This window comes from Equus asinus, chromosome 14 (genome assembly GCF_041296235.1).
Source record: "Equus asinus isolate D_3611 breed Donkey chromosome 14, EquAss-T2T_v2, whole genome shotgun sequence".
Taxonomy (NCBI): domain Eukaryota; kingdom Metazoa; phylum Chordata; class Mammalia; order Perissodactyla; family Equidae; genus Equus; species Equus asinus.
In genome coordinates, this window is record NC_091803.1 from 41,885,196 (window position 1) to 42,029,374 (window position 144,179).

Here is a 144,179-nt window from a genome sequence, read left to right on the forward strand (position 1 = left end):
GAAGTTTCTAAAATTCCCACAAATTAGCTGTATAAGAAAAAATTAAAAAGGTATTTTCATTTCCAAACAGAAAAAGTCACTATGATCATTATCATCATCATTATCATCATTATTGTCATCATTGTCATCATCATCATCATTATTGTCATCCACATCAGCATCTTTGTTGTCATTATTGCCATCATCATCATCATCACCATGATTATTGTCATCATTAGCACCATCACCATCATCACAAATAAAATCGGGTAGTGGCCAGGTTGAAAGCTTAAGCTTTGCCATATTTATATCAGCGCTGGTGTCTGACATCCAGTGGTGACCACTCCAGGAAGGCCAAGTGGGAAGTCAATGAGTTGACTGGTTTTCAAGGCAGTGGAAGTTGGAAGTTATTTGGGCATTTGTCATTGGCACCCATAACACCTAATTTGATATGTGAGATGAGGACGGTCTCTCTGCTCTCCTTTCCCGCTTCGACCTGTATTTATGGAGGTGAGCACTTTCTGGGGCCCAAGGGTTGGGAGCCTGTGTCTTCAACAGAAGTATTCTAAGTCCCTTAGCATGGAAGCCAAGGGACCAGGTGAACATCACAGAGATTTCTGGTCCCTGCAAGCCATCTCGGCCCGAAGTTTCCTGGCAGTGTTCAGGGAAAAACCAGCAGGTTTAAAATTCTCACATCCGTTCCTTTATCTAATCAATATCTGTTAAGCATCTTCCGTGGGCAGACGCAGCACTGAGGCCTGGATGCTCAGTGGTTATCCAGGGAGAAAGGAGCCCCCAGTCTAGTGGGAAGACAGCCAGTAAACACATAATGAGCCCTTGCAGAACCAGTCTGAGAAGAGCAGTGCTGGGTGGAATATGAACCGGATGCTGAAACAATCAAATCAAGAATCAGTAAATGACAGGCTGAGAACAACTTTTTACATTTTAAAGGGTTTTAAGCAAAAATAATAATATGCAACAGAAACTTAGGTGGCCACAAAGCCTAAAATATTTCCTGTCTGGCCCTTTGCAGCAAATTTGCTGACCCCTGGAAAGGAGGAGAAAGAAACAGGGAGAGGACATATGTAAGCTGAGTGGCCAGGGAGCCCTCTCTGAGCATGCAGCATTGAAGCTGAAACCTGAAGGAGCAGGAGGCAGCCATGGGAAAAGCGCACACGGTCCAGGAAAAAGATCATCATGCGCAAAGGCCCTGAGGCAGAGAAAAGACATGTAAGTGTGTCTAGACTGTCATGGTGGAGGGGAGGGGTGGTGCAAGGTGCCAGAGAAATAGCCAGGGGCCAGAGCGTGCAGCCCGTTGTTGCCTCTGCCCTTCTGGGGGCAGCCTCTTCCAGTTGAGCCAACTGGGGGCTATTGAAGTACTATGATCATTCTTCTTGGGAACAGAAGGAGAGAAAACCATCTCATTCTTTGTCCCAAGTCACCTGGGACCTGTCTGGCAGGTGGCTAAACTGGAACTCAAAATAGAGATTCCTGTTCTCCCTTCTACTCCTAATAACGGATCGAGGAGGTTAGAGTTGGAGCCCGGAGAACCTAAATTTTTTTTAGTTTCCCAGGTAATTGTGATAATCAACCACATTTGGGGACCACTCAAAAGTACCCATAGCACCCCACCAGATATTTGGGCCATAATAAAGAATCAACCAATGTTAGTTGCTTTATGATATAATGCAACAGCCTCGGAGTAAATGTAGGACCCTCGCCGAGTGGTTCAGAGTGTGCACACTTGAGCCAGACCATCTGATTCCAAATCCAAGCATTAATAGCTGTGTGGCCTTGGGAAGATTTCTTAACCTCTCTGAACCTCAGTTGCATCATCTTTAATATGGGGTTAATAACAGTACCCACCTTATAGAGTTGTTTATACAGCTTAAAATGAGTTAATATTTATAAAATGCAGAGAACAGTGGTCAGCAACTGACACAAAGTAAATTCTCTGCTGGCTATGATAATCTTTTCCATGAAATATGCTGGGAGCTGCCAGAATTAGACTCAAGATTCAGTAAATTATGATAACATCACATTGCCTTTTACACGGCCATCATTTGAGGAACCACGCGCAACCTCCAAGAATTTATGAGGAACCAGAGAAATGCGATCTTCCCCCCATTTTCTCAGAGAGAATCATGTAAGAAAGTCTTATAGTATCCTTGGAAGATTACACAAGCTGTTAAGATTCCGAAGCTAGATAAGAAGAAAAAAATCACAGAAAACGTGGACTGTAACAAGGTTGGGACAGAAATGTGGTTTGTTTTTCATTATAGCCGCAACAGGAATTAATCAGCTTGACACCGAGCGGCAATGTCGTTTTTCCCAGAAGACAGTAGTTTACCACAGCCCTAGACAAGGGAGCTGAGAAGACCAAGTGTGCATGTACACACCCACCCCCCACACACACACATTCACTGCTCTTCAGCTCGTCTGCTGAATTAGCCCAAATGGACTTCTAGAAAAAATTGGACCTCTGTCCACATAAAATTTTATGAGTCCACATAAAAAAACCACTGGAAAATATTAGCACCAGACTCAGGCTACTGTGTCGCAAGCGGATCTCTAAGATAAGAAATGAGAGGACGCAAGAACTGAGCCCCAGGCAGGCACACCTGAATGCCTTCCCCAGTCTCCAGCCAACTTTGAGCAGGCCAGCTGAAAGCCGAAAGGTCTCGGTGTAAATCTCGGCCTGCCCCTCCCAGCTCTGGGACCTCAGGCAGACTCCCTGAGCCTACGAGTCCTGATTTGTGAAACGGGCTTGCCTTACAGTCTTAGTATGAGATGCTCTAATGGCCATAACTTCCTAGTACAGTGTCCCGAATAGCCCACATTTGTTGACAATTGTTTACCCATCATGAGTTGCTCTATTCCATTCACGCCTTCCTCCTCAGATTCGCTCCAGGCAGCCTAATTCCAGAAACAACTTTGGCTTCCTCTTGGTGACGCCTGTGCCTCTCCATCCCAGCTCAGTCCTTAAGACGGCCTCAGAGGATGGTTTTGCCTGGATAAGATCCCAGGAACCTTCTCCGTGGCTGCCAGTTGCCTCCAGATAACGCAACGAATGTTTCAAACTGGCCTTCTGGCCAAAACTCAACACCCCCCCACTAATGTCTGAAACACTCGAGTAGGGCGTCTTCCCTGTTTGGGCTGAGTATCACTCTCTCGTACAATGCATACATTCCTGGGAGACCAAGAATTGACATTCTTACTGCAAATGATTTATTAGGTATCTCTGCTGCAATGCGGTAAGGACGAAGAAGGCTGCAGACAATAGAGGCGGATGCATTCGTTCCCCGTGGTTCTCGTAGCAAATTGTTACAAACGTGGTGGCTTAAAGCAACGGAAATGTGCTCTCTAGAAGTTCTGGAGCCAGAAATCCAAAATCACAATCACTGGGCTGAAATCCAGGGATCGCCAGGGCCGTGCTCCCCTCGGAGGCCCCAGGGGAGCATCCTTCCTGCCTCTTCCAGCTTCTGGTGGCTGCTGGCGTTCCTCGGCTTGTGGCTGCATCGCTCCAGTCTCCAAGGTCAGCATCTTCAGGTCTCTCTCGGCCTTCTTGGCCTCGACATCTCCTGTGAGTCTGTGTTCTCTCCCTTGCCTCTCTCTCATAAGGACACTTGTGGTTGCGTTTGGGGTCCACCTGGATAATTCGGCATGATCTCCCCATCACAAGATCCTTAGTTTCATCACACCTGCAAAGACCCTTTTCCCAAATAAGGTCACATTTTCAGGTTCTGGGCATTAGGACCTAAATCTTTGGAGGCCCTTATTCAGCCCACTACCTTGGGTTACATGAGGCATCAGGTGAGATGGGAAGCAACATCTATTAAACACCTGCTGTATGCTAAATGCTTTCCTCAAAACAGCCTGGCATACTAAATATCATCATTCCCAATGTATCGATAGTGTCGGTGTTAAAAATAAAATAAAATAAAACCAGCTTAGAATAGTGGTGGCACTTGTTTTTTTCATTATAGGTGAGATGGCAACTGATCAGCCTGACAGGGAGCACACGCTGTGTTTTCCGCTTGCATCCCCTGGCCCCCCACCCTGCAACTGGCTAACACTCTCTTGCCTTTCAAACCTCAGCCCAATCCAATCCCCAGGTGGGCATCTCTGCACCCCAAGCTGGACGGTAGCCGTTCTTTAGGGCCGCTGATACCTGGCTTGTCTGTGCTCTCTGATCAATGTCTTGCCTTCTGGCCGGGACGCCACGGCTCCGCCTTGCACAGAGAGCACAGTAAGCAGTAACCCTTTGTACAATTATAAGGTGACAAGACTGAGGCTTGGAAAAGTTTGTATTATTTGTCTGAAATCACACAGCCAGAGTTTTTCTTCTTATCATAAATGAATCCATGTGTCTTTTAGGAAATTAGAACAGTGCAGCTAAAATTCCATCGACTCTCCTCCAAGCAGTGCTCAGAACGTCAGACTTATCCTTCCACACCATTTTTTGCTGTTTTGCATGCACGGAAAAGTGTCCATAAAATATATGATATTTTCCACAATTTTTTTACATAACTGGTATCATACTGAATGTATTCTTAGTAGCTTACATTATTGCTTAACTATATGTCTTAGAGATCTCCCTCTCCAGCTGATGTAAACCCATTCCTTATGATGGCCGTTTTTCAGTCTATCATATGAACATACCATATTCTATTTATTCTTTCCCCTATTAATGAACTTTCAGGTTGATCTAAAATTTTTTTATTAAGAAAGCAGTTTTGCAATGAAGATTCCTGTGCGTGTCCCTTATTTTATGTAACAAAGCAGATGTGGAGAAGCCCCACTGGGGATTTGAACCTGGGTCTTCCTGATTGAAAGTCTTTCCACAACCTCAAGCTTTTGCTTGTGGTTCTTGCAAAGGAGCACAGTTGAGAAAGGCTGCTAGAAGGGCTGGGCAGGACCTGAGCAGTCCCCTTTGAAGGGCGGATGAGTTAGCTGGAATCCTGAGAAGAGAGAATCTCTCAGGTCTGACAGAACCATTAAAGGGAGAATCAATTTCAGTTCATTCATCTTTTCATACTTTCCTGGAACCTCAGAACAAGTCCCAGACAGGCCCTGCTTCTACCTGTCTAGCTGTGTGACCTTGGACAAGACCCCTCTCTGGGCCTGTCTGCCCCTGTGTAGGTGGAAGGTGTGGAACAAGATGACACTGGGATCGTGAGGGTCCCAGTATGGGAGGATGCTCAGGACGGCCCCTCGAACTTTGTTACCACACCTCTTCTAGTGACCCCATGACCCAGCCTTATCATTTATTCCTTTACTTCCCACGTACACTCTCCAGAAGGCTCCTTCATCCCATTGCTGCTGCCTGGGCCACGCTAGCCTGCTCACCATCATCTCTTGCCTGGACTACCATGATAGCTTCTGCATTCCTCTTTCAATTTCTGCTCAAGCTTCTCCTCCCGAATCTGTTCAATTGATCTCTTTAGTGATCTTAAGATTCCAGCCTAATCTTTTCACCCCTCCTGTGCTTGAAACCTGTGATGGCTGCCCACTGCTCTTAGGATAAAGCCCCAAAATCCTTGATGCACCCTATAAAGCCCTCAGTAATTTGACCTTGCTCACCTCTCTGGTCTCAGCACTCCACCACATTTGCCTTCTTTTGTTTCCTGAGTGTTCCAGGCTCCCCTTCCACAGGGCCTTTGCACAAGCTGTTCTCTTTGGCTGGAATGCCCATCCCCCTTCACCTCTTTAAGTAGTTAACTCCTCCTTATCTTTCTCATATCATTTCAGAGTCATGTCCACACAGAAGCTTTTGCAGAACCCCTTGATCAAATTTCCCATTTTTGTAGTTTCCAAATATTTTTTTTTCGTGGCTCCTTTCAACAGATTAGAATCATATTTATCTGTGGAACTACTTGATTAGTGTCTGTATCTCCTACTAGTCTGTAAGCTGCATAAGGACAGGGAAAATGTCTTTCTCCCCATTGCATCCCCAGTGCTTTGCACATAGTAGATGCTCAATAAACAACGGCTGCAGGAATGAATAAAAAGGAGGGTAAATACTGCTGGGATCATTACATCTGCTCCCAGCTGGTGGTAACAGGGGCTGGGGACACATTTGATGTCCTCAGGTCCTCAGTGTTTTTATTAAAAGAGAAGAGGATGAGAAAGGCAAGGAAGGGCATGATCCTTAGCATGTCAGTCAAAAGAATCGTTAGACTGATAATCATTCAACATGTTTAACCTCTCTGAGCCTCAGTTTTCCCATTTGCAAAACAGGGACAATAGCTGTCCCCACCTCATAGGGCTTGGTGACGATTAAATGAGACCCTTGTGTGTCTAAGTACTTAGCACATCGACTGACATATGGAAAGTGCTCGGTAGATATTTCCTATTTATTCCCACAGGAGCAGCTCAGCCAGTGACAGCTAATATGAGGGGTGTTTTGACTAGCCAAGACGTGTGCATTCAGAGCTTTAAATGCCTCGTGTCCTTTGATCCTCGCATTAGCCTATTAGCTTGTCGACTTGTTCCCGAACACTGCCTGATGGCCCGAAGCTTGAATCCACCACACCTCGCCCCAAGCTTCCGAGTACAATCTGCAGAACAGCTGCATCTGTATCGCCCAGGAGCTTGCTGGAAATGCACAGCCTCGGGCACCACCCCAGACCTGCTGAATCAGGATCTGCATGTTATGCAAGCTCCCCAGGGGGTTCAAATGCTCATTAAAGTGTGAGGAGCACGGAGGCTAGGCCAGGCAGACAACCTTGCTGTGGGGCTCAGGTTGTAACCTACCTGAGGTCACGTGGCTGCTGAGGGAAGAGACGGAGGTCTGAGCCGAGCCCGGGAGCTCTCCCACTCCACTCTGTCTGGTTCCTTGCTGGGGGAATGGTCAACGACCTTGCCTGCAGTCGTGACTGCCTCAAGCTGGAAAGAGACACACAGGAAATGAGGGCACAGAAAGCCAGGTGCTGTGATGAGGGTGAGGCCCAGGTGGGGATGCTGTAGGGATCTAGCTGAGGCCCAGGATTCAGCAGGAGCAAAGGCTTTCTAGTGGAAGGATGCAAAGATAAGACAAAGTACAATGTGTTCAGAAAGTCCAAATAGTCACCGGATTTGGGGAGACGACTGAGCAGGGACAATGGGGGGACAAGGTTTCAGAGGTGGCCAACAGCCAGATTCAGAAGCTCAGAGATCCAGGTGCCAGCCGGCCTGCAAAGATGACAAAGGTGCTCATTTCTGCTTCTGGAAACTGCTACCCAAGAAGCAGAGCCCACAGATCTCACGCTGCCTTCCGTTAGGATAACACCCAACAATTTCTGGAACCTTCTTGTGCAGTCTCTTCGCTGGTCTTCATGGGAACCCTGAGAGGTAGGCAGGGAGCCCTGCTTTACAGATGAGCAAGGGCTGCTCAGAAAGCAAGTGACGCAGGTTACCGAGTGGCAGGCTCTCGAGAGAACACGCAATGCAAAACAGCATTTACTTTCAGATTCTATCAAGCAAAGGCGGAGCTCCATCCTCACGAGGTAACTAAAATGTTGATGTGTCTGTTTCCTCTCCTTATCCTTAGAGCGATCCTGTGAGATGCACAGGAAGAGCCATCTTGCCTTAGTGATGCGGAAACTGAGGCACAGAGGGATAAGCGACTTGACCAAAATCATGCAATAAGTGGCAAAGCTGCAGAGACAGCAGTAGTAATAATAACAGCAGTAACTACCTATCACCAATGATACCATAAGCCAGGCACTTCACTAGCATTCTGTCATTTAACTTTCTCATCAACCACAAGATTGGGTATCATTTTTGTGACAATCATATAAATGAGTTGACAGAGTCTCAGGGGAGTTAAAGATTTAGGGAGAACCACGCCGGGAGCCCAAGAGAGTCACTGGCTAGAATGATGGACGTGGCAGTGTGGAAAGCCAGCTGGGTCTATCACGCCCCAAATAGAAACATGCCTTTAATTATATCAGTTTAACTCCACACCGGGAGGGGGTCTGGCGACATATGATCTGAGTCTGCAAGCGACAAGCCTTTTCAAGCCGCGTGTCAATGTCGCTGGTGCCCTTCATTCCATTTGTCACCTGCTTGGCAGCTGTCACCCCGTGATTGAGCTGGAGCAGTTGACATCATGCATTTAGAGAAAATTGCCAGGTTCCCGTGTTTTGATTTTCGAGCTCATTGATGTCTAAAAGAAGAGCAAGGTAATCTAATCTCTCGGGATCAGAGTTTGAACCCGTTGGGCTGAGGAGAGAGAATTCACTTTTACGGGCCATCTGCTGTTGGATGTCATGACACGATAGCACTGTGCCATGATGTTCGGAGATAACATTTTATTAACTTTCAGGATGAGATGAACAGGCATCAAGGGGCCGGCACAGAGCCTGGCACAGAACATGAGCTCAGAAATGGAAAGTCAGTGTCAATGATGCTGTTAAGAGCAATAATGTAATCTTCACAATAAATCCTTGTTTCGGAGCTGTATTCCCAGACTTAGCCCAGTAGGTGGTACATAATATGTGCTCAATAAATACTTGTGGAATGAATGTATGAATGAAACCAAGCAGGCGGGTATGATTATTCCCATTTGTAGTGGGTGTTTGTGATCCTCTTGTTGGCTATCCAGCACCTGAAGCTGCTTCCTTCACATGGAGCATTTCACCAGCCCTGAGGCAGAGCCTACATCCCACTTTAGAAGGTAAAAATCCCAAATTCCCACTTTCTCAGGCCTCAGTGATGACCCGGCTCTGCCCGCCAGCCATGCCTGCTCCAGAGTGGAATTGGAGCCACAGGCACCAAGAAATGGGGGACAGATGAAAGCCCTTTTGAAACTGGATGATGGCATGGTGGCAGCTTCTTGCAATTTCCCGGCGTGAGGGGACTGGGCTAACAGCACCCCCGAAGTCCAGGGCCAGTGCTGTGGGCCACGCAGGCTCTAAAGTGATGTTGGGAGTGACGGTGACCAGTTCTGCTAGGAGATTTCGGGAGCTGATGCCCCCAGCACAGCTCTGGACCTGAGCCTCTTGTCCTCTGTCGGTGGGCTTCCTTATGACACCCAGGCTTAGCTTCTGTCACCTGTAACCAAAGCCCCAACCATTCATTCCATCACTTACAGGTGAAAGCCGTGACACTGAAGTGACTCGCCCAAGGTCACACAGCTGCTGAGTGGCAGAGCCTGTTCACAAGCTCCGGTCTGGAGATTCTAAAGCCCGTGCCCTCTGAGCTTCTGGAAAGAAATACGTGCCAAGTAAAACACTTGCTGCTGACAACGCAAATCAAATGTCTGATTGTGGGAGTCGAGTCTGTTCCTTGATTGATCACACACGTGCCACGTAGTCACATGAGGAAGTGCGCACATGTGGGCCCATCATGCAAACCTCTTTGTGGACCCTCTGAACGGAAGACAGCCTGGCCATCTGGACCTCGGAGTTCTGGTTAAAAGGAGAAATCCATTTGTCCAGCATTAATCAAAGAATCTCTCAAACTTAGGCAGAAAGGACTCAATTTTTAATTGCATTCAGGTCAGATAATTACTCAGCTGCCCATAAAATTCATTTTAACTTATTAAATGAAGCTTCCAAAATAGCATTTCTATGGAGTGTAGCCAATCGCATGGGTAATTTGTCTAAAGGAAAAGTGCATTGGTCTGAAAACTGGATCCTTTCTTGCTTGGCGGCTGAAGGACTTGGGCAAATGACTTGACCTCTCTGAACCGTGGTTCCCTTGTCTTTAAACGGGCGTAATATTCGTATCTGCCCCATGGCGGCGTCAAGGATATAAACGAGATGCGTCTGTAAACCGGGATTTGGCTCAGTAAAAGGTGTAAGGATATAAGAAGGACTGCCTTAAGATAAATTCCCAGAGGTCAAATTACTGGGTAAAACTGGTTGGAACAATCTTAAGAGTTCTTGGTTTATATTCCAACATTTTTTTCCTAAAAAGTTGTACCAGTTTTCGCAGCCTCCGGCAATCTATAAAACACCCATTTTGTAAAGAATTTTAACCAAATCCCTGCCAATTGGCAAGGACCACTGAGCAATGGCATGTTGGGAGCCAAAAATGAGTATCACGTGGCCAGTGACCTTGCGTGATTTGTGGACCGATAAAGGATTCACACACGGGTCCCATTCAACCAAAGTGCCGGGCGCAGGGCGATGGTCAAAACCTCGCCTACCGTGGGTGGGTACAAAGACTACTATTATGCTTCAGCAGTTGGATGGGTGACTCTTAAATTTGCCGTGGGCTGTGCAGGCTCAGTGCAAGAACGGCTGAAGCGGAGTTCTGTGCACAGAGGAGAAAGGAAACCAAATAATGGAAAGACAGCTTGCCATTAGGGAGAGAACATGGCAGGTGGTGGAGTTGTGGTTGTTGGAGTTCCCAGAGCGAAATGCTTTAGAGGAGCAAGAAAAAGGGAAGTAGAAGGAAGTGGGATGAATCCTGCAGTCACAGAAATCCTATCTTTTTCTTCTAGAATGGCGAGGACGACCACTCATCTGTCCATTGAAAGTTGGAAACACGAAATGATGTACCATAGAAATCCCTGGGCGTTTGTTGATTTCTGAAGCATATCTTGCTTTTTCTCAAGATCTGGGTCTTGCATGAAAGAGTTTTTGGAAACTGGGGAACTAGACAGACCCGTGTTCCATGCAGCTCCATCATAGTTATGACCCGGCTGCTCTGCCTTCATCACATTTCTTGTTCTCAGACTCCTCACTCAGCCAACTTTGCTCATTGCCACCGTGCACATGGGACATTCGAGTTAGTGACACTTGCATCAGGGCACTCTGAGAGCAATCCAAGAATCAGCCCCCTTCCTGTCCTCTGCCACATCCGCCAATTGGGGGAAAATTATGATAGGCGCCCAGACCCTCAGCTTGTCAGTACAAGGGAGAGCAGTGCCCAAATTCTGCTGCACCTGGTGACTTGCACGTGTCAAAGGACCTACTGAAGATGCTGGTCAGCCCGTACTTTGGAGATATAAAGAGTGCACACCTGCATGCACTTGATCCGAGTGAATAAAGATGTGTGATGGACCCGGGCCACCTGTCAATCCCATCAAGAGCAAAAGTACCTACCTAATGTAATTCGTTTGGCAGCCTCGCAGCGGGGCATGCCAAGACTCCCCGAACATTAAGTGTATTAATGTCCCCTCTTGGATGAGATGCTCACTTTTAACCAATGTTAAATTCTTCAGCAGCAAGTTCTGGCCAGGAAATCTGTCCCTGCTGTTGGGGAAAGGATCCAAGTGTTCAGCTGAGCGGCACCTCATGAATAATTTTAATCTCTTCTCAAAAGGAAAAACAATAGAATTTGGTTGCTGTTATTGCTCACGACTGCACACCAAGGTTCTTTGAACCCGTTGTTCTGACCCCGCAGGGGAGCACAGCCCTGCCCTGGAACCATGGGACTAAATAATTGATGGCTGTGGACCATACACCCCAGTGCTCAGCTTTGGAAGGAAGGCTGGTGGCAGGAGAAGATAGGGAAAGGATGCTCTGATTGCAAACTTCTAATTAATGTATGTTTTATTTATGCTGACGAAGGCTGAAATATTAATGGAGGCAAGCGAATGCATAATTCATGTGCCCTATAGAAAATGTGTATTATGGTGCATGGACAGAAAGCCCCAAATGTCCTTCTGTCAAAGATGTGCGGAGGATCCCACAGCTACTTGCAACTCTGGAGTGCTTCGTGCCGCTGGACATCTCGAAGTCTCTGTGCACTCGGGCAGCTGGTATCAGAGGATGTTTTTTTAGTATCTTGGCTCTCGGATGGACACCGTTTCACCATTTCTGAGGGGGAGGAGACAGGGGCCAAGAGAGATCTTGTACTAATGGAGTCTCTGATGTACGACAGGCTTTTTTCCAATACTCTCATTTGTCATGATGATAATAACAACCCTATCATTAATCCTTTTTTATGGATGAAGACCTAGGATGCAGAAAGGTTAAATGAAATGCTTAAGGTCACACAATGAGTGGATGGCAAAGCTAGACTTCAAAACCTATTCCTTTTACACCATAGTGATAATCACTGTGGGCAAATCCACCAGCGAATGCTACAAATAGTGGGCAACAAAAGCGTGTGGGTGGGAATCCTGGCCCATTGCTCTGTGACTCTGTTTCCTGATGTGTAAAATTTCAATGATGATAGAACTTACCTCATAGGATTATTACGGGACTGAATGAGTAATACACATACAATCTTAGCATCTGAACATAGTAAGCACATGATAAACTTTAGGTGTTACCATCATTATGACTACTTGGTACACGGTGTTGATCTAGATATTGAGTTAGTGGATGGCCCCCAACCACAGCACCGGAGACTCCAGGGGGCAGACAAGCTTATCAACCAATGGTTACACTACAGGGTGACAATAATTTTACATTTAGCAAGACTTACGGAAACACAGGAGAGAAAGAGAAACTTTGCTGGGGATATCAGAGATGGCTTCGTGCAGATGCTGATTTTTAAATCTGGGTTTTAGAGGGTAAGAGTTTGCCAAGTGGAGGAGGGGCATGCAAGGCGGGGGTCCTAGCGTATGCACATGCACGAGGGTGTGCCCTGGGAAGAGGAGGGACCTCAGTATCATTGGAGCAGAGATTACACTGCTGGTCCTGAGGGTCAGGTTGTGGAGGGTAGTGAGGATGAAGGCTGGAGCGGTAAAATCACCGTGGCAGACACAGAGGTAGCACGCCTCCTCCGCTCTCCAGCAACACGCCTTTGCAACCTCCAGGTGCGCCAACATCAGTATCTCCCCAAGAGTCTTGGTTACCTTTCGGCTTTGGCGTATTTCATGAAGAAGCGTCACCTGGTCCCAGGCATGAGCTGTGAGCACTGAATAAACTACTTGACTTGTGCAAACTATCTTTCAAATAAAGTCATCCACGTGTCTCCATCTCCATCACCCTTAGACTAGTCCAAGTCTCCAACATCTCTCGTTTAGGTAGCTCCAAAAATCTCCTAATGGAACACTTTTCTCCCACTCTTATCCATTCCCAATCCCTTCACCCCACCCCAGCCAGAAGGGTCTTTGCAACACATGAGTCTTATCTGCTCATCCAACCCACTTAAAACCCTTCAGTCACGTCCGTTGTTTCCAATGTGGTCCAATTTGTTCATGGACCAAATTCCTGACCACGGCCACAGAGACCGTGCAGAGTTCAGATCCTGCCTACCTGTCCAGCCTCATCTTGGACAACTCACCCCACTCCAGCCCCTCTGACTTTCTCTCGCTTCCTCCAACCAGCATGTTCCTTCCTGCCGGTCTTCACATGTGTTCCCTCTGCCTGAAATGTCTCTCTGCCCCATCCCACACCCCATCCACCCTCTAGTGAAGGTCTGTCATCCCTCAGATCTCAGCTCAAGTATCACTTCCTCGGGAAAACCTTCTGTGACTTCCTACAACGAGCCCAAAGTTTGGCGTCCAACACATGGGCCTCTCCTTAATGGCGCTGATCACAATTTACATTGCCCTGCAATTATGTTATGTTTGTTTCCACGAGGGCAGGACCCACATCTGGTTTTGCCAACCATTTAAAATCCCGGCAGATGGCCCAGAGCCTGACACACAGTAGGGGATCATAGATATGCACTGAATGAATGAATGAATGAGTCAACAGTGCATTTTCAGTCTCCTGACTCCTGCACTTGATGAGACATATTTTTTTTCATTCATTCAAAAAATATTTATTGAGTGTCTGCCTACTATGTGCCAGACATTGTCCTAAGGGTTTTGTGTATATCAGCCAGCAAAATAAAGATCTCTTCTAGTTGGCGGAGACAGTCAACCATCACGCACTAGGTACACAAATCATTTAGTAAGTTGATGAGTGCTGTAGAAACAAGAAAAGAAGAAAAAAGAAACAAGAGAAGACATAACAAGATAAGAGAATGAGGAGCGCTGGCCAGGGAAGTACTTTGTGGTAGGAAATAGATGATATGTGGACACAACTTGATGGAGGAGAAGGAAGGAGCCAAGTGGTATTTAGAGGAAGAGCATTCCAGACAACCTGGGAAAGGTCCTATGGTGGGAGCATGTCTGGTACGTTGGAGAAACAGCAGGGAGCAGGGAGAAAGAGGTGCAGACAGTGAAAAATGGGTAAGAGAGATAACAGGACACCAGATGTTGCAAGAAATTAGGTTTTTACGCTGAGTGAATGGGGGCAACATTGCAACATTTTAAGCAAAGGAAAGATATTAAGAAAGATGCGATTTGACTTACGTTTTAAAAGCTTCACTCAGGTTGTTGTGTTGACAATAGACCATGAAGAGAGGAGCAAAGAAGGGAGCACAGGGACCATTAGGGAGATATGGAAACCAGGAGAGGGTAATGGTGGGTGAAAACTCAGTGGGAGCCACGGAAATAGTGAAAATTGATTAGATTCTGAACATGTTTTTGAAAGCAGAGCCAACAGGGCTAGCTGATACACTGGATGTGGGGTGTGAAGGAAAGTGAAATCAAGGACGAGTCCAGCCAACTGGAAAGACAGGGTTGCCATCAAAGACGGAAAGGATACAGTGGAGCAGGTGTGGGGAGGTCTAGTTTGGGGTTCCTTGTGCTTGTGGTGCCTGTCAGACGTCCCAGGGGAGATGCCAAGTAGGCGGTTCTGCACACAAGTCTGGAAAAGGCATTTTCTCCAATTCTCTTCTTTTCGTTCTTAGCTGCAATCCGTTCTCTCCTTATAAGCACTCAGGAATGAAAGGGGAGACAGTGAAAAGGGTGCCAGCAGATTCACTTAGGTCATGTTCCACGTCTGGGGTGTGCCTTTTGTAAAGAGTCTTAAATTAAGTCGAATGGCTCCCTGAAAAATTGACCTAACGGAAAGGCAGAGGATGATGATAATGATGGCAACGATGAGAGAGAGAATAATAGCAACCAGCTCAGAGAGAAAAACTGCAAGGAAGAGAAAAAGGAAGGAAGGAAGTCTAGAAGGAAGGAAGGAAGGAGAGAAGTAGGGAAAGTAGGGTGGGAGGGAGGGAGGAGAGGAGAGAGGGAGGAAGGGAGCAGACAAACGCCACTTTTAGACATTCAAGTGCCAAAATGATGCTTTTCTTCACGGAAAACTCAGTCTCCTGGGGGGCTGGAATCGCAGCCCAATGAATGTATCGGATTTGTCTGTTTCTCAAAAGCCAGGTGGGTGCCGATCAGGAAATGAACTCTATCAGAAATCCCAAAAGCTTCATTCGAGCTGAGTTTCCTTATCCGCCCCAGGGACAACAGGTCCTCCCTGAGGCCCGGAAATACACACGAGTCCTTAGTGGGAGAACACAGTGAGAAAAGAGAGAAGACAGTCACCTCGTCTTTCTGGAGTAGGTTCCGTGGGTGCAGCAATGAGCCTGGAGCACCATGTGTGTGACCTTGCTTTATCACCACAAATCTCTATGATGTAGGGACCAACCTCTTCTTGCTAATGAGGAAAGTAAGGCTTCAAGGGTCTGAGTGACTTCCAGGTCGCATAGATCTAAGCGGGGAGGCTGCACTGGAACTCAGGTATCTCTGACTTCAGCTTGAGTGTTTTTTCATCGTGCTAAACAGGCTCCCTTGAAGGGGCCTTTGAGGCCGCAGCGAAATGCCCTGAGAATCAGGCATCAGGAGAGAGTGGCGGAATATACACGGGCTTCCCTGGGAGCCTTTGAGGGACCTTAAAAAGGCTACCAGTGGACCCTGAGCCGGGCACCAGCCTCTGGGACAAGTACACACACCCTGTGCAGCCTTGCTCTCAGCGTCCAGAGCTCCGTGGGGGGGCCCTCCATCCAGGACAGTGAGCTTTGTCTTTGAGGCCAAGGATGACATCTTTGTCACCACTGTACTCCCAGTGTTTGGCAAAAGTCTAGTATATTGTAGGGGATAAATAGAGTAATTCAATAAGTGAAGCAAGCTCCTGAATCACCAAATATCTCATTATATTCATTATAGGTGTAATAGCGTGAAAACCTTATTTTATTTTTAATGCAGGATCCATGTACCCATGTTTACTGGGCACCTGCTACGGACGGGGCACAGTACTCGGTTCCAGAGATTCAGGAGTGAACAGCACAGGTTTGGTCTGTGCCTTCACGAAGCCCACATTCCAGAAGGGGAGAAAGAGATCAGACAGCTAACCACGCAATTATTTCATTGCTATCTGGAGCGGGAGAAGCGCTGCCAACAAGTTCACGGGGCGAAGAGAGCCCAGGATGACCCGGGCAGGGAGATCAGAGAACGCTTCCACGTGAAATGATACTGAAGCTGAAATAAAACAATTAAAAAGAGTAAAGCACTATTATTCGACCTTAAAAAAGAGAGAAATCCTGTCACTTATGACAGGATTGGACATGGATGAACCCAGAGGACATGATGCTGAGTGAAATAAGCCAGTCACAGAAGGACAAATATTGCATAATTCCACTGACGGGAGGAATCTGAAATAGTCAAACTCATAGAAGCAGCGAGTGGAATGGTGGTTGCGGGGGGGCCGAGGGGAAGGGAAACAGGGAATTAAAAAAAAAAGCGGCCTAAAAGTTCTTTAAAATTTTTTAAGAGCAAAGTCCTCTGACGTCTTTGATGCTCTGGCCTCTCCACTGTAGACGGATGTGAAGGCCGTGAGGGCTGGGTGAGTCCACGTCCACAAGGGCAAAGACGCCCAGCCAATGTTCGCTTCCTTCCCTCTCCCGCCCACCTGTTCTCAGCAGATTCCCAGGTCAGCGGTGGGGGCCACTGCCCCTGAAGCGTTCAGCAGACACCCCTCCTTTCTGCCCTCCTCCCATTCTCTCTTGCCCCCCTGGGGCACTTCCCTTCCATCAGGAGAGCCAGGCTTCAGAGAGGAGATGCACAGGGGCTCCCCGTCTCCGGCCAGCCCTTCTAAGACTTCCTGCAGAGAGAGATTAGCATCAATGTCCCAGTCGTGGCAAGGATGTTTGACAGTGACAGCTCTGTGCTGTCATTTGCTTTCATTGAGCAGACAGTGGCCTGACATATTACAGCTTCAGCCTCCTTAGGCCAAAGTGAGGGAGAACCTTCAGATGTAGGGGCCTACACTCCCACTCAACCTCTCTGTGGGGCCATTCTTTCCCCAGTTCAACTCTTTTTTTTTTTTTTTGCTGAGGAAGACTGGCCCTGAGCTAACATCTGTGCCCATCTTCCTCTACTTTATATGTGGGATGCCTACCACAGCATGGCTTGCCAAACGGTGCCATGTCCACACCTGGGATCCAAACCAGCGAACCCCAGGCCGCCTAAGTGGAACGTGCACACCTAACTGATGTGCCACTGGGCTGGCCCCTCAGCTCTGCTTTACTGGTGGCTGTGGTCTCCAGCAATGAGTCATTTTCTCTCAGACCCCGGACTGACCATTCCTGGTGGACCCCACAGGAGGGTCCAAGTACGGTGTGGTGGAGAGATGCCTGCACTGGCAATAAAGTCCAAGCTCAGATGTGCGGCCTTGGGCAGGTTACTTCCCACGTCCATGCCGCCATATTGGAAAATGGAGGTCCTCGACAGCAGTGCTTGCTTCCTGGGGTGGTTGTGAGGATTTAGGAGACGGTGTTTGTAAAGCGTATGGCTTGGTTCTTGGCAAATGTTTAACCTAATCTTTGAACTTCTATTATCAGTTTAGAAGAAAAGAAAAGGACAGGGATGTCCCATGCACCCTTCACCCAGTTTCTTCCAATAATAGTATGACTCGCTATGCATAATCGTGTATATGTACAATCTAGTAATACACTGGTATCTATATCTAGTATCTATCGTACAATCTAGTACAATAGCACAACCAAGAAATTGGCATTGATAGAATCCACAGAGTTCATTTGGGTTTCACTAGTTTTATATGCACTTGTGTGTGTGTGCACATGTGCTTGTGTTTCTATGCAATTTTATCACGTGTAGATTTGCTTAACCACCACCACAATCAAAATTCAGTACTGTTCCACCAGAAGGCTCTCTGATGTTACCCCTCTACAGCCACACCCGCCTCCCTCCCACCATATCCCTTACCCTTGACAACCCACAGTCTCTTCTCTATCTCTATAATTTTCTTATTTCAAGAAAGTTATATAAATGGAACCACACAGTATGTATCATTTTGAGCTTGGCTTTTTTTCTTTCTTTTTTTTTTTTTTGGTGAAGAAGATTGGACCCGAGCTAACATCTGTTTCTAACCTCCCTCTTTTTGCTTGAGGAGGACTGTGCCTGAGCTCACATCTGTGCCAATCTTCCTCTATTTTTTGGATGTGGGACACCGCCACATCATGGCTTGATGAGTGGTGCATAGGTCCACACCTGGGATCCAGAGCTGCAAACCCTGGGCCACTGAAGTGGAGTGCATGGACTTAACCACTACGCCACTGAGCTGGCCCCCAAGATTGGCTTTTTAAGCTCAGCATTATTCTTACAGGAGCCTTTCAGTTTGTTGCATGCAATGGTTCATCCATTTTTATTGCTGAGTAGTATTCCATGGTCTGGACGGACCACAGTTTGTTTAATCATTCATTCACTGAAGGACGTTTAGGTTGTTTCCAGTTGGGGGCTAATACAATACAGCTTCTATGGACATTTGTGTGCAGGTTTTTGTATAGCCATGAATCTTCATTTCTCTAAAATAATTTCCCATGAGGCCATTGCAAAATCGTATGCTAAGTACGTGTTTCGTTTACAAGAAACTAGCAAACTATTCCCCAGAGCGGGCACACCATTTGACCCTCCCACCAGCGGTGTGTGAGGGATCGGCTTGCCCTGCGTCCTCGCAGCATTTGGTGTTGTCTCTCTTTTTCATTTCAGCCGTTCTGATAGGTGTGCAGCGAAAGCTCGTTATGGCTTTAATTTGCGCTTCCCTCCCAGCTAATGACGTTTAGCATCTTCTCACGGGTTCATCTGCCATCTGCACATCCTCCTCCGTGAAATATCTCTGCATGTCTTTAGTCTGTTTTCTAATTGGATTGTTTGTTTCTTTGCCGATGAGTTTCAAGAGTTCTTAATAAAAGTCTATCTTTTTAACATTCATTTCGGAAGACCAGATGTGTTAACTAAGAATTCGGATCAGATGGACGTTGCCCGTGGAAATGGGTGAAGACCAGCGTGAGGCTCATTTGCAGAATTATCACGCTTCTCAGTGATGTGCGGCTCAGGCCTCAGGGTTTCTTTTACATCCTATCGTATGTCAACCGTCCACTGCGGGTATGCCTTAAAAGTATACGGTTGAGAAAAAATAATTTTCAACTACAATGGCCAAAACTCTCTGGCGTCCAGGGGCGTGCTGCTGAGTGGTCGGCCACCTGGTGGCTGAGCACTGAGGGTTTCCGTCTAACCTCCACTCTCTTCCATGCACTTCCACCTGATGGGTTCTGGAAGGCCCCCACACATCTTCCTTTTGTAAAAAGAAAGAAAAATGTATATTGTTTTTTACATAGTGCCAAGAATTGAATTTTCTTATGATCAAAAGCATAGGCTCTGCCATCAGGCAGCTTAGGGTCAAACTCCAGCCTCATCACTTAGTAGTAGTATTAGGGCTGTTTGGTGCGGTTGTACAGGTTGCACACTGCACACGTGCATACAGCCGAGGAGGTGAGTGGGGGCTGAAATCCATTTTGCGCTGTATTTACCAAGCTATGCAAGCCAGGCTGGATTGGCTCCACGCAGATCAAGGATCTGCTTCTTCCTCACATAAAGATGCTAACCACTTGCCACGCTGTACACCAGTTGAGCTGTTATCTGCCCAAAAGGGCATTTGATTCTAATTCAAAAGAAGGTACCTTTTTCTGATTTGCATACGGGCTCTTATAGGCTAGCAGAGGCCCTATGCTGTGTTACCTTGGGCACGTTACTTAACCTCTCATGGCCTCTTTGAAATGCAGTTAGTAATAGCACCTATCTCAAAGAATTGTTTCAAGGATTGAGTGGGTTAGTTCCCGTAAAAAGCCAGCCATTGTGTATGACAAATGCCCAATGGATCTCAAGTCGTTGTCATGATCATCACTGTCACTTAATGGTGCGGGTGGACTGGGTGACCTGTGTGAACCAGTTTGCAAGCCGACCATTGGAAGACAATAGTTTACTGTATTGTGCAGGACCGGGATGATACGGCTCTTCATTAAACGGCAGTGCTTCTGGTTCGTAGCTGCAGAAAGCTTCAAGAGCCAGCACGCGCCCCAATCTAGAGCTGGGGAGAGGAAGCGATCTGGAGAGGCGGGAGCAGCGTCCCTGGTCCTGGAGGCCGCCCAGCATGGCTTCAACACCCTGGGTCAGACACCCAGCCCCGGGCTCGCTCCTGTTGGCCTGACGTGGCTCTTCCTCAAACAGTTTGTCGTTTCTATTTCTTAAAAGATGTAAGGTTTTCATTTCTTTTCCTTGAGAAAATCTCATCTGTTCTCCGCCAATATTTTCTCTTCCAGAATAATAGTCTGAGTATCTGAAAGGGACGTCAGCGGCTGAGTGGTCCATTTGTTTCCAAACTCCAGAGGCAAGAGAACGACGTGGGAAGCATATTAAAAAGGCAGGTGCTTGGGCCTCATCCCTGGAGATTCTGACTCTGGAGGGGCCCAGGCCATTTTCTTTTTAATCCGTCAGGTGTTTGTAATGCTTAGCTGGACTAGCCCAACCCTTCTAAAGCTCAGAGAGGGATGTGACTGGCTCCAGGTCACACAGCAATGGAAGCAGAGCCAAGAATAGAGCACAGACTTTTGTCTGGTGCTACTTCCCAGCAAGGTGCTGCTCCTCATTGCTTTCTCTCCCTCCACAAGCTTTTTATTTCCTAATGTCAAACAGCAGGTCCTTTCAGTGGTTTCGCCATTATAAAGACCTGCCAGTGAGTTTAGGGGCCTTAGCTGCATGACCTTGGGTGGCTTGGGTGCTTCAAAGTCCATCCCTCACTCCCAACTCACAATACAACGTCCAGGTTCAGGGTTGGGTCCTCAAAGGATGGCACTTTCCTGGATTCAGTGGCAGGTTACTCATCAATTCCCAAGCGAGGACCAGCAGCCAAAAAGCCAAAGACCAACATGCTTGAGCCTATCTGGGGCACAGCAAAGAGTGATACTGGTGACTCCGCATCCTTCGAGACAACACCAGGACGTGAAGGAGGGTCTTGGTAAGGAGGGGATGAAAGAGGTCATCCGGGAGGCCTCTCCAGTGGACAGCCCATTAGCCTGTCCGGTTGCTTCGCACAACATTCTATGCGTGAAATATTAACAGGGGTGGGTTGGTATCAGTTACTGTGCTAAGCCCTGTTTGGGACCAATTTTGACTATGAAAAAAAAGAAGAAAGTAATTCATCTTTGGGCAAAGACTACAAAACTGTTTTAAAGACAGATAAAACATTCATCTTAGAAAATGCACATGCAAATTGCCCGTGGATACAGACACACTAGTGTGAGCAAATGCAAACACACATGATCCGTGCACGAAGCATGTACACATTCACACACAGACAGGTGTGTACCCTACATTAGCAGGTGCACGTGTGCAGGCACAGGCACACACGTGCAAAATCAGAAGCGTAGCTACGTACTTACCATATATGCACAAACGTGCTTGGAACCTACCCCAGTGCATTGAATTATCATCTCCATCCCGGGACTGTGAGTTCCTTCGTCTGGAAACAATGCATTCATCTCAGGAGCCCCAGGCTCAGCACAGGGACTGGAAGAGAACAGACATTCAGCCAAGTTCTGTTAAACTTTGCTGACAGGCCCACACACTTGAACCTGAGCTAAAACCATCCTCCCACAGATACACTACCGAGTACGGATGGGCGTTCTTGCAGAGATTTTTCACTGCCTCAGCAGAAATCAGGTGTACCTGTAGATGTCAATACCGAGGGAAAACCGGCTCGCCTTTCTTGCATTCCTATTTGAGAAAGCAGCCAGAACGCCCCCAGGGCTCTGAAGCTGACGGCTGTGAAAGGGAAAATTCCAGCAAGCTCCCTGCACCCTACGTGGGCATCCATCGAGGGCGCAGCTGCCCTCCATATCTAGCACTTGTTTTTTGTTATTGGGGACCTCTGTTGGGTCCCCAATCCCCTCCAAGCTTTCCCTAATATTCTTTTTTAGTAAAAAGTCGGCCATTTCCAGTGTGTACATGGGATAAGTTCCTGTATTAGTTATTTGGGGCTGCGGTAACAAATTATCGCAAACTGAGAGGCTTAAAACAACAGAAACGCATTCTCTCGTAAGTTCTGGAAGCCAGAAGTCCAAAATCACGGTGTCGGCAGGGCTCTTGGGAAGAATCCACTCTCTGCCCTTTCCAGTGTCTGGGGGCTGACTGTGTTCCTTGGTTTGTGGCCACATCCCTCCGGGCTCTGCCTCGTGGTCACACTCCCTCCTCTTCCTGTCTGTCAGATCCCGCCCCCCCCCTCCCCCACCGCCTCACTTTTATAAAGACACTTATTGATTTAGGGACCACCCGGATAATCCAAGATAAGCATAACTCAGTTATGTCTACAACAACTCTTTTTCCAAGTAAGGTCAAATTCACAGTTTTCTGGGATGAGGACGGGAACATATCGGGGGGGGGGGGAGGAGGGCGGGGGTGGTACCATTCAGTCCATTACAATTCTGACAGTCACTAAGCTAGGAAAATCTCCTCAATTCCAACTTTTTGGACAGGTGTTTTTCTAAAATGACAGGAGATTTAAGACTGTTTTTAAGGAAACGCAGATTCAATAGTTTCACGCACTGGCTTACCTCACTTAGGACTTAGACAATACTGATTGGTTCCAAAGCTACTTGTCCTGGAAATACTTTAGTGGTAAAAAATAGCCTACTTTCATGGGGCTGGCCCAGTGGTGTGGTAGTTAAGTTCACGCACTCTCCTTCAGCGGCCCAGGATTTGCAGATTTGGATCCCAGGCGTGGACCTAGCACTGCTTGTCAAGCCACGCTGTGGCGGCATCCTGCATAAAATAGAGGAAGATTGGTACAGATGTTAGCTCAGCGACCATCTTCCTCAAGCAAAAAGAGGACGATTGGCAAAAGATATTAGCTCAGGGCCAATCTTTTCCATAAAAACAAACAATAATAGTATACTTTCAAATCCACTACAGTCTTGAACAGAAAGTGCACATGTATATTTTTTCCCCACACTCTAGGATGATGAACTGGAAGGGCCGTGTGGGTGCGTCGCATCCCCATCCAGAGAGAACCGCTTCCCTCTTTGGTCCAATGAGCCTTGGCAAGCATCAGTTTGAGCACAGCTCAGGCTGTTTGTTTATTCCCCTGGAGACACAGCTCCTGCCATTATCACTCCTCTGCCGTTATCACTCCTCTGGTGAACAGTTTTGACCCGAAATGGCTGGAGGAGGCACAAATGAGTCTGGGAAGAAGATCACACTGGATGTTACACCGTGAGTTTGACAGTGGCTTGAGGCGAGTGGGCATCTTCAAAGAATCGGTCCAGAAAGAGAGGGTACAGATGGGCAGTTCTTAGAATTCCATGGAGAGCACTTGGAATCATAATGAGTTTCGAGGCACCGCTCACCCAGAGGAAGTGGCCAATTGACGGTGCGTGACCAGTGGCTGGAGGAGACCTGGCCGAAAGTGCGCTGTGTGTTGGGGAGTCTGAGGAGAACCAATGGGCATTGCCAACGTGCTATGTGGAAACTCACCTTCGTGGGGACTAGAGAATGACCTGGGAGGAGGAAAGAGAGAGAGAGAGAGTGGAGGAAAGGAAAGAGAGGGGTGTCCAAGACGTGCACCCCAGCGATTCTGCTCTGGTTGACCTGGGGTGGCACCCGGAAGTTCTATATTTAAAAAGAAAAACCCCAAAACTCTCCCCTCCTCGGGTCCTTTGACTTGAGCCATATTCAGGAGCCACTGCCTCAAGAAAGCCTCGTGAACAGAGAAGAATTGTTGGCGTCATGCATTGTTTTCTTGTCACTCAAATTTCTCAAGGACAGGGGTCAAGATTTGTTCATACTTGAGCCCTTCATTGATGAACACAGTGACTTTCATGTCACAAGAGTCAAGAAAGGGTGTTGAAATTGTGGATGTAAGGAGCGCGTGTTCCAATGTGCTTGGCAATCATTTCCTGAGTGACCTGGCCACCTCCCAGGCTTGCATCACAGAGAGGCAGTAACAGCAGTGGTTAGGGAGGAAGAATCCAGAGTGGGGCAGCTCTGAAATTTCCACCCCAGCAGTTATTCTATGACCTCAGACAAGCCACTTCACCCCGCTCAGCCTCAGTTTCTCCTTCTGTTAAATGGGAATAATAATACCTACCACTTAGAGTTGTCGGAAGGAAGACATGTGCACAGCCCAGTGCCCCGCGCCTTAGTAAGCGCTCGATAAATGTTAGCTGTTTGTGTTATAATTATTACTAATTTCAATAAATCAAAACATAGAAGTGCTCTCCATCATCAGGGTTAAGCAGAAGATCCTTGGCATTGCACAGCAGAGCCCCGTCAAGAGATTCTTCTCTGGCCAATTTGTCCCTCACCCTTGACCTTCTGGAAATACTGAGTTGCGAGTGGCTCCCTCACATTCACTGGGTTTGTCGTTGCGTCTTTGCTTTTGTTAGTACCATCTAGTTGATACCAACTCCTAGGGACCGTGCGTACAGCAGAGAGGAGCCCTGCCCAGTGTTTCTGCGCCATCCTTGCTCCTTCCAGTGCTCTATCAGTCAATGCTCCGCTGCCGTGCATAGGGTTTTCATGGCCAATTTTTGGCAAGTGGGTGGCCAGGTCCTTCTTCCTAGTCTGTCCTAGTATGGAAGCTCCACTGAAACCTGTCCACCGTGGGTGACCCTACTGGTATTTGAAATACCGGTGGCACAGCTTTCAGCATCACAGCAACACAAGGCCGCCACAGTGTGACAACCTGAAACCTGGGACGAAGGAGTTAAAGTTTCTCTGGATTAGGATGAAACTGTGCCTGTACCCACAAGGTTAATGTGGGAAACAAAGTACCCAAAGTTTCTGAGCTCGCCTTGCAGAACAGCAGGACTGCTGCTTTCAGAGTGGCTTGCTGACTGTGCCCTCCCCCCTCCCCCACTAAGCATCTGACAGGAGCATTGAGAAGCTAAAATGACCTATGGCAAGCTTCACACCTCACAGACTAAAGACCCCCTGCGCGCGACACATGGAACCCCCCCCCCGAATTTGCACATGTAACCCATGAAGAAATATGAAAGTCAGTCGTCCCTGCGCAAAGGACTCTTGGAATGTCCAATGAGCCTTGTCCAATGAGCCCCCGAGGCCACATGCGCCCCTCCCTGTCTTATTCTCACAATATGCTTTGTAGAAACGCTTAGAACTGCACGTAGGCAAGCTAATCTGTAACTGGTAGAAAGAATAACTTGTTAGCAGAAAATGTATGTCCTCTGCCCAAGCTGTTCCTTCTGGCCCAGATAAGGAAGGAACTGAGGCTTTCTTTGATTCCTCAGGAATGTCTCCTTCAGCATATCCATGACTGAGAGGCACCCAGCGTTCTGCGGTCATCCATCACCTGACGCTCCTTAGCCCCCTACCCAACCTCATTTGCCTCATATGAGTTGTTTCCAAATCAGTTCCCTTTAAGATGGGTTTGTTTAAAATGACGGTCCACATCTTCTGATACGCTGCCTCATCGCTTATTAAAGTCTTTCTCTACCACTGCCTGCTTGGCCTTTTATCTTGCAGGGAATGGATCGAGCCCTTGCTTGGGAACAAACTCACAGATGAGGATGGGTGGTGTGGGTCCCTGACTGGGACATGAACCTGGGTCACACCAGTGAGAATGATGAGTCTTAGCCACTGGACCACCAGGGCTAGCTCGTTGCCTCTGGTGTGTGTAAGATTTATCCCTCTCTCACAATGCCTCCCTCTCACTTCTCCCAAGATCCCATGTGCCTAGTAATTTTCCACTCAACTTTCAACGGACAGCTCGGACGCTCCTTCCCTCGGAGAAGCCTTCCATACCTTCTGTTCTTTCTCTCTCCTCCATAGAGTTAATAATCCTCTCCCCTTTCTTAGACATCTACACTTTATCTGCACTTGTATTTTTAAACATACCACGCTGCGTTGAAATCCGCCATATCTTATTTGTTGGAGCAACCCTGGAATTTCGCAGAGGGTCTAGAATGCCAGCTGTGCAGCCGAAACATACGGTGAATAACCAATCCATGCCAGCACAGGTTCTGAATCAGTGGGTTTGGAATCCACGTACGTTTACAGCATACAGGTATATCAGTTAGGTATTGCTGTGTAACAAATCACCCCAAAACTCAGTGGTTTGAAATAATAATCCTTTATTCTCGCCCGCATATCAGTAGCTGAGCAGCTCACTGCAGGTTTGGGTCAGACCTACGCCAGCTACGTTTGTTCTGAGCCCAGGCTGAAGGGCCAATGGCCACCATGGGGAAGCTCCTCTCACGGTGACGGCAGAGGTGTGAGAGGAGGAGCCCAACCTCGCAAACACATCCCAAGCTCTCAGCTTTGTCATGACTGCTGCCACCTCATCGGCCAAGTCACATGGCTGAGCTCATAGCCAAGGAGCATAAAAGTACCCATTGTCCATCACGATACAGCCAAGCAAGCTACACGGCCAAACTCAACACGAGTGAGGCTACACGGCCAAACTCAACATGGATGAGGCTACATGGCCAAACTCAACATAAATGGGTCCAGTGAACATATCCTTCCCATGGAGGTGGGAGGAAGTGGATATTTAGAACAGCAGATAATTGATCTAACACAATAATACTCAAGTCTTGCTATAATTCATTTCGCTTATGAAATGCTTGTGTCTCCATTTAGACACCTGCATTTCCTTGTTCAAATAGCCTTATTAATGAGTACATAATTATGATATTCTGAACTAACAAGGAATTAGCTCTCCCCTCTCAGTTCCCATCACATCCTTTGTTTTGATGTGTGTGTGTGTGTGTGTAGGAAATCATTAAACAACCTGTACTGTAATTCTCTGTGTGTTTCTCTCTTGATGATGTGACATTACCCAACCGTGTGACAGACAGTTTCACGGACTGACCTAACCCCATTCTCACCCCTTTTTTCCCCTGCCCACCTCCTCTATAAATGATAGAGGTGACAAATAGTCACCTCCCCAGCCTCCATTGCAGCTAGGAGCATGACACGGTCCAGCAGTGAGATGTAGCCGAAATCTGCAGAGAGATCTTGGAAAAGTCTTTGCTCTCCTCATAAAAGGAAACATCTCAGCTAACCCTGCCCCTTCCATCCTGCTTCCTATCTTGAATGTGGATGTGATGTGGTTGACAAGCATGAAGGAAAGACGAAGAGAATCATAAACATTCTGACTGATACTTCTGCACTTTGGACCACTGACCCGACACCAGTAGGTATCCACCTCAAGACTTTGCATGAGTAGAGTTTTCTGTTCCTTGTAGCCAAAAGACACTCCTATCTGTGCAATTTTCTAGGATGGGGGTTGGCAAACTACAGCCCATAGGCTAAATCCAGCCCAACATTTGTTTTTATAAATAAAGTTTTATTGGCACGTAGCCACGCCCATTTGTTTGCTGTCCATGGCTGTTTTTCTGCTTCAATGGCAGAGTTGAGCATTTGTAAGAGACCATCTGGCCCCCACAGCCTAAAACATTTACTACTTGGCCTTCACAGAGAAAGTTTGTCAACTCCCCGCTCTAGGATGAAGGTTCTAACTTATTTCTTTTTTATACCCCTCAATGTCTAACACAGTGCTGGTACGATAGACATGCAATAATTGTTTCATATACTAGTAACATCAGCTGTCGTTTATTGAGCACTGCTGGCCAGGTGCTGTGCTAAACACTCCTCATTTATTATCTTATTTAATCTGCATAACATCCCAGTTGGTTGGAACTATTGCCTTCGCACTCTCCGAATGTGGGGACCAAGGCTGAGAGTCATTAAATCACGACGCCAAGGTCATAAAACTAGTGAAGGGCAGAGCCAGCCCGCAAGCTAGTGTTGACAGACTGCAGAGACAACACTCTTGACCTCCGGGCTTTTCTGCCTCCCGGTCGTCCCGCTGAGTCTGATCAGAGGCTGTCTTTCGCAGGGCAGACAGAGAGCGCCATCCTCTTCCGGACGCCACCCTGGCTCATGAAGAGCCTTTTTTTTCTTGGACACTTCATCACACCTCATAGGAGAAAAGAACCACTTGGCAAATTGAAAACCATGACTCTAAATGTCAGAAACAGAGGAATTTTACAGCCACCAAATAAACAAAAGGTGTCGTAAATCTCCCCGAAGGTGTTAGCCGAAAAGGAGTAGTTTCGCATCAGTCTGAGCTTTCCAGTGGTCATTTCTTCTGTCTGCCGATATCCAGATCTGCCCAGACAAACAAAATTGTGCTTCCTGTCTGTCGACTCCCTTTGATTTTAAGATACATATCTTGTCTTATCTTTAAAAAAATTCCTTCTTGCTCATTGTGAGCGCTCTCCCAGCACGACTTAGCTTGAGGAACATAGTGGAGTGTTGACACCTCCCCTCCACTCGTCTCAGAGGCCTGCTGCCAACATGCCCACAGTGATTGCACACAAATCACTCAGCTGCCACCAAGGGGAGGGGACGAAAGAGCTGGGTGGTCATTTATCACACCGGAATCTCTTCAACAGCTTGATTCAAGGGTCTTTGCAAAAGATAAGGGACACTTGGCAGATCAAGTTCGTTTAAACATCGTTGGTGGAAATCCCATGGGTTTCTCTTAGCAGACTAAAAAGAGTTCAAGAAAATCAGCCTGAGGTTTAACTTGAATTTCTGTTCAATTCGTCAATGAACGCATTTTAAGAGAAAGTGAAGGAGTACTCGTTGAGTACCTACTACGCACCCCAAACAGGACGCACTTCCATGTAATGATAAATAACACATTTTATGCACCAAGTATCTGGACGTGTTGTGCACATACTGACACATTTAACTCTCACAACAACTGTGCTATTATTATTTATCCAGATGAGAGAAATGGGGGTGGAGAGTGTATCAATTATCTTTTGCAGCTAACAAACATCCCCAACCATAATGGCTTTAAAAATCAAGGATTTCTTTAACTCATGATGCTGTGAGTGAATTGAGGGTTTCTCTGATCTGGGCCAGCTCAGATGATCTGGGCTGGACTGTCTCATGCAACTTTGGCTGGCTTGTGGATGGGCTGACGATCAAGGATGATCTCACTCCCATGTCTGGGGGTTGGAAGGCTGTTGGCCAGGGGACCAGGCAGTCTGTCCTCTCAGCATCCAGCCAGCTAGCCTGAACTTCACATGGCACCAGTGTTCCAAAGCAGCAAGAGGGGACAAGCACTTCTCAGTTCTCTGCTTGCATCACATTTGCTATTGTCCCATTAGCCAAACAAGTCATATGACCAATCCCAGAGACCTTGAAGAAGAGACTATCTAATGGCGTGGAGAGAAGAAGCCTGAATACATTGGGGTTGTCACTACATCCATCTTCCACAGGGTGGTTAGGTCACTTCCCTAAGACCTCACAGCAAGTAAGTGGTGGGGTAGGATTTCGACCCAGACAGTCTGACTCCAGAACCCCCGTCCTTAAGTACCGCATCACTCAACAATACATTATTTCAATTAATTCTCAATGAAAACCCTACTTTAGATTTTAAAAAACAGACTCAGCGAGGTTAAATAATTTGCCTGAGTCACACAGCTAGGAAATGGGGAATCTGACTCACTCTTAAAGGTTCCCTCCACTGCGTCACGGGTACCCACCTGCGCTTGCTGAATCAACCTGTGTGCCGAAGCACCAGCCAGGGACCACTTTCAGAATACATGTTCAGAAAGCAAGACAGGACTTGTGTGGGGTTGTCAACATGAAGTCCTCCCCAGCCACTGTTCCCAACAATTGCCCTGATGTTTTATTCCCATTCAGGAAATTAATTTCTGCCTAGCAGAGTGGTAAGTGCTGTGGTATTTGAAAGAAATGAAAAAGACAAATGTTCCGCTCCCAGGATGCTTACAAAATGCACAGTTATGACACAGCAGATGCCAACACACAATGAAGTAGGTGGATGTGTGGACAGACGGAGGCGATGATGGGCAACTGGAAGATGAGTGTGAACTGGGGTTAATCAAGGAAGACTCTCCAGAGGAGGTGGGCTGCAGGAACAGCGGGATTCAGACTGGCTTAAAGAAAAGGAATAACTTTTCTTAGAGCCCCATCTTTCTTGGAAAAATGTAAGTATGCTGTAGATAAAGGTTAGGTCTCTTTAACTATGTATAACAGTAACCAATTCAGGCCAACGTAAGCCAAACAAGTAAGCTTCCCATTTAACATGAGAATACAGAACCCTAATGGCAGTGCACCAGAGAACTGGACATAAACTGGAATAGAGGGCTCAGATGCCATTGCAGCATCCTCTGTCTTTCTTCCCTGCTTTATCACTTCTTGGCAGACAAGCTTCCATTGGTTCTTGCCCCACAAGGCAGAAGATGGCTGCCTCTGAGTTCAATTCCAAGTTCCCAACAGAGTGAATCTGATGGGCCCAGATTGAGTTAACTGACCACTCTTCGTTCAATGAGCTTCTCCAAGGGGGCTGGCATCACAAACATGGCTGCTGGGAGGCCAGTTGTTGAGTCTGAGGGCATTTCGCAGCAAAGGGGCAACGGCTTCTGGGCAGGGCAAACACCACAAAGTATGACTACTAAGGGTATAGTTTGGAAGATGGCAGTGAACTCAAGTGAATCTAGAAATTTTTGAAGGACGGTAGGTAGGAAGAGAATTAGGAGCTGTTGATGGAGAGCAATTCGTTCCAGCCAGAGTACATTATTCTAAGACTCATAAATAATCATGAGCCTGGAGAGGGTTGTCACAGAGAGCTTTCTAATCAGGGAAATGACACAATTGAAAATTATATATCTCTATTGTGAAAGTAACACATATTCATTATGGAAATTTCAGCAAATACAGAAAAGTATGTTATTTCCTTCCATTTTTACACCAACACACCTACACAAACACATTGGCATCTGGCACTAGATGAGGATCACTTTCAGAAACAAATCATTTAAATATCCAGAGTAGAAATCATCTATTAAGTTCTGGATCATATTATATAAAAATGTTATATCTTACTTGTATTCACTTGACATTATTGTTTCTTAGGTTTTGGATTAAAATGATGCAACGTATCTTTAGATAGCATAGTGTATGAATATTTCCTCATGCCATTTTGTATTCTTCAAAGTTACCCTGTTTGATCTGAAGACTGCCCCATAATGGATTTACCCATCCCTCTCATGTCAGACAATTAGATCACCTCAACTTTTTGCTATTATAAATGACTCTGTGGTGACTATTCTGTATAAAATTTTATCCCCATTTGTAATAAATTCCTCAGCAGTGGCATTATGGGGTCACAAGGTAAGAACGTTTTTAAGTCTTTTGATACACAATGCAAATTGTCCCTCCAGAAAAGATGTGCAAGTACATGTGTACCAGTCAAGCAGGAGGATGCTCATTTCATCTCAGCCTGACCAGGACTGTGTATTAACAGAAGGTGGAAGGCAAGGTGGGGCAAGTCCATTGGCTTATTCCCCACATGTCATGGGATCGGGACCTGTCAGAGTGACAGCATCTATTTTCACACTATGAGAGCCTTCTCACTGTGCTCTAATACTCAAAATCCATTGGTAAGGACTCTGTCTGTCCTGATTAGCTTTGCCAGGATTGGTTGCGACCTGACACTCTTTTTTTAATAACATTTTTATTTCTGACCAGTGGTTCTTTTTATACACCTTGTCTTTAGCTATTAACAACTCCAGCTAAGTCTTCTCCAGCCTAGAAACTTGAGCTCTTTCTCTGCTGTCTATCTCTGCCCCGATCCATTGTATGTTGATTTCATAGTTTGATAACCAGAGAACTGCCTCTTTTTGAACGTCTAGGTTAGTTGTTGGGAGAGGATCGGAAGATATCTTGTTCTCATCACTAAACAGACTGCAATATGAGTGGTCCCCTTAGGTCCTCATCTCAGCCATATGAATTGGGCAAAGAAAGAGAAGAAATCCGAAGCTTACAGATGTTACGCAGCTCTGCCGGTAGTTCAGAGTTCATTTGTGGCCATGGCAGAACTTGAACCTGACGTTGTTCTTTCAACATCATCTTCCAAGGGAGAGAGATCAGGTCGAGATCCACCAATTAAAACACTAATGTCCTCAGTAAGCTGTGAAGTGCTGGGGACTGGAGGGAGGGGTATGGTCACAAGAAAGGAGAGAAAGTAACTGAATTTGAAAGTCTTGTAAAGGAAGAACCCACTCTAGGGGAAGCCCGTCTGAAAGGGGAGAAAATGAAGTCCAAATACAGGGAAAGGGGGGAAATGAAGAGGGCTGAGGGTCTTCAAACTCCTGGATCAAGTTGTCCCTGAGGCAAATAACTCCACCCCTGCCATTCCAGGTAACTCAGGCCAAGAAAGCCCCAACTGCCTGTGCCAGTGGAGTTGAGTTTCTGCCTTGCAACGGGAGAGCAGAGTTGTGCCTCACACTAGCACTCCAGACCCACACGCGGAAACGCGTGCAGAGAAAGTGATGCCCTAGTCCTTGGGTGGGAGTGTGTTTTGTTAGCATCCAAGACTTTCCTGCCAGCTCAGTCTGCCCTCCTCACGTCTCCCCACTGAGGCCTCTCCTACCGCTTCTCAGAATTTTCTGAGCTTCTCCAGTCTGGCTGGCTGACCAAGCATCGAAATCTCCGTGCCAGAGTTTTGCTTCTTGGTAGCTCCGCAAATTTGCCCCCTTGGTATGAGGGAGCAAAGGCTAACGCTGTGGAAGACTTTAATCAATAGTACATGAGCCTGAAGAACAAGCAGGAATCAATAATACGTTTCCACACTCAACCCCTTTTCTTATCCTCAAAACAGCAGCATCAAAACATTCGTGCCAGACGGCAATTGAAAAAGTCATTTTTTTAAAAAAAGTTACTCTTCCCTTTCTCGCTTTTTAATGAAAGGCAGAATGAATGTGTTTACCATATGGAGATGAGAAAGAATCAATTAGAAAACCTCAGAAAATATGGTGTTTCATAGTGAGTTTTTCTTTTTCCATTTTTGCAAAGAAAGCCAACTGTGGTTTCTTGGATGTGTCTGCAGGATGACGTATGAGAAGTAAGAAAAAGGAAGAAAAGGGATGTTTGGGGTTCAGGACATGTGCAGTGAGAAATTCTTCTGTTAACTCGTGAAATGCATGAAATGCCTTAGCTCATGATACACAGCGGGCCCACAGTGTAGATATTTATAGCAATTGGTTAGGTGGTAACCACATCATTGCCAGATGGGTCCAATGGGCAGCCAGTTTGAGAACCACTGGGCTAGGTTATGTCCCCAGGCCAGATACTTATTAAATAATCAGATAGCCCCAAATAGTCTTTCTGAAAACAGATGGTGATTTGAGCCCTGAGGTTTATGTTTGAATAAATGAGTAGACAGCTTTTCTAATAAAATCTTTGACCTTAATGACATTAGAAATCTTCTTTGACTTTTTGGAAATGTGTTTCAAATGGGAAAGGGTGAGAAATATGAAATTACTCCTACATTTCATTTATTTATTAATTTAACTCATTTTTTCATGTCCAACATTTGTTATATGGTGGGCACTTTGGGTATTGCATGGAATAAGACCCAGTCCATGACCTCAACTACATCACAGTCCACTTGGGTGACACCAAGAAAATTAAATTAGAATAATAAAGTGATGGATTAGAATACAGTGTAATAAATGCTATGAAAATAATATGCATAGGATGTCCATGGAGCACTGTGAGAGGAGACCTGTGGTCATGGAAGGAAAAAAGCAAACACAGCTTCTCAGAAACCATTCTTAGGAGGATGAGATTGAAGTGAAGATGGAAGAGGGAATATGGAGACGCACCAGGAGGTGAGGCTGGTGAAGTCAGTGGAGACGAGCTCACTGGTTCTCAACCTGGCTGCCCATTAGAATCCTTTGGGAGAACATAAACAAAAATACTAATGCCCAGGTCCCACCCAAAACCAATTAAATCAGAATCTTTGGGTGGTGGAACACAGACATTGGTATTTTTTTAAAATTTCTCCAGATGATTCCAGGGAACTGCGTGTTTGAGAACCCCTGGACTAGATCATAAGGTGTCTTGTTACCAATCTAAGGAGTTTGAACTTTAAATTCTAGAAAAAAGGATTCCTGATACCATGGAGATAATTAGGTCCAAGAAGGAATGTTAAACTTTCGTACCAATTTATATGGAGCTCCAGGCCCGTCAGCCCTCATTTTACTCTTTGGACCCTGCCACACAGAAGGCCAACTTCTGGAAGAAGTCAGAACGTAATGGTTAAGGGCAGAGCTTTGTGAAATAGGCCTGGGTTCAAGTCCCAGCGGGTTATTCAACTTTCTCTGTGTGCCTCAGTTTCCTCAACGACAACACTTGATTAGTAACATTTGCCTATTTCATAGGAATCTTGCAAAATACTTATTGAGGACTGCATGTCGGCCTCTTTGATGAGCCCTGGGAGCACCATAGTGGTCAAAAATGACACAATGCTTATTCTCATGGAACTTAATTCCTAAAGAAAGAGTTGGACGTTAGTCAATAACCATACAAGCAATTTTCAAATTTATTTTAAAATGACATAATTATAATTATGTAATTACAAAGGGATACATTTAATTAGGGGAAACACCAAGAACTGAGACAATGTGTAATAGGAGAGCTCATCTGGGAAGACCAGGCTGGAATTTGAAGGAATATAACCTAATTTGGTGACGATGCGGAGGAAGGGGAGTTTGAGAGACGCGTCAAGAGAAAGGAAGTCCAGGCAGAGGGATCTAGATAAGGGAAGGTCGCGAGAGGTGAGGCGACAATGTATATAAATGATGCGGCAAGGTCTCAGCTACATTGTAAGTATTTAATAAGCAGCTAGCAGCTGCAGCCGCTGTCTCTCCTGAATTTAAACTACAGACAGGTGAGAAATAGAATTGGAAGAAATGATTAACTGGATCAGATATTTTCTAATTTTTTAAACACTTTTAAATATTTATGATGTTGAAGGTAAAAACGTCCTCCCCCACCCCCATGCCGTTCAAGATGAGTGCTTTGTGCTTAATGAAGGTCTCCAAGAAGAAAGGTTGGCTTTCATCCAAGCCCAGGACAAATGGCTCACTAATGAGTGACATGTTAACTGTCAAGGAGCACTCTTGGCTGCAGGCTGAGACAGACTTTTTCGAGAGTAAAGAACAGTAGGGTTTCCAGCCAGCCTGCAACGTGGGAACTTATCAGCTGCTCTGGCACGTTGATGGGGGTGTTATTCCAACTGATCTCAAAATGTGCTGAAACCTGTCCCCTCTCTCCCTCGGTGTCCCCAGGAACGGCTTGAGTGATGAAACGTAATAATATCCTTCATGGATTTCCTTGGCGTTCCCTTTGGGGACTTGAGATGAAGTGTTGGACTACAGACAGCCATCCTTGCTGTATATTCCAGCAGCTGAGAGTATGCATTTGATCCATTTCATGTAAGGAACTCCATGCATCAAGGCAAGCAGATGTTGTTCTTCCTGCCCACAGATTTTTCTTCTCTTAATCTTTTGTTTTCCCAATCTCCGAGGCCTGCGTGTTACTTCGCTCCAAAGAGAATGCACATGCTGGGGCCCAACGGTGCCTGGCTCTCATTCTTAAACTTTAGCGTGTTCACCAAGAGGCTATGCAGAGTGTAGATGAAAGCATGAGCCTTAGAGTCAGACAGAGCTGGACTTATATTTAAGCTCTGTAACTTAACCAGCTGGTGTAGGTCGGGCATGACCACTAATTCTCTGATTCTTGATTTCTTTAGCTGGAAATGGAAATCATGCTGTGGGATTACTGTTAAGATCAATGATAACTGTGAACACTACCTGGCCCAGGCCTATTTAGTGATGGATATTAGGTTTAAGGAAATTATCATTCTCATGGTTAACATACTAGAATTGTTCTCAGTCTTGTTTCTTTGAGTTTTCACCTTCCTTCTCCCAACAAATATAGGAAAGTTTGCTTGACTTCGACGAAATGCTATTTTGACCACGGATATTGTATGAGCCAGAACTTATCAGGACTCTCTTTTTTCAGCAACGAAAATACTAATTATAAATTGGTTAAGGCAAAGGCACATAAAAGTCCAGCTGTTATGAGCTGCAGGCATGGCTGGATCCAGATGCTCAAGTAACATCAAGAAGCTGCTTCTTGTCATCTCTCATCTCCACTTTGGTCTGTTTTGGGCCTCATTTTCATGCAAGCTCTGCCCTTGTACTGACGAAAATGGCCTTAAGCAACTCTAAGATAAGATAGTGCCAATTTAGCAAGGCTAATGCAAAGAAAGAAACTGTTTTCGCAGTACTTCCAGAAAAATCCCCGGGCCTAATTCTCAGACTAACTTTGATCACAGGGCCATCCCTAAACCTACCTCAGAGGCCAGGGATGTAACGTTCTGGTTGGCCATACATGAGTCAGGAGCCCACACCTGACATGGGAGAAGAGTGGGTCCCCAGAGGAAACAAAGGATGTTCTTACCTGAACAGTGGTACTTGGAAATGGAGGAAAAAACCCATCCATGTTCACTAACTATAGGTATTTCTCTTTTTTCCTCTTCATATCAAAATCTTTCTCCATAAACCAACTGCTGACAGAAGAGGTTCACTTTGAGCAGCTGCTCAGCTGATAGCCCTCCTGCCAGCCTCGCTTATCCCTCATCCAGCCTTTACATCATCCCAGGAGACACTGGGTCTCCATCACTTCATAGCATCTGCGTTTATCCCAACCTGCACAGCAAGAACGGGTGTCAAGAGGGAGATAATTGCAGCCAATCATTTGGCTTCTAATCACCCTCTGTCAAAACATCTTAAAGCTCTCTCAGCAGCATAGCCATTTGATCACCAGGAACAGCCAATTTAAGAGAAATCGGCAACTTTTCTTCCTTCTCTGATTTCTAGCCTTCTTCGAACAAGAAGTATTCCTTACCTTGACTTTACCATGACTTAAATAATCAACGATAGCAATAATTTGGTTTCCATTGACTATTTACTATGCATCTGAGCCTACAGGAAAACATCAGCTATACATACCTCCCTTCCCCATGCCTACACCCAAGACAGACATCACTAATCAATCAGGCACTCTTTCCTGATGAAGCTGGGCCTGACCTCTGAATCCTTCTCAAAACTGCAGCCGTTACAAAAGAAACGGAGTTGGTTTCATTCAAAAGAGAGGAAAGCTTTTGCCCTCTCAGGTTTTGGCAATATCTGTGTTTGTGTCCATATCTAACAAGTTATAATCTTCACAACAAGCCCCTACATTAGGCATTATTATCACCATTTTATAGGTGAGGAGTGAGGCTCAGAGAGGTACAGCAGCTTGCTCAGTATCACACAGCTGTCAAAGATGTCTGGTTGCATAGCCCATATTTTATACCATTCCTCCTCCTCCTCTTCCTCTATTCATATTAAGAACAGCAAACTAGTCATAACCACCTGCTCGCCCAGCAGCATGGGTAGAGCAAAGGCTCAGAGCTTCATGGCAGCCCCAGGGAAAGGCTGGCCCCCACTTCTCACCTCCAAAGGCTCCAGGTGACTCACTCACTTGGCACTTGGCACTTAACGGGAGTATTGACGGCCACAAGGAGATGCTGGGGAGCACTGCTGTCTTACAAATGGCACCAGAGCGGGCACCAGCCTTCCCCTCCTTGGCGGGAAACACAATGATGGTATTTTGTTCCCATGAATCCACAGCAACTCTCAGCTTCGGTTTTCTGGGCAAAGTTGGCAACAGCGGCGTGTCAAAACAAATCACACTCAGGGGTCCTAACCCACCAGCCCTGGAGGAGAGCAGGGAGCAGCTGGGAGGAGGACCCCGGTGCCAGAGGGAATTTGAGGAAGAGCTGAACTCTCTCAGCAAGGGCTCCGAGGAGCCAGCCGGGGGGAGGGAGCGCGAGGGGCGGCCTGTTGTCAGTACAGGCAAAGCAAAAACTAACAATATTAACTCACTGTAGCTGCAACCCGCCTTTTATTTCCCAGAAATTGCTCTGGATCCCTCTTCTTCCTCTCCCTGCTCCCCACCGCCTTTCTTATTGATGCAAGAGACGGAGCCACAGAGGGTGAGAGCATGGACTTTGAAACTGAATCCCTTATCAGCAGGTTACTGCCTGAGTGACCCAGAGAATATTCTTTAGCTTCTCTGTGCCTCATGTACTGAGGGTTTCCCAACCTTGGCACCATTGACACTTTGAGCTGGATAAATTCTCTGTCGAGGGGCTGCCCTGTGCTCTGGAGGATGCTGAGCAGCATCCCTGGTCTCTGTGCACTAGATGCCAGCAGCACCCAGCCACCCACCCTAGTCATAACACCCAAAAGAACACTCTAGACATTGCTAAATCTCCCCAGGGGCAGGGGTGGCACAATCAGCCCTGATTGAGAACCACTGCTCTATTGGAGTCTCACGAGGACTAACCAAGTTAATATTAGATACTGTAAACCACTTAGAAGAGTGCCCGGCACGTCAGGAGGGTTCGCTAAACGTTAGTTATTACTGTCACGCCTTTATCCATGCTGATCCTCATGGCTGGGGCACCAACCCCTCATTTTTGAAACTTCCCATGCCCACATTCATGACAGACGTTGCTAGTCAATTGTCCCACTGCTCCTGATGCCCGTGGGTACAATCTCTGAATCCTTCTCAACACAGCAGCCGTCTTCCAAGATCCAGGTGTGCGTCAGATATTCTTCAGGACCCAGAAACAGCGCCGGGCAGTCAGAGGCAGCTCTGGGCACTTATTTCATTCTGAACTCGTGACAACCCTACGAAGTCTTTATGCCCTCATAGCAGTTGAGGAAACGGAGTCTTGGAAAAGTTAAACAATTTGCCTAAGGGCCTGGGGTGGTTAAATGACAGCGCCAGATGTAAATCCCCATTCTTAAAATCCTCAAAGCCCATTTTTGACTATTCCCAAAGCCAGATATCAAATCCACAGACTGATTCCAAAGCTCATATTCTTAAACGCAACGCTGGAGAGTTAGTGAAGGAATAGTCTACAGTGGGTGGGGGGTGTTACGAAACCCCCGTCCAACAAAAATTTAAACACCCTAATTTGTAGCATTCGCCAATTCTCATGGTGTAAATACTCCCACTGTGGCCCATTTGAAACTACCCATGGTTTATCAACGGACTCGCCAAATTCCTGACAATGTAACAACTGCTTCCTGTGAGCGGGTGCAGGGAGATTCCCACACATCACATGACAGTTTCCAGTCCAATTTGGAACAGGGCAAGAGCACCAGTAAATAAATAAATCCCATGAAATCTCAAGGCTTTGGAAGCAGTGGAAGAAGTAACACAGGCAGAAAGCCTTCCATCCCTAAAATCTGACACCTACGCACAAATCCATGTTTGGGTTTGAATTCCACTGCTGCACTTTCGTGACCTAACACAGTAAACACCAGATACTACGTCCGGAAAATTAGTCCAGGCTGATGTTAGCTTTGCAGCCTAATTCCCTGCAAGTTTGTTTTTTGAAAAGAAAAAATTCCTCCCTCCTTAGGCGGATTGTTTCTAGCAAACAAATCAAGAATAAATAGCAGCAGAATAGCGAGTCTGGGCTGATGTGGAATTTGCAGACAGTTTTCCCTGCAGAGAGAGACACTGCAAGATAAGCGTCAATTAGCCACTATGGCTCCCGGCCAGTAAAGGAAGCTCGGGGATCCGTCTCGTCCGGCTACGTGGAAGGCGTGCAGCCCTTATGTAATTAGCGGGCAAGTTCCATGCTTAGTTAATTTAACGAGCGTTAACCATGTGCTGAATCCCGGCTCCCCATCCAGAAGGTGAAGATGAATGATTTCATCTTGTCCCCGTCAGGCAGTTTCTCTTTCACCCTAGTGAGCCCCAATTCTCCATCAGACTCTCAAGGGAGCATGTACAGTCATGTCGCCATCTCTAAACATTGGATGGAAACACGTCCTGAGTGGCTTTCTGTGCACTCAGGTTGTGTTCTGGAAGTGGAGGTCGCTTCCCTGGAAAATACGCCTAGAGAACATTGGGCTTGACAGCAGACGGGGACATTTCCCACGCGAGATAACAGATGTGCTTAGCTTTGCACAGTGGCCACAAACCTGTGTCTCAGTTCTCCCCAATAACCCACGCTAGCGTCAAAAAAGAAAAGATCAGTCACCATCACTCAAAGAGTTCCCTGGAGTTTAAAAATCTGAATGCAAAGGCACATAATTCTTCTTTCCTGTAGATTCTGCCACCAGGTCTTCATCGGAAGAGTCAGAGAATTCTCTGGAACATGGTTGATGTATAAATTACAGAGAAGCAGCCAGGAAGAGGAGAAAGAATGTGGATTTGGGAGTCAGACACACCAGGGTTCAAAGCCTGGCTCTGCCATGTGCTGGCTGTGTGTCTTTGGAAAGTTACTTAAACTCTCTATGCCTCAGTTTCCTGATCTGTAAAATGGAGACAGTCATGTGACCCTCATTGGGTTCCTGTAACCAGACAAGAAAACTGGAGTGGAGGTTCCTAGCTCAGCTGGAGGAACTCGCTGAGGACTCTCCACTGGGATTAAAAAATTACTTCAAGGGAATCCGTTTGATGACCTTTGATGACCCAGAGGCTGCATACACACTTTCCTTTTGTCCCATCCTAATGGTCTGAGTATGTTCCTAATAATGTTCTTTTTGCCTGTATCACTTTATGACCCTGATAAGGATCTAGATTGCTTCCTAGTCTGTAAAAGTTTGTTTTTTCTTTAAAATGGGTCCTCAAAAGCCAAATGTCTTTCCTGGCCCTGGAAAGATGGAAATAATCAGGAAAGGTGCTGTACACCATGAGAGATATAAAGAAGATGTGAGTCTGCTAAGAATGATCCGAAGTTCTCCCCATGCTGTGCTTGTGCAGAGAGGGACTTTGGAATCCATATAAGCTGACTGGAAATGTTCTCCTTGAAGACATCAAGAGACTTGATAAGGATATTAAATACCCCCAAGCATTGTGAACCAGCCTTGTCTTGGGCTTTCCAAGTTTCTAAGAGACCCTTGGAAGCACACTCCAGTGAGGGGACAGGTCCTGGCATATCACAGGCTGGGAGCTGACACCCCTCCCCACAAGCCATTATGTTTATCAGCTTACTTTCATCTTTTCTGGCTAATAATCAATTAATTTCTGGGAAATCTCTCCATTAGAGCTTTGTCAAGAAATGCTCCTTAGCTCTTTGTGCTGGGATACAGAGGATGGGGCGGTTGTATGTTCAGATCCAGATTCAGAGGGTGGTTAAGATCAAAAACCTCTATAGGTCCATCCACCCTGGCCCCAAGATTGGACCTTGGGGAAGATGATGAAGTGGGAAAATGTAGGAGCTCTGTATCCGGAGATGTGACATTGGAAGCCCAGGTCTGCAAAGCCAGGAGGACACCATTGCTAAGTCTGACCCTAACAGACAGAGACGTCCTTTCCCCTCTGCACTGAGTCCTTGGAAATCTCCTCTCAGAGAAATAAACACATGAAGAGATGACTTCTTTCAAATATCTAAAAGATTGTCATGCAAAGTCAGGAAATGATTCATGTTATTTAAAGAACAGAAACATGAATAATGAATGGAATATATATGAGAGGAAGACATCCACTTGACATTAAGGAGAAGAACATAAAGTGGTCCAGAAGAGGATTTAGGGTTTATGCATCTATGCATTCACTCAAAAAATCGTCACTGGGCACCTACTATGTGTCAGATGCAATTCTAGATGCTGGGGACATGCCAGTGAGCCAAAATGGGCGTAGTTCCCATGGTCTCATTTTCCTTCTTTTCTTCTTTTCTTCCTTCATCCATTCATCAAGAATTTCAGTGCTTACTATTAGCAAGAACTGTGCAGGGCATTGAGGTCTCAGAAAATACTAAACAAATAGATGGACAGTTGCAAAGCAGTGTGGAAAATAGCTAACGTGTACAGAGCACTTTCCATGGATTATCTTACTTAGTCCTCATATAGACTCTCTTCAGGGTAGAACTATTGTCCTCATCTTACAGGTGAGGAAACTGAGGCTCAGACAGGCCAAGAAATTTGCTTAAGATGACAAAGCAAGGAGGTAGTGCAGCCAGACATCAAACCCACAGTCTGATTCGAAGTTTATTTTCTTTTTTTAATTGAAGAATAATTGGGAATAATTGACAAATATAATTGTATACTATATTCAAAGTGTATAGTGTAATGATTGGATCAGTATATACGCATTGTGGAATGACTACCAAGATCAAAATAACTAACACATCCATCACCTCACACGGTTAACTCATTTTTCAAAAGTCATTGTCTTAGCCATGACTTTGGATTATTAATGCGTGTATAGTCTATAGTTGGGGGGGGAGCTGATAAAATACCTTTCTAAGAAATTTTTAAACACACCCTAATTTGTAGCATTTGCCAATTCCCATGGTGTAAATACTCCCGCCATGGCTGATTTGAAGTTACCACTGGTATAACAACTGATACACAACTTTCCTGAAAATTTAATAATTGCTTCTAGTGAGCTGGTGCAAGTTAGGCTCCAGCACATGACTGAGGGTAAGTATGAAATACTGGCAGATCCAAAGCAGAAGTCCACCCACCCCAGCTTTGGGGACTTAGTTGCAAAACTCAAGAGGAATGAGCCATAAAGTCCTTTTACCTGAGTCCCTGGAGCAGCCCATGCCTCCCTGCTATCTTTCTTTTGAAGCCTGGTCATTCAACATTTCCTTAGATTCTCTGAGATCCACAGGATCTTTCCAACAAATTGCTTCTTGCTCAAGATGATTCAAGTTGAGCTTTGTTCTTGAAAAACAAAAGAATCTTCTTAACGAATGCGGAGGTACCTCTCCACTGAGGTCTTCTGTTACTGGAATCAGGAAAATGTTCTTCTGAGGAGAAACAGCAGCATGTTGATGTCAATTAAATGCAACTTCGATGGATAGACATGCTCTTTTGATAATTCAAAGACCTCTACTCCCAGGGCAATGGAAATTGTCACTCTACCAAAAGACAATCCAGCGAATAAGATCCCTGGGCGAACTTAAGCATGTGTTTATACACCACTAACTACTTGGCAGGGAGTCTGAGAACATTGTGACCACAAATGACATAAGCTGAAGTTGGAAAAGCTGGTGCCAATTGAAGAGATACCAGTGATGAAGATGAATTATCTGCAAAATTATAACAGAAGCCAACAATTCAATTTCAAAGGGAAGAAGCTTACAAACATTGTAGAAACTCAGCCAGAGAGCAGAGCAATAAATAAGTGTGGACTCCGAGGTGTACCTGAGCTTTGCTATTTTCTCTCCGCTGGTTTCCAGCTCTGTGACCTTGAGCAAAGTATCTTACATCTTGGAGCTTCAGGCTCCACTTGTAGAACATGAGATCAATAATTCAGGGTGGCTCTGAGGAATAAAGGTAAAATATGCAGATCATTTAGTGTCGTGCTGGCCCATAATTAATATTCAAGAGGTGGTCGGTAGTGCTGTCAACAATGACGATGATGATGATGACAATGTCGATGATGATGAGGAGGATGACAGGTCAGGTGGTGCTTCATTCAGAAAGCCCCCTCTATTCCACACCAGTTTTTCCAACCTTTGGGGAGAATCCCGGTGTTGTCCTCACCTCCACAGTCAAGTAGATAATTGCCTATTTGCACAAGTTCAAGGACTGTGTTTCAAGTAGCTTCTGTGCCTCCTGTGATGATAAAAGAGCAAGATATGAAACTAACTTGCATTTCAGAGAAGTTTCGTCATTTGCTGAAGATCACACAGCTGTTAAGTGACAGGATTCAGTAAGTTCAAAAACAGGTTTGTCCCATTCCGCAGCCCAAGCTCTTACCCTCCCACCTTATCTTTCCTTCCTAGGATGTTCTTATCTATTAATGAAGCTTGATATTGCAACCCACTCTTGTTTTTGATGATGACAGTCTTGTTGTGTTTCCAAACCCCATGTTGACCCCGTGATAGGGATATTTTGATTGATTATGGCTCCAGTCAATGTCAAATACACATCCTGTTCTTTGAGCCCCAGCATTATGGATTCAGCATAGCGGAATTAACCCGGAAACTGTTGGGCGGTGACTAATTACTGTACTTGGTGTCAAGGATGATGGGGGACAAAACTCGTGGAGGTATCAGCATTGCTTGGTTGCCCGTGGTAGGGAATTAGGAATCTCCTAGTGTTTGCGCTCTGATTAATTTAGATTTGTTTTCCTTACTAAAACTCCCAGGCATTTGACCTGCTCACGTCATGGACACCCACGCTCTCCAGAGTCTCCTTGCAAACGGGGCCAGACAGGCTGCTCGGAAGGGCTGCTGCTGCTCCAGGGTCTGCACATTCTTCGTGCTGGTCCCATTCTGTGGCCTCAGTGTGGGCCTGTGGCCAAGGGCTCCTGATGGAGGCTGCTGGGGCTCTGGTCCCAGTTCTACCACCTACAAGCTGAGTAAACGTAGGTTAGTTAACCTCTCTGTGCCTCAGTTCCCTTATCTGTATAATAAGGACGATACCCCAAATGCATAAGCCTGTTGTAACGAGTAAATGAGCTGTCAGACACAAAATGGTCAACAGTCTGGGTCTCCAGGCAGTCATTGGCCCCTGAGCTCTCTGGTTACCAGCCACCAGCAAAGCCCAAGAACGGCATGCAGCTCCGCTTGGCCTCTGTAGGGGTAAGAGGAATTCATATGACCTCCAGGCTTCCATTCCTCCTTCTGCTCCGTCACCCACCACACTCCCACAAACCGTCCCGCTGCATCTCCCCGACTCCCCTGCCCACCCCCGAGAACCACGGAGCAAAACGCATACTGTGGGGTTGGGGCTCTCAAGTCAGACACTTGCACCTCCAAAAATGGACTGTGTGTCCCACTGCCAGCTGTTTAGTGTTTCAGCATTTCTAGAACGCGAATGATAATGGGAGCTGAATGAAAAAGAGGAAACAATGCCTACTGGCGTCTGGCACATGATAATCACACAATGCATGCTATCGTTGTTTCCAGATGTTTTCCTCTTACAAGAAAGGATAGTGTCTTCTTTGCAAGAATCCTCCCTCTGTCTCTCTGTCTCTGCCTTTCTCTGTGTTTCTCTGCGTGCATGCGTTAGTTATCCCAGTCTCTTTCTGCATAGTTCTCTAACTCTCTCTGTCTTTTCATCAGACTCTCTCATGTCTCACTCTGTCTCCCTTTAAATCATTCATTCCCTCTCTCTTCTTTATATTTCTTGTACCCGCTCTGTCTCTCTGTCTCTGAACCATAGTAATTAAAAGCACGTCCTCTGGGTCTGTCTGCCTGAACTTACAGACTGACTCCACACTTTCAGAACTATGCGAACTTGGCAATCTGTTTAGTCTCTCTGAGCTCATTTTCTCACTTCAAAAGTTAGGAAAATAACAGCATTTACCTCATGGAGTTGTCATGAAGAGTAAATGAGATAATGCACCTGGGACACCAAGCACAGTGCCTGGCCAAGAGCAAGCACCTAATAAATATTAGCTGTTATTATTATCTATTTCTCCTATCTCCTTTGATCTCTGGATCTTTCAGTTTCTATTTCAGGTGGATTCTCTTCCTTTCTCTATCTCTATATTTCTGACCCTGAGTCTCTGTGTATGTGTGTATCTCTGTTTCCTCTCTCTCTCTTCATTCCCTCCCTCTCTCCTTCCCTCATTCTCTCTCTCTTCCTCTCCTTCTGTCATAGGTTCACTGTAGCTCCTTTTCTAGATTTGTTTATCCACATAAAGCTCTTGATCAGATATAAATCTCAGGCCACCCACAAAAAAGTTAAAACGAACCGTTGTGGTGCTGAGGGAGTATAGATGGTTTGGCAGCCCTTGCCAGGTTGCTCAGGAGATGCCCTGGGGGTCCAGTGACGACAGAGTGAATGCCAACGCTGTTGTCTTATGCCATGGTAACCACCTGCTGTGCGTCACTACAAGACAAATGGTGCCGCTCGTAAGCAGGGAGATTAACAGCATATATGTGGAGTGTGAGCTCTCCAAAGGGAGCAGAATGTTCAACGATAATTCATCTGAACTCCCTTTTTTAACTCAAAACATGAATTCAGTTGCCAGTAGAAGTCTATAAAGAATTAATTAGGGAACTTCACAAACAGTCAAAACTCATAAATTTGTCACTGTCGAAAAGAATCATTTCCCCTGTCAGACGTGAAGTATGGCTGTCAGAAGATGGAAAGAAAGAAAAACGCTCAAAGAAGCAGGCCTGCTGTCTCTTTTCTGTTCCCTAATTAGAGGAAAGAAGAGAATTAAGAACTTGGAGAGTTCAGAGGGAGAAACTGACAATGCTGCTAGACCATATGCTCCATGTGGACGTGGAGGACCATGAGGACAAGGTCCTCCGTGTCTGTTGTGTTCACTGCTGGAGCCCCAGTGCACAGCTGGGTGCTCAGCACATAGTAGGAGCTAAAAATATTTCTTGAAGTGACTAGTGGTTCAAAAGAAGGCAGTTGGCGTGAGACTGAGGCCAATGGGGAGGATGAGATTGACGGCCCTGACTTCTGACATGGAATCTGACTTCCCTCTGTTGCTCTTCGCCACTTCCTGTAAAACAGGAAGTGAGACAGCAGCATCCTCTCCTTACTCTGAGCATTCCTGATGACTCCTTCCCAGTTATCACCACGGTAACCCCAGGAATAATGGAGAGCATGGCTTTGGAACTCCCACAAGCCTGGCTGCATTCTAACTTCTATTAGTATCAGTTTCTTCTTCATGAAAAGAAGCTAATCATTGCATCTACATCACGGAGTTTTTATGGAGATGAAGCGAGAAATTCATTTGAAGACAGATATTAGCTACTGCTGTTATTACTATGCGAAGTGAAGGGGACTGGATTCGTCTGTAGGGCTGCCGTAACAAAATAGCATAGACTCGGTGGATTAAACAACATAAACTCATTTTATCACAGTTCTGGAGGTTAGAACTCCAAGACGATCAAGGTGTCAGAGTGTTCATCTCTTCTGAGGCCTCTCTCCTTGGCTTGCAAATGGCCGCCTTCTCCTCTGTCCCCACCTAGTCTTTTCCACGTGTGTGCATCTCTGATGTCGCTCTATGTGCCCAAATTTCATCTTCTTATAAGGACACCATAAGAATTGGATAGGATTAGGGCCCACCCTAACAGCCTCATTTTAGCTTAATCACCTCTTTATCTATCATCTCCTATCTCCAAATGTATTCTGAGGGCCTGGGAATTAGGGCTTCAGCGTATGAATTTTGGAAAGACACAATTCAGCTCATATTAGGGACCCTCATTATAATCATACTTTGATTTAATCAAGCTGCCCGACAACTTAAGAGAAAACAAAAATTTACCTTCCCCCTGACCCTGAGCCGAGTTCATCCTTGTAAAACATTTGACCTGAAAGATGTTTTTCAAGCTTGATCTGTTTGCATGCAGAGAGCCAGGCAGCCCAGAGGTCCAGGTACCATCCTTGGATCTCTGTCCCCAGCTGGCTGCCTGATAGGATCTCAGTCACGTACCTTGTTCTCTGCCTACTCCTCGTTTAGGAGAAGCAGATCGTACCACATGGTGCCAAGACCCCCATCTGCTCTAACTCTAGCTATACAGTTGCTTAAGACACTGAAAGGGCCTGTGAAGGTTTGTATACAAAACACGAGTTGTGTGATTATGGAAGAGTGTTGCCCCCTCTTGTCTTGAGGATGTGGTTTCTGGAGCTCTCCATGGTAGTAGGGATGAAGTAGAGGACATGAAAACCATGTACAAAAAACAAAAAAAATCAGGGTGCCAACGTTGTGAGAAAACTCGTGAAAGTCTTTATTATCATGACCCCTCCATCTTGTCTGGCATCCAGAAGAGGTTGCAGGTCCAGATTGTTACCAGAAAGAGAACAATCTGACAGAGTCTTGTCCACTCAAGAAGCAGAGCAGAGGGTGCAAAGATGCCCTTGCCTCTCCCTTCAAAATGGCTTTCAATCCAATCCGGGTCCACCTCTGGGAGCCTCTGGGAGTCTTTCTCTTCTCTAGCTTCTGTCTCTTTCTCCTCTCCTTACCCTCAGACTCTTGGTCTTGACTCTCCCACTGCCAGCGTCTTGTTCTAGCACGAAGGACAAAGTCCTCAGCTTCTGAACATCATGCCTGATTCCTTCCTCTGTCATGGGAAAAGGCTTCACGCCTTTCATTGACCTCAAGTGAGGGCAGTCGAGTGCAGTGGTTAGAACAGACGTTCTGGAGCTGGTCTGAATCCCTGATCTTCCACTTATTACCTGTGAGATCTTGGGAAAGTTACTTAACCTTTCCGTGCCTCCATTTCTTTCTCTGTGAAGTGGAAATGACAATTGTTCCTACCTATTCGGGTCATTATGAAGGTTAAATGAAGAGTTTTAACCCAGAGGAGAGCATGAACACTAGTGGTTGATGTTGGGCAGGACAATTTATTGGGGTACCTAAAGAAAATATCTGTCATTTCCTTTTTAATTTCTTGTCTTATGTCTTTTTTATAAGATACATAATATATGAATACAGTAGTACATATTCGTAACATAAATAAACAAACATATATTGTGGAAGAATGCTCAAAAAACTGTAATAGGGCACACAGTCAAAAGAGTTTGGAGACCATTGATCTGTGAGCAAATAATCCTTTCTTTTAAAAAAATAATTAGAAGAGCATTTTTCAGAACACTCCTTTCTCTTGTTCATACCGACTTTTTCTCTGAGCGTAATATATTTGTCACTATTATGCTAATGAGACCTCAGTCTCTTTATTCCATCTTACCGAAGACTACCTCCCCTCTAAGAATGCAAGGGGAAATCTCATACCGCTACTAATAAATTTTTACTTTCACCAAAACACAACAATAAAGATGGCGTCTGAGAGAGAGAACGAAAGAATGTCAGGGACATTTACCAGATAATAAATCAGTAATTATGGCTCCCATACAACTCATTTTCATTTGCCATTTCCTGCTCCTTAGCCCCCACCTCCAAACCCTGGTTTTTAATGATATATACATCATTTCATTTTGCATTCATTCTATTGTGCAATCTCAGGGAAAAGCTGCATTTTCCTGTGTCTGCTTTTTTTATTTTAATGTCCGCTGCATTTCTGACTTCGGATATTGACTTCCAATCCTTGGAACCAACTGTGTTCCCAGAGATTCTGTGTCATCTGGATCCTTGCCTTGGAATTGTTTTTGGAGATCTTGTCCCAACCTTCTTGCATCATGGGTAGGAGTTTCTTAAATCCCATTGCCAATACTCAGAATTGTGTCATCTTGACTTTCTCCATCTACGTTTATACCAAAAGCCACCTGCCTCTTATACACCTGTTTCTTATCCTAACTAGGAATCCCAGAAAGCAAACAGGACTACTTGAGGTGGTGGAGATTGGAGGTGAGCCCCATCCCAAAGAAGGGTTTCTCAACCTTGGCACTATCGACATTTGGGGCCAGATAATTCTTTGTAAGAGGTTTCCCTGTGCACTGTAGAAGGCTTAAGGGCATCCCTGGTCTCTCCTCACTCAGTACCAGTAGTGTAGCATTCCTCCCTGAGTCACGACAACCGAAAATGTCTCTAGATATTGCCAAATGTTCCCGGGGAGGCGGAATTAGCCCCAGTTAAGAATCCCACCTTATAAGTAGTCAAGCAAAAGATGAAGACCCCTCTCAAGTTCCTCAAGTTCAAGCGCTAGATGGGAACTTGAACCAGATTTTAAAGTCCCTGGATAGTATAAAATTCTACGATATAAAATGGCTTTAAGTCCGTGGTGTGGATGGGGTGAGGTAGGAGACAGAGGGAAGAGGCAGGAAGAGGAGAAGTTTACAATCCAGCCCAAACGGATTCGGGGTCCCCCAAGGCATCCTCGGAGAGTGCTCCCATCCCCTCACTCCCACATCGATCCCAGCAGGGGTGCAGTGATATGTAGGAGGAGAGGGGACTTCGAGTCTGAGATTCATAGCAACAGACGCCTCCAGAATGTAGTGAGTACCAGGTGGCTGAGTCTCCCCCGAGTGGCCCTCAGGCACATTTTGCTCTTTCCTTCTAAGGAGCAGGTGCATCTCTTGAGCTTTCCTTTCCCTCCTCCCAGGCTCTGTGCTCCCTCATCACTAAGTACCAGGAGCTATTGTTAGAGGCAATGCCTGCTCCTGCCTTTCGCTTGCTCTCCTTTCTGCTTCAGGACAATCAGCTTCTTCTCTGAAGTGCTTGAGGGACCTCAGCAGATGTGGGAAGGGGGGACAGCCACGGCTTTGCCCCTCCCCTCCCTTAGACCCCCCACAACTAGCACAACGCTCATGGACATTCACATTCCGAGGAAAGGGATGCAGACAGATGCAATCCATCATTTTCATATGAAATGATGTGCGGGCTGAGGCTTGTACTGATTGCAAAGCTATTATAAACCACGACTGACTATTTCTCTTATTATTAAATAACCGTCTCATTAGAGCCTGGGGACTTGAGGTTTCTGAGGCCAGCCCGCAGCTCTGAAACTGACACGGCCAGGTTAATTAGACCCCACTTCAAGGACGTCGTTCCGCCTACCTCTCTGAAAGGTTTGCCGTCGGGTTTCTTGACCTTCCCATTAGAACAGCTCTTACGCTTAGCTGGGCCATATTTCAGTTTAATTGTCCTGCCCACGACACACTCACTGTCTCGCATGCTGGAAGCAGAATGAAATAGAAGTCTCCTGTTCTGCCTCAGAGTCTTTCCCCTCCCTTCTGCTGCGTTTAGCACTTGTGTGGGCACTTGGCGGATGCCAAATACAACTTATTGCTTTAATTCCTGTTTTGAGGATACACTTCCTTCTCTGAGGGTGAAGCTCAGGGGCAGAAGAACTTGCTGAGCTATTTTTTCCGATGTCTGCCTCCCCTCCTGCTGACTGGGAAGGTCGTTCCGTCTGGGAAAGGAGGGCGCCTTTTCTCGAACACGGAGGAGTCCACTTCGTTGGAAGTATTGCAGGCAGACAAAGCAATTCCCGCTGGCTGTCCTGCCCTCGTGTTTGCCTTTAAGCAACACCTACTGCACACCTGCTGAAGGCCACGCTCTGTGCAGGGCATGGGAGATGCCACGAATAGTCACAGCCCCTGCCCTCAAGGAATTGCTGAGCCTGATAGGGAAGCAGACTGGTAAACGGGTTTTACAATATGACACCGTAATGAAAACAAGACACAGGAAAACAAGCAGCTCTTGCATTTTGAGTCCTAACTATGAGTCAAATAATATGCCAAAAAGAAGGAATGGAGCGTGCGCTCTGGAGTCAGACTGCCCCAGTCTGAATACCACCTCGGACTCCGGCTAGTGATGGAAACGTGGAAAAGTCACTTCTCTCTCCATGACATGATAAATGCTCAATGAAGGCCAGCTGTTGTCATCTCAATAACCCCAGGAGGTAGGTCTTATTGTTTCCATTTTATGGATGAGGAAACTGAGGCTCAGATAGGTTAAATTACATGCCCAATAGCCCACATCTGGTAAGTGGCAATTTTTAGATTTGAACTGAGGTTTGTAGGGTGTCCAAGCCCCGCACTGAACTAGAGTTCAATAGGAAGGAGCTAGAGGGTTTTTTGAGAAAAATAGGACAGGCATTTGGCCCAAGCCTCTACCCTGGGTCCTGCAGCACGAATACAAGTGGGAAAGTGTTCCAGGTGCTTAGAAAAGACTGGAGGAACCTTAACGTCTCTGCCTTATCGCTCTCTCTTTCTTCCCCCTTTGTCTCTATCACTCTGAATTATCGTCACCCTTTGTTTCAACTTCCCCACTCGAATACCTAATTGGCATCTCAGCCTTAACACAGCCAAGCCCAGACTCGGGAACTAACTACCTCTCCCAATCTGCTCTTCTCCCAACTATTGGCCCTTGTTGTACATGCCACCACCATTGCTAAGCCATTTAGCCAAAAACTTACAAGCCATCTTGATGCTTCTTTTTCTCATCAGCAAAACACAGCAATTCCACCTTTGTAAAAAAAAATATATTTGACATAAAACATTGCGTAACTTGTGACTTGTTGACTTGATACATTTATACATTGCAATTTCATTGTCATTGTAGTGTTAGCTAACGCGTCCATTGTGTCACGTGACTATCATTTCTTTTTGTGGTAGGAATAATTAAGATCTAGTCTCCTAGCAGGTTTGATGATTATAATACAGCATTGTTGACTATAATCACTATACTGCGCATTAGATCTCCAGGACTTATTTATCTCCTCCTTACAAGCTTGCGCCGTTAGACAACCTCTCCCCAGTTCCCTCTCCTCCAGCCCATGGTAACCATCATTCTGCTTTCTGTTTTTACAAGTTCAGCTTTTTTAGATTCCACGTAGAAGTGATATCATACAGTGTTTATCTTCCTCTGTCTGACTTATTTCACTTAGCATAATGTCCTCAAAGTCCATCCATGCTGTCACAAATGGCAGGATTTTCTTCTTTCTCGCAGCTAAATAATATTCCTTTGTGTATATATATAGCACATCTCATTCATCTATTCATCCGTTGACGGACACTTAGATAGTTTCCATGGCAACTCCGTCTTCAAACCCGTGACTAGCTCCTCGCTTCTCTCCCTCTCTTCCACCGCCATCATCTTTCAACTGGGCGACTGCTGGAGCCTCCTCACTGGTCCTCCTGCTTCCCTCCACAGCCTATTCTCACAATATCGAGAAAGTTTTAGAAAACAAAACAGATCTTGTTTTTCCCCAGTCAGAAAGCTTCGAATGGTCTCTCTTTGCAAACTCCTTTCCCTCCCAAAGCCCAGCCTCACTGTGTCCACTCTCGTGTTTCCTCACTCTGCATCGGCCACGTGACCTCCCAGCTCACGCACGTGTGTCTCTTTGAACCATCGGGCCTTTGTGCTCAGAGTTCCTTTAGCATCAAATGCTCTCCCTTCCATTTTTAGCTGTTCGTCTCCTTCTTGTCATTGAATCTCAGCTTAAAAGTCACAACTTCTGAGAGGTCTTCCTTGACCGCCCAGCTTCCTCTGCCATTCCCTATTTTTATTCTGGCATGTGCTTATTACCAACTCAGATTTGTCCTGTTTTTGTTTCTCCCAACTAAAATACAAGTGCATGAGAAGGGAGACCATGTCTATTTCGTTTGTGTTTCCTCAGTGCTTTGAACACAATCGGAGCCAATAGGGTCTCGTACATAAGTGCTCAATAAATATTTATACCATAAATACATAAATGAGTTTCTTTCTTCCTCCATCCCTCTTGTCCCTCCTTAGCTAGCATCTCATCTCTTAAATCCAGTATTCAGACATATGATGTCTCAAGCTTAGTCATTTGTAACCACCAGGTAAAATCCTAGAACTCTTCAAATGTAATGATGAATTCTAAATTCTAAAACGTAGCATGTGGATGGCTCCCCTGTTTACCAGCCTCACGAAAATGGCTCCTTGCCTCCGTGACTACAAGTGAAGAAGGGGTCGCTCCACAATTACCTTGAAAGAAGCCATGGCGTCTGTAATCACCGTCAGGTTCTCTCCGCGCAGCCTCGCATGCACATCCCTGACTTCACTTCACTAGTTTTAATTATCCCCGCCATGAGCAAGTGAAGACTTTAGAGCTATTTTAGAAGCAGAATTAGCAAACTTGGAGATTGGATAACTTTCTCCAATGTGTTTCACTGTAATTGTTCCTGTGTTGAATAGAAACAAAAATAGAATCAGCTTATCCATTTGCTGAATTTATATTGTTGGGGAAGTGAGGAGTTTTTTTATTTCTCTGGATTTGTGAATATCAAGCCTACTTGGACTGACTCTAGCCCTGGCTGAACCGTTCTTATCCTATCCTAGGACAGGATTTCAAGTCCAGTCGCATTTCTCTCTCCCTTGCATACAAACACACACACACACACACACCATTGCCACACCCACCCCCACCATCAGCAAGCCACTCCATGAAACTCACAGTCATACACACACTCACATCCACACGCACACACAGACCCCATCACTAGCGGTAGCCGCAGCAGAAAACCTCTCCATAAAACACACACATGGACACGTTCACGCAAAACACAAAAACCACATGCCCAACCCAACCACTTCTTACCATCACTGTTGCAACACTGTAGCACAAGCCACTGCCATCTTTTGACTGGACCATAAGAGCCTCCACGTTTCCTCTCTTCTCCTCCATCTGCTTCAGAACTAGTGTGCTTCTTGTACAGGGAAAGTCAGATCACATCCCTCCCTGACTAAAGGGATCCCTCTGCTGGTCCCTCCCCACGTGCAGACTAAGTCCTGGCCACATCCTACAAGACCCGCGCTGATCTGGACCCAGCTTTCCTTTCTGACGTCATCCTGTATGACTCACTCTGCTTCAGCCACCCTTGCCTCAGATATTTCTGGAACCCACCAACTCCACTTCAGCCTCTGCACCTCTGTGCTTGCTGTCCCACCAGCCCAGAACACACTTGCAGCTGATATCCACATGACTGGCTCCCTCACTTCATGCAAGCCTTTGCTCAAATGCCACCTCCTCCAAGAAGTCTTCCCTGACCACTCTGTCTAAAACATCACCTTCAGTCTCCTCCATCCTTTCACCATGATTTTTGTTCCACAGTCTTATCAGCTCATAACATTATATTATCTAACTATCTGTGTATTTGTCATTTCTCTACATTGTATGTAAGAATGTGCCAGCAGGAGGAATGGAATGAGGAAAGCCAAACTTGATTTTAACACCTATAAATAGAGAGAGGCTATCCCTCTGCAGAAACTCCCACCAAGTGGAGAGAAAATATTGGGGGAAAACTTAGCCAAAAGTGTATTGTAAAACAGACATGGAGATTAGATAGATGGATAGATAGAGAGATAGAGATGATAGATAGAGATAATGATTGATAGATAGATATAGATAGGTGATAAATAGATGATGATGATGATGATGAAAATAGATATATAAACAGATATAGATGATAGATATAGACATATAATAGACGATTATGATGATGAAGATAGATAGAGATGATAGATGGTAAAGATAGATAGATATGGATTGATAGAACCATACAGATGATAGATTGATGATAGATAGATAGATGATAGATATAGATAGATGGATGATACATGATGATGTTGATGATGATGAAGATAGATAGATATAGATGATAGATAGATAGATAGATAGACAGATGTTACAGATAGATAGTTAGATGATAGATAGATAAATAGATGTTACAGATAGATGATAGATAGATAGATAGATAGATAGATAGATAGATAGATAGATAGATGGATAGATGGATAGATGTTACAGATAGATAGATGATAGATAGATAGATAGATGTTACAGATAGATGATAGATAGATAGATAGATAGATAGATGTTACAGATAGATAGATGACAGATAGATAGATAGAGATATAGAGAAACAATAATAGCAATAGCAATAGCAATGATTAATGCCAGACCCTCTGCTAAATAAATTACACTATGTCAAACCTTACTGCAGCAATTCAAGATATGAACCATTGTCCCTATTTTAAATATGAGGGAGCTGAGGCTCAGAGAGATTAGGGAACTTTCCAAGGGTGACATGACTGGGAAGTGACAGAGCCTGGATCTAAACCTGGACTCACTTCATTTCAACTACACTTCATCAGGCTCAGGTGTGACCTCCCCGATTCCATTAGTTTCACTGTCTTTCTTATTGAGAGTCTGAGCTTCCTGAGCAGGGAAACCTAGGAGGAAAATGAAAAGCGCTTGTGAAATGGTTTCACCCATCACTGACGGCTGCACGCTTCCTATACAGAAGGACTTTCTATGTGTTTGCAAACGCCGGTCCACTCAGGAGTCTTGTTTTTAAGAAATGAGAGTGCTGCAATACATGAGAACTGAGACATGACTGTCATTGTCATGCTCCTAAGGTCACACTCATTACAAGTCTTTAACTCTTTTGGTTTCTCTGGTACTAGATGCAAAGGAGTTGAGAAACTTCCAGAAGCTGCCATGCACCTTGTTGATCAGGAAACTTTATACAAACAAACAAAAAAAAATTAAGAGGCTTACAAAGACGTTATGAGTGAGGCTTTGAGGTACTCCAGCAGGATTCGTTTTACATATATTTATAAAGTGCCTACTATATGCTGGGTATCAAGGATATAAAAATAGTAACCTAGGCTCTATTCTCAAGAAGATCAGATAGGATCCCCTCTAGCAGACCCACAGGCAACACAACATCACTCAAAGAGATGAGGACAGCCCTCCCTCAGTGAAGCCAATGCGGGCTGAATCAGTGAGTTCCTTTATTGGTAGGCTTGGTGGACCAGCATGGGCTTGAGACAAAAGCTGAATCTAGTTCTGTTGCTCATCTGCCAGGAGTGTAGCATTCTGCCAGCTAGACAACCTCTCTAAGCTTCAGCTTCCTTGTACATAAAATTGGGATGGTGGTGACCACTTGGTACTGTTTTGGAGAGGAATAAATAAATAATGATGCAAAGAGCCATGCACAGTGCCTGGCCCCCTGTAGGCACTCAACATATGGTGATTATTGAAAGCAGATGTAGAAGGAGAGAAAGGAGGAAGGAAGGAAAGAAGAGAGGGAAGGGAGGGAGGGAGGAAGAAAGAAAAGAAAGGAAGGAAGGAAGAAAGGAGGAATGGATTTCTATGTTAAGATTCATGCAAAAAAAATGGAATGACTTCAAAAATGATCTGACGTGCCTGCTTTGGTTAACACTGCTGCAGTGGAGGAAACTGACAAGAAATCAATTTCAGGAAATTGTTTCGCCAGGAATGAAATGCGCTTCTGTGGACAACCTCAGAATCTGACTGTACTTTCCATTCAAGAGATGTCCACACATTCCTCATCCGTTATCCCAATGCCTGCATCCCTCTTCATCATTCTTGCTCATCCAGACCCTTGGGGGATTGCACAAAAATATCACAATATCTGTACAACTAAGGTGCTACCCACAAATATTAAAATGTGAGCTTCAATTTGTCAAAGGCAACAAGAATCTTGTCAACGTCCAACTCTTTAATCCAGAAAATGTATCGAAAAATATCTTCTTTCTAAAAAATAGCTTTAAGGAAATATTCGGAAACACAGACAGTTTTGTATGCAAGGCTATTTACAATATAGAGAACAGGAAACAACCCAACTGTCCAGTAATATGGCACTGGTTAAACAAATGAGAACACATTAATGTGATGAACTGTTATGCGGACATTAAAATTATGTTTATGGGCATTTTAATATCATGGAGAAATACTTCTTCAACACTGACAAGCAAAATAATGAAGATGCAAAATTGTATTACTGGTCTCAACTATGTGGAGGAAAGAAATTAAAATCTACTGGTGGAAATATACTGGAGTTGCCAACCCTTTGTGTTGTGTTTAAGAATGATTTTTTCTACTTTGAAATATTTTTCGTATTTTCCAGAGTTTATACTATAGAATGACGGAGATTTTCCCCTACCTCATTCTATTCCCAGTAAGTAAGTTTCTACCCACTGCTGTTCTGTGATCTGGCCTTCTTCAAACTAAGATAAGAAGGTATGGTTGGGAAAGATAGGGAAAAGACAGAGACCTATTTAGAGTTATGATAAACTGGGATTATGCTAAGAGATGGTCAGTCATTACCAGGAGAAAGCTTCGTCTTAAAGGTGTTTCCCAAAGCCAAGCTGGAAAGACCCTGTCTTTCATCCTCTCCTCTCTAATGCAGTACTTGAAAGGGTTCAGATTTCTACACATCCTCAAGCCAGTGGGGGGAAAACTGGGTGGAACTTAAAAACTGACATCCTGACAAAAGGTTGAAAGGAAGAAGTGGGGTGCTAGGGAGAATCTCAGACAAATTAAGGCACCAACAGAACCATCAGAGAGGGGAAGGGGGGGAAAGAAGATCACAGAAAAAAATAAGTCAATCTCATCTACCTACAAGCGTCCAGCAGATAACCAAGCTGTGTGTAAGAAGCAATAAGGCATGGTGGGGACTGTGACAAATTGGAGAGTTCACAGCCCACTGAATGGGAATAGTTAGCTCAGTTCCAGGTAAATGTAACCACATACTAATGCAAGCCCAGTTTTTGCGAGACTTTTCCCATTCTTCAATCCATAAATCCATACTTTTACGTTTAAAAAACCCATACTTTTAAATATTGGTAAATAATAATACATTTAAACTTCATTTATAAAAATATGATATATAAATGTAATAAAAATATTATGAATAAAAATATTACAAAATGTAATAAAAATTATGAATTCTTTTTGGTTGATGGACACATGGGTAATATGACTGTTCTCTATTTTTAAGTAAGAAAGAAGAAACAAAGGCAAAATTTAAAACCCCTCTACACAAGTAGAATGTTGACAGGATGTACTCAGCTTTCAATCACACTATAGTATAAGAATTCTCTTTTTAAACTATAGGAGGTAGTCTTAGTATGAACCAATAGGCAATTAAAAGGGAAATTAAAAAGGCAAAGAAGCTTTTACTTAGTTTTACTATCCCCTATGATTTTTTCAGGAATGGATGTCACCATTCCATTCTTCCAAATTTTAAGGGGTCACAAAATAGTGAACATGTTGGCTAAAACCATGGAAAAACAATAAAAGACTGGAAAAATTAGGCATGGAGTGAAAGTTGGGTAAGCTCCCCTCTCCCAGCCCGGAGAATGGACATCTCTTCCATCTTGCCCATCCTCAGCTCTGTGAGTGAGCATTGCTGTTGTGTTAAAACAACACATCCAGATTAATTTGTTTGACAGATGAAAAGAGCTGTGAGACAAGTCAGGTCATACAGACGGTGATGTCGTCGCTGTCTTTATAAATCACTCCCGCTTCTCCCGAGGCAACGCCAGGTTAGTCCATGGGTGCCTCTGATTCAGATGGCAAAGATGAGAACAAATCGTGCCTTTGCTGAAGATTTCAGCTAGACAGATTGCGGTAGGATATACTGGGCCAGAAAGGATCAAAGTCTCACAAGTGTAGCACGGGAGCATCATAACTTATTTGTGTGACGGTCTCATTCCAAGGGTTGGCATCTGGTAACCGAGGGGAAATAAGAGCTGAGCCATCCTACAGATGGCTAGTAAGGTCCAGCTGTCCTTGGCTATGACCAACTCGCCTTCCATTGACCCATGACCCCGGGGTCCTCCTAGCCCAGCCCATTGGTTAAGGCATTCTGTTAATGACTGTGGAATTAACTGTGATGATTGCCATTAACTGTAGAGTTAATGATAGCTAATACCCATGTGAAGCCCACTCTGTGCCTAATGATGGCCTTCCATTTCCATTTAATATTTGCAAATCTTGAAATGGATATTGGCAGTCCCGTTTTACAGGTGAAGAATTCGAGACTGGATGGGATCAGTGACTCTCTCGAAGCCACCAGCTGGGATTTGAACGTGAATTCCCATCTCCTTGTCCCAGTCTGCCCCATACAGATTGTCCTGATGACGGAGACTACAGATGTGAAGGTGTTTGGTAAATTTCAGAGCAGTGTTTTCCAGATATTTCCTGTTTGTTTCCCAGAAGATCATCCTTCATCAGTTTGACTCTTATGGGAAAAAGCAGTCTTAAAATACAACTTCAAAAGAAACTGTGGGCTATGGACACACTATGTACTTTCATTGCATCTTGAAATTCTTGAAATTGCATCATTGCATTCTTCTTGGCACTAATTGCAGTGTAACCAAATAAGTATTAGTATAATTATCTGTTTAAGATCTGGCTATCTTGTTGGCCTAAAGCTCTTCAAGGGCGGGACCATATCTATGATGTTCACTGTTATAAGCTTAGCACCTAGCAAAAATGTACACTGTGCTGGAAGCTCGACTATATTTTGGGGGAGAGAGAGAGAAAGAAAACTCCCAGCTTACATTATGTTTCATCAAATGATAGGTATTAAATTAGTGTAAGATTCTTTACTAAATTCCCTTTGAATTGCATTTTTCTGTGATTTGAAGGAGTTGGGCTCCATTACCACAAAAATTTAAGACGATTTCTGTAATGTGAGTTATAGGAACCTGGGTATAATCCAGCCAAAATCTTTCTTACACTGTGATGACAGTGAGAACAACTCAGATAAATTTTTGAAAGTTTCAAGGGGAAGCATAGAGAAGTTGTGAAGTGCCCTATATAGAAGCAAGAAGTGCTCCAGATGATTTGCAGTGGATTTTAAACCACCTTTTTTGAGGTATAACTTTCATTTACAAAATTCCACACATTTAAATGTACAGTTCAATCACTTGAGCAAACATTTACACTTATGTCACGTATGGGCAAATGCAAATTAAAAATAAGAGGCTTAATTCTCCCGGTTGGAAATAAGGAAAGACTTCTCCCCAGTCCCTTTTCTTAGAGCGTAAATTCGCTTTAGAAAACTTGTAGGTTTAAGTCTTTTCCCTGTCTCTTTGAAATGTGTGTAAATCTTTTTAAAAGCTGCACAAGTCTCTTGCCAGCTTTAGGAACCATTAACGTCTTTCTCGCAGACCTGGGAGCGATCTCTTTGAAATATAATCTTCAAGGAAGATGGCACCTCTATCTCCCAGTTTCTTGTGGGAGATAGAAGCCTAACTCCGAGTTGCAAATCTACCTCCTGTCATAAAGATATTAGTTTATTTTCCCTTTGAACAGAGCCAATTAGCAAACACAAATGGCCACCCCAATTCCCAGTGAATCCAGGATGGACTGTGCACATAAACGGCGCAGTCAAGTCCTCTTATTTGGGAACTAGTTACTATTTACCTTGAGTACGTGTATGTAATGGGCTGTATCTGCTTGGCTATAGAAAAGGGAGAGATGTTTTTCAGTCTCTTAGTAGATTGCCTGTGATGCATATATCACATTCTGGTTTAAGGCTTATTTAATTAAAGAAAAACTGTTTTCCTCTCTTCTACCATTGTGGGGAGGTTTTCTGGGTTAAGAGATTTTGTTTTAATTTCCCCAACAGTCACTACTACCCAAGTCAAGATATATAACATTTTCACCACCTTAGGAAGTTTCCACATGACCCCTTGAAATGAATCCCTAGTCCTCCACCCTAGACAACCATTGGTGTTATTTCTATCACCATAGATTAGTTTTACAGACACTAGAGCTTCTTATAAACAGAATCATATGGTATTTACTTTCCGATGTAAGACTTCTTTTGCCCAGCGTGTTTTTGAGATCCAACCATGTTGTTTCATGTAGTTTGTTCCTTTTAACTGTGGAGCACTGTTCCAGAGTCTGTTTTTGCCTTCACGTGTTGATGGACATTTGGGTTTTCGACTATTATAAATACAGCAGCTACAAGTCTGTTTGTGGACCTACATTTTCATCTCTCTTGTATACAGATAAGAATGGAACTACTGAGTCTTACGGAAGTGTATGTTTAACGCTTAAACTAACTGAAAAACTCCTTTCCAAAATGATTGTCCCATTTTACACTCCCATCAGAAGTATATGATTCAGTTCCAGTTGTTCCACACCCTCACCAACACTTAGTGTGGTCAGTATTTTTAATTGTAGACATTCTAATAAGTCAGTATCTTGTGCTTCTGATTTTCGTATTTCTAACAAGTAAAGAAGTTTGGCATCTTTTCTTGTGTTTATTGACTGTTTGTATATCTTGCTTAGTGAAGTGTCTATTCAAATCCTTTGCCCATTTTTTAACTGGGTTTTTGAACTCTGATTGAGTTGTAAGTATTCTTTTTATATTCTAGACACAAGTCCTTTGTTGACTATATGTTCTGCAAACATTTTCTTCTCTTTCTAATGGTCAGTGTTTTTTTGCATGCATTCGGTCCTAAGAAATCTTTGCCTACTCCAAGGTCATGAAGTTTTTCTACTGTTTTCTTTCTAAAGTTTCATATTTTAAGCTTTTACCATTAAGTCCATGGTACATTTTAAATTAAATTTTGTGTCAGTCAGAGGTCGAGGTTCAAAAGATCCTGTTTTTCCACCACCTTTTGTTGAAACAGCATTTCCTTCCCTCAGTGAATTATGTTGGTGTCTTTGTCTAAAATGATTTTATGTATGTGGGTTATTTCTGGACTCCATCTTTACACCTATACTACACTGACTTGATTACTGTAGCTTTATAATAAGTCTTGAAATCATGTAGTATAATTGCTCTAATTTTGCTTGTCTATTTTCAAAATTGTTTTAGCCATTCCCAAGTCTTTTGCACTCTAAAAAGCCTGCTTGGGTTTTGATTGAGATTATGTTGAATCTATGGATAAGTTTGGAGAGAACAAATATGATAACAATTTTATTAGTTATCTATTGCTGTCTAACAAATTATCCCAAAACTTAAAACAACAACATTTGTTACCTCACACTTTCTGTAGGTCATTAATCTGGGCATGATTTAGCTGAGTCCTCCAGCCCCTGATCTCTTACAGGGATGCAGTCTAGGTGTAGGCCAAGGCTACAGTCATCTCACCTTTTGACTGGGGCCATTTCCAAGCTCACTCAGTAGTTATTGGCAAGATCCTGGTCCTCACAGTTGTTGGGCTGAAAACCTCATCCTTGCTGGCTTTTAGCTGGAGGCCACTCTCAGTTCCTTGCCATGTAGGTCTTTCCAGAGGGAAGCTCACAGCATGGCAGCTGGCCTCACTAATTAAGCAAAAGAGAAAGTAAGTGAGTTGGAAGATGGAAGTCACAATTTTTTATAACCTAATCTCAGAAGTATCATTATATCACCTTTGATGTATTCTATTTATTAGAAGCAAGTCACTAGGTCCAGCTCATACTAAAGAAAGAGGATTACACAGGGCAGGAATGCCAGGAGGTGGGGATCCTTGGGAACCACCTTAGAAGTCAACTCCCACAGCAACATTGAGTGTGCCAATCTCCCTCTCCTCCTCTTCCTCCTATTTCTATTTCTCTTAACAATGTGTGTTAGTTTTAATGTTGAAGTTTTGCATGTCTTCCATTGAATTTATTCCTAAATATTTTATTTTTGATGTTATTATAAAAGTTATCTTAAATTTTATTTCCTAATTTCTTATTATCAACAAATAGAAGTATAAATGCTCTTGTATATTGACCTTGCATTCTATTACCTCGCTAAACTCACTAATTCCAGAACTTTTTGTAAGATTTTCTACATAAATGATCATCTCATCTTAAAGTAGAGAAAAGTTTTACTTATCCTTTTCAAATTTCTATACCCTTTGTTTTGTTTTTCATATCTGATTGCACTGACTAATTCTTCCATCCAGTAAAATATTTAATAGAAGTGGCAAGACATTCTTTCCTTGTTCCTAATATTAGGGGGGAAAGCATTCACTATTTTAGCATTAAATATTATGTTAACTCTATGTCTTTCATAGATGTCCTTTATCACATAGATGATGTACCCCTCTGTTTCAAGTTTCCTGAGAGTTTTTCATCATAAATAAGTTTCCAATCTGTTATAAATTCCATATAGTAAATTTTTCATTTCGATTGCTATACTTTTAGTTCACATTTTCCATTTTATTCTTTTATATAATTTCCATTTCTCTGTTGATATTCTTTATCTGTTTACTCATGAAGACTATATTTCCCTTTAAGACCTTGAACATACTTAAATTGATGCTTGATACTCTTTGTCACACTCTCCATCATCTAGGCTATCTTGGTGTTGGTTTCTATTGACTACTTTTTTACTGATTATGGTTCACATTTTCCTGCTTCTTTGCATAATCTAATAATTTTTATAGCATATACTGGACATCAAAGAAGAAACATTCTAGAGGGTCTGGATTCTTTTCTCTTTCCCTGAGAGGTGGTGATTTTTTCCTAAAAGTAAGAAGAATTGCTGACTAGCCACCTTGAAAATATGTAGTCTTGGTCTTCTGTTTTGTTAGGATAGATCTGTAGAAAGTCTAAGATGTTTCCCAAACCCCTCTCACTTGGAAAGACTCAATCTCCAAAGGTCAACTTCTCTGCAGGTCTTGGCCAGCCTAGGTTTTAAGTTTCATTAGCACAGGCCTAAAGTAGACCTTACTCCAGGGTGTATTCCTTACTCCTGAGGATGGCCAAGGTGCTCACAAGATCTCTTCACTCTGCATAGGCCAGAACATCAACATCTCCCAGCACTCTTTGACCTCTGCTACTCTGTTCCCCTCCATCCCATGGCGTGGTTTTTTGTAAATCTTGCAGGTGTGTGTCCAACTCAGCCCACAACCAAGAAATCTCTAGGAATCCCTACACAGACATAAGGAGTCTCCTCTGGGCAGCTCCCTCCTCTCCAGGGCCCTACCCTGAAATTTCCAGCTACTTCAGCAGCCCTGAACTCTGATTTCTGCCTCATCCACTCAGCAGCAATGCTGTTTCCACTAGGATCCAACACTCTGCCCCACAGTCAGAAAGCTGTGCCCAGCCAGCACCACATGGAGTGTGATTGTCGCTTCATGAGTTTCCCTGCACTGAGGGATCACAATCTTGGGATGTTTACTGTCCAATGACTAAAAGCAGTTGCTTCATAAATTTTGTTCGGTTTTATAGTTTGTACAGAAGGAGGCCTAATCCAGAGCCAGTTACTCTGTCGACGCTGGATGTGGAATGATCTGTGACATTTTGATTTGGGATGAATGCTATCTTCTTCAAAGAAACCACATCCTCTCTTTCCAAATTACTTTGATCAGTGGTGTTGTGGGTTGGAAGCCCCTGCTGTGCTTTTCCTGGAATCTGGTATGTCAGAGCCGGTCCTCAGGGGCTGTGGGGTGGCTCAGGTTAGGGTCTATTTGCTGGGGAGATAAAATGTCCTCTGGGAAACAACTCACCATAAGTTGAAGGGAATAACTAAGGACAGTGGTCCAGGATTGGTGGGAGGAATGAGTCCCCATCGTTCAAATCTCCTTCCATCCCAGGATGTGGAGAGATCTTGAAAGCCAGGAAAATGGAACACAATCAGAGTAAATAACAACCAAAAGCACCATTTGTTGACATTTTGGGGTAAAGTTGGTAACAACTGTAATAATAATATTTGTTTATCACTTACTACATCCCAGGCATGGTTAAAAGGACTTTCCACACATTAACTGACATAATTCCTATAACAATCCAATGACAAAGGTTCTGTTGCTCTCCCAGTTTTGCAGATGAACTTAACCAAGATGCAAAGAAAATCAGTAACTTGCCCATAGTCAACCAGCATAACTAGTCAAAACAGAGTCTGTGTGCCTCTGACCACCATTCTATGTTCCCACGCTTAGTATGGTGTGTACCAGGAAATTCTGAATTTATTCTCTTTTCCATTTCTTTTAACCAGCCAGAAAAGCAAGGAATTTACTAATGAGGAAGTTGAGGCTCAGAAAGAGAAAAATAATTTTCCCAATTCCTTCATCTGGTGAGTAGAGGCTCTGAGCTTTGAACTCGGGTTATTCTGATCCCAACCCAATGCTCTTTTCTCCAACTTCCCCTTGACACAGCCCAGCAGCCCTGGGAAGTTCAGTAGAAGGAGAAAGGTATTTCATAGCTACGTCTGTCCATCCAACATGTGGCCAAGAGACATATCTTGGCAGCAGGAAAGAGAAGTGGGAAAGAAGACATGTTCGGGCTTGGGTGAGCGTGGAAATGGGCGGGGATTCTACCGTGGTGGGCCCCACAGACAGAGAAATATGATTTGTGCTTGGCATTGAGACCTGTTTTCACCACTAAACTGGATTAGTCTGAGGGGAGAAAGCGATACCCGTGGTGTTTCCCAAACTGCTTCAGAAAGCAGACGAGTTTAGTGTTGGCAATTTCGGTCTCTCCACAGCATGAGCTGTTTCCATCCTTGTCGATAATAAAAGAATGACAGATGCACGGGCCTGCAGGAAAGGAAGATGGCAAACACTCTGGTCCAGGAAATTTGCATACACCTCATTCAAACATGGTCTGAGTATGTCCCATTGAAGCCGGTACCATGTGGGTCAACTGGACCCTAAAATGACTCTGAATAAGAAGGAGAAAGAGGAGGAGGAGGAGAGGAAGGAGAAAGGGGAGGAGGACGAGGAGGAGGAGGAGGAGGAGGAGGAGGAAGTGGGGTCTGATAAACAAGCAAGCCTAATATAAAACAATGGGAAAGTCACTTGCCTTCAGGTTCAACTGCAATGCCACCAAGCTGTGGGGCCTTAGGCAGCTTCTATCACCTTTCAGAACCTCAGTTTTGTCATCTGTAAAATGGAAATAATAATGGTTCCTAATAGCACGGCATCTGTCAATTCACCCAGCAGCTTTGGATGCTCAGGGAAGATCTCTTTAAGCTATTAACACTTGAGCAAGACCTGAAGGATGAGACCAAGTCAGACACACAAAAATCACACAGAAGAATAACCCAGGCAGGAAAGGACAGCAAGTGCAAAGGCCCTGGAGCAGAGTCTGTGTGTTAAAGAAACAGAAAGAACAGTGTCACTGAAGCATAGAAAGCGGGAGGGAGGGAGGAGAAAATTAGTTTGGGGCAGGGTCAGATCACGTAAGAATTTTAGGACGTGGTTAGAAATTTGGCTTTTATTCCAAGTGTAACAGATCGTTTTTAGAGGGTTTTAAAGGGTCCTAAAGCGGGGAGGTGACGTAATTTGACTTATCCCCCAGCAGCCCAGAGGGAATTGGTTCCATAATGCCTGTCGAAGGAGTTACAGCAGACGAAGGCGGAAAGGCAAGCAGTGAGAACGCAGGGAGTGGCAGCTGTCACTGTCTCTGTTGTACCAATCCAGCCTCCTCCGGTGCATAAGTTATCACCAGAAGGGCTCACCTCCCTGAAGCCAGAGGGACATTCCAACCAGGCCAGTGACAGCCAGCCCCCAGGCCTGGGACGCTGACTCAGGGGCACAACCATCCAATCCAGCTGAGCTCGTTAAAGCTCCCGGCTCTGCTGATGCTGTGATGAAGCTTCGGGATGAGGGAGCATCCTTTCCCCGGCTTTGGGGCATCACCTGCTGCGGGGCTGCACCTGTGTGCCTGGTCCCAGGGGGAGGGGCTGATGTTCTCTGCCTGTGCTCACTTGGCTGTTTTCTTGCTGAGACAAGCCCTGCTGTGGCTCTTTCAGTAATGACTAATAAGGGCAGGGACCACAGAAGCCATGTGCCCACCTCCTGAGTCACATAGTCCTCAGGGATCAGGCTGGGGCCCCTTCCCCTCATCTAATCATAACACCAGAAATAAGCTCCCATTTGTTGAGCACCAACTATATTCCAGGCAGAGCACAGGGCAACTTATTGCCTCTTTCAAACAAACCCTTGACCACTCTTCCAAGGAGGCATGTTTTTCTCCGTCTTACAGAGACTCAGAGAGGCTAAGTAAGTTGCCTAAAGTCACACAGCTGCTAAGTAGCAGAACTAGCATTGAACTTAGTAATTTCACATCACAGCTCACGCTGTGCTGCTTCCTCATCCTGTCTCTCCCCTCCTGTGGATGAGGACACGGAAGGCAAGGACGAAAGCAGTTGTTTTATAAGATGCCTCAGTGTGCTTTTTAAAAGCCTCTGTCATAGAAGGCAGAACCCGGCATCCAGCATGTCTACAAGCTCCTCGGAGGGCAGGTCAAGTTGACCTTGAACCTTCCTCCCATCTTTTAAGGTCAGAGATTCTGCTTCTGGAAAGGTTTTTGAAGAAATCTACGAAGCAGGCTATTTCAATAAAACGGAAAATCTAACCAAATCAACAAATGTTCATTGACCCCTTTATCTGCCAAGATTTATCACTTAGGAAAGATTCATATGCTATTCCTCCTGAGTCCACTTTTGTCCAAGATGGAGTAACAGGAATCAGATTTACCCTTGTTCCAGAAATTATTATAAAAACAAGATGTAAGATATAAGAAATCAGGGTTTTAAAGACAGTGGACAGGAGGCAATCAAGTACGGTGATTCCCATGGAACAGGAAACAAACGAGGCCAGCCCTGTGGTGGTTACGGCCCTGAGAGAGTTTCCAGGATGCAGCCGAGGGAGCCGGAAGCCAGGCAGAGCCTTACGGACTCTCTGAGTTGAGGAGGTGGAGCTACGAGTCCACAGAATCCGAAATAGCTAGAGTTTGCAGGATAAAGGACCGGAGAGCAGGGGTCTGGCTACACGAAGAGACAACCCCGGAGATGTGCAGGGGGTACCCTCAAGTACTGAGCACCCGCGTGAGGGGAAGCTACCCGAGGCTGGGGAAAGACCCACCCCAAGGGATTAGAGAACGCTGCCTGGACCTCACACAGGGGCCGGAACAGGGCCCCTTCCTACCAGTCGGGCTGGGAAACCTCATGATTCCTGGGGCCCTGGGTGGCGTCCTCCAGAAGAGTCTTGCCTCGGTATTGGTGATGCTGAACATCTGGAATATTAAGGGACAAAGAGAAGGCTCCTAGACGAAACAGCGTCATCAACGTATCCCCTGCCCCCCCCCCCCACTTCTTGCCATATGGATCGCCACAATCACTGGACAGAAATTGGGGAAGCTTATGACACCATCGCATGTCAAATCTTAACAAAAATTTCCCTTTTGTGCCAGACTTGACCTAGAATGAAGGTGGCTCTTTGAGAAGCAAATAAACAGCTTTGGAAGGTGAATCACAAACCCAGTCATTAAGTTATATCTAGAACGGCTCCTGCCGGCGCGTTACAAAGATTCATTTCAATGGAGCAAGTGGTAGGCTAGGCTCCAAGTAATTGTTTTTAAGAGCAGCTTGTTCATTTCTCTTATGCGCCCTTTGAAGAGAGAGTTGCACATGGATGAAAAGTTTCCAATGTCCTTCTTCACAGATGCCCCTCCAAATAGAATACAATATTATAAGTACTAACTACATCAGTGTTGGAAAGACAGGTTTATTTGATGCAATATACATCTGTTGTGCACCAAAGAATTGTCTATGTGCTGGAGATCCAAAGGGAATAAATATTTTAATAAATAATTATTAATATTTATGTTAAAATAATCAATTATTGATCTATTAATAAATAATAAATAGATGCCACTTGCTCTCAAAATTAATGAGGTAGACACAGTGAAAAAATTTAAACTTTGGGAGTATTTGTAAGTGCAAAGTATTAGAACTCTGCCTGTGATTTCTTCACCAGAGTCCATAAACTCACATACGTTCCTGAGCCTCTGGTCCAAACCCGTGGCAGGCATCACTAGTTGATCACAGCACTCTATGCATAAGCCAGACTGACAATTGATTAAGGAGGAACCGATTGCAACCCCAGCTACCAGATGGTCTCCTTCTGTTGGTTTTCTTCAGCCTAAACTCAAACCTTTAGACAGTTCCATGTCCTAAGTTACTTGGTTGATTTCGTGCCATTTAATTCTTTGGGAGACAGAGCAGCTGCCTCCTTGTTGGTTTCAGGCAATTTTGGCTGCACGTTCTTCTGCTTTTCTTCATCCTCCAGCAAAGTCATCACCATTGTCACTGTCATTATCAGTGTTGCCATCGTCCTCATCACCATCATCATCATCCCTGCTACCGCTTTCTAAACACCATCTATGAGCCAGACTAAGTGCTGAGGATGTGTTAAGTATTTTCCATGCCTTGTTTCAAATTCTTAGGACATTCTGAACGAGTAGCTTTATCTCCATCTTACAGATAAAGAAACTGAGACTTAAAGAGGCACGGTCACTTGCCTAAGTTCGCCTAGTAAAAATCAGAATTCAAAGCCACAGGTTATGACATCCTAGAAGAACTCATACTTCAACACGCTAAGATGTTTTTCTCCATCTCAGCCCAGGTTTCGCAAATCCCCTGAATGTAAACCCCGGCGGAAGAATTATTTATTTTCTATTATTGTGACTTGAATCAGGGCAACATTTTGCTCAATGGGACTCGGATCATAACCCTAGAAGTCATTTGAGAATGTTGAAAAATCCCTTTGTTCCAATTCAGAAATGTCTAGCCAGTATTGAAAATATTACTGCAGCTTCGTGTGGATGTCTGGTTTTATTCCGTGATAAATTTTGTGTCCTGCTGGTTTCCTAGCTAGGTAGCGTTCCAGTGAACATTTCCACTTGGGTCTCTTTTGTGGTGTGCAGACGGTAATAAAATAAAGCTGCCACTCCCATCCTTGCTTATAACTTTCATCACTACGCATCATAACTAGCGAAGGAGTTCCCACAAGGGACTCCTGGGGTGTATAGAAATTGCTGTTATTTCTGTGGCTTACCACTTGGACCTGGAGCGATTATCTTTGCATAACTAGGGGCCGCTGTGCCATTCATCATCCGAGTCGGGGCAGAAAGCCAACGGACCTGTGTTCATTGAACAGCTACAGGTGAAACGTGCCACCGAAGCATTGAGCAGCTCAATGCAAAATGCGTGGTACACATGGAGGTTGGGTTAAGTCTGATCGACTAGTAAATTAATGTCCCCACTGCGTACGTCCCTGGAAACCACAACTGCTCATGAACTACTCCAAAATGCAAGCTTCATGAGGATTGGGACTGCCATGGGCTGAATGCTTGTGTCCCCCCCAAAATTCGTATGTGATAGAGTTAGGAGGTGGGGCCTTTGGGAGGTGATGGGGTCATGAGGGTGGAGCCCTCGTGAATGGGATTAGTGTCTTTATAAAAAGACACGAGAGAGCTCCCTCCCCGTTCTGCCGTGTGCGGAGACAATGAGAAGGCGGCCATCTGTGAACCAGGAAGTGGACCCTCACCAGACACCGAATCTGCCGGTACCTTCTTCTTGAACTTCCAGCCTCCAGAACCGTGAGAAATAAATTATGGTTTAAGCCCCGTAGTCTATGGTATTTTTGTTTTAACATCAGAATTGACTAAGAAATCTTGTCTGTATTGCTCAGTGCCTGGCACACAGTAGGTGCTCCATAAGTGCTTTTCCAACCTTTCCATATAAAAGTTTTCAAACATAGCAAAGTTGAAAGAATTTTAAAGTGACAATCCATATACTCATCACATAGATTCTACCTTTAAAATGTTATTATATTTGCTTTATCACATATCTATCCAGCTATCTATCCATCCATTAATCTAGCTTACGCTCCGAAGCATTTCAAAGTAAATTGCAGATATCAGTAATTCAAATATTTCCCCCCAAATACTTCAGCATGCATATTATTAACTTCAGCATTTGTTCTCAGTTTTTTCCTTTTGATGAAAAGTTCCGTACAGTATAGTGTCAAATTTTAAGAGTGTATTTGCTGGTTGTTCTGGGCTGAATTGTGTCCCCGTGCAAATTCGTATGTTGAAGTCCTGGCCGCCAATGCCCCAGGTGTGACTGCATTTGGAGATGGGGCCTTTAAAGAAGGATTTCCTTAAAATGAGGTCATGAGAGTGGGCCCTAATCCATTGCGACTGGTGTCCTTAAGAGAAGGAGAAATTAGGACACAGACACAGAGGGAAGACCATGTGAGGTCACAGGGAGAAGATGGCCATCTGCAAGCCAAGGAGAGAGGCCTCAGATGAAACTGACCCTGCCGACACCTCGATCTCGGAATTTTAACCTCCAGAATTGTGAGAAAATCGATTGCTGTCGTTTACGCCCCCTCATCTCTGTTACCTTGTTATGCAGCCTTAGGAAACGAATACTGGGTTTCACCAAATGCATTCACCTGTGTAACTCAAAGTCCTATCAAAAAATAAAACATTGTCACCCCCTAGACATCCTCTCACGTCCCTTCCCAGTCAATCCCCACCTCAAACACTATTCTGAATTTTTCTACTCTCAGCGTTGTCCATCCTAGAACTTCATAAAAATGGCATTATACATATATACTCTTTTTGTAAGGCTCCTTTCACTAAGCATAATGTTTCTGAGAGTCGCTCATGTTTTTTGTGTATTGGTACTCTGTTCCTTTTCTTACTAAGTAGCATCCCGTTGTATACATGTACTACAGTTTATTCGTATCTCCTCTCATTCATAGACATTCAGGCTGTTTCCAATTTGGGGATATTATGGCTAAAACTGTTGTGAATATTCTTGTACAAGTCTTTTTGTGAATAAATGTTTTTTTTCTCTTGGGCAAATATCCAGGAATGGAATGGCTGGGTCATTTGGTAGACGTATGTTTAATAATATTTTAAAAAAACAAAACCCTGCCATAATTATTTCCAAAGTGGTTGCACCATTTTACATCCTCACCAATAACGTATGAGAGTTCCAGTTGTTCTGCATCCTCACCAACGCTGGGTATACTTGATGTAAGTATTTGACGAATGAATAAAGGTGTGGATTATTTCTGAGTCTTGAGGAGACTACGCCCAGAAGTGTTTTGGGGAGACTTCCAATGGAAAAACCAGATTTCTTTCTCACGGAGGAGAGAACATGAAACAATGAGAAGATTATGGGCTTTGGGGATGGGTCCTCTGAATCCAGATCCCAGCTCTACCGCTTAATAGCTGTGTGATCCAGGTGAGTCATTTGAATTCTGAGCATCACACGGTTGGCAAGTACTAAATGAGGAACTGAGTGTAACAGTACTCAGCACACAGCCTGCCCACGGTACAGTTCAGGAGTTACGCCTCTGGGCACGGATCAGTTACTCTGTCTCCTGCATCTTTTTGGGGGACCTCTTGCTCCTTTCTCCCATCTCCCCTGCGCCTTAAATTCCTTCTTGCATTCCCTCCCTCCTCCCTGATACCTCCAGAGTAAAACAGAATCATCAGTTAGAATAGGGCACCTCCAGAGCCCCAAGAGCGGGCAATGTGTGGTGATGGAGAAATAAATGAAGAGAAGAAAAAGAGAGGAAAAAGAACATATTTAGCACCTGTTTCCATCCTGAGCCTCAAAAGAAAGATCTCAGGAAGTACCTCCCCCATTCTCCTCCCCATCATCTTGTCATTCAGGCCCTAGAGACACACGCAGGATATTCCTTCCTCTTCAATTAAAGATAAAGAAAAGCCCCCTCGCGTTTAACGAATGATTCCTGTGAAATGAGAAGAAAAGCTTTCATCCAGTGATCATTTCATTTTATTATTGTTATTAACCACTGGTTGCCTCGTGCTAATTGAGCTCCTCCGGATAAAAGGTTAAGATTTCTTAACACAGAGCAGCCACTAAACCACTTAGCAATTTTCAGAACATGTTCTCTGTGCTTTGCTAATTAGAGGTAGACCGGGGAGAGGGGCCCGTGCGTTGTCGGGCGTGATCTCGGAAGGAGGGAAGCAGCCCACCGCCGCTCACTAGCTCCTTAATTCGCCATGTTCGTTATAAATGAGTGCTTGACAATGACGAATGCTTGAAGTCTCCTAGACTCATAGATTTCCACTGGATAATTAGGAAATGGGGTAGCTGGATCTCCTCCAAATGGTACTCTTAGGTAGCCCAAATAGTTTAATTTCAATTGCTGGAGAATTTACATATGTGGCAGGGTGGAAGGTTTGGAAAGCAAATCAAACTACATTTGAATACCAGCTATGACTTTTCCTAGCTTGGGGCCTCAGGCAGGGAGCCTCTAGGAGCCTCAGTTTCCTCATCTGCAAAATGTAAATAATACCACCAACTGCGAAGAGTCGTTGTGAAGATTGGAGACGATGCACGTAAAGCATCCAACATAGTACATCACAGATGCTCTCAACAGAGATGCTCTCTTATCTTCATCATCATCATCCAGCAATGAGTTTATGGTCTTTAACTGGCAGCCACTTTGAATCCACGACAGTATATAAAAACAGTCCCTGGGACTTCTCTCCAAGAGTGAGCCAAATGCCATGTTTAATGCAAGAAGGGTAGCGATGTGTATTCTCTGAGCATCTGGGTAAGGCTGATTCCTTTGTCCTTCTGCCTCTCCCAGGGCTCAAAAGCATGCACAGTGACTTACACACATTTATACATTATTTATGGAGAGGAAAGACAATGCTATTGTAACCTGCAGTGCACAAAGACAGAAATAAGCCTTGTTAAGTCAGAATTCTGCAAACGGGGCCTCTTTACCTGGTTTTGTTCCCTCTGGGCACCAGAATTATGCCTGTGATAGTCAAGGGGGTTGACCTGGCCCTGACATCTGGCTTAACAATACCTGTAGGAGTTCTGAAACTCAGGGCTTTTTAAAAGCTAAGGGAAGATTTGAAGAGAATGCCTGAGCCTTTTCATGCCTTCCAAGGAGGTCTGGATTCCTGCCTTTTCTACACACCTCAAGCCACAGTGATGGGCAATGAAGTTTCCCATGCTTCTGACCCAACCAGGAGCTGGTCAAGTTCAAGGTCAGATTGGGTTATGCTGCCCGTGGGTAGAGGATGCAAAGGGAATAATATTCATAACACAGGAGGGGCATTGTTCCCTCTTCCCCCCACTCCACTTGCATGCCAGAGTGGTTTCGACAAAAGGTCAAAATCTCAGGTACTTGCAGGTGCACAGCAGGTTGCATAAATGAGCGACAGCACTGTCTAAGGAGGGCAGCCACGGCTCAGTGTCGGCCGATCGCTGCCAGGTGGGAATGTGGGTGTTACCAGATATTCCTATTTTTTAGGATGAGTTAAGAGATCCGACTTTTGTAAAATCTTCAGTTTTTTAACTATTAGCAAATAATAACTTTAAAAAACACTGTACAGGTCAAACAAAAATATTCAAGGGCCAGATCGAGCCCTTAGACACCAGTGAAGAGCTTAGTCATTGGGGTTAATCACAACCGGGTTCAAATTTCAGCTCTCCGTCCTATTATCTGGTGGCCTTGGAGAAACTGCTCACCCACCCTAAGGGTCAGTCTCCTTCCCTGTGAACTAAGGGTAATGATGGTGCCTACTTCATCAGCGGGTATTCAGATTAATTAGCATCGCACTGATGAAGCCCTGAGCATAATGCCTGGCACATAGAGGGGGATGAACACTAGTTTAATCCATCATTGGCACATCAAATTGTGGGGACAGAATTCAAGAATATCAGACAGAGCTAACGTCCCCGGGCCTTACACGAGGACCAACTGTGGACCGTCCAGTTTTCTCTCTTAGTAATTTTATCCCTGTCTCCAACCTGGCAGAAATTCTAAGTCTTGCCCCCAAGAGCTGCCCGTGAAAAATGATCCGTTCCTTCCTCAAATCTAACCCAGTTCCACACTAATAAATGTGGCTTATATCTGCCCCCCTATTTTGACATCAGAGAAAGAAACGGGTCAGTAATGGGTCAGATTGAAAAGGCGCCCAGTGAGCCCTGGATTTCCTCCTGGAACTTCTCTGTCCACGTTATCATCCATCTTTGTCCCCACATCATTGACTGCTGTCAGGAAGCAGAGGCACTGGGCCTGGGGTGTAGGGCCAGCTCCCTGGGTGCTGTCCAGGCTTCTCTGCAGACGCAGAGGGGGGACACGGTGGCGGGAGAGCCTGCTGAGGGGCCAGGAGAGAGAAGCAGTCTCTCCAGGGCGGGTTCCTCAACCTCACCACTACTGGCGTCTTGGCCCAGATAATTCACAGCTGTGCAGTGTAGGATGCTGAGCAGCATCCCTGACCTCCACCCACGAGATGCCAATAGCGCACACACGCATATGCCCCCCCACACACCTATGTTCCCACACACATACGCACACAGGTGTGACAACCAAAAGAATCTCCAGACATTGCCCAGTGTCCCCTGGGGGGACATCGTGCCCCAGATGGAGAACCACTGCTCTAAATCCACTGTAATAAAACTACTGGGGCGCATGTGCTCGTTGTGGGGCATCTGGGGCGGAGACAAAGACAGTGAGTGGGAGAGCACCCTGGAAAGAATGATGGAGGAAAAGCCGGAGAGTGGGCTTTGGGGTCAGATGGACGAGGCTCAAATTCTGGTTCACTCTTAGCTGAGTGACTTTAGGTAAGTTACTTCACCTCTCTGAGCTTCACATCTTTCCTCTGTAAAATGAGGATAATAGGACCTTCCCCAGGAGATATTGTCCATATTAAATGTGATAATGTCAGGAGTATGAAAATCACTGTGTCATACAGTGCTGCAAAATAAACAGAAATAACTATTACTTCATGGGGAAGGTGAAAATGCACTTAAAGCTTAAAAACGAAGTTAATGGATTCTGTTCAGCGTTTTACGTACTTTGGCAATGTCAGCCTGGCCCCGCCAATTCAACAAATGGCCTCGTCACGGCTAAGTTGAAGGGCTGCTTCTTAAATGAGATGCTTTCCCTCTCGTAGCTTCACTCCTTCCTTCTTTCTCTAGGCCTTGTGGTCAAGAAATCATCCATGGTCTTTGTAGGAAAAAAATAAACAGAGCATTTGGCTGCTTCCGTTTTCTTTCTCTAAAGCACTGGGTCCAAAGTAAAAAGCCCCCAAAACACCAGACTCACTCTTTTCCCCTGACTCCTTAGATATAGTCCACTCACTCAGCAAATATTTTTGAGGACCTACGAGGTGCCAGGCATTTGAGGTAGATGGATGAAAATATGTCACCATCTTCTCTTCATAAACCCACAAACCAGTGGGGAAAACAGGTAAGTAGATAGTCAATTACAACACATGTGATCACTAAAAAATGCCTCTTGCTTTAAAAAAAATGATTGGAGTCAGTACAAAATTACAACTTTATGCTAGTCAGAAAATTAAGGGAAGAGAAAATAAGTGTAAGCAAAATAAGATGAAGTGGAAAGTAAGGCTAGCATCCATATTTAAAAGCTTACTGGTAACCTACAAATTGAGCACCGAGCTCCCTAGTGGCCAACGCAAACAGAGAAATAAGAATTACCAGATAATTTGGGGTAGCTGGCAGAGGAAAGGTATACAATCCTAGAGAGGAGTCAAAGAAGACATCCTGTAGGAGGCCATATCTGAGATGAATCCTAAAGCACAAGCAGGAGTTATGCAGATAGATAAAGCAGGGGAGGGTGACGTAGGCAGACATCACAGCATGTGCAAAGACCTGGAGACAAGGGAGGGCATAGCGAGCTCCAAGCTTGGGAGTCATGCTCAGGATGCCCCTCTGCCATTTCTCTGTGCTTGATGAGATCAGGTTAGTCCCAAGAAGCATAACAAACCCTGCCAGCAATCTGCCCTTGCTGTTCCCACAGCAAGTCATTTAAAAAGGCAGAATTCAGAAACAGCAACATTGGCTGCAGAAGAAAAGCACATTCTGAAATTTTGCCTTTTCTTTTTGTTCCTGGCTTGGCAGAGTAGAGAATGCACGAAAATCGATTCAGAAGTGAATGCTCTGCTAATAAAGCATTAACAATAAGAGAAAGCCACGGGCAGACCCCTCCCACCCTCCCCTGTGCTTCCTGGCTTGCAGATTCCCGTCGTTACTGATGGAAACAGCTACGTGGGGTCTGCATTGCCCATTAGCTGCCTGCATGTCCTCTGCCTCTGCCCCGAGAGCCCCCGAACAAATGTCCGGGGCTGACCACGTGAAAGAGACTTCTTCACCTCACTCCATGTTTCCGTGTGTCACCCCAGCCAGCCAACCAGCCGATCAACCCAAGGGACTCAGTGGGTGGCCACCTTACGCGGGGAATTGTGCTGGAGCCAGATCTTGGGGGACCTTGCAAGCCTTATGCTGTGGGTCAGGTTCCCCCGGGAAACAGACTCTGAGTGGAGATTTGCATGCAGGAGGCTCACTGGGGAGTGATCCCAGGCTCAGCACCTGTGGGAGACGGAGGGAAGCCGGACTGGGCAGAGGGAGCAGGTGGACAAGCGAGACCTCCAGTGATCCCACAGGGGGCGCTGGAGTGGCCCCACATTGAAGCAAGAGAGCCAGACCTTTGTGTCTCCACACTGCCCCAGTCATTGGTTGGGGTCTTCCCCTGCAGAGGGGCAAACCTCGGCCGAGGCAGCGCCCTGTCTAGCGGGGCACTCAGCTCTGAGCTATCAGCAGTCAACACTCCAGCGGCTGGGAAAATGAAGGCCTTGGTCTTGCGGGGGATCAGAGCAACACACCACAGCATCCAAGATGCCATACTGAGGAGCTGGGATTTTAGTCTTAGAATAAAGAGAAGTTATTGACGCGTTTCAGGCAGGGGGATGGTATGATCTGGTTTTCGTTATTTAAAGATGACTCCAGCTGGCTGAGGAAGTGCAGGTGAGCAAGAATGGCAGCAGGGGGACCAATTAAGAGGCTACTGGAGACATCTAGGCCAGACGGGATGGGGACACAGTGGGGACAGATGATTTGAAACAGCAGGACACAATGAATGGCTGGCTGGGGTGGGGGAAGACTCTGGCTTGAGCACCTGGGTGGATCACAAGGTGGTGGCCCCCTGGAGAAAGGTCAGACTTCAGGAGAAGGCTGTACATTCCATTTGGGGCAGAGTGAGTCTGAGGTCCCTGGGAGATGTCCAAGAGAAGATGTCACATAGTTTGAGTGTGGAACTCAGGAGAAAAACTAGGCTAGAAGCATAGATGAAGGGAAATCCTCAAGGTAAAAATGGTCCCTGAGGCTATGGCGGCCGCTGAGCCTTCCTAGGAAGGAGGCTTAGCTTGAAACGGAAAGGGAGCCTATGAGAGAACCCTGGAGAAACACTCTTTTTAAGGAAAGAGCAGAAGAGTGGAGGCCAGAAAAACAGGCTCAGAAACAAACCAGAGATGTGAGTAAACACTAAGAGAATGTGATAACGACGCAGTTAACTTCGATTGAACGCCCTCTACGCCGATCACGTGCTATGAGGGTTGCAAGAGCTATTCATTTTTATATCCTTTGAATTCGGTACCACTCCTTCTTCACCTGACAGTGTGAGGCTTAGGCGGGTGAAGGAGCTTACACTCGGTAGGAGTGGAGTGAGGACTCGCTCTCAGACTATCTGCCTCCTTAACCAATGCCCTCATTTACTGCTATAGAGATGGCAAGAAAAATCCTGGAGGATTTTTCAGGAAGGAGGGACTGGTCAATTCTGGAAAATTCTGCAGAGAGAAGAAGCAAGAGGGAGAGTGACAGTGCCCATGCTCTTTTCAACAAGAAGGACATTGGTGGCTTGATGAGGGCACTTCTACTGGGATGGTGGGCACAGAAGGCAGAGTATACTGAGCCAAAGAAGAATGGTGAATTACTCCGGGCGGGACTGGGCATAAAGTTCTAACGTGACATCATCCACTTTACTAGGTTTCCCAGACAAGCTTTTACTTTTGTTTTAATTTTCTCCGTACGTGGCTATCTTGTTGACCAGAAGGCCCATATGAACTCTATTGGTTCATGAACAATATTGGGTGTCTACCGAGAGGACCAGGATGGGCACCGTTAGTTCAGGAGAGGGTAAGTAATGAAAGAATGACAGAAGACGTTTAACTCCACCATCCTTAAGATATTGGCAGGGGCTGGTCCGCTGCCTGACGGACTGCATGATAATATTCAAGATCCCTTTGTGTTTCACCTACTGTAATATTGCTCTTTTTTTTTAGTTTGGAGAAGATTCTTATCATTCCAATAATAGTAATAACAATCATATTTACCGACTCAGGAAATATTTCTAGAACTCCAATTATATGCTAAGTGCCAGGCATACAGCTTGCATCAGACAGACTGTCCTGGGTGAGCTCACACTCCCGTTGGAGGAGAAAGAAACCAAAGCAAATAAACATGATACTAAGTGTTAAGAGGCAATGGAGGCGAATTACGGGTTTGTTGGGCAGCTCAAAGAAGGAAGTGAAATCAACTAGATGGAACCAGGGAGTTGCTATATGGAGAAAGTTTAATGAGGGAAACAAGCGGGGTCTTGATTTACGGAGATAATGTGACAATCAGATGGAACATGGGGAGTCTGATCCATTTGGGAGCCTACGCAGTTCCACATGGCTGAAACCTAGAATTTTGTAAGCATGCAGCAGGAGATGAGGACAGGGAGAGAGGCAACTCCCCACAGGATGCAGCCCTTCACAGTTTGCAAAGGTCCTTCTCCGTTATGGAAACGATTCTCCAAGGTACGGAGGAAGGAAAATTACATGGATTGCATTACCTAATCTATGCCTGGCGTCGGGCTTGGAGTTTTTAAGTTGTCCTACATAAATCTCGCCACATGCCTAAGAAGCAGGTATGAGTGTTTCTGCTTAAAAATTAAAGAAATTGAGACCCAGTAAATGTAATGACTTGTCCAAGGTCTGAATATGGAGCTGTTAACCTTGGACCGTCTGACTCCCACACCTGTTCTCGTTTTATTACATGATCCTGTCTTTTTTCCACGCCTAAATGTCCTTAAGTACAGGAGGGGAAGCATCATAATATATGCCTAAAGAGCCCAGTGAATCATTTACGGAGCTACAGCTGACCCATTCTTGGCACAGCACGATCTCAAAGCTATGCTCCTCTTTAGGCAGTCTGCTCCAGGAAAATAAATGTTACTTGCACATTGATCTTTAACACCACTGAATGTGAATGGTCGGGGGTTGGGAGTGGAGGTGGGAGGTGGTTGAAATCTTTAACTAGATTTAAATCACTTCCCGAACTTTTAATCCGAAAGTACAAACTCGTGATGTGGACTTTGAATAATGCAGCCATGTGCAGAATTCCAAAATCTTTTCATTGTAATGGACTGATTTTTTGGACTATTTCTGGACAGATGTGCGACATTCCATTTGCAGGCAGAGAAAGAGAGGTTGGGCAGAGGAGGGGAATCCATTACAATGATAAAGTATTTCTGAAGATTCATCATTCATTCATTCTTCAACATTCCCTCGTTGGTCCTTGTAATATGTGAGTCTTCCTGTGTACCAGGCACCACTCAAAGCCTTGAGGAGCAATCAGTGGACAAAACAGACAAAACCCTAGCTTCCAGAAGTTGCATTCCAGCGGGAAACACCACGGAATTCCTGAAATGTCATGCCATGAACAGAGATGGTGGAAATGAGATTTAAAATGGCAATTCAGGGTTTCTTGTTGCTAACTAGCTGCCCCCTCATGGAAAGACTACCTAACATTTCTATTTCTCCATTTCTTCATCGATAATTCGGAACAGTGCAATTCATCCTTCGTATTGCACTGAGTGGTCATGCAACTCATTCTTCTTGAAAAAAACATAGACTGCTTTACTCCTGAATATGCCAAACAGGCGGAGGAGGAGGAGGAGAGGAGAAGACGAAGAAGAAACCGTGATAATAGTAACTACAGAGTGACAACACTGTAAATTAGTGGTCGTAACAGCAGCAGAAATGGTAGAAATAATCATCAATGCTCACCTTAAATGTCGCTTCCTCGAACCCCCAACTTTTACCTGCTTCCCTTTTCTGCAATCTCAGAGCATCGTGAGCATTTCCTTGCAGTTACATTGATTAGTGAAATCCTTTGTTGAGAGACTGTCTCCCCTGCTAGACCGTGAAGGTCAGGACATGCCTGTATTCCCAGCGCCAAGAACAGGACCTGGCACAAAGCAGGTTTTCAACACGGACTTTTTTGAGTGAACGAACAAGACAATAATCACCATTATTTTTGTTGCGAAGTCATTCGCCCTCCAGGGATCTCGGATCCTTGATATTAACACCCTATTCTGTGAGATTTTGTTTATTAAAATTGCTGCTCTGCTCTCTTGAACCTAGCTCATTTAAATTTGACTTCCCTTCCACCTGCCCCAACTTGTGTGGGGGAAGACCTTAATGAATGCACTCAACTCTCATTAGCTCCGTTCCAAGGTAATTCAACTCCCTCCTATATCGGGGTCGCCCTGTTATGAACGGGGCACAACCCCTGGGCTGTAACAATTATTAGTGCTGTTACAACTGTTTGAGACAGAAGCCACCTAAGCAGTTTCTGGAAACATGTCAGAAAAAGAACCAGCGAGTGTCTGAGTCTACTTCTCATTTTTAAATTTTCCTCTGGAGCCCCCTAGATCCGATTGCCCTGAGATGGTACAAGGGCCCTCGTGAAACACTGTCAGCCCCAAGTGCTTCATGACTGACAGCTCTTTGCAGATAAGGACCAGCAGCCATCTGCCAAGTGGCCCCTGAGGGCTCCTGCCAAGAGAAGAGAGGCTCGAGGGAACAGGAATTGAAAATAACTGAGTTTGCACGCACGCGCATGAGCACACAGTCTTACCAATACCCTAAGCACGATTCAGAGGTTGAGCTGCAAAGACCAAATTCTCAAGGGTATTTCAGAAATAATTGCACTGGAGCAGGCCTGTTGGGTCCGCACTCCCTAAAGATAAAATAAACCTCTCCCCGTCACATATCCTTATCCATAAACAGTTGACAGGGAGCTCAATAGAAAACCAGTCTATATTTATACTGATGCTTTGATCTTCTTGACAGGACTCTCCAACCCCTGGTGGGATTTTCCTTTCCCTTAAAAGTGACTCTTGGGCCTGGAATGTCTGGGAAACAGCAAGAAGATGGGCAGAGCTTCCTCTAAGGAGGCTCCCCTTCTGAGCACTCAGACTCTGACCCTGCCCCCGGTGCCCCTGGGCCCCCACTGACGCGCCTGCTGCAAGTGGATCATGCTCTGCATTTTACAGATGTTGTCATCATTGCTGCCACCAGGACGCCGTATGGCCCGGGTCTCTTGGGCTCTTCAAATAATGTTGAGAACACAGACCAGTCAACTTCATGTTTTCTGCAGATTTACTTCCTAAAACCATGGAGACAGACAATGCCTCTTCTCCGGCAAGACCAGGAGAATCAGGAAAACAATACCAGTTATATACTGAGTGCTTCCAGGGTCCAAGCAATTTTCTAAGCATTTAATAATCTCCGCCTTTCACTGAAATTCACAAGAGCCCTGTAAGCTGTGTACTTGTTGTTGTTGTTGTTGTTGTTGTTATCATTTTACAATCAGGGGAACTGAGATTCTCATTTGTAAACCCTCAGAGCGTAAACACAGCATCTCCCTCTTGGGCTGCTGTAAGGATTAGATAAAATATGAATGAAAAGTCACTTTAATAAATGCTAGTTTCCTAAGGACATCCCCCTAGCACAGTGCTCAGTATCAATAATTGTGATGTTATAGTAGTATTAAGCAACCATAATACATTAGGCTCTGTGCTAACCACGTCACAGTCGTTGTCTTATTAATCCTCACGACAGTCCTGTGATGTAGGTACCATTGGTACACTTTCTTCTGGCTGCCGGGCGCTGTCCAAGGTCACAGTGCCATCTGAGCCCCCACAAGTCTCCTGTCCAGCGAGCAGAGCCAAAGTCGATGTCCTCATTGGACAGAATTGAAATAAAAACTGAAACCCAGAGAATTTGAGTGCGTTACTCAAAGCCACACAGCTAGAATTTGCAGACTTTATAACTGAAACCTGGATGCCTGGTTCTCCTCTCAGCATTTTCCATAACTGTGCCCACACAAATTAACCATGATGACACAAGCACCAAGGTCCGTTCAGCTCTATTAAGCATTTCCAGTGTGCAGGAACTCTTCCAACTACTCGAAATATATTATTTTCTTCCAAAAGAACTCCATGAGTGAAGGACTCTTTTTATCCCCATTTTACAGAAAAGGAAACAGGCTCAGAGAGGTTAAATGGAGCCAGGATTCAAATCCACAGCTCCCCCACTCTAGAGCTTATCATTTTCACCTCCACACTCTGCTGCCTCTCCAAAGGAGTTAAATAAAAGATAAGGCTACATCTTAGTAAATGCGAAGCGAGGAGAGAGGTGATTTATATTCTGAGAGCTCAAAGAAAGGAGACATGAGTGAAAGATGGAAAGGGCTGGAGACTTGCTGTTACCTGAGAAATTTCCTTTCTCCTCCATGATCCTCGTTTCCTCTACTGAGAAACGGATGTCACAGTGTCCATCTCAGAGGGTCGGTACAAGGATTTGGGAGGATAACGTGGAAGAGCATAGAGGGGCTCAATGTATGTTTTTTACACAGAGGATTTGCATGGGGGGGGGGGACCCTAGCTCCAGTCTAAGGAGAAACTTTGCTTTTTGCCCTTCCTTTCCCTTCCTGTGTCTGTGAGTCCACGTTAGAGATGAAAGGAGTCCTAAGATGTGTCTGAATATGAAGACGCGCCGTCCGACTTCCTCAGCTTGCCTGCGGGAGCAATCTGAAGGCCTCAAATAATTGCCTTGAAAGAACCAATACAGAGAAAGTACATTGCAGGAGGCAAGAAAATTGCCTAATCCTCGTGCTGCTGAGTCTTCGATTTACAGAAGCTCAGAATCAAAATAATGAGGAAATAGGCATTGAGTCCATTCCAGACCGGTTCCCCTGTGAATGCCTGACTGTCAGTCACTCACTGGGAGTCTCCACCTTTCGGGGTGAAAAAGTCCTCAAGGCCACCAGGGAGAAGCCATGAGGTCAGAAAAAGCAGAAATGGAGTGATAGGAGCACACACAGAGACTGTAGAAAGACTTAGGGTCTGAGGGGTCTAAAAGTCATTGCCCGACCACTCACTGGCTGTGTGACCTCCAGATAATGCTCTCTGCCTCCCTGGGCCTCCCCAGGAGAGGGTTATCATGCTGAAATACATGAGGAGTCACAGAGGTTACCCATGGCGGTTGCTCAGTAATTATCAATACGGTGCAGTGACTAAGAGGAGAGGCTCTCAGGTCCACATCCTGTTCTACTCCTCATTAGATATGCAACTTTGGACAAGTCATCGAACCCTCTGTGCCTCAGTTTCCTCGTCTGCAAAAGGAGGAAATGATAGTACCTACCTATGGTTTGTGGAAAGGATTAAATGAGAAAATGCTGGTAAATAACTTAGCACAATGCCTAGAACACCTCAAGTAATCAATAGACAGTACTGTTATTGTTGTTGTTTTGTCATTGTCATTAACCATTGAGTCTAAGTTTCAAGTACTACTGGTGACTGGTTGAACACACTGATTTTGAGATCAGATCAACGCAGGTTTGACTGTAGGCATCATCACTTCCTAACTGGGAAGATAATTTGGGAAAATTAACCTCTTGGGACCTCAGTTTCCTCGTCTACACAGGTGGGAGTGATATTATTATTACTACCTTGTGGGGTTGCTATGAGACTTTCATAGGACAACCTATGAAAAGCCCAGTATCTAGGACATAGTTAATGCTCAACAGAGGATGACTGTTGTTGAAAGTGGGGCTGCCACAGGCCATTTGGACCTCCTAAGTGAGGTTCCATAATGAGGGGAGGAAATCTGAATAGCGTTGGGGTGGGGCTTGGAAGGGATGACAGTAGAGACAGGGCTGGAGCCCGTATACCTGAAGAAGTGACCCCGCCTGCACCCTGCATTTGCAACTCAGTTCAGTAAACAATTATTGAGTGCTGACTGTGTGCCAGGACACTATGATGGAAAGAAGGAACAGTCAAGGAGTTCCCAGAAGCTTATGGGAGCAATAAGGCCAGCGTGGGTTTTGGGGCAGGTGGGGAGCCAGCGCTCACTGAGTGTCCCAAGTGCCTGCACCAGGCTGGGAGCTGTACGTGCTTTGACCCACTGAATTCCTGCAACGACCCTTTGAGATGGCGCGTTAGCTTTCTAGGGCAAAAAATCACAGCCTGGGTGTGTAAACAACAGATGTTTATTTTCTCCCAGTTCTGGAGGCTGGAAGTCCAAGATCAAGGTGCCAGCAGGGTTGGCTTCTCCTGAGGCCTCTTTCTTTGGCTTGCAGATGGCCACCTTCTCATTGTGCCCCGACATGGGCTCTTCTCCATGAGTGCACATTCCTAATGTGTCCCCAAATTTCCTCTCCTTATAAGGACACCAGTCAGAGGGCCCACCCATATGACCTTGTTTAACCTTAATCACCTCTTCGAAGGCCCTGTCTCCAAATAGTCACAATCTGAGGTATGGGGGTTTGGACTTCAGCGTATGAATTGGGAGGATAACACACAATATACGCATCATAAGGGATGGTAAGAACTATTATTTGCCCATTTTACAGATTGAAAACTGAGTCTGGGAGATGCTTAGAAACCTGCCTAGAGTCACACAGCTGGAAGTCACAGCCAGGTCTTAAGCGTTTCAACTCTCAGGGGTGTTCTTTACATTCCTAACAACCTGACTATGAAGATGAATGGGACAAATGTCCGAGGAGATGTGCAAAGGGCTCTGATTTAAACGGAACTGAGGAACATTCCTCCTCTCTTGTGGTTGGGCACTGAGCCTAAAACACTCCCATTAATGCAATTACAGGGACTTCTGAGTTCATTTGGTGATATTTCAGAGGAGTCATCAGAGGGCTGTCCTTGGTTACCTCCACTGACATGGAGCTCATTGCTTCACAATATATAAGGTCTTATATCTTATCCCAGGGACCCCTGAGAAATTATAGCATTTAGGTAGGAAACGCACTGACGTATTAGCGGTGCTCTTTCATCAATCCCCTACATCTCATTAAGCAATGGTGCCTTGTCATTTATCAGGGCAGTGTGGCCCCAAGAAGATTTCACAACTGACCACCAAGCCCTTCACAAATGAGAAAAAGCAAGTGCTCTAGAGCCAGAACCACTTGGGACTGAATCCTGGCTTTGACGCTTAATATGACCTTGGAAAAATCCCATGACCTTCCTAAATTTCAGTTTTCTCACCTGTAGAATGGAGCCCATACTTCGTGAACGGGAGAACAAACTGAATGACCTGTTAATGTTAGAGAATTTGGCAAAGAGTGGATGATTTCACCACCTCCACCATGCACATCCCCTCTCCCCCTTTCCTCTTCTCTTTCTTGTTCTCCCCCCATCCCAGACTCCCTCCGCCATAGAGCCTCTGCTCTCAGCTCACACCACACGTGCATATTTCCTCAGTTATCCAATCGATCATTTTTCCTGATTTTACTCTTCAACGCTATCTGAACCCTCTGCTGCTTGCCTGGTCAACCACCGTTTTAATCCCTCTATCATAGGTACCCGGGCTGAGATTTGAATTACGGGAAGCGAGTGCAAGCAGGAGGAATCAAAATCAGGGGTTTGAGGGAGGGTTTTATTTTGTATCATGTAATAAGGACAGACATTGGAAATAAAGCTAGGAATATTTTTTAAATTCCATCAACAGAGATAGGAAAATTGATTTAGTGTCCAATTAAAACCCCATATGTTCAAAGTTCTACCATTGATGGGGAAGTTTTCCAGATGTGTGTTTAATGCATAATTCATGGAAAAGTGGTATGATTTATTTATGTTTATCTGTGACGATGGGCCGAGCAGGAGGTACGTTAAACGAATAGTTTTATGGCCTTGAAAAATAACAGAGGCTCCGTTTATACATTCATAATGAAAGGGCGGCTGATGGCTGAGCATGATGCAGACAGGCTTCAGCCCATGCATGCGGTTTGCAAGGAATGGGTCTTCAGGAGTCTCAGGAAGTCTGAGAATGGCTCTGGAAGGTTCCAGACTCCCAGGTAACCAACTGACACTGTACGGTGCTCTGTCGGAACCTCTCTACCAAGAACCCTGGGAGATCGTTTCCGAATCTGAGGCAGGCAAGCGTAGTGGTTAGAGATGAGGTCTGCAAGTGGGGATACAGCAGTGCCTGGACCTCATAGGGTAGAGGCGAGGATGAATGGGATGATGGAGGTAAGATGCCAGCATGGAGCAAGCACTCAGAAAGTGTGGCATAGAACTTGGACGGCTGGTGTCCACCTGGCAGAGCCAGCAGCACCACCCCTCACCCACTACTATAGCATCATGGTGAAGAGCAGTGAACATGTGCCCGGACCTAAGCCACTCGCCAAACCTCCGTCCATGTCAGCTTACTCATCTGTCTAATGGGGTAGCAATCGTACCTGTCCTGTAGGATTACTACAAGGGTTAAAATAGTGACACGTCTTAATGTGGGTTCCCCAACAGCGCTTTTATCTCCACATAGCAGACGAGTAAGGGGACCCCCCACCAGGTTCATGCCGTGGTTCTGGCATAATTATTGCAGTGTCCCCTCCCTGCTCCCTGTGCCTCTGTCCAGATAATTAATCACATGACGGTCCTCCAGAGGAGAAAATCGAGGTGAAGGAAGTAACCTGCCCAAGATCACATGGCAGAGTCGAGACTCACACCCCGACACTCAGCTCCATTCTCTCCCCTTCCCACTTCACTCAGCTGCCTGCCTCTCAGGCTGAAATGACCTCCCTACGTTCTTGCTAAAGAGGCTCCACACACTGCTGTCCACCTGGGAGACTTGGAGCCATGCAAGGCAGTCATCAGAACCACCGGGAGTCTCGAAGGTTCATTCCTCACCAGCCACAGAGGTGGGTGGGTCGTGTCTACATTATGCTGAGCCGTTTGTCACCCTTCAAGGATGAATGTACAAATTGAGCCTGAGCCGGGACCTGGTGAATGTCCTTTATTAGGGGGGTGATCTCAGGAAGCTGCGGTGGGGCAGGGAGGAAGGCAGACAGGGAGGGGAGAAAGCCAACAGCAGGTGCATTAATGCGTGAGTTGTGATGCGCAACTGGGGCTCATCTCACCGGAGACGGTCTGCATAACCGGAGCGCATGTCAGAACCATCACACTCAGCGGTAAGGAAGGTGGGCTACTTACCGCCAACCGCCACGTCTCACCCCTTGAGGATCGCTCCTGGGGCATTAACTCTTGGGCTTTGCCTGTCTGAGGCACAGGCCAAGGACACCCCAGGGAGTGGAACACCCCAAGTGTCACAGGAAACCGTCAGTGAGCATGTGAAGGGAGACCCCAGGTGTGGCCGAGGGGGATGAGCAGGGCGCCCCGAGCATCTGCTACAGCAGGTCAAGTGCTGGCATCTGTGCTGGTACCTGTGGTAGCTCCCCTGGGAGAACCTGGGACCTGAGCTGCCGTCTAAGAATTCCCTGGGCTGGGCTCTATCTCACGAGGTCCAGGGAGAGGGTGGCCTGAGATGAGATTGAAGAGAGAACAACACCTAAGGGGACACGGTGGACGGAGCTTCACCCCGAGGGCCGTGGGAAGCAATTGATGGGCTCTAAACAGGGAGTGGGCGTGAACTGATGAGCTCTTTCAAACAACCACCATAGCTGTCGTGTTGTGCGATGCAATGGTCTGGAAGCATGTTCGCAGCGCGGACAGCAGGGGCTTCACAGCCCCGTGAGCAGCGTGTCTAAGGCAGCGCCTCGAGCAGGGGCAAATCTGCCCAGCCCCTCGGGACATTTGGCAATGTCTGGGGATGTGTCTGGTTGTCACAGCTATGAGAGGGAGTGCTAGTGGCATCTAGTGGGTAGAGACCAGGAATGCCACTAAATACCCTGCGATGCGCAGGGAAGCCCTACAGCCAAGAAGGATCTGCCCAGAAGCTGTAAGGAATTCTGTAGGAGGGCGGGATCTGTGCGGCGTGAGGCCTGGGATGCGGCTTCAAGTCAAGGAGGGCTTGGCACAGCTGCAAGAGAGGATGCCACACAAGGTCCCATAAAAGGAGAAGGAAGGAGACGAGGCTGAGATGCAGGCGGTCAGGGGTCCCGAAGTCACAGGTACGACAGCAGCTAATGGCCATGACGGGAGAGAGGGATGTGATGCTGGATGGGCAACAGCATAGGTAGGACTTGAAATACTCTCCCAGGGAACATGGCCCTGTTCTTGGTCCGGCAAAGGGCAAATAGCTCCCATCTGCGTTTGATTTGTAGAGACCGCCTGGATCAGGGGTTGCCCTGTGTAACGGCTCTAGCACATGAAAGAACATGGCATCCTATGCTTCTCCATCACTAGAAAGCTCGTACACAGGAGACCAGAGAATGCACACAACCCCTAAGGGGCCGCAGGTTCAGAGAAGTGATGCACCCGGAGACAACCCAGAGACAGTTACATCTCAGTGTTTGGCAACGCACCCTCCTTCCGGGGGCCCAAAAATCAGGAGAGTGAGTTTTGGCCTTGCAGTATCTTCTAGAAGAATTGATTCATTCATTCATCCAATAAATAAATATTCACTGAGCATCTCCTATGTACCAAGCCTCCTGACAATTCCGGGGATACAATGGCAAACAAAACCCACAAGGAATGTCCTCACATCCCCATTGATGACAAGGGTGTCCTCTGGGCCCGGCCGCTCGGAACACCCAGGAGAGGAGGAGAAGGCTGCCACTTGGACACCAAACTCCTGGCGGCTCTAATAGGCTTCTGGCGTCTCCTGAGGCTCTGGCAGCATATCCTGATGACTCGGCACTTTGTTCAGGGATCAAAGGCTGCCCCAGTGGGGACAAGAGTGAGGGACAAGCCTGCGGCAGGGGCCTCAGGGTGTCGTGGGTAAGTTCGAGTGCTAGGCACACATCCCTGCTCCCCTGGAAATAATGAGTCAAGTCCCAGGCAGCATCCAGCCTAGCAAGGAGGCAGAATAAAACCGCAACTAAGAAACAAAAGAGTACATCCTGGTTGGTGGCAGGAGTGTTCTGGGCCCCAGAGAACCTTTAACCAGGGACAGTTCAAATGCAAAATGGCTTTGTTCCAACCTCGGCTTTGTTCTGGCTTTCCCTTCTGGAGGCACTCTGGTTCCTTTGTTTGCAGATTCCGCAGCTTTTTCGAGATGAAAATCTACTGTCAGCACCTTGGTGATTAGAAACTTTGCAAAGGTCGCTGAGGTCCCCAAGGATTATTATTTACCCGGAAGTTCCCAGCCCTTACAGCTGCTCAGAATCCGCTCCGTGCCTCCTTTTATCCACTAGCTTCTTCACAAATATTCTTGATATCAGAATGATTGTAATAATCGTCATAATCACAACAATAGCATCAACGACCATTCATCGAGAGGCTGGGATGCGCCGTGCTGGGTGCCATCGCTGGGCTCACTTTATCGCATTTAATCCTCCTACTTACCCCATGAGGTGGCCATTTGTAATGGGTGCTGTGGTTTGCCACTCAGATCTCTCCTCCAGGACGGGGGCACTCATTCCTCCCGCGGCTGGCAGCTCTGTTGGCTGACAACTCTCAGCCAAGTTCCTCCCCAGGAATTCCACGCACCAGGTGGAAGGGACTGTCTTAACCAGAGTCACACATTTCCTCCCCGGGACCAGCCTGCCTCCAATGCCCGGCCCAGCTCTCCTGCCTCCAGGCAGGACAACTCTACGGGGCTCCAGGGAGCTCATGATATAGATGGTGGTTGGCTGAGGTCTCTGTCGCAACTGCCTAACTCTTCCACTCCTCCCTCCACGCAATCCTAATTTCCTGTCCCCCCAGCAAGGATTGAGCCCTAGACCTCTCCCCAACAAATCTGCAGGCAAATATCCACCTCAAAGTCTGTTTCCTGGGGAACCTGACCCACCACAGAGTTATTATATCTATTCTGCACAAAAGAAAATAAAAGCTCAGAGAGGCATGTGGTTTGCCCAAGGCCACACAGCCAGGAAGTGTAAATGGAGCTTAGGGTGCTAGAGTCCAACTTCCAAGTTCCTTCGAAGGAGTCCATCGTCTCTGAAACACATTCCTTTCCCTCTTTATCCCAGTAAATGCTGGTTCAAACGCCCATGAGTCCCTCCAACGAATTCACATAACTCCTCCTTCCTCCCTTCCTAGCACTTCTGAAAGGATCTAAAAGAGCAAAACAGGGATGCCCTTTCCGACTCTCCTGGCTGTCAGGTTATCAAGACAGAAGCTCGGCAGACAAGAAATAATGTCAAAATCAGGTTTGAAAATGCACTGCAACCCTCCGAGGCAAAATGGTCACAAAAATTTCTTTCTCCCAAATCAAATTCAATCAGACTCAGAGTTCCCATTTGCCAAAGTAGCAAGAAATGAAGTCTCAGCCATGTTTTGCCATCCCTCCTCTCTGAGAAATGCTCCGGGTTATACAGCGCAAGGAGAATGGAAGAGAAGTGTGGACCCGAGACGGACGTGGGGTTTAGAATCGGTGCTGCTCTTTCTGCTCCACGATGCCCGTGGAACCAGCTCTCTGCAACCTCTGGATGCTGACGTCCGAACAGGTCCATACGAGCAGCCGCCAGAGGCTCCCTCTGCGCTGAGCACACGTCCAGCAGTGAAGGCTCAGCGCTGCTTTCGATGGTCACCCTCCACGGACATCCTGAGGGCCACGGGTCTTCACCACCCACAGAATTCCCCCAAAACCCAGCCCCTCCCTCAGCCAGGGAACCCAAACCCGCTCCCCATCACCAGAGCCACTTCCATCTCTTCCAATTCTTGAGATGCTTTCTCTTTTAGAAAACCCACCTCTGTCACTCAAAAGAAGTTAAGAGTTAGAAAATAAGTCTCGCCAATTCTTCCCAGGAGCAAAGAAGCCTCCCGCCTCCATTATTCAAAGGCTTGGTGGATGTGTTCGTTTCCTGTGCTACTATAACAAATTACCACAAACTTAGTGGCTTGAAACGATCCAAATGAGTTATCTTACAGTCCTGGATGTCTTGTTGGGCTAATACGAAGGTGTTGACAAAGGTGTACTCTTTCTGCAGCCTCTGGGGGAACATCTGTTTCCTTGCCTATTCCGAATCCTAGAGGATGCCTGCATTATTTGTCTTGAGGCTCCTTCCTCCATCTTCGAGGCTAGCAGGATAGCATCTCTCTAGAGATAGCATCTGTCTCTCTCATCTCTCTCTCTCTGTCTCTCTCACCTCTGCTTCCTTCATCATAGTGCTTCTCTGACTCTGACCCTCCAGCCTCCCTCTTATAAGGATCCTTGTGATCACATGGATCATCCAGAATATTCTCCTCACTTCAATCCCCTTAACTTAATCACGTCTACAAGGTCCTTTTTTGCCATGGAAGGTAACATATTTACAGGTTTCAGCGATTCCAACGTGGACATCTTTGGAGGACTACTATTCCATCTACCACAGTTAAGGAAGGGGAAATATAGCTCCTTTCCAGTGTCACACAGCAAAAGGGTCAATCCCAAACCATCAAGTCAGAAGATTATCCTGCCATATAACCCAGCCTTGCCAGATGGAAGCTGAAATTCCCCGTGCAATATCCCTTGGTTGGAAGGTCATCAACAGGTTAGGAGAGACACAGGTCTTTGTGGGTCAGCCTGACCCCTGCCCTTTCTTCCATCTCTGCCCACTCAGCGCTTCCCATCCCACAGGACCCATGACCAACGTCCTCTTGTGTGCCCCATGGCAACTCCCCCATGATGTTTCGTTTGTGCCCTTAGTCCTGAGCTCACGGTTATCACAGCAACAAACGCTCAGAGATGACACGAGGACCATCTCCTCCTGCACCGTCCAGTACTGTAGCCACTGGCGCCTATGGCTGTCGAGACCTGGAACTATGGCTTTTCCAAATGGAGATGTGCCTTGGGTGAAAAATACACACTGGATGTCAAAGACTCTGTACGAATAAGAATGAAAGACCATGAAAAGACAAGGAGGAAACTTAAATGCATATGATGAAGTGAAAGGAGCCAATCTAAAAAGGCTGCATACTGTATGATTCCAACGATACAACATTCTAGAAAAGTCAAAACTGTGGAGACAGTAAAAGATCAGTGGTTATAGGATGCCAAGAGCTAGAAGGAAGGAAAGGTGAATAGACAGAGCACAGAAGATTTTCAGGCAGTGGAACTACTCCATATGGGACTGAAATGGTGGATACATGTCATTATACATCTGTCCAAACCCACAGGATGTCACCAAGAATGAACCATAATGTAAACTATGGACTTTGGGTGGTCATGATGTGTCTATGTCGGTTCATCAATTGCAATAAATGTCCTGCTCGGGGGTGATGGTGATAACGGGGAGGCTGTGCATGTCGGGGAGGAAGACAGACGGGAACTCTCTGTACCTTCCTCTCGATATTGCTATGCACCTAAAACTATTCTAAAAAATGATATCTATTAAAAAAAAACAAGTATTAAGAAAGAATGAAAGATAACTCATTGATAATGTTTTTATGTTGGGTCCAAGTGGAAATGATAATACTTTGGATATATTAAGCTCAATAAAATACATGATTTAAATTTATTTCATCTGTTTCTTTCTACTTCTTAAACATGGCTAAGAAAATTTTTGAATTATACAAAATTATGTAATTCTATAAATTCTATAATTCTATAAAATTATATATGGGGCTCACTTTATGTTTCTGTTAGACAGTGCAGGTCTGGTCAATTGATTTCTACAGATGCTTTTGTCATCCATGGGCCCTGAAGGATGTTGGCTCTTTGATTCACCGGTAACCCAGCACCAAGCACCATCCCTGGTACACAACAGATGCGTTAGGCAATGTGTGCTGAATGGACGAGAGACTACATGGGTGAGCCCTTGACCAGGCTGGGAGTGGTTCTATGATGCTGCAGCTGCCTTTCTCTCGTCTGAAGCCTCTATCCTCAACTCACATCCTCTCTGGGAAATCAGCACTCTGCAGCTGGAGGGATGGGAGGATATTCTGACATCCTCCTCGGAATCCATCCTGGAAACACGTCCCCGACTGCTCAGCCCGAGGAGCTTCCTGTGGACACCGCAGGCATCCACGCCCACCTCCAGCAAAGCAGCTCCCCAAATTACTGGTTAGTGACTTCCTACTCAATATTCCATCGATGGCCCTTTCTGCTCTCCCTACATTTCTGAAGGTAATTGCACAGGAATTAATATCTCCACTTACAAGTGAAAGTTTCAGGGAGAGAAATGTCAAGGAGCTTGCCAAAAGGTCGCAGAGGTTGTGTGATTTCCCAGATCCTGCCCCAGCTAAACGAGCAAGCAGGCAAACATCTTTGCTCAACCAAAGAGAAGACAGTGGAGTACACTCAAGCCAAGATCATTTTGTTGTATTATATTTTGCCTTATTTCATTTTTCTAATTATAAAAGTAACTCATCATCATTACAGAAAATTTGAAAGACAAAGAAGAGTGTAAAGAAGTAAGAAAAATAGCCCTTCGATGCCATCCTCCAGTCACAGGCAAATAACAGCATATTTTCTTCCCATCTTTGTACTTAGGGCTCTTTATATAATTTACCAAGTATTTTTCATGATTTCTCCACCTACTTTTTTCATTTGATATTGGAGCATAAATATTTACAACATCACTTCAAATTATTCATGGGGCCAGTTAAATGGAGACAAGTTCTGTGGAGAAACCATAATTAATTTAATTTCGTCCAGATTGTGGGTCCCTGGGTTGTTTCCAGCTGACCGGTGTGATAGAGCCTTGCTCTGCATCTTTATGGATAAACCTTTCTTCCGTCTGCGCAATTGTCAGAATAGAGACCAAGAATTAGAGTTACTGAGTCAAAGACTGTGAGGCCTTTGATCTATCCAGCAAGACTTGTAAGAAAAGGATGGCCTTACCAATATCTGCCCAGTTGTCGCATTCTCTCCTCCAGCCTCCATCCCTGGGGGTGGTAGGGGACTCTCAGAAAATGAGTAAGAAGCCAGTAATTCTGCCTTGTCACAGGCCACACAAAGATCTCCTGAGTCACTGGGCTCAGAGCAGATCACCCCCAGGGGGCAGTGTGGGGGGCAGTGTCCAGTCACCCTCAAAACGGACAGGGAAATTCATGAGAGAAGTCAGAACTTCTTTTTGACGCAGGAAATGAGACAAATACTAAACTCAAACCATCCCGAGGGGGATGGAATTTATTGGCTCACACGGTGTGGAGAGGATATTTTGGAAAGACTTGAAAAGAAGGCTACAGGGATGGGGTCCCAGGCAATGAGACTGGGCCTTGACACCGGCAAAGCATGTCTCTGTCTCTCTTTCTCTCTCTCTCTCCCCTCTCCCTCCATCAATTTCTCACCTCCCTTTTCTCTCCTCAGCTTCATTACCTTCCACCACAGACAGGTCTCTACATGGTGGGAAAGAAGAAAACTGCCAGCACCTACAACTTACATCCTCTTTTATATTTCCATCCAAAAGCAAGAGAGTCTTTCCTCCAGCATCCATCCATCAATTCCAGGGAAGAATGCTCATTGGCTCTGCTAAGGTCACATGCTCATCCATCCGGCCAATTACTGACGTCTGAGGAATCGAGTTCAATGATTGGCCAGCCCTGAGTCATATGCCAGTCTCATTGGCCAGATCTGTGATCAGAAGAAGGGAGATGCAGAAACTTTCTGGATAGTTTTCTTTCAGAAAAATAGCTACTTTGGTTAAACATGCTCATCGTACCCATAGGCTCCGGGAACATCAGGTTGTAAAAGGAAGGGATGGACATCAGATGAGAGCTGTCAAAGCTGGAAGCCATTCTTCAAGGTAAATTTGAATTTCACTCTTAAAAATGAGAAGAAGGTGGGAGGATAACTAATAAGTGCCAGGCCACCCACCTTCCATTGATTCCAAACAGATACCACGTAATTATGCTATTTACCTGGGGATCTCACATGCCAGATGACAAATGTTTCTCTGCAATTATCTGATTTTGCGTTGCCTAATTTAGATGTTCAAGTTGTCAGGAAAGAGCACTTATCCATAAATATAAAATTATGTATGTGTATCATCCGGTTATAAGACAATCAGTAAACAGGGTATTTAAGAAAAGTGTAGAGTAATTACTAAGCCATGCTGTTCGGGGGCACATTTCCTACCCAGGTAATGAAATAGCTGAATGCTAGCTTGTATTTAAATGTCATTCATCTGCAGATGGGACGATAGTCTGCAGCTTTTAATTAAATCGTCGAATTTCTCAACTTCACTGCGCATGCAGAGAAAGGTGGTTTTAATTCTTTCTCTTTTGCAGTGGGATGAACTGAGGTTTACTTTCCTGGCTCAGAACCTAGAAATAAGGCTTGTGAAATCTCAGTCGAATCTTCCACACCCCTTTCACATCTGCCTCATTTGTAAAATGAAATAACTTTTATAAATGTAAAAATTGCCTTACAGTTGGCCTCAGACCTGAGACGGAAGCGGGGAGCAGACGGAAACTGTGTGTTGAGTGCCTACTATGTGTGTGGTATTGTGCAGAGCACTTCCCCATATCTTATCCCCTTATAACCACCCTGTCTTTTGTGGAGGACGAAAGCAAGGCTCGGAAGGCTGATTTTGTGTGCCCAAGGTCACACAGCTTGTGAGTGGCAAAGCTGGAATTTGAAACCAAGCCTGTTGGACTCCAGGGTCCACGTTCTAGCTGCCACAGCACGGCCTCAGAGGCTGGTAGGTAAAAGGGATGGATGCTGAAGTTTCCTCCTAACTGTGCGGTTCCGGGATGCCGATTTTTTGTGGCTCTACTCATAAATGGCACAAAAATAGCATCTGGTGCATCAGGACTCAGGGGACACAGATTCTGCCCGATAGTTCTGTCATCTGTTGGAGTCTGCAAGGCAAAGCCTGGCAGAGCGCTCTCATTTGCTGCAGACAGCATGCCTTCCCTTGAGGATGGCAGCCAGTCAAGTGGCACAGGGACAAGGGTCCATGGAGGGCAGATTTTGGACTCAAATCACCTGGATTCAAATACCGACTCCACTATTTCCCATATGTGGCTATTGCTGGGAATATAGGAAAGTAAATCCTTCCCCTCTAAGCCTGAGAACTCTCAACTGTAAAATGAAGTCAAACATATTACTTACTCTTCTTCTTCTTCTGCTTCTTCTTCTTCTTCTTTTTTTGTTGAGGAAGATTGGCCCCGAGCTAACATCTGTTGCCAATCTTCCTCTTTTTCCTTGAGGAAGATTGTTGCTGAGCTAACATCTGTGCCAATCTTCCTCTATTTTCTATGTGGGATGCTGCCACAGCACGGCTTGATGAGCAGTGTATAGGGTCATGCCCAGGATCTGAACCAGCAGACCCTGGGCCATTGAAGCAGAGTGCGCAAACTTAACCACTACTCCACTGGGCTGGCCCTTGCTACCTGAATTTTATTTAAATATATTATATACTTGGACAGGAGCACACAAATTGAATGTTTCTGCCTTCTTCATACTTACTTAGTTTGAAATGTCTGAAACGGATTCAATCACCTATTTGATAAATATTTATAGAGTACCAGCTATGTGCTGGATGCTGTGCTAAGCCTTGGCTATATACCAGTGAATAAGCAGACGCTATCTTGCCTTCATGGAGCCTACAATCTACCTGGTAAGAGAAATGTATCAGTTAAAAATATGTTTGGCTGTAATTAAATTTTTTTAAAGTCCAACATTTTCTTAAACCGTAAGTGCATTTGTGGCTTGCAAAATAAGAAGTCCATAATGAGGAGACCCAGATTTGCTTCAGTAACTCAGTGATATCAGGAGGGTCTCTGGATCTTCCTGTCTTCTGTTTTTCTCTGTGAGAATGAGGTCTTGCCTCATGATCATAAGATAGCTGCCACAACTCCAAGCATCACATCTCCACATGACAGGCCTTCCAAAAGGAAAGAATCTTTTTTCTACAAGGGAGAAAAACCTTTGCCAGAAACTTCTAGTAGACTTCTCCTTAGCTGTCACTGGCCAGAACTGAATCAGACGCCTACTTCTAAACCAATCCTAGGCAAAAGGAAATGGGATTTCCACCAACAACTTGGGCCAATTGTAATTCATCCCCTGAGGCTGGACATATTGCCTCTTCCTTTCGAAAAAAGTATATATATATACAGGGGAATGTTTCTTGGGCAAAAAAACCCAGCAGTGCCTGCCACAATGGGCAGGGAGAAATGTCAGAGGCAGCCTGGTTTGGGTGCAAAGGGGTCACCTGGAGATGCTGAGAAATGGGGTGGCTGAGGTGTCAAATGCCCAGTGAGGAAAGGAGCCCAGAATGCATATCTGGCAAAGGAGTGGAGGAAACCAGACACAGAAGCAAAGGACTAGCACAGGCCGCCTCAAACCCACACGTCTACAGGGGCCAGGTTGGTAATAAACCTTGGTGAAGCCGCTGAGTGGAGATCCAGGCAAAGGAGGGGGAACACCCCACGTGTCCAGAGGGGGCAGCAGCTACTCTGTAAGAGCCAGTAATTGCCGGTGGGAGTTCTGGTCCAGGTCTGCTGGAACTTCTGAATTTTTCAGGGAAGCCAGAAATCTAGACTTCTAAAGGAAATCTCCCAATTTTTAAGTATTGGCTATGAATTTAAGATAATATTAATAGTATAGTGGCCCAAACAAAATGACGACAGGCCAGATTCTCCATGTGGATCTCCACTTGGCAGCCTCTGGGGCAATCTGATCTGGTCTTATCCAGAAGGCACCGTCACAGCAAAGCCAAGTGTGTGGGCGTTGGTCCCCACCTCCTTCATTTTAAATGCCCCATCCTGGCCCCCAGTGATGCCCGCGGTTATATATCTCCACCCTTTCTAGCACCTTCCAGCCACAGGGCTGCACATTCCGGTTCTGGGTCATCCTTCTCCTGACATCCAGGAGGATCAAAAGGGAAACTCCTGGAGGCCAGTCATAATAAACTCTTGAAAAACAATAAATTTCTTAAGTGTGTTCATCATTCACTCAACAAGCATTGACGCAGCGCCTCCTGTGTGCCAGGCACTGTCCCAGGAGCTGGGGATACAGACGGCCCCTGCCCTGCCAGAGCTTGCCTTCTCTGCGTCTTTGGGGTCCCCTGCCTCCAGGCTCTGCTCCGTCTCTTCCACTGTGCCTGGGAGCCCACCCCAGAACCTCCAGGACTTTGCTCTGACCCTCTCCTTGCTATCACATCCTTGGTCTGATTTCCTGGAGAATTCCTTGTCTTCTGGTCCACATATCTATGCTCCTTTTCCAAACTTGGGAAAGAATAAGGTGAATGTTTAGACAACAGAACATTCTTTTTTTTTTTTTGAGGAAGATTAGCCCTGAGCTAACTACTGCCTATCCTCCTCTTTTTTATGCTGAGGAAGACTGGCCCTGAGCTAACATCCATGCCCATCTTCCTCTGCTTTATATGTGGGATGCCTACCACAGCATGGCTTGCCAAGCGGTGCCATGTCCTCACCTGGGATCTGAACCGGCGAACCCCAGGCCACCGAAGTGGAATGTGCACACTTAACTGCTGAGCTACTGGGCCGGCCCCACAAAAAAATTTTTAACATGCGAGAATTTATCAAACGTTGTCTTAATAGGTTTTGCTTTTTCATCCTCTTTTTTTTTTTTTTAAGAAGATTAGCCCTGAACTAACATCTGCCACCAATCCTCCTCTTTTTGCTGAGGAAGACTGGCCCTGAGCTAACATCCATGCCCATCTTCTTCTACTTTATATGTGGGACGCCTACCACAGCATGGCTTTTGCCAAGCAGTGCCATGTCCGCACCCGGGATCTGAACCGGCGAACCCCGGGCCACCAAGAAGCGGAACGTGCAAACTTAACCGCTGCACCACCAGGCCGGCCCCAGGAGAACATTCTTTCCATCACCATCAAGCCTCACTCCTGGGTGGTGCCAAGCCACAGGGGCCATTGTTATCCTTAAAGGACCTCCCAGCAGGGCTCTGGGAAGAGACCCAGGAGGAAGTGCTCTCCGTGCCAGTGTGGCTACAGCTCAGTACAAGGCGTCAGACCTACCATCCGTTCAGGGTTTAGCAGATGCAGCTGATGGATGTATTTTCTGCATCTTGCTGGGGGCTTCTCCAAGTCAACAAAGACTTACCCACAATGGGCTCCAACCCTGACTGCACATTAGAACCCGTAATGATGCCCCACCCATACCAATGAAATCAAAACCCCTGAGGGTGGGGCCCGGGCATCAGCTTCGTGTAAAACGAGCTTGCAAACTGGAGGAAATGAACCTGTAATGCAGCTGAAGCTCCTACAGGAGGAAGAGGTTCACGGACTAGGGCCCTCCCCTCACCAAGAGCAGCCACAGACTCAGCTCGGCCGCAGGCTAGACCAACCATCTCACCTCTCTAGACTCAGTTTCACCACCTGTAAAATGGAGATGGAATAAATAATAAGCACCTTGCAGATTAAATGCAATGATGAATGTAAGGAAGGCCTTGACTCCTGTTGAATTCATTAATTGTTCATCTTCTTATTCTCTCCGTGGAGGATCACCTGCCAGGTCAGACCAGTCCTGACTCCTACATGGCCCAGGGGTGAGTTCCAGGGTCTACGACTGAGCGCGTAAGTGCGTGTGGTCTTTTCTTCCCGTCTCTCTCCCTAACACTCCTCAGCCAAAATTTCCTCAAGCGCTGTCCCATGGGGAGGTTCTGATAACTAGAGGATTGATTCCACGGGGCTCGTGATTCAACGTGGCTGCTGAGATAGACGTCAGAATTAGAAATGGCTCTTCCCCTCCATTGGAAACTCTTTCTAGAATGTGATCATGTTGTCTGCAAAATGAAAAGTGAAGAAAATGGCAGCTCAGTTGTCTTTAGTCACAGCTACTCTATAGAGAGACTCAGCTTGGCTTTGTCACCTCCAAGCAGAACTAAGAGAAGCTGGTCCTCTCCCAGAGGGCCCCATGGTGACTGGAGCTGACAGTTCTTAGCCAACAGGGTTTCCAGAAGTATGTATAGAGTAACATGGTTGGGAGAATGCCGTTGTGAGAAGCCTGGTGAGGGGACTTTCAAAAAGAAACACAACATTGGGGCAAAACTAATAGACACAGTTTCTGTACTTCCCACTGGCTCCCAATGTCACTTCTGACGACTCAGTCGACTGGTGAAAATCAGTCTTTGAAGCTGACATTCCTGAATCGCCAGCTTCTGTCTAAAGGCAGAAGGTCCACATCCCAGAGGACTACACAGGGCGGTGAGAGGCAAACAGCATATTGATCTTGGAGACAGACAGACTTGGGTTCAGATCTCAGCTCAGCCATAGACTAAGCCAACCAATTCATCTCTCTAGACTCAGTCTCCCGTTCTATAAAATGGGCATAGTAGGCAATCACACCTACTTTCCTGGATCAAATGAGATGATGAACGTAAAGGCCTTGACTAGTACTAATTGCTCATTTGTTCATTTATTCAACAAATGATTACTGAGGGCTGACTCTACAGGCATCGTGCTCCCAGGAGCTGGGGCTCACGGCCATGAACACAGCATGGCTGGGGGTGGAGGACTCAGCTGGCGTGGTCGGAGGAGGCTTCCCTGAGAAGGTGGGGAAGTGGACTGTGCAGATACCCGGGCAAGAACACGTCAGGCAGAGGATCAGCAAAGATGCTGAAGACAGGATGGGTCACAGGAGAGAGGGGCGCAGCAGAGGGCAGGGTGTCCGGATCAGAGCGGACGAGAGAGGAGACAGCAGGAGGCAGAGTCGGAGGGAAAGCAGGAGGCGGGGCTCTGTGAGGCCGCCAGGCGCTGTAAGGATTTGGGGTTTACTCTGAGTTGGGAGCCACTGGAAGAGCTGGAGCACAGGAGCAGCGAGGCGGACTTACATTTTCATGTGGTCCCTCGGTATAGAAGAGACTGGGAGGGGCAGGTGAGGAGGCCACTGCAGCAATCCAGGTGAGAGCTGATGGTGGCCTGGACCAGGATGGGGGCAGAAGAGGTGGTGAGAAGTGGCCAAATTCTGGATATTTTATAGAGCTGACAGATAAGATATGGGATGTGAGAAAAAGAGAGAAGTCAATGACAGCTCCAAGGTTTAGGACCCGGTTTTTTTTTAAGTGTTATTCAGAAAGAGCACAACCTTAAAATAGACTAGTTCATCCCAAAAGGAAGTTGGTTGCTTTACACGAGCATCCATCCATTAATCCACCTACTTATCCATCAGCTCTTTATCTATCTGTATATCTATCTATCTACCCATCCATCCATCTATCTGTATATCTATCTACCTACCCATCCATCCATATATCTGTATAACTATCTATCTACCCATCCATCCTTCTATCTGTATATCTATCTACCCATCCATCTATCTATCTGTATATCTATCTATCTACCCATCCATCCATCTATCTGTGTATCTCTCTATCTACCCATCCATCCATCTATCTGTATATCTATCTATAGAGATAGAGAGATTATTTTTTTAGTTTAATGATGAACTTCCCAGAAAACAACATTAATAAACTAACCTTTAATAAACTAACATTAGTCAACAGAGCAGCCCCTCTCAAAACCTAAGGCTCTGTTTTTGCCTGAGCAGTAGGTTCTGGGTAGAAGAGTTGAGTGGTTTCTCTTGGGTTTAGATTCTGCTGAGTGTTAATTTCCCTAGAACCCCTCACAGGGTGTTCATAGTTCTCCGCTATTCCAGAAACTTCTTCAGAAATCCTAATGAGATGGCTTTGAATGGAAGAAAGAGCTCCCCAGAAGGCAGCAGGGCACCAAACACTGCCAACATCTTGTCACATGATCCTTGGGTAAGTCATTCAACCTCATGCCTCAGTCTTCTTATCGGTGAAAAGGGGCTGGTGATGTAATCTCTCCTCTTACTGGAAAGGTAGCCAGCCTCCAAGATGGCCCCAAGGATTCTCACCTCTTGATAGTCACACTCTTGTAGAGCCCCTCCCACATTGGAGAGGCTGACCTGCGTAACACAAAGGATATTGCATAAATGACAAGTGCGACTTTTAGTGTTAGAGCATAAAAGACATTGAAGCTTCTGCCTTGCTCTCTCTTGGATCACTTGCCCTAGGGGAACTCAGACATCATGTCATGGAGACACTCGAGCAACCCTAATGGGAAGGTCCATGTGATGAGGAACTGTGCTGTCCAATCACCAGCCGGAGCTAACTGGCCAGCCATGTGAGGGCTCCATCTTGGAAGCAGATCCTCCAGCCCCAGTCAAGCCTTCAGATGCCTACAGCCCTGGCTAACATCTCAGCTGCAACCTCATGAGACACCCTGAGTCAGAACCACTGGGCTGAGTAGCTCCCAAATTCCTGACTCTCAGAAACTGTGAGATAACAAAAGTTTATTGATATTTTAAGCTGCTAAGTTTAGGGTAATTTGTTATGCATTAATAGAACTAATATAGCCCTCCATCAATAAGGGATGAAGGCACAGTTTTTAGCCTCACACAGAAGCCTCACCCAGACTGACAGCCCCTGCCTTCTTCTCTGACCTTGTCTCCCACCCCTCCCCATATGCACTCCCTGGTCCTGACCCAGCAGACCTCCTAAAGTTTTCTGAATGCAGACAGAATTCTCTTTCTCACTTCTGTACCCTCTCAAATGCTATTCCCCCTCTCTCTACAATGCTCTTCCCCAAGCCTTCCTAGTGAGCTCCAACTCTTTCTTCACAACCCAGCTTAAATAATAACCCCCCATAAAGCGTTTCCCAGGAGAAACGCACATTTCTGTGTCCCACAGCCCCCTCTAGACACCTTTATCCTGCTCTGATCATTGAATACTGTGACTAATGATGCATTTCTACTTTCTGCACGTGACGAGAACCGTGTCTTATCCATCTTGGTATTACTCTCTTGCCTGAGGAGGTTCTCAGAAAAAGTATGGAGGCTAAAATTATTCTATTACCCCTTACTGATCACCTACTGTGTGCCAGCACATAGTATCTCCATGCCACCCACATTTGAGGTAAGAATTTTACAGGTAAGGAAGCTGAGGCTCAGAGAGGCTAGCCCTTTGCCCAAGAATCCACAGCTGCCTAGTAATGCAGCCAGAATTGAAATCTAGGGAGCAGAATGAATTTTCCCCAAGAACTCTCAGCTTTCAGGGCTTTTCTCCAGTTTATTTCTCACAAACAACCCTATAGGTATCTGGCAATCAAATGAGAGAAATGTGTGCACAACACATTTGCAATGATAAACCCTGTGCAAATGCATGGGGTGAAAATTGCCCTTGACAATCCCAGCCTCCTTGCTGCAGATCCAGAGGCTGGGACCCAAATTCCCCAGACCCTTTGGTTTCCAAATGCCTTCGAGCCCCCGCCAGCTTCTAGGGTGCAGTGACCCCTTATAACAAGGCGCTCTGACATTTCCTGGGCCAGCCCTGGGCTGAGTTCCCCGCCCCCATGCCACCTGCAGACAGGCAAAGGGAGTCAGAAAGAGAGCAGTGTTTGTGCAACACTTTAATTTATTGTCCTGCCGCTGCTGCCTCATTTGGTATTCAGCGTGATTGCATCGTCCTAATGAATTTATCTGGTAATAATGTGGATGTCACAGGCACTTACGCACCGCACTGCCGCCGCGTTTCTGCCAGCAGAGCGGTGACATGCTCTCCCAGGAAATTTGCCAACTTGAAAAGGAGGATTTTGGGTTTTCTTCTTCCATTTGCAGATGACTCAGGCATTGCGGCTGAGCGGCTGCTTCTTTTGCCTCTCTGACCCATAACCATCTTTATTTTTGTCTTTGAACGAGGCCCCAGCGTTCACCTGTGGGTCCACGAAGAATGTACTTTTGGTGGCTTCTTCTAAAACAGTCTAATCCGATAGAACTTTCTGCTGTGATGGAAATGTTCTGTATCTATGCTACGCAAGCCAGTAGCCAGTAGCCACGTGTGCTCATTGAGCACTTAAGAGACGGCTCATGCAGCTAAGGAGCGACTTTTAGAATTTATTTCATTTTAATTAATTTCAACTTGAATAGCTACATGTGGCTAGTAGCTACCACCTTGGACAGCACAGTTCTAAAAAGAGACAAGATCAGGACATCTGAAACTTAATGTTTATACAAATCACCTGGGGATCTTGCTAAAATGCAGATTCGGATTCAGTAGATCGGAGTTGAGGCCTGGGACTCTGCATTCTAACAAGCTCCCAGGGGATGCCCGTGCTGCTGGTCCACAGACCACACTTTGCGTAGCATGTGACCTGGGTGGTGGTCACATGAGGGTTTATAAGTAAAACTTCATTGAACTGTACACTTAAGACTCATGCACTTTGCTATTTTTCTGTTGTATCTCAGTATCTCTGAGGTTGCAGAATCTTTCTGAACCTCCTTTCTCCAGTTGTAAAATGGGAATAAAAATAAAAATAATATAAGCCTCTAATGGGGGTTGCGAGGATTAAATAAGAAAATGCATGTGAACTGCATAGCACAGGGTCGGACACAGCCTGTATCAGAAAAGGTCGTTGCTGTTATTGTGATGATGATGATGACGATGGTGATGACAATCATGATGGAGACGATGACATTCACAGGCAGCCTCCAACATCCACCCTTTCAAGTTTAGAACCAGCTGCACCTTCAAACATTGTGCATCCATGTCTCTAAGTCAAACTTTTATGTCAAATGTTAACTTTCACACTTCCTTCGACAAGTCACCGCTTTCCGGCAGCTCTGGGTACCAGCGAACAGCTCCAGCACCATCACTGTCTTCGTTGAGATGATTATTTAGCTATTTCATTACATTTTACTCTTATTATTTTATTAAAAGTGACTGAAAACAGAAAAGTAGGAGCATTAATATTAATGACACGGGATCAAATCTCAACCGAGATTGAAATGAGCAGGCGCTACACAAACGGTGTCTTTAACTTCCTTAGATTCAGGCCAGTTAATTGTGCCTTCAATTGTGAAGGGAAAGGACAAGATTAAAGTGTATATTGATGCTGAAGATATCGCTTCCGAGTGTGTCTAATGGATGAACCACAAAAACATTATGCTAAGTGAAAGAAATCAGACACAAAAGACCACACGTTGTATAATTTCATTAAATGAAATGTCCAGAAAAGAAAAATCTATAAAGACAGAAAGTAGATTAGTGGTTGCCTCAGGGTGGAGGGAGGAATGGAGAGTAATTAGAATAGGCATGAGGTTTCTTTCTGGGATGACGGAAATGATTTAAAATAAGATGGTGGTGATGGTTGCAAAACCATAAATATACTAATAGCTACTGAACGATACTCTTAAAATGGGTGCATTCTTTTTTTTTTAAGATTTTATTTTTTCCTTTTTCTCCCCAAAGCCCCCCGGTACATAGTTGTATATTCTTCGTTGTGGGTCCTTCTAGTTGTGGCATGTGGGACGCTGCCTCAGCGTGGTCTGATGAGCAGTGCCATGTCCGCGCCCAGGATTCGAACCAATGAAACACTGGGCTGCCTGCAGCGGAGCGCGTGAACTTAACCACTCGGCCACGGGGCCAGCCCCCCTTAAAATGGGTGCATTCTGTGTGAATGATAAAGCTTAAAGAAAAAAAGCAAAGAAATAAAAACAAGACCAAAAAAACGAGTAGTAAGTAAAAATGTTCTCATATTTATAATTCTTTGGAGAGTACCCTCTATACACACGCGTACACAGTCTTAGAACATTAAGTCTGCTGTCTGATGTCCACATATTTGGTATTTGCAAGTGTGGTGTAGGGAGGTATTTACATGATCTCGGGCTGTGAATTTCTGGAGGGCAAGAATCTAGCTTTTTCGGCTCTGTACCCCTATAGCCCATTGCCGGGCACTCAGTAAGTTTCACCAAATTGATCTAAAGATAAACGAACTCCCTTCCTGCCAAGAACTACTGATGGAGAGGCTTCAGGCAAACACTGCTGTCACTCCGAAGTCCGTGGCCTGCCCAGATGTGGCTCCTTCATCCCGTTTCAAGTGGTTTGCTCTTTAATTCAAGCCACTCCACTACCGAGCAAATGCGTTTTCAACAGCTAGGGTCAATACGGCCTTTGTAGCTTTCTAGGTTGTTTCACGTCCTGCCAAATGTAATCACCTAATGGATGGAGACACTTGCCTTCAGGTCTTTCCATAAATGGCGGCTTTGCAAACACGAGCTCCTGTGGCCATCATTTGACGTCCACATACTTATTCTCGATGGTTCTCGAAACTGCTGTGGGCTCTGGGGAGCCTTTAAAGTGCTGTGTCTGTCTTTCAGGAGCACCCACCCTCCTCCTCCACAAGCCGGGTGCCCCAGACCTGCGTTACCCTAACAAGCGCAGCCAGAGCCGTGCAGTTCCCACTAAATGGTTACTGACTAGGAAGGGACCTGGCTTGATGCCCTGCCCTGTGCACCAGGAATGACAATCAGAAAGTACTCCAGCGCAGCACATTGGCATGCTAACGGGGGCTTCTGGGCCCAGGTCTGCGGGAACTGCTCTCACAGTCCAGGAGCGTTCTCTTTAAAAGATTGACGTGGAGGAGAGAGCAGTCGGCAGTGAGGAGCATGCAGGATTTACGCACTTCACCTCAATGTAAGGAAAAGGCCTCGAAACAAATAGATCTGTCTCAAAACTCAAGAACGCAGTACGAGGACCAGCACCCCAAAGATGTGTGTTCTAAAAGGTGGTTTCACTCGTCCCCAGCTGGGTGACGTGGGGCAAGTCAGTTGACATCCCTGAGCCTCATTCTCCTTCTCCTTATAACGGAGGTGATGTCACAGCTCCTGGACCGATGCCTGGATATCTCTCCATCCCTTTGTTCAAAGGGAGGCAGTGTGTTTAGCCACAAACCGCTACTCCTCTGTGAGGATCAGCAGGGGATTAAGAGCGCAGAGATTTATAAATGTCACGGCTCGCTATGCTGGGCACAGAAGAACTGGGATCTGCATCTACAGACGCCGCGGGAGTCTATCCCACACGTGTGTGCGGGCAAGTACTCCTGGGAGAAATACTCAACTCAAACTCAGAGGCACTTCAGACAGAAAATTTGGCAGTCAAGTAGCTTATTTGAAATAAATCGTGATAATAAAAGTGAACATTGATTAGGTCCCTTGTACATTCCAGGCCCAGAGCACTTAATAAGCATTATATTGTTTTGGGGTTTTTTTAAGATATGCTTTCTTTTCTCGGTGAGGAAGATTGGCCCTGAGCTAACATCTGTTGTCAATCTTCCTCTTTTTTTTTCCTCCCCAAAGCCCCAGACACAGTTGTATATCCCAGTTGTAAGAGCTTCTAGTTCTTCTAGGTGGGACACCACCACAGCAAGGCTCGACGTGGGGTGTGTAGGTCTGTGCCTGGGATCCGAACCGGCAAACCCTGGGCTGCCAAAGCAGAGTGCGAGAATTTAACCACTACACCACCAGGCGGGCCCCGCATTATATCGTTTACATCCTCCCTTTGACAAATCCTTATGGAGGGTCTGCTTTGTGCCAGGCACCATCTAGGGATGCGACTGTGAACAAAACAGATACACATTCCTGCCTTTGTGAAGCTTGCATTCTCCTGGTGCATTGCAAGGACAGAGGAGGAGGAGGAGGGAGCAGATGATAAAGTACATAACCAAAATATCAAGCATGGCAGCTTGTTACAACTGCTAGAGACAATATATTAGGGGGCAGGGGTTGGCAGCGAGGAGGGCAAGTTTAAATAGGGTGGTCGGGAGAAGCTCGTTGTACTTAAGCAAAGACCTGGGGTGGGGGCAAATATCTTGGGGAAGAAGATTCCAGACAGGGAGAATGTATATCCACAGAGTTGTGCGACCATCATCATCACCAATTTTAGAACATTTTCATCACCCTAAAAGGAAACCTCCTACTCGTTAATGGTCACTCCCCATTTCCTCTCTCCCATTCAGCCCCTGGAAACCACCAATCTGCTTAAAGGGCCTGAGGTTTCTTTCTGGGTGACTTTTGTATGTAAATGATGACCCTGGCTGAGGCGTAGAGATGAGCTTAGAGGAGGTGCGAGGTAAACCCTAGGACACCCGTTACAAGGCTGATGTAACAAGACAGGCAATCCTCACTAAAACCCTATGAGCTGAGGGCTAGGATTATGCTCATTTTACAGATGAGCAACTGAGGCTCAGAGACGTTGACTTGCCCGAAGTCGTGTGGCTAGAAAGGGGAAGGGAAGTGCCAGGAATCGGGACCCAATCTGTCAACTTCGGACACCTAACTGTCACTAGTCCTGCCTCGAGGGCTGCAGTAGATCAGCTCAGTGTTCCCAGTTCCTCACTCCCTCCCTGTAGGATTGTGCATCCCTCCCTTGGTCATGTGACTTTGCAGTACCTCCAGCTAAAGGAGGTGGAGTAGGTTTTCCTGGCCACTGAAGTTGAGTTTGGCCACGTGACTGGTGATGGCCCATGGCTGTTGGGTTTTACAAGTGTTTGTGTGGTTGGCTTGCTCTCTTATGCTTCTGCCAGCACCATGAGATTAAAATTCCAGGTAGCCCCCAGTCAAGGAGAACAGGAGATGTGGCTGGAATCCAGCCTCGATTTGCCAAACCCCAACTGACCTACAGACTCAGGAGTGAGAAAAATCACGTCTGAGGTGGTGAGCCATCCAGATTTGGGGCATGTTTGCTACGCATTCTTGTTGCAGTAGACACTGACTAATCGAAGAACCAACCCCAAATCTTTGCAGCCTCTTCTGCATAATAAAACCACCAGCTTGCTAGAGGTATTGTGGTTTCCAGAGCCCTTTTGGACCCATTTCCTCCTTTAGCTTTCACAGCAAACCTGTGAAGTAGAAGCTTTTATTCCCTGTCTTAGAGAGGAAGATGCTGAGGTCTGGAGGAGCAAGGCAGCTTGCCTCCACCCGCACAGGTTGAATGGGCGACCCAGGTCTCTAACTATACATCTTCCAACCTCGATTCCGGCCCTCTTCTGCCTTTCAACCCCCATCTCCTCCCTAGAGGCGTTCATTGCGACTATTATAATTAGTCAACACACACCTGCAAAGGAATCCTGCAGAAGTGTCTGACGGCTCAGAATTTACCGGCTCCTACTAAACTTCCTCATCCAGCTCCAGATGCCCTCGGAGCTCCCACAGCTCAAAGGATTTTTCAGCACAGCCCTCACCGGGCTGCCTTTTAATTCCTCAACTTCCACATCCACCTCCTTTTGAAGACAAGGGCCAAGCACTCTATCTCCAATAACCTGCGACTTCCACCGGGTCCGACCCAGGGAGAGGACGGAGTACGATTTTTGAATAAATTCACACAAAAGCAGAAACTGGTTTTCCAATGTTCCGTTCACCTCGATATGCGTTTAATTCAGTACCGGCTACAAAATGGTGAGAAAGAGCATCACATGCCACTCTAAAACATGCCATTGTGGCATGTGGATTGTTTTGAGCGGAAGGCAGTCAAGACCCAGCAGACTCAGGAAAAGCTTCTGCCTCTCCCCAACTGCCTAAAAGAATTTAGACAGGGGGCCTGCACCAGCAAGAGAGCGATTATCAGAGGTAACTTCTTATAGCAGAAAGACTTCCCTGCGTGGCAGGGCAAACATCTGTTCACCAAACATCGCTCTTCTCATCTCCCTGTGACTTGTCTTCGTCCCCTTTGAAACCCCAGACCCCCATCCTCTTCTCCTTAGCTCAGGATGGCATATTGTGACCCTGCATTTTAGTCCATTGTTCCTGCCCCAGGGAGATTTCACTCTACCTGGCATTAAGGACTTTAGCGGTCAATACGCCAGTAGACTGTGTGTATATATGCATGTGTGTATCTGTATGTGCTTGTATGTGCATCTGTGTCTTTGTGTATATGTGCATGTTTGTGCGTGTAGGTCTTGTGTGCAAACGTGTGTTTGTTTATGCATGCATATGTGTAGCTGTGTGCGTGTATGAGCATGTGCATCTGTCTCTGTGTGTGCATGCACATATCTCTGTGTGCACATATACGTGTTTGTGCACACCTCAATATGTGTGACTTGTGTGTATATGTCCATGTGTCTGTGTGCGTACATATGCGTTTGTGCCTCCATATATGTGTGTGACTGTGTGCACGTGTGTGCATACTCTCTCCATCTTCTCTCTTCTCCTCCACTTTCCCACCTACCTCCATTTATCTCTCTCCCTTGAAGTTTTTCACAGTCTTCTTATCAACAAACACAGACAAATCTTCAGCCTTTGATTCAATTGTTAGTGAATAGCGTTCCTCCTGCCCACAAATATTTATGGCGCCCTGTTATGTACCAGGTACTGTTCCAGGTCCTGAAGATAAAGTAGCGCCAAAAAAAAGAGAAAAAGACAGAAATCCTGCCCCCACTTGCATTCTGGTGATTCCTACTGCAGATTACCGGTAGAAAATGATCACAACAAGTGAAACTGACAGAGCCAGAACGACACTCACTGGAATTTGTGATGGGCTAAAAATTAACAGAAGAAAAGCGTTGCTGACGAAATTTAGATCTGCAGAGCTTGATCCAGGAGATTTGAACTTGACAGGAAAAATGGTCACCAAAGAAACAAGTAAGCAAACCTACAAAAACCTCAGAATAGCAGAAGTTATAATCAGCAGAAAGTTGGTACAAGGAAAAAGACTGATGAATCAACTGTTTGTGATAAAACAAACAGAAAATAATTGATCCCATGAAGATAATTCTATTACAAATAAACATTTTAATGGGAAAAAATGGAAATGGTGTAGTTGAGCTGTGGAGGAAATCAAACTCTGGATTAAAATGGCTTAATGGAATTTGCTCCAGGAAACACTTTGTTGCAGAAAATTAATGTGGCAAGAATTCTCACATCCATATGTGCATTAAAAATATACGTGAGGGCCAGCCCGGTGGCCTAGTGGTTAAGTTCGTGCACTCCACTTCGGCAGCCCAGAGTTTGCAGGTTCAGATCCTGGGCATAGATCTAGTACTGTTCATCAAGCCATGCTGTGGTGGCATCCCACATAAAAGAGAGGAAGATTGGCACAGACGTTAGCTCAGCAACAATCTTTCTCAAGCAAAAAGAGGAAGATTGGCAACAGATGTTGGCTCAGGGCCAATCTTCCTCACCAAAAAAGTAAATCAATAAATGTACATGAGGTCAAAGCAAAGGGATAAGGATGAAGGGAGGGACACAATATTCTTCATCCATGTCACACAATTCATTGATAGACTCAGTCCTAGGCCACTCGGTGAGGTGCAAGAGCTTCTTGAAACATTCACAGCAGCAGATTGGAGCATGGTCAGAGGTGGCCACCTCAGCCACTCTGCTCAGCGCTTCTCAAACATTGCTGTACGTTCTGGTCCTCCAGGGGCCTTGTTAAAATGCAGATTCTGAAGCAGCAGGTCTGGGGCCCTAGGGAGATGCTGCATTGCTAACAAACTCTCAAGTGACACGGGTCACGTGGATGCTGCTGGTCTGCGGACCACACTGAGTGTTGAGGGCTTTGCACTCTGCTGTTCTGGGACCAGAGTGCTCCTCACCCCTCCCAGGGCTCAGATGAGCTGTCTGCATTGCACTATCCCCTCCTGGAAAGGTGGCTGCCGTGGTCTTGCATACTTTGAAAAATCTGCAGTGCAACTCGGTCAGCAGGACCCAGGAGCCAAGGAAGCCCCTGGTATGCTTGTTGTTCCACCCACCTGCCTTGGTTTGGGGATCCTCACACTCCAATCAGAGAACTTTTAGAGATTTACTGATCAAATCTTTTTCACGATCCCCCAAGGAGGGAGCAAAGCTTAATCCAAAGGAAGGAATCTCTAAGAGTTGAAACAGCATGGTGAGGTGGAATAAGTCTAGACCCTGAAAGCCGAGAGTTCTAGGTTCAAATGCTGACTCCTCCACTAACAGGTGTTGGGCAAGCCAAATGTTCCCTTCTCGGCCTCAGTGTTCTCATCTCTATAACGGAAACATGAGGATGGAATGAGAAATTTCACATAAAATCCACAGTGCCTGGCTGGTATGATGTTCCGTCCCTTCTGGCTTCTTTCCCCAGAGAAGACAGAGCTCCAGTCCCTGCGGCACACGGGTGAGATATGTGGGGGCTGGAGGTTCCTGGCTCCCTTTAAATCACATGCACAGGCAGATGCCAATGACGGAATCCCACGTCCAGCTGGGATGAGGTTAGAATCCCAGAGGTCAACACTGCAGAGGAACAGGGCACAGACAGGCTTTTAAAAACAGGACTCACTTGGTCTTTGAAAGGGCAGACATCAGCAGCCCCATCTCCAGACTGGAACTGACTGGTCCAGAGGCCTTAGACTTGCTGCCAAAATGACTTTGGAGTCTTTTGAAGAAAAGAAAAATGAAAGAGCAAGTCAAGCACATTTTCCCCTTTCTCAGCTGCCAACGAATCTCCGATGAGTTTCCAAGTACTTAGGATTCAGGAGCGTGGGAGCCTCTGAGCCCTTGGCTGTGGTCCTGAGTCTGCCATTTGGAACATCAGTTCCCAGGGGGCAGATGCAGGCCATAGGTGTAGGACAAAGGCGGCGCTCACTGTGACACCCTTGGTGAGAGGGTCCCCCAGAGCCCAGAGAAGGACACACGCACAGCCCAAACTGGAACCCTCAGGGCTCGATGTGGCCATGTGAGTCCAGCCAGGAGGACAACTTGGAGCAATGTCGATGGAGTTAAGCTGACCCTGGCTCAAACCCAACTCTTGCACTTCCAAGTAGTGTGACCTTGGTCAAGTCGTTTCAACTCTGAGTCTTTGCCTCCACGTCTGTAAAATGGAGATAATAGCAACTACCTCATTGGGTGTTATGAGGATTGAATGGGTTATTCCTATAGACTGAACGTTTGTGTCCCCCCCTCAAATTCGTGCATGGAATCCTAACCCCCATTGGGATGGTATTTGGAGGTCGAGCTTTTGGGAGGTGATTAGGTCATAAGAGTGGAGCCCTCATGAATGAGATCAGTGCCCTTTTAAAAGAGACCCCAGACAGCTCCCTCGCCCCTCCTGCCATGTGAGGACACAGTGAGAAGTTGGGCATTTCCGAATCAGGAAGTGAACCCTCACAAGACACCAACTCTGCTGGTGCCATGATCTTGGATTTCCCAGTCTCTGGAACTGTGAGAAATAAATTTCTGTTGTTTTGAAATCACCCAACCTGTGGAATTTTGTTACAGAAGCCTGAATGGAGTAAGACAGTTATCATCATGCATAAAATGCTTCGTCCGGGACCTGGTCCGTGGAAGGAAGCCGCCTTAGCCAGAGTTCCAGCTCCATCCGGGGAAATAAGCCCTGAAACAAGAGCTTTAGGGTAAGTAGTTTGTTTGAGGAAGTGACCCCAGGAGACAGGAATGGGGGACAGAGAATAACGACACAGGGAAGGAGAGAAGTCCATAAAGGAGGGGTCCTCAGGTTGGTCACCACCATGAGCAGATGGGGTTCAAGATCACAGACCAGCCCACGGTGCTGCCAGCAATCAACAAACCCCCATCCATGGATACACCGGTCCAATGTCCGGTTACTGCATTAGACCCACCCGTTTCACTCACACCTTGATCTCGCGCTCTGCTCACATCCAGCATCTGCCTGATTTCCAATGAAGTTGAGAAAGAAGAAAAGGAGAAAGAATTAATACGTACTAAGCACGGGACAATGTGCTGAGTGCTTTAAGAGTTTAGCAAAATAATGTTTGCGTATATTAATGAATGTGTCCCTAAGACTCTCCCCGAATCCCCGCCGATCCTTCCTCAGCCCAGGATGCTAGGGCTTCCTGTGTTCACTGCTTCGGGGAAAGGAGGGTGGAGCATAAATCCAGGAAGAGGAGAAGCATCCGCCCTCTGCTTTTGAGTTTCAAGATGAGCTTTTTGAAACTGGCGGCAGAAACAAGAGTTTGAGAGAATCATTTTCTGAGCTTCAAAATCCTAGCTTCTGAGCATCAAAGTCAGATCCCTAAAAGACTGTGGGCACGGAAATAGTGCCATTAATAATAGATTTGGGAGAATTTGTAGTCAATCAGAGTGAGTTTGCCTGCCTTCAAGGAGTTGGAGATTACCAGGATGGAGGAGAGCATGAAGATCTTATGTGGCTGTGTCTCCGCCCATCACTTTCCCAGGTCCAGTCCCAGAGGAATATGACCAAAAGAAAGAGGACAGGTTTGGGGACCCGAGAGCAGAGACCTGTGTCTTGTTCCCCAGGTTGGGGGAAATCAAGTCCTAAAATGACCCCCAATAATTCTTGCCTCGTGAAATCCATGCCCTTGTGTAAACCCGTCCCCTGGAGTATGGGTTGGAATTATTGACTCGCTTCTCATGAACAGAAGATGGCAGAAGCAATGAGATGCCACTTGTGAGGTCAGGTTACAAAAAGACTGTTGCTTCTGTCTTGGGCACACTCTCTCTGTCTCTCTCTGTCTCTCGCTCGCTCGCTCGCTCGCTCGCTCTCCCTCACTCGCTCTCATAGAAGCCAGCTGCCGTGTTGTGAGCTGCCCTATGGAGAGGTCCACGTGGCAGAGAACTGGGCAACAGCCAGCAAGGACTTGAGGTCCTCAGTCCAACAGCCACATGCGTAAGGTTGGAAGCAGAGGTTCCCGCAATCCCAGCTGACCCTTGATTGTGGCTTCTCAGGAGACCCCAAGCCAGAAGCACCCAGCTAAGCTGCATGCAGAGTCCTGCCCGACAGAAACTCTGAGATAACAACAGTTTGGGTTTTTTTAAGCTGATAAGTTTGGGGTCATATTTTATGCAGCAATAGGTAACTAACACAGCATGAAAGGTACCCAGGCAGAGGCCTGGGGCAGGCTCCGAGCCCCCACCATCCATGGTGTGGCTCTAGAAGTAGCCAGATCAAATCCTTTGGGATGAGCTTAGCATGAACATGTCAATCAGAACGGAAAAGTGGAGAGGCTCTGCCGTCAGCATAAGGCAGCTGTGACAGAGACTGAATTGAGATCTAGAGAGGGAAAAGGGTGACATTTGCTGCGGTCAATGCGTGCCCTTAGATTTCTGCCTGCCACAAAGATTTCATCTCCTTCAAACCCACAACAGTCCAAGGAGGTCTATTTTATCATTTTCACCCTTTCACACTTGAGGAAACTCTGCCCAAAGACTTACAGCAACTTTCCTAAAGCAGAGATCTGAGACTCAAATGGAAGTCGTTTGGCCCTGGCTCCAGCTTGGCCCCCTGCACCACGCTGCTTTATTTCCTTCCCTGGTCCTACAGCACCGGAGAGGTGAGGCTCCAGTCTGGCTTTCCTGCCGCTGATTCTCAGGTTTATGGGTGGACTCAGGGTGGACTCCCATTGCGGGGCACCCGCTTAGATCCAGGCCTGAGAGTCCAATGCTGGCTCTTGTTTTCTGGGACCTTTATTGATTGCCCAGCTGATTTACTCATTTGTTAGCAAAATGAGCCCCCTCTTCAGAAAGGAGAATCAGCAACTCCCCAGACACTGAGGGATAAAGCCGTTGCCTGGTTAGAATTGTAAGGGTCTATGAACTTATTAACAGGGGACAGATCAAAGCTATCTATTTGAAGGCCAACGTTGCAGAGAAGTCACTCGGTCCCTCTCTCCCAGCCCCTTCCTGCCCCTTTAGCAGAAGCTCTGTTTTCTGATTTTAGCAGTTTGCTGATGCATGGGGGTGACAGGTCATCAAGGCATTTTAGAGGCGCCCTGGCTACAACATGAAACCTGCCTCAATATAAGGTTCAGTGCGGTCAAGGTCATTGGACAAGAGCCAGCAGACAGCTTCATGCCTCTATCAGTCAGCAGAGGCCGGATTTTGCTACAGTAACAGACAGCTCTAAATCTCACTGGTTGACACAAGAAAATTTTATTTCTCAATCATCCTGCTTGCTCTGCTGGGTTGGCGGGGCACTGGGCTCCACACGTTCACTCAGGCATCCAGGCAGTTGGAGGCCCTCCGGGCTCATAGCTGCACCATCTGGAATGTGAAGGCTCGTCATTTGCTACAGCTGGGAAAGAGAGAGAGAAACATGCTCCATTTCTAAAGTATTTCAGCCCAGAAGCAACATCCATCATTTCCAGCCTAAACAAGCAGCATGGTCCCACCCAACTCTGAGGGGTCTGGGAAACATGCCCTTCCACGTGTCCAGGAAGGAGAGGAGAACCTGGCACTGGTGAGCATCAGTAGTGCCTGCCACAGTGCCACCAGCATCGCCACCAGAGATGTAACCTGTCTCTCAAGGGAGATGCTAGACATGTACCGGGATCATTAACAAACCTGAGGTTGCCCTGAAGGACCTTCTCTTTCTTACTTTTTTTCCATCACAAAACAAAACTTCTCCTATCCCCATGGAGCCATGGAACACCTCCTCCTTTGACTCCAGGATACATTAGTGATCAATAAACCAGCACTTTGTAAAGTTGAAGAAAGTTGGGCCTCAGAGGGACCCTCAGGATTATCTAGGCAAGTTTGATTTGGGCCAGTTGAGAACAGAAAGATCCAGAAATAGATGGAAGGTTTTTGAGCACCTGCTACATTCCACGAACTAAGTTTAAGAAAATAAGGATACAGAAACAAAGAAGATACTAGTCTTGTCCTCAAAAAGCCCCTGGAAGCCCAATGGGAGAGATTGACATGTAAGCAAATAAATGCCACAGCATGGGACCAGCAGTGTGTATCTGTGTGTGAGAGAGACTCAAGGTCTCATGACGGAGCAAAGAAAAAGGAAGCGGGGAAATAACCCTACCATGCAGGGTGGACATCGGGGGACATGCTGCCAAATGAAGATGTGAACTTCAGTAGCAGTTCACGGGGCAGGGCTGAGGCAGGCATTCCAGGCTCAGCGGACAGTGTGGGCAAAGGCCGTACCACTTGTTGCACGCAGGTCTCGGACACCAGGTTTGACGTCCCCTCCCCTGCATTCCAGGATCTAGCACAGCGCCTGGCATAGAAGAGGTGTTCAGTCAATACATATTGAATTGAATAAGTGAATGTATCTACTAATGTTTTGTGTTTATCCGGAAGGTTCTGACGATGACTCTTGTGTTACAGCCTCATAAAGATCTTGAAATCTCACGGTCCAGGCCTTCCTTGTACGGCAAATTGCTTCCTCAGGTGTTCTGGGCAGGTGGGGCCCAGGGAAGCGGGGGAGTGCAAAGTGCTGGTGTGGGCATTCCACAGCATCCTGAGGCCTCACCTCAGGCAATCTCCCCAGTCCGAGGGGCTCCGTTTCAGACATTCAGGACAGACCACTAATGTGTTTGCTTCCTGCAGAAAGGTGATTAACTTACTCTCACCTCTGCCCGCGTGTTAAGCCTTTGTATCTGCATTTGCTGAAATTAAAGACAGAATATGTTGTTTAAACAGTATTGCGACTATGACACGGACAGGGAAAAAATTCTAAATGCAATCACATTCCGTCTGGCTGGCCAGAAGAGAAGTGCTTTAGCTGCAGAAGTTAAGGGAGACCGTTTTCATCACTGATTTTTTAAATGTCTTAAAATTATCCCTCTCAGGAATAAAACCTGGTTATTTCCTTGGTGTCAGGAGTAGACTAGAAACCCTGCTTCACATTCCTCTGGACAGTAGAGAAAAGCAAACACATCACTTGGTTATTTAAAGGAAAAAACGATTCCCCTCCAGCCCAAAGGGACCCAGCAAATGTGTGTCTACCTGGGCGTCCAGGTAAGGGGCTAGTCTCTATGAAGGAAGTTCTCCTCGTATAGCAATAATAGATGCCCATGGTGAGGGGAAGGGTTATTTCTTGTTTAGAAGGAAAAAGAAACCCCTGCCCTCCCACTTTAATAAATTACGAGTGTCTCTCTCTCCCATCCCTCCACCGGTCCTCCTCCTTACATCTCTACCTTTGGCATTTCTGGACCATGCTCCTTATCAGACTGTCCAGTACAGGTGAAGAGATGTTATTGCTTTAAAAGAAAGAGATGGAGAGGAAAGAAGGAAGGAGGGAGGGAGAGAGGGTAGGAGGGAAGAAAGAGGAAGGAGGGAGGGAAGGAAGGAGGGAGGGAGACAAACAGAGAAGAAGGAGAGAAATCTTGCCTTTTTTAGGACCTATTAAAACCCAACAACGCATATTGCAGTTCAGAGTAGAGAGGCAGCTCTTGGCCTAACCTCCAAATGACTCATCAATTACTAGTTGGTATCAAATGAGTCAATAGCATCAGGGCAGAGCTGTTTAACGGGGCTGTATGCACACGCACTGTGCACACACTGTTCTAATAAAAGTGAGTAAATTTAACACACAGCGCAAGGTTAATGCCCTGGTGGCTCCCACATCCATCTTTCTCACAAGACCAGGAGCTCCTGGACGGGGAGAGAATGGTCTTCCTCTTTGTATCTGCTTGATTTCCCCGAATGTCTCCCGCAGTCCATGTCTCTGTGTCTTAGCACTTGCTGATCCCTCCCTCCATCTGGGCTGCCTTCCCTGTTCCTTTCTTTGCTGCTCAGCTTTAAAATTCAGCTCAGGCCTCGTCGCTTCCTTCGGGAAATCCACTCTGATCTTCAGGCTGGAAAGTGAACCTTCTGCTGTGCTCTCATCTCACACATTACGTCCACCTGACCTGTTTGCAGCTCTGCTTCCCTCTCTGGACGACGCGCTTGCTGAGAGCGGAGTCTGGGTCTCACTCATCCTTCTGTGCCTTGCTCCCAACCAATTTGAGGCACAGGCAGATGCCTGATAAATAGTTATCAAATGAAGGAAAGGAGTTCTTTTCCAATGTTCTTTTTTCCCAGCTTTTAAACTTCCCTTCCTCTTTTCTTCCTCATCAGAATCAACCTAAAGTTACCCTGTGTTGTGAAATCTGAATTCAAATCACCTTCCTCACGATCTTGGGGCTTCAGTCATTAGGACGCTGGATGCCTTGTTTTTTCACAGGCTTGATTCATTCCACGGAATACTCTCACTCTTGGTTCAGGCTGATTTTATTCACATCCGTAACACTAGCCCACTTCCACTTGGGGGCTTCTCAAGCTCTGCAACTATTCTACATTTTTCTAATCAACCTGGGGCCCACGGGGGCTCATGAATGACACTTGTCTTTGTGTTGCTACCTCTCATGAGTTTTCAGAATTAAGCCCCTCCTGGAGCGCCAGGCCCTCGTGGGGGAGAGATTATCTTTCATTCAAAGAGAGAATAAAGGTTGATCAGTAAGTGGGTCTTATGAATTAAGAAGATACTTGTGGGGAGAAAGAAAATAGAATCCGCAATACGGAGAGGACATTTCTAGATTTATGTGCTCCTGAGCTTGTGAGCCTCAGAGAAAAGCATGGTGCCAGAAGGACCTTATTTGATCTAGTTATGACAGCCAGACTCCAAGATGGCCACCACTGATGCTCGCTTTCTGGTATTTGTGCCCTTGTCTAATCTGCTCCCATACTGAATGGGCTGACCTTTGTGACCAATAGGATTTTACAGAAATTATGGTATAGGACTTCTGAGGCTGGGTCATAAAAGATTTTGTGGCTTCCCCCTTGCTTTCTCTTAGATCACTCACTCTGAGGGAATCAGGTGCCACATGAGGACGCTCAAGCATGACAACCAGCGGGGGCTTTATCAGAACGACAAAAAAGACCCAACTCTGAAAATACAAACTTTGTTTTTATTTTAGGGGTATTTTTCTTTGGAAGTCTCATCTAACGATTTTTTTCTTCTTCTTATGAGCTCTTAGAATTTTCAGATTTGCTGTCCGTGAGCCTTGAAATCTTCGGATGGACACAGATGTTACCCAAAATTTTGTCTCCAGCATCAGTAGATTGATGAAACACCAAAGTTACATAAATCCCACAAATCAGCTGAAGTAAATGTGAAAGAAGAGTTTTATAAGCCATCAGGGCTACCAGCCGGCCTTCTATAATAGTGATTTTCTGTAAACGGTGCTCATCCTGTGAACCGGAAGAAAAAGAAAAATTTAACCAAGAAAGAGTTCGCTCTGGCTGCCCATTGTTCTACCAGGCGGTCCAGGTTAGGTCCTAAAGTAATATCGGATCCCCTTTAAACACGTTCCTCTCCACCAGTGACTCTCAACCCTGGCTGCACAGAGGCATCATCTTAGAAGTTCTTTTAAAACCACCAATCTCTGGGCTTCACCCCAGGCCACTCAAATTAGAATCTCTGGGGATGGTGCCCAAAATCAGTATTTTCAGATTCCCTTAGAGATTTCTCTACGGGGGTATCAGCAAATTTCATACTGATTCCCTTTTCTCTGAGAACTGCCTCCTCACCTCTAAAGCAGGCCTCTGGTGTCTCTGTTTGCGGCACGTGGCCTTGACCCCGCTTCTGTAACTATCATACCAGGGGTAGACATCCGGCTCAAGCTGGGTCAAACAGATTCCCTCCCCCAGGAATCTGGAATTTGGATCACAGACGGCCACTTGGCAGAGACTGGGGGAGCGGCCATCTTCTGTCGGCCGTAAGCATGGAAGAAAACAAAAAGCTGGTCAGCAGAGAAAGCACAGAAGGAGAGCAGTAGACAGGGAGGAGCAGGACAGCAATCAGGAAGAGAGTCCTGCTGGGTCCTCGGGCCTGGAGTTCCTGGCTCCAGACCCTCAGGAAGTCTTGCTGTGCTTGGATCCAAGAGATTTCCTGGGATCCTTCAGCATTCAATGGCACTCTTGGGTGGAAAGTGATAGATCTCAAACCAATTTAAGCAAAATAATGGGAGTTACTGATTTGCATACAAGTAAGTAGAGAGAAGGAGGTGACCTCAGGCACACTGGAACTAGAGAGGAAACAATGTCACAATGTCCATCGTTTGCTCATCTGCCACCTTTCCAATTCACCTATCTCTCTGAATGGGCTTCATGCTCTTTTCCTTTAGACAGGCTATTCCCACAGGGTAGGAAATAGGCTGCAGGCAATGACTCCCCATCATTTTGGCTCCAGGACCCTGGAGGCAAGCCCCTTCTCCAACTCCACATCAAAAAATTCCAGGGAAAGACTTTAGGCAAGAATTGACAACATGTTCACCCATCACCAATCCCTGTAAGCAGGGAAATGGTTTACTGTGATTGGCTGAGCTTAGGTCACCTGACCAATCTCTATGGCAATGGGAGCAGGGTCTATGATTGACAGCCTCACCAGGGTCACCTGATTAAAAGAGGGGAAATGGAAAGGGAGATGCTGAACAGACAACAGCAGATATTAACTACTTCTTCTAAGAAATTCCTTTTTTTTCTTACTTAAACTCTGCTGGATTGACTTCATTCTTTGCAATCAAAATATTTTAACTGGTGTGTCTATCAAAGGACAACAAGAGCAATTCTTGTGGTGATGGAACTGTTGTGTACCTTGACTGTATCAGTGTCAGTATCCTTGGTTGTGACACTGTCCTAGTTTTGCAAAATGTTACCATTGGGGAAATGGGTAAAGGCGACATGATATATCTTTCTATATTATTTCTTACAACTGAATATGAATCTAAAAAGATCTCCAAAAGGAAAAAGTTTAGTTTAAAAAAACCCTAGAAAACAAAGTAAAACGGAATCTTGACTAAAGGTGACCCTGCCACCGAAATTAAGTCTGAGCAGAGGCTAACCTCTTGATGGGGTCCGATGGAAACCAAGTCATAGGCAACAGAATATCACCAATTAGTCATCCGGCCAACATCTTCAGGAAAGCCAGATTCATTTTCTCCTAAATCTTTTTTTAAAAATGACAAAAAATGAAGTCTGACAGGTTCCTTGAATAGCAGCATCGTTCCCATCCACACAGCGACAATTGGAAGGAAGAGTTCGGGAATATACCATAAGACACGGCAGGATGTGATAATCAGCTCAGAATTAGCACTAATTCTTCATAGTTTCTGAGCACATCAAATATTAAAATACAATTAGGCACTGAGTAAGTGCCTAAAAGTTCTGGTGCTAACTTTTCTTTTAAACTGGGTCAAGGAACCAACTAATAGAAGAAAGTTAAATGTTGGTCATGAAGGGTCCATTTGTCCTTCTTAAATTGGGAGTGGGCGTGAGTGACAATTTAGTGGCACGGAATGACTTTGACACCAAAGTCCTGGATTCAGACCCCAACTCTCCCCTGGGCCAGTCACTTCTATGAATCTCACCTATAAAATAGATACAGCAATAGTGACCTCTGTCGTAGGTCTATTGTGTGCATAAAAAGTAGTTAATACATAAAAGGCACCTGGCACACAGTAGGTCTGCAGCGAATGTTAAGTTTTATTTTTCCCACTTGGAAGCAGCACAAAAAGGCTTATGGTGTGATGAAGGTGTTTTGTGAGAACATAAAAACTGAGGTTGCACTCACATTTAATTAGGAAAAAAAGTAAAACGTTCCTATGGCAGATATTCAAGCATAGGACATGAAATATTATGACGGCATTTTGGTCCTCTTCTCTTGAAAAGGAGTGAAGGAGAATGTGCCAGTTGGAAACCTAAGAGCCTATAAATCCTTCCACATCCTTGCGTAGCCACACAATTGGCCAGTAGAAAGGTTCTTAAGTTAATATCCTCTTAAGAAATTAAACGGTCGATGGATGACGCAGATATTTTTGTGACTGACTACAGGGGAAGAGGGCCACAGGTAGGATTTCTGCATACTTTTCTTGTCTCAAAAGTTTATTTGAAACACTGCAACTGAAGCAGTGACACCCCCATTTCACAGGAGCTGAGTTGCTGCCTCTCTATCCCAAATTAGTAAAGAAACAAAAGGAAAAGGGAGGCACCATCCACAAACCCTTTTCAACTCCTTGCAGCTTTGTGCTTTAAGAAATATAATAAAGCTGTAGGAAAGAATTGCTTAACGCAATATGCATTCTCCCCTTCCTCCTTACCAACAGAGACCTAACTTTGATCGGATTGGCCAGCTGCCTGGTTTAAAACTACATTTCCCAGCCTCCCTTGTGGCTCTAACAACCACATGACACAGTCCAACCAATAAGAAGTAAGCAGAAGTTAGTGGGTGGGCGTGTTAGTTGTCTGTGGCTGCATAACAAATCACCCTCAAAACTTCGCAGCTTGAAACAACAGACATTTGTTATCTCACCGTTTCTGTGGGTGAGGGATCTGGGAGCAGCTTGGCTCGGTGGTTCTGGCTCGGAGTCTCTCATGAGGTTCCAAACAAGCTATCGGCTGGGGCTGTGACCATCTGAAGGATCTGCTTCCCAGATGAATCCCGTGGTTGTTGACAGCACTGGAGACCTCACTGGCTGTTGACCAGAGAAGTCAGTCCCCCACCTGCAGTGCAGCTCGGCATAGGATGCCTCTGCGTTCCAACAGGATGGCAGCTGGTTTTCCCCAGAACAAGTGATGGGGAAGGGGAAAGGATGAGGGGGGGAGGACTATATATATATATTGTCATATCTGTCCTGCAGCTAGAGATTGCTCTACCCACTTTACAGATGAAGAAACTGAGGTTCAGAGATGTTAAGTGACTCGCCTAACCAATACGTTGTCGAACCTGGATTCCGACTCAGGTCCGTCTGACTGCAGTGTCTGTGTTCCTTCTGCTACACCAACCAGTGGTTTGGGATGGAAGGAACCATTTATCAATAATCATAATAATTGCCATTTGTTGAGTCCCCACTATGTGCCTAGTGTCCCCACTGTCTCCTTGTTTTATTTAATCCTAACCACAACTCTGTGAAGTAGGTACTGTTTTTATCCCCATTTTGCTGATGGGTAAACAGAGGCTCAGACAGGTTAAATGAATTGCCCAAATTCTCACAGCTTCGCACTGGATCCAGGTCCACTGGATGCTCATGGACCACAGCTCATGTGGCCCTTGTGCCAGTGTTCAGGTTGTGGCAGTCAGAGAGGGACAAGAGGAGGTGACCGGCAAGCTGCATCCTATTGGGCTCTTTCTGCATGGTGACAATCTGTTTACTAAGGACCAAAGCAAGAGGTCAAGGTGCCTCGTCCAGGCCTGGTGAGGAATGGCCAAGACCAAACCTTACAAGTTTAATTTGTATGAGGCAGGAAAAGAACTCGGCCATAGAGAACTCCCCCGGGCCCCTCTCTGCTGGTATAGGGTGCCCTGAGATTTGACCCACAGTTCACTTCCATGTCTAAGCAGGAGACAGAAATAAACCCCTAAGAGCCCCGAGGAAATACAGGGAGTGAAGTTGGCTCCTCTAAAAGGCGTTGGAAAGCAGTCACCCGCGCAGACATTTGTCTCTGACTCTTTGTTCAAGCCCACCCTTCTCCCTATGATTTTCTGACAGCCTGTTGGGGAGAATTCCCAATCGTCTTTGAATCCCAATCCATTACAGAATCCAGAGGCGGGGTGCAGACCCAGCTCGCAGATCCAGGGGCAGGCTCTCGAACCAAAGCCAGACAAGCCTGTTCCCACCCCACAGACAGAGAGCACGTTGGGAAGCCAGGCGTAGCGAGGCAGCAGGCATCTGGAGCTCCCACACGTGACTGAGGCTGTGGGCACTTCTCTCCGGCCTCTGACGCACCCTCGGTTCCCGCCTGTGTCTCCACTCATTCCTCCAGTTCTGTAAGCCCCCAGCATCCTTCAAACAGTGACGCTTTTTGCCTAATTCAACCAGAAGGTGTTTCTGTTGCCGGCCTCCAAGAACGCCGACTGATAGAGTGTGGGAGTCAGACAGCACATTTCTCCCTTCTGTGGGCCGATCCTTCCAATAAGTCAAGAGACTGTTGCCACTCTCCTGCAGAGGACGAGTGGCTGAGTGCGTTTTCCAAGGCTCTTGGTTGCACAAAATAGAAAGCAATGTGAGCAAGAGGAAGCACAAATACACAAATGGAGCGCTTATTACAAGGATAAGCGGGATATCGTGGATGGCAAGTCTTTGAAAGGTCTCCAAATAAGACGTCACTCAATGGTGAATTTCACTCCGCTTTGCTTCAGCTCCACCACCTCCAGGAAGCCTTCCCTGACTTCAGACCTTCTTTTTTCTCTGTCTCTGTCATGACTTGGGTGCTTCCCTGCCCAATCAAGAAAGCACAAGATCTGTCGTCTCATACGTAGATGAATGGGTGGGTGTGTGTATGTCATGTGTGTATTGTGCGTGTATGTTTGTGTACATGCCTGTATTGTGTCTATGTGGGTATGTGTATATATTATGTTTATATTGTGCGTATATGTGTATATGGTTTGTGTGCATTTGTATGTGTGTGTACGTGTGTGTGGTGTGTATATTGTGCATACGTGTGTGTATTGTGCATGTGTGTGGTGTGTGTGTGTGTGTGTGTGTGGCTTTGTCTTTGTATCATCCAAATGGCCCTGTGACTCTCTGCAAGCCACAGTTTCTAGTGCAAAGCATTTCAGGGCCGTGACACACACACGGATGGGTTACAAACCATGCAAAGTGTGGAGAAGGAAAGATGCAGGGGGCTGAGAGAGCGTGTACAGGGAGGTCTGGCCAGACTAAGAGGTGAGGAGCGTTCCAGGAGGAGGCGACGTCGCCCAGCTTGGAGCCCCAGGGAGGCGGTGGAGGAGGATGGACTGTTTCACACGGACGAGATGCACGATGCGAAGGCCGAGATCTGGCAGGAGAGGTGATTGCGTGTTTTAACCTGTCAGCGCTTCAGTGAGGCTGGTGCCCAGGGGAGGAAGGGCAGGTGGTGAGTGAGGTCAGCTGGGAAGGGCCGTGGATGCTGTCGGGGAGTTTGGACTTTATCCTGGGGCCCAGAGAATCCTCCTGACGCGAGAAGCAGCGAATTCACATTTGCATTTTGGAAAGCTCACTCTGCTTGCCTTTGAGAGGGTGGACTGGGGGGTGGACAAACTGGAGGGACCCAGAGGAACAGGGGACCTCCCAGGACCAGACTAGAAACCCCTGAGGGAGGGCAGGGACTGTGGCCCCTGCACATGGCGGGTTCTGTTAAAGATTTGTTGCTCCTGCTGTTGAAACTCTTAGCAAACTTCTGCCTTTACCAGGAAAAAGCGTGCCTTGTCCAGAGAGAGAACAGGACGGCTCTGCCCCTCCTGGGAGAAAATGAAAGCCGATGCTGTTAATTGCTCTTTCCGGAGCCTCCTTCATCAGGGCCAGGACGGTCAGCATCTTTCCTCAGCTGCCACTGGTACCCAAGGGAAAAGGAGAAGCAGTCTGCCTGGCTCCCCACAGCTGAGGGGAAAGGGTCTCAGAGCCTGCTGGGTCTAATGACCCCTGGAATCCTCTACACCCATCTGCAGCGCCAGGCGGAGGGGTCCTGGGCCCAGGCCTCAGCTGCTCGGCTGTTCCCTTTCACCTGAACAGCATACCTGACGTGAAGATGGTGGGAGGAAACTGGGGTGGAAGTAGCCAGTGATGTGATAGGAGCATGAGATGGAGAGAGCCTGCGTTCCCGGCCCAGCTCTGCCACTACTTTGCGGCGTGATGTTGGGCAAGTTAGTGACCGTCTCCATGCCTCCACTTTCTCGTTTATAAAATGTAGCTAATAATAGTACCCTCCTGCAGGATCGCTGTGCAGACGAAGTAAGCTGGACACGTAGAGCACTCACGACCAGCCTGGCACCGTGCAAACACTCAGGAAATGTTAGTTATTGGTAAACACAGGGGGAATGAGGGGGGAAGGGAGAGAGAGGATCGGAGAGAGAGAGGAAGGAGGAAGAGGGGGAGAAAGGAGAGAGAGCAAGTGAGGGAGAGAGCAAGAGAGAGGGAGGGAGGGAGGGAGGGAAGGAGCTGGGGGAGAGAGAGAGACAAGAGTGGGGCAGTGGTGTGGAGAGAAGAGGGAGAGAGAGAGAGATGAGATGAGAGATGAGAAACTATATGGGAACGAGCAGACTGGGACTCAGACAGGCAAGGTGCCCAGGGTCCCACAGCTCAGCAAGATTAGACGGGGCGTCCACACCCTCCAGAGCCTGGTTGGTGTCCCCTTCTGGCTGGCACCACGATGCTGAAAACAGAGAATGGCCCCTAGATGGTTACAATCCCTCAGCAATGAGCGGGGATATACTCTAACCCACCATTTTGTCACCTGTATCCCTCAGTGCCTCCTCTTGCCACTTCCCACACGGGGTCAGTCATTTGTCCTCTCCCGGACCCCGCGCCCAGACGGTGAGCCCCTGCAGGGCAGGAAACTGTGATGTTTCCGTCTGGAATCCCGCATACAGGAGACTGACACAAGGTAGCAACTGAATCAACGTAACAAACACGAGTTGAAACAATTTTTTCAAACAAACAGCAAGAACATCCATCTGTCGATTTGCCAGTTTCCACGGTGCAGCTTCTTCTACTGAGGCCACTGCGAAATCAATACTGGATTCTGGTATTTACCAAACACCCATTGTGTGCCTGGCCCTGAGCCAGAGGCACAGCGGCACCCAGACGACACAATGACCTGCTATCCATCCTCGAGGAGCTTAGTCACGTGATGGGGGAGGGCAGCACTTGTCAGTTTCCGTGGTGTAAATGCTCCTCCTATGGCCTTTCAAGCTACCCATCCCCAAAAATGGAGTTGGGAACTGGTGCTGGTTCCAGCACACAGCCGCTTTACAGGCTTGTGAGGCAGATGGACAACGAGCAAGCAGGCGCATGAGAAAATTAAATTAAATTGCACAATAACCAATTGGTTCTATGAGAAACAGAGTGCTGTGACGGAGAGAGACAGGGACATCACATTTAAGCTGAAGACTGTGCGTATGATTCCACTATTCAAAGAGGCCATAATGGAGTTTTTCAATGCAAATCATGCTCTGGTGTTATCACAGAGACTATTGGAATTGACAAATCTTTCTTCCACCCTCCCTCCCTGGGCCACCTCCCCGGGGGGCTATCATGGAGGACCTGCTACCTATGAGCTCTGTCCTGGAGAACAGACAAACACTTCTCCACAGGACATGGCAGCTGAGGGAGGGTAAACTGATTATGCCTTCCTGCTTCTGCCCCCTCCTCCTTCTCACCCAATACCGTCTTCCTCCCTGATGGCTGCTGTCATGGGGCTCGCAATAAATCAAATCAATAGTGTCACCGATTAGCCTGATGTCAACACCAAGAGGAGCCGGTTTTTCTTCCTCTACTTTTATGTAGCTATTGGGACCCAGAGAAAGGCCTTATTTAATTTTATTTATTTCCTAGCATTGGGAAATGTCCCCGTTGGTCCTATTCTATTCACATTAATCCAAAATAAAGACTCAGAGAAGCAGTGAAGACTTCTGAGTTCTCTTTATGCCACTGTGAGAGTCAGTGGCATGAGTGGTTATTCATGTGGGTACTGGCACTAGATTTTCTGGGTTTCTTTCTGGCCCCACCTGTTGCTCACATCTGGATGCCTATTTCCCGCCTCTGTAAACTGAAGGTAATGCAATCCACCTCCTAGGGGTTGTCATGAAAGTTAAATGACTTGACACATGCAAAGTCCTTAAAAGAATGCCAGACATATTTGGCATTATTATTACCTTCCCATTCTTGTGTTTGATTTCTTGAAGACCTACTGTGTGCCAGGTCCCAGCCTAGGAGCTTTGCCTATATGACCTCACTTAAAAGCTTGGGATTGCTCATGCCCGATTTTTCTGCGTTAATTTTGATTTGTTAAAACATTGCATTAAAATACCACTCGCTTGCTGAGTTTTGGGGCACACCCTTAAATTTTGCCCCCAAGGCAAGCCCCTCGCCCACCTCACCCTGGTCTTGGCCCTGGGAGGGGCACAAGGAATGGGGGTCCGTTCTTTGGCGCCTCTGTTTCCCCTCCCCAGCCTGGCATCTATTCCACAGTCACAATTTTATTAATCACACCAAGTTCTGGTATGAAAATGGAACCGCCGGTGAAATTAGAGGGGGCAGGAAACATTCGTCCTTGGTTCTCTTCTCCCAGCTTGTTGCTAGGAGCTTCAAGAGAAGGTAGCTTTGAAAGAACAGCCCCTTCCTAGTGGCTACTTTGCTCTGAAAGCCTTTGCTAAGGATCTATGTGGAATCTCAGACTTTTTAGGATGGAAAGTGGTGATTGTAGCCAGCAGTGGGGGCTTGTTCACTCCTTGGTTCCTTGTTTGCTCCCCGGTAGAATGTAGGTTCCGAAAGAACAGAGACTCAGTCTGTTCTGCTCACTGCCACAGCCCCAGCCCCCAGATGGCTCTCTAGCAGGTGGCATGGAGCAGAAGCACAAATATTTCCTGAGCTGGTGTTGAAGGAATCTGTTCAGCAACAAACAGAAAGTAGCAAGTAAACAAGGTTGATCACACAAGGCCACATGGGTGGAGGGTTCGGAGGTTCCCCCGATGTCCCCACCACACACGCCTCCCCCAGGGCAGGGATGGTGGGAACAGACTTGGGAAACGATTGGAATTTGGAAGCGGATGGTCTTTGGGAAAGCCCCCCTGTTTCTGTGGTTTAATCCAGAGAACTGGTTTGATTCCCCGGATGGGAAGGTCACCACGCAACTCCTAAAACCTCCTAAGATTCTGCGAGTGAATGGTCTGTCTGCATTTCTGAAACTCCAAGATCTTGGGGCCAGCACCACAAGGAGGAACGGATTCTGGTGGCTGCACCCTTTGTGGGCATCAGGCGTAATTCTGTCCATCTTTCAAAGGGATGAGCTTGAGCTTGTGATGACGTAAGTAAATACACCAAGAACAGTACTAGCCTGTGAGACGGACGAGGCTGCCCTGTTCACAGCTATGCACGCAGCAGGTGCTCAGAGAATATCTGTGGAACGCGTGAGTTATGGGTTGAATCATGTCCCCCAAAAAGATATGATAAAGCCCTAACTGCCAGTACCTGTGATGTGACCTTGTTTAGAAACAGCATCATCATAGGTTCAGATGAGGTCATTAGGGCAGGCCCTAACCCAATATGACTGGGGTCCTTATAAGCAGAAAAGTTGGACACAGACACAAACATTCAAGGATGATGCCGTGTGACCACAGAGGCCGAGATCGGAGAGAGTGACGTGTCCACAAGCATCAAGGATTCGCAGCAACACCAGAAACCGAGTGAGGAGATGCCGTGCATGGTCCCCTGGAGCTTCCAGAGACAGCACGGCCCTGCTGACCCCTCATTTCAGACTTCTGACCTCCAGAACCGTGAAAGAATATATTTCTGTTGTTTTGAGTTCCCAAGTTCACGGTTATCAGTCTGACGGCAGCTCCAGGAAACTCACTCAGTGTGTGGGTTACTATTATCTTATCGTTAGGATTCGAGTGTGAAATGCACCATTGCTGCTCCCACACAAATGCCAGGACGTGAGTATTCCCATCTCTCACACCCTTCTAAAGGCCCCCACAACCTTGAGACTTAAATCCCTGACATCAAAGCTAATTTTCCCTTTTAACCTGCGTGAAGCTATTTTTATTCCAACCTCCATCCCCAGTTGTGTTGAGCTCCAGTTAACGAGTAGCCTGCACACTTCCGAAGGTCTCAACAGAACTGCATCATTAGCCTCTGGCGTTTGCTGGAAGCCGGCAGGGAACAGAGACGGGAACTCGAACTCCAGCCTGGCTCCAGTCTGGCATTCCTCATCATGGGGTCTGGCGCCACTTTCACCAGCAGCCTCTGGGGCGCCCGCTCCAAGCAGAGACCCCTATAGGGATCCCCTGAACCAGGGTCTAAGTGGGGAGTTCAGGTAACTGCATTTTCAACAGATTCCAGGAGATTCTGGTGCCCCCTAAAACACCACATTGTGACCCCTTCTGCACAGTTTCCCAGGCCTGGGGGCTCTGGATTCCGCCCACAGCTAATGCACCTTTGGAAAAGACACTTTCCCGCACGGTTTTTCCTTCCTCCTCGTGGTCCTGGCGTGGACACTGGAGAGGGCTGCAATTATTGAGTGCCTACTATGCACCTGGCCTTCTGTCTACAGCTGGATAATCTTTCATTCCCCTCCAACGTTTACACTCTGGATGGGACCATCTCACATCTGATTGCAATTAACTTACAGGCTCAGGTGAAAGCGTGTCCCACACACCCCGTCAAACTGCAAATGCAAATTACACACAAACCCCAAAGGGGCTGCAGTCAGATTTCTCTCTGAAAGGGCGTTGGGAACCAGCGTGAGAAGCAGATCCCAAAGGTCATCCTGCCTCGCTCCACAGCACCCCGGCCTCCCTGGCAGCGAGGAAATTATTGCTCACTTTTGAAAACACGCCCGGCAGAGATGCCACCAGAAGCCCCATTACCACCGCGCCGGCTCCTGGGCTCCTGCGATGCTGAGCCACATTAATGGGGGGAAAAATTGTCTTGTTTTGTAAGACAAGCTTGACAGCTGTTCATTGTCTGTCGGCGAGGAGAGGTAATAAGAATCACTCAGCAACTGAGTGTCAACTAAGAGGTCTACAGCCTGACAAGAGGGCCCCGAGATTCGCGGGGAGGGAATTGCGCCTGGCCGTGCCTACTGTGCATCTCGCTCCATCCCCAGCGGAGACCTTGGCCTCAGATCGTGAATTATAAAAAGGAGAAGGATCGTTGCAATCGGTCTCCATTTTACCATCCTGCCAGCCTTTCTCCACATCACTGCCAATGGGCTCCTTGAAGAATGAGTACCAGCCGTCACTCCTGGCACCAGTTCTTCCTGTGACCCCAGGACTAACCCCAGACTCGTTAATCCGTCTATACGGCCCTTCATGGCGTGTCCCCTGCCAACCTCGCCAACTTCCTCCTGACGCCCTCTCCACCAGGCCACCGCCAGCTTAAATGGCACCTATCCTCGTTTGGATTCCCCCAAGGCAGACCCTAAGATGGGGATTTGGGCGAAGGTCATTTATTTGGGAGGTGACCCCAGGAAGTGAAGTGCAGGAGCGGAAGAGAGAGGGAGAAGAGCCATAGAGGATGTGTGAACGAGCAGGTTACCCCAGGGTGCTGAGCTCCGTCCTGCTGGGGACCACTGGAGTGACTACAGGACACACCTCGGCCTTGTCCCCTCTCAGGACAAGGCAGGCGGGTTGTTGACGCACAGCATTCGTTTCCTAGGGCTGCGGTGACAAAGTACCACAACACGCATTCTCTCACACTTCTGGAGGCTGAGCGTGGGAGATGAAGGTGTCGCATGGCGCTCTCCCGATGTGTCCCCATGTGCCCTTCTCAGAACGAAACTCGTCATCCCGTTAGCGCCCACCTTAATCCACTATGACCTCGTCTTAACTAAGTACATCTGCAAAGACCCTATTCGCAATAAGGTCGCCCTCTGAGGTTCCAGAGGGACATGGATTTTGGGGGACACTCTTCAACCCAGTCCCTGCGCCAATCCCCTTCACCGTTCACCCAGGCAACGTCGTGCAGTGCACAAGCCCAATGGTGGGCCCTGTGCTGTCCGCCTCGTCCACTCGCTCTAGCCAGACTGGCCTCCTTCAGTTCAGGGACATCGAGCTTTCTCTCCCCTCAGCCCTTCACACATGCTGTTCCTTCTGCCTATTCCCAATATCTACGTGACTAACTTCTGCTATTTCAGAATCTGTATAGACTCCTTGCAGATACAAGTAACAGAAACCACTCAAATTAACTTGCCCTGCCAAAAGCAGGAAACTCATCGGTTCATGTAACTAAAAAGTCAGGCTTCAGGCAAGGTTGGATTCAGGCTTTCACGGTATATCATCAGTGCTCGGTCTTTCTCCATCTCTCAGTCTCTCTCCACGCCAGTCCAGGCTGGTTGTTGGGAGCCTGTGGTCATGGCTGGAACCACACTGGAAAAGCAGCACCCTTGCTGTTGGCTCTGGGGGAGGAAGAGCCCAGGACGGATGGATTCTGGTTTCTCTCAGACTGCGTGCCAACCCCTGAACCATGGCTGTGGCCGTGGCTGTGGAGGATGAGAGTATTCCGATTGACCAGGTCTGGGTCCCAGGCCCACATCTGAGACTAGGGGCCAACCCCCAAGGGAACGAATGGGCTTCCCCAAAGAAGGTCCATTCAGCAGAAACAGCAGGCATCAACTAACAAATCTCCACTCACGCGGAGGTCCTGCAGAAAACGCATCCCTGACCACCCCCTCCACCCGGAGCTCCGTGTGAGTCCCCCCTCGGGCATCCACTTCTTTTCTCTCTTCACATTTGTAACTTGTTTATGACGTGGAGATTTACTTCTTTAATATCTGCCTTCCCCACTGGACTGTTAGCTCCTTGGGGCCAGACACGATGCCCGTCTTGTCACATCTGGACCCCCGCACCTGTCGGTGCCTGCCTGGACCACAGCAAGCGCTCGATAAATACCATCAAGTGGCTTCTGGAAAGCAGCTCGGGGCTTATTCATTCCAATGGGTCATGGAGCCGAGAGGGGCGCTTCTGTCTCCCACGTCCCAGCCCAGCACGTGGTTGTCTTAGAAACAGCCATACTCCTCCCGGCTGTGCTCACCGTCGCTGGGAGAGCGCGGGGACCCAGCCCGGCGGGCACAGCTCTGAAGCCCACCTTCAGACTCTCCCTGGTGATGGTCGACCACCAGCCAGCATTTACCTGTCTCTTCTCACCACTCAGCCTCAGCCACTCCTGCTTAGCACAAGGATCAGAGCTCACAGCAGCCGAAAGAGCCAGGTTCAACTCACAATTCTGCTTCCTTAATACATCTGTGTTTGTGGTCAAGATCCCTAAATGTGGTGAGAACCGACATCCGCACTACTTTTTAAAAAATACTTTCTCTACCTTTACTTTTCATGACGGTGCTGCATTTTGTGAATCCTTATAAAGCCTGCTGTAAGCCTTCCCAGAACATGGTAGGATATAAATAAAATGTACCTGCAAAATAGAGATAATATTTGCCACGCGGGCTGCTGGAGGATCAGAGATAACGGAGGCTATGCACCTGGCTGCGAGGAGCTACTATTGTCATTCCCGTATTATCGTTATTTTTAGGGAGACTGAATCTCGACAAATACCTTCTCAAACATCAAGCAGGAAACCAATTTCTTTTGAAACAAATGTCACAGATGCGCAAGGCTTGTCTAAAAGTCAATAAATAATCTCTCCTCGGGATGGCATCCAGGGGTGCGGTCAAGTCGTGGCTAAGGCGCTGTGCTGACCCGGTTGGACCCCTCAGGAAAGAGGTAGAACTTAGCTAACTCACCTTTTTAATTGCCTGTGACCTGGCCAGAGAGACGGCTGGACTGAAGGTGAATGAGGAGAGACGTTGCTGGGTGACCACGCACAAAATTTGGCAATGAAACAGCCTGGCAGTGAGCACGAAAGATGGTGGGGCATGTGCCCACAGAGCAAAAAATAAAATGTAAACCAGATTTTTGCGTGAGAGAGTTTGAAACAACAAAACAAAGCAAAGTCACAGACTGGCGCAGCTCTTCAGTAAATCGACTGGGTGGATTCAAATTTGTAATTAAGAAAATCAAGAACGTGAGACCTATCACCCGAAAACCTGGGGGGAGGGGAGGAGGAATGGAGCATGATGAAAAGGCACATTTTTTAAAAGATCCATTGCAAGAGGAATCACTCAAGGAAACAGAAGATGAGTTCTCCCTAATCACCAAGAAATGGTGGAGATGAGAGAGCTCTTAAAATTAAAAGTAAAGAAAAGTTCAAAGAAAAGGTTATGTAACAGCAAGAGAGGACAAGAAGGACCAGGAAGAATTCAGAAAAAAAATGGAAGAGAAAATATCACAGCGATAAAAGCCGGTTTAGAAAAAAATTTAGAATAATGTGATTGAAAACAAAGTCAGGGATGTCAAGGAGAACTTTGATGGGCAAAGAGGAAACTGACCAACATTTTAACAGCTGCACAGGGGATCTTTTGGAGCCAAATCCATCCCTGCCCACTGGGCATTTTCAGTGTAAGGCATGGTACCCAAAGTTGGGGACTTGCCTGGAAAGCAAAGGTAGATCGTGCAGCCTTGTGGTTCTTAAATCATAAATATCTCCTTTTAAGGGAGATAGGGAGAGTCCTGGCCCCACCTTCAAGACATGCAACCAGAAGTGAGCTGAATTTAACTACAGCAGCAAACCAGCCCCAGCCACTTCAACTTCTGGTTAACCAAAGAGACTAACCCCTTAAGCTGATAGCCTGAAAGAGAAGAAATTGAAGCATTTATGGTGTGAATTATTAACAACTTCAGTCTATTTCTTATATCCAAATTTTGGTATACAATAACAAATAATGGGATATCTAAAAAAAATAGGAAAAGGCAGGAGAATGTGAAAGAAAATCAAGAGAAAAACAGGCGACTAGATGCAGATCAAGAGATGATGCCAATGATGAGATTAGCAGACAAGGACTTTGCAATAACTATTATGAAGTATGTGAAAGAATTTGGAGGAAAACATTGATAATGTGGGTGAAAATATGGAGAAAATTCAAAAGATAAAAGTAAGTTCTAGAGAAAGAATCAAAGGGAAATTCTAGAAATGAAAAATACAATATCTGAAATGGGAAATTAATCCAATGGGCTTAAGAGTAGACTGGATATGAAAGAAAGGATTGGTGAATTTGAAGACAGGTCAATAGAAATTATCCAAACTGAAGGAAAGAGAGAAAAGAAATTTTGAAAACACAGAATTTTACAGGTTATACAAAGAAGTCTCAAGACTCAAAACTAAGAAAGCAAATAACCCACTTTTAAAAATGAGCAAAGCCTTTGAACAGGCACTTCAATAAAGAATATATACAGATACAAATAAACACAGGAAAATATACTCCATATCATTAGTCATTAGGCAAATGCAAATTAAAACCAGGGGATGCCACTATTAAGACGGCTAAAATTAAAAAGTCAGACCACATCAAGTGTTGGCAAGAATGTAGAGGGACTGGAACGCTCGTATATTGTTGGCAGGAGTTTAAAATGCTACAACTTTGAAAAACAGTCTCTCAGTTTCCTACAAAGTCAGACATGCACCTAACATATGATTCAGCCATTCCTTGGTGAGAACACTTAAGACCCACACTCCTAGCAAATTTCAAGTATAGAATACAGTATTGTTGCCTATAATCTCTGTGTGTGATCCTCCTTTCTCCACCCCCTCACCAGCCCCTAGCAACCGCCACTCTACTCTCTTGTTTCTATGAGTTCAGCTTTTTTTAGATTCCACGTGTGAGTGATACCATACAGTATTCGTCTTTCTCTGTCTGAGTTACCTCACTTAGCATGATGCCCTCCAGGTTCATCCATGTTGTCACAAATGGCAGGATTTCCAGTTTTTTAATAATGAATACTATTCCATTGTGTGTGTGTGTGTGTGTGTGTGTGTGTGTGTGTACATCTCACATTTTCTTTATCCATTCATCCATTGACAAGACACTTAGGTTGTTCCCATATCTTGGCCATTGTGAATAATGCCACAATGAACATGGGAGTGCAGACATCTCTTCGAGATACTGATTTCATTCCCTTTGGATACATACTCAGGAGTGAGATTGCTGGATCATATGGTAGTTCTATTTTTAATTTTTTGAGGAAGCTCTGTACTGTTTTCCATAGTGGCTGTACCAGTTTACATTCCCACCAACAGCACACAAGGGTCCCCTTAACTCCACATCCTTGCCAACCCTTGTTATCTCTTGTCTTTTTAATGATAGCCCTTCTAAAAGGCATGAGGTGATATCTCATTGTGGTTTTGATTGCATTTGCCTGATGATTAGTGATGCTGAGCACCTTTTTATACACCTGCTGGCCATCTGTATGTCTTCACTGGAAAAATGTCTATTCAGGTCCTTTGCCCATTTGTTAATGGATTGTTTGAATTTTTTGCTATTGAGTTGCATGAGTTCCACATGTACTTTAGACATTAACCTCTTATCAGATATATGGTTTACAAATATCTTCTCCCACTCTTTGGTGGGTTTTAGCTCAAGTGGTTACTTCATCATGCCAGACTCTCCCCGTTGTACACTTGAAATATATGCAGTTTCTCTTATGCCTATTATAGCTCAGTAAAGCTGTAATTGACAAAGGTACCCCCAAAAGTTGTACATGTAATATCTGTGCATTCTATGTACAAAAATTACACCTCAATAAAATACCATTTTTTAAAGATCATAAACAAAAGCTCAAGCACACAGGAACTCAGAGAATATAGCCCCCCTGAGCTCTTCTTGAAGAAAATTCTTGACAATGAAATACATCCAAACAAGAAATGAATCGAAAGAACTCAAGAAAGGAGAAGGCTGGGAGCGATCATTGAGTCATTTAAATATAAAACTAAGACTAAACTACAGCGAGAATTATGGTTACAGAACCTCCTCCAAGGCCATGACCTTGAAAATATAAACACATATTTTACCGAATTAAAACCACAGGGTTGGGAATGACAGACAGGAGGAATGTGAACCTGTCTTTCCTCATATTTTACAGAACAGCACTCAGTAAAGTGAAGGCTGAAATTTGAAATAAGTTACTAAAAGACCAAGATTCTAACCTCTGAATGCTCCATAATTTTCCCCTTAACTTTAGAGGGCTAACTTTGGGATGAGAATTATTTCTGGTAAAGAAGTTGCTATCGAAGCTTTAGCCGTTTCTTCAAATTTCATTTCCATTTAATTTTCTTCAGGTAAAATTTAAATTAATTATTTTATTAAGAATGAGATGAAGAAGATGCTTGCACTGAATAAAATAATTCCCCTCTATCATCATACTAACCTTCCTATTCTTGTGTCTGTATATATGCGAAGAAGATATCTAGAATGAGATTCACTAAATATTAATTCTGTTTTCTGGGTAGTGTGAAATGAGGTGAATTATTTTCCCTTCGTCTGTGTGCTTTTTCGAGGGCTTGAATTTTTCATAACATGAATGCATCACTTCTACTAAAACAGTTAAGTTGTTAGTCTTGTTGAACAACAAAAAGCAAAAACCAAGGCAGTCCTTGCTGTGGCGTCAAACTGAGATTTGTCCCACTTGCAGCTGCACCACCGACTCCCAGCGTGAATGGGGGAGTCCGTAATGTCTCGGTGCCTCTGTTTTCTCATCTGTAAAATGGAGGTGACGCAAACACCTAATCCTTTGGGTTGAGGTGGATTGAAATGGGATGGCGGGTATGAGATGCTGAGCACAGCACCCTAGGAGTAAACAGCCCACTGGCCAGGGGACTCCTACCCGAAAATAACGCCAAAAATTCCATGACACTCTTAGCTCACAACACATGGGTCATAATCCAGTCATATTTGAACTTTTAGGGAGGAGCAATGGGCAACAGTGAAAGAAATATTCACCCAAGACCAATAATGTCTTCAGAACAGCATCCCATCCACGTGGAAGCACCAGAGATGAAAATCCTCCGGGTTCTTATTGCTTGGACCATTAGTGGAATTTCAGGAGTTGTCGTGTGCCCTCTTCAAGCTGGGGTGTTATGGAAGGGAAGTCTGACAAGTTCGCAACATGGGTGACTGGCTCAGCATTTGGAGGTATTTTTAGCAGCTGATCTCCAGACATAGCCAGATGTTTTCCTAATACTCTCAATGGGCTGTCTCCTTGAAGCCTGCCTGGTGCCCACACAGGGTCTCCAGAACAGCTTGGAGAAGAAGTGACAATCAAAACACACTACTTCAGACAATTTCAACGATTTTGACTTTCGAGCAACTCTTCATCTCTATGTAAGTATCTTGTTGCCTTAGCAAGTAGATATATTTCAGGAAAGTGACCTGCAAAGTAAACCTAACTTATTCATTGACCTTCTTATACAATTATAGACAGGTTTGTCCTGCAGAAACAGAGCAATTGAATAAAAAATACCACGGGTGGCCAGGTCCCAGGCTTTTTGTTGTTGGCGTTAACTAAATAAATGATTTGGGAAGAGTTTTGCAGCGCTTTGCATGAATTCCAATACCCCTTTTCTCTCTTGCTAGGCAAGAATTATCTTCTTCAGGTAACCAAATTGCTTCCCGAGCCACATAATCTCCTGACACCCCATTTTCAAATTTTGAATTTCTTCTCTATTTCTTCATTTATATGAAAATTGCTAGTATTACTAAAGGTGGGCTGAAATATTATCCTTTGCCAGTAGGGAACACCTTGTAAAAATGTGCTCCAGTCTCCAGACTTCTCCAGTGTGTGTAAAAAGAATTCTAGGGCCTAGTTATCAATTCCACCTGCTCAAACTTTCATAAAACTGGTTTTCTTAAAATTGGGAATCTATGTGCCTGAAAATGCCGCTAAGAAATTCAACAGAAGCTTAGTCACGTCAAACACGGTGATATCGGGACCCAAGGACCCGCAATAGCCCCGGATTGGGCATGCCAAGAAAAGCTCGTGCAGGGATCTCCAAGAGGAGAAAGGAACTTAGCTCTTGCATTCCCCTTCATTCTGCGCACAAGCCAGTAGGAGTCTTCAGGGCCCCTCCGTGGCAGGTGGAGCGTGACCAGGACTGGAAGGAGAGGATGAACGGAATGGAAGCTCCATATCCTGTTGTGGGGAAGCTAAAGATCTGATCGTTGAGGATGCCAACTTCCAGCGGAGTGGAACCACCAGAATAGACAGAATTACGGGGTGTGCTGGAATAAAGGAAGACTTCTTGGCTCCAAGTCTACCCCCAAACTCGAGGCCACAATAGTTGTAATTCCACCTTTCAAGAGGCAGAGAGGGACCAGGCATCAAATGATCTCGGAGAACAAGGGAGAGTGAAGTAGCCAAGGGGGAAACTAGGCATTATCACACAGCGGGGTGCACCGTGACTTGATCCTGGCCCCATGGCGGTTTGAAACGGTCTCCATTTCTCCAGCTGAGATGGCCTCTTATGAAAACACTCACCTCAAAGCACATGCCAAGGGTCGCACCACCGGCACCTGCACCCGTGCCCCTTTAGCGGGTCAATTCCTTGCCTTACTCAGTCTTCCACCCTCATCAAACTTCGTCCAGTTCCCTGTACTCCACGTGTCCTGTGCACGAGCTCGTCTCTCTGCCCGGAATGTTCTGCCCCCATGCCGGAGCTCAGCATCCCTTCTTCCACGCATTCTCCCTGACCTCGCTCCCCGCTGTCAGAGATAAACACAACCCAACACTAGTTGATCAGTGAAATAGATTTTATTTACTAACTCCTGACAATAGGGGACAGAGCTGAGCTCCACGCTGGTTTGTGCAGAGGTGACTGGGCGTTTTAAAGGAGAAGGAGGGAGGAGGGATGGTGGAAGCTTGGGCAGAGACAGGAAAGGGAAAATTTACAGAAAAGCAGGAAGGAGGGTTGGTCCGTGTGAAACCCATCCGAGTCTGCTCACCGGCGCTGGTGGAAGTTAGGCTCCTCCCCTCCCACAGAGGCTGCGAGACGAGACGCAGCTCCATCTTCAGGGGGTGGCTGAAACAAACAGTAAATTCTTTCGGCGGCCTCGAGTTTTCTCAGGCAGCTCGTGAAGGGGGACTAGAGTCATCCCAGGGATGTGGCCTTGAGCGGTTAGAAATCATGTTAGTGCTTGTTCCAGTTCAAGGCCAAGTTTGTTCAAGTTCAAGGCCAAGGTTGGGGTCTAATGGAAAAGAGGGCTCGGAGGAGCCTGGCTCGAGTCGGGATCAGGAGAGGCAGTGGCACCAGCACTCCTGCATTAAGCACGGCCCTGAGCCCCCCCACAGTATTACTCCCTCACCCTGTGCCCTGACAGCCTGTCGGCCGGACAGCCTCTCCACTAGACCTTGAGCTCTGGGGCACAGACACCAGGTCTTGTCCACATTCAACTCCCCCCTGCCTGGCCCATTGAAAGTGTTTAATCATTTCTCGTGGAATGGGCAGTCAAGGACTCACATGCAATCAATAGATACGCCCCAGTGTTGCTCCAAGAATTTCCCTTCCCACAGCCCCACAGCCCAACAGCTATCCACTTTCTCCTTCAGTCCTTCCATTGTTCCCATTTGGGTCCAACTCTGTGCCAGCAACTTCTAGATGGAATGGTCCCTGCCTAGGAGAATCTAGGCCAAGTGTGTGTTCTGGGAGAGTTACAGCTTTTTCTCTTTTTGAGCTGAGAAGTAAACATTATGGTAAAACTGTCTGATGGAATCCAAGAGGGCCAAGCGCAAGGAGCAGAGAGGGGCTCCCTGCCTCTTAAGAGTCCCCGAGACATCCACAGGAGAAGACTCAACCCAGGTATGAAACAACACCATCTGTCTGTGCGCGGAACGGGGACTCCACTGCAATGCTCAGAGCCAAAGCTGACAGGCCCTCCAAGAGGGGACACCCTTGAGAGGTATGGCACTGGAAACACGTGTCCATGCTGGCGAGAGGTCAGCACAGGGCAGGGGTAGGAGCTGGGCGGGGCTGTCCCACAGACCTGGGCTCCAATGCAATTCTACTTTCTTAGCCTCCGTGTCCTTTGCTGTTAACAGAAAAGGGGAGAACACTAGTTGTGAAGCTGCACGGCTGAGAAGATGACAAGCAATGGGAAGCATAAGGCGGTCAGCACTGTGACACCTCCCCTCTCTCTCCCCTCCCTCCTTCTGCTCCTCTGTCTCTTGACAAATCCCCAGGCCCAACGTTCTACTTGTTCCTCCCTGGAGCATGAGGAATGCTTCCTACCCACGTTTCCCTGAAAGAGAGGGCAGGAAAGAAAATACAGAAGGAGAAGCAGTAAGGAGTAGAAGGAGGAAAAAAAGGACCAAAGGAAAGGAAAAAAAAAAGAAAAAAATGATTTATTTCTTGTCTTTCCTTGTTTTAAAATATTACATGCTTATTGTAGAAAAATTTTAAAATAAAGTAAGCAAAAATAAAAGTAACCCATAATCCTTAATACTTTTTTTTTTTTGAGGAAGATTGGCCCTGAGCTAACATCCGCTGCCAATCCTCCTCTTTTTGCTGAGGAAGACTGGCCCCGAGCCAACATCTGTGCCCATCTTCCTCTGTTTTTTATATATGGGACGCCTGCCACAGCATGGCTTGACAAGTCATGCTAGGCCCACACCCGGGATCTGAACCAGCGAACCCTGAGCCACCAAAGAAGAGCACGCGAACATAACCACTATGCCACAGCATCAGCCCCCTTAATACATTTTTTGTAGTTCCTTCCCACCTTTCTATATATAACAGTTTTTATCCAGGTTTTTATTTTGCACGTAACTCTTTAATCCATCTGCAATTTACCTTATATACGATGGGCTGGAGCTCTAAACTTTTTTCTACCAAGTTAACAAAACATCTGGTACTATTTGAATGGAATATCTTTTCTTTAGTATTTTTCACTTTCCCCCAAATATCTGTGGTGCCCGCTTAATCCTTAGCTGCATTCTTCTACCCTATACTGTTTTCTGATTGACCCACTCTACGTCATAGCCTGGCAGTAAAGGGCAAAACTCTAGAATCAGACAAGCTGAGCTGGAAGCCCAGCTCATTTATTAGCTCTGTGGCCTTGGGCCTGTCCTATAAAATCTGTGTCAACATCCATAGAATGGAGGTGATAATAATACTCCATAGGGTTGTTGACGATTAAGGATTTTGCGCAATCCCCAGCACAGATTAAAAATTCAATAAATACAAATTCACTAATGTTACTATTATCCCACTGCTCTGTTCTAATCGTTCGTTCAAAGAAATATTCTGGAATACCTACTATGTACCAGCACTGGTGTCACAGGAAAGGACAAGAAAGTGCTTCTTGCCCACAGCTTGATATCTGTTCTTGTTATTTTAAAACCCCCGCCGCCTCCGCATGCTTACGCTCTATTCTTTGGAAGTTCTGCTTCCCACTGGAACTTGGCTAAAGCGCTCACTAGGGTGTCACCGCTATTTGGAAAAGCATTAGGGGCTTTGTTGAGAATCCTTTGGGAAAAGCAGATGGGAAGAAACTGTAAAAGACATGGGCAGCAGCAACTTTCCCAGAATCCTACTATTGTCATTATCCATTGTCCTGGGGTGGCGTTTCCGGTGCCCTGGCTCCATTGGAGCCTGAAGCGCTAAAATGACCTCCTTCCTTTTCACCACCCTTTTCCGCAACAAACCAACCAACCAAAGAACGCCTTCTCCTGCAAAGATTCCACTTCCTGGTACTTTGATGAAAAAAAACGGTCCAAAATGAGCCTGATTCTCACACCCCCGGCCCCAAAGGAGCTCCAGCCTGGATTGATCCCTTCTGCCTGCAACCCTAGAGACCAGGAACTCATCCCTGTGTCCGGGGAAGATGACGTGACGGCATTTCCCCCCCTCCCCCCCCACACACACACACACACTGCCACAAACAACATGGGTTCTCTCCCTCCTTTGGGAGAAAAGGCACAAGCTCTGATCTCTTCATGGAGCTGCTTTCCCAGGAAGTGGAGACCCAGCATCAGGACCCGCCATCCGCTAAAAAAGGATGCTTAGAGTCAATGCAAATATCAATGCAAACATGGCTTCCCTGAAGCTCCCTTCTCTTCTCTCCCCATCAAGCTCTGGTTTGTAAGTCAAAATGGTTGGAAAGTCAAATCACTTCCCAAGAAGGAAACCATCACCGCTCTGATTTGTATTCACCAAAAAGCCAAATGGAATAAAGCCCAAACTTGGTGTCAGAGAGAATCAGCCTCGAATGGGCCTCCCAGCTGAGTGCAAGGTACGCGGTGGACCAGGGTGACGCACAGGTCCGGCCGTGTTTATGGGACCCCCCCCAAATGGACAAGAGCCTCGAGCATTTGGTTCCAGAGCACATTTCTGCCCCACCCTGCACATACAAGAAGAATAAACAATTAAAAAGAATTAATTGAGTGCCTCCTGTTTTCCTATCACAACTTTTCACATTACAGCTCATGTAGAAAAGTATCGTCTTCATGTGACACCTGGCAGCCCCAAAGGCTGAGGGGACTGACATCTCAGGCTGCGGTTGAGATGCTCTGGGGCTCTGAGTGCATCAAGGAGGAAGAGAGAAAAGGGAAAAGATGTGTGCTGATCAGCCCCTGCCCTCGAGCGCGTCGAAGAAGCCACTGTGATTTCTCATTTAA